The sequence below is a fragment of the Geotrypetes seraphini genome, chromosome 8 (assembly GCF_902459505.1).
Source record: "Geotrypetes seraphini chromosome 8, aGeoSer1.1, whole genome shotgun sequence".
Taxonomy (NCBI): domain Eukaryota; kingdom Metazoa; phylum Chordata; class Amphibia; order Gymnophiona; family Dermophiidae; genus Geotrypetes; species Geotrypetes seraphini.
This window is the reverse complement of record NC_047091.1, coordinates 120,408,568-120,552,746: the sequence shown is the minus strand read 5'-3', so window position 1 is coordinate 120,552,746 and position 144,179 is coordinate 120,408,568. Positions and strand designations below refer to the sequence as shown.

Genomic DNA, 144,179 nt, shown 5'->3' with positions numbered 1-144,179 from the left:
GAAAGAAAGAGGAGGGCCAGGGGGAGAGAGAAAGAAAGGCAGAAAGAAAGAGGGGGACCAAGGGGAGAGAAAGAAAGGCAGAAAGAAAGAGGGGGGCCAGGAGGAGAGAGAAAGAAAGGCAGAAATAAAGAGGGGAGCCAGGGGGAGAGAGAAAGAAGAAGGATCAGAAGAAGGACCAGAGACTCATGAAATCACCAGACAAAAAAGTAGGAAAAATGATTTTATTTTCAACTTAGTGATCAAAATGTGTCCGTTTTGAAAATTTATAACTGCTGTCTATATTTTGCACTATGGCCCCCTTTTACTAAACCGCAATAGAGTTTTTTAGCGCAGGGAGCCTATGAGCGTCGAGAGCAGCGTGGGGCATTCAGCGCAGCTCCCTACGCTAAAAACCGCTATCGCAGTTTAGTAAAAAGGGAGGGGGAATATTTGTCTATTTTTGTACAGTTGTTACTGAGGTGACATTGCATAAAGTCATCTGCCTTGACCTCTTTGAAAACCCGCGGAATATAAATGATAATTAACATTTTCTCTGCGTACAGCGTGCTTTGTGTTTTTAAAATTTTATTGTTGGTAGATCATTTTGACTTGGCCACAAAGGTAAGGGGGAGGGAGGGAGGGGAACTGCTGAAAGACATCTAATAATCCTTGCAGGCTTGACTGCAGGGAATTATTTTTGTAAAATCATGTTTTGTTATGTGTGACTGGCATTATCTAGACTTTAATTTCTATGAATGAATAGAATGAAAATGATATAAAATTACTTGCTTGTTTTTATGTGCGTGCGCTGAAGGAAAGTGGAGAGAGAGTGGGCTGAGGATGCTGAAGGGAAATGGGGAAGAGAGTGGGGAGAAGACGCTGATTTATAAATTGACAATTGTACAGAATATTGTTTCTTTTTATACTTTAATATAAACAATTCAAGGCTTGTGTGGATGGAATCAGGTGGTTTGCGGGGATGGGGACCGAGCTTACGGGGATTAGTCCAATAAAATTGTATTTTTTTATATCTCATTATTTGTTTTATTTTTATTTGTTAATTTATAAAGTGGTGATTGTTATGTATCAGTTTTTTCAAATTTACATCTACTGTCTTTATATTTTGCACTGTATTAGAGGACATGTGTTACTGTTTTTTGTGGTGTTGCATTGTATCCAGGGTCTGGTTTCTTGGCGGATCAGTTTAACTTTTGTCTACATATTTCTATTTTTAGTTTGTGATTATTCCATTTTGGGCGAGGGTGTATCTCTGTTCTGTGTGTATGAAAAAGACATAGTTTTCAGTTGGCATTGACTACAGGACCAATTGACTGTGCGGGATCTGGCTTGTTTAGTTTTACAATGTATGTGTTGGTGTTCTAGTGCTCACTGCAGTGTTTAAGATGCAGCCTTTTCCTAGGTACACTCTTGTGGTGCGATATGTAGATTGGTACTAAAAATCATATTTTTCATATAGATGGGGGGGGTGTCAAAAAATGATGGGCCCTGGGTGCCACATACCCTAAGTACGCCACTGCCTGCAACTACTCCATATGTACTTCTAATGTCATGACAATTTAGACATAATTTATGTTTTGTTATGTTTGGAATAATGGTTACATATATGAGGTTCAATAAAAGAAAATTTTCACTGCCTGTTTCTATTCTGACCATTTATTCCATTTCATGGTTATTGCAAAAAAAAAAAAAAAAAAAAAAAATTTTTACATGGGGGGGGGGGGGTGTCAAAAAATGATGGGCCCCGGGTGCCACATACCCTAGGTACGCCACTGCCCAGAATGCCTAAATTACATCAGTGCTTAAAGGTAACAAAGGACCTTGGTACAGCTAAGAGGTGCAAAGAGGTGTTAATGTCTGTGCTTAAGATATACAGTAAGCCCAGGTGCATGTTCTAGCACAGATAGTTAGGGTTATTCAGAAACCTCTGTCAAATTGATAATGGAAATTACATTTGACTCCATTCTGTGAGGGACAGTTTCTCCCTCTTTTCTTCTCCAGTCTCTCACACCCCACTCACCTTATTCACCATTGTTTCAAACAGTTTACAAAGATAGGGGTATTTAACTTCAATAGATTCTATTTCTTTCTGTACAACTGTAATGCTTAATGTATCTTTATAAATCTTGCTTTTCTGTACTATTAAGCATATTTCTGCACAATATATATTCTTTATGCAATCACTCTTAGCTGTCTTTATCAGTAATTTTACTGCCTACTGAATCTGCAATGAGGGTATTGAACCCGGGGCCTGGTGGATTGTAAGGCCGCCGCATTATATCATTGGGGCTTATTTGCTTCAACATTACCTCCCTCCAAAACCTTACAACAAAAAACAACAATTAGCTCCACATTGGGGAAGGGGGCAGGAGACCCACGCAGTGTCATGTACACCCCTATGGTAAAGAAGTAGGAGGGTGCTTCCAACTGCAGGGACAAAGCTTTTCACTGTTCTTGCGGGCAGTGAAAAGTTTTGTTCCCGTTTCTGCGGCGAGTCAGGCTTTGGCATCTCTGGCAAATCATGACCTCCTGCAGTGTTTGTTCACAGTGTCATTCTCTAGAGATAAGTGCAGCATTCTTTGGTAGGGGAGAAACAAAAAAAAATATGACATTTCAAAGTAATCAATGTTAGCTGTTTCACTAAACCAAGCACACAATCAGCTTGAGAGTGTGTATGTTTAACTGTTAACATCCTTCAAAAGTGATGTCATATAGGATTATGGCATTGTGGAACAGTTCCCAACATTTCGCTCATACTGCAGAAATGACTTGTAATAATGTGCATTCACAGTATGTCCCTTATAAACTGGAAGACACACAAGACAACCCAGGAGATTACTTGGAAGGATGTTAACCAATGTTTACTTTGTTGTTTATCTTGTACACTATATGCCAGGGGTGCCCAATACGTCAATCGCGATCGATCAGTAGCTCAGGAAGGCAACGTGAGTCGATCGCGGAGCCCATCCCGGGCTCCGTGATAGACTCGTGTTGCCGTCCTGATCTACGGGCCGATCAGCCTTCCTCTCCAGTGTTCTCCCTAGGGCCTTTTAGCTGGGCGGTCCGCCCAGCTGTCATCTGCCGCTGCTGAACATTAAAAAAACCCCAAAAAAACCGGCTTGGAGATTTCAGCCCGTAGCGAACTTATGCTCCGGGCTCTAATGTGTGCGTGCCGGCTTCTCTTCTCTTCCCTCCGAAACCGGAAGTTATGTCCGGGGGGGGGAGGGGGCACATGTTGAGAGCCCTGAAGCAAGCGTTCGCTACGGGCTAATGCGGGAGACAGGTTAGTGAAGCATTTGTTCTTCTTCCTGCCGGGTCCTGCCTACTTTCTGTTTCTGCGAAGGCAGGACCCGGCAGCATTTCCCCCAAAAGGTTGATCACGATCTTGGGCTGATCAGCCTTCCTCTTCCCGACGGCAGAATTGACGGGGAGAGGAATGCTGGTTGGCCAAAGCAGGGAGAGCTTGGGGCCTGTTAGTGGTGGCGTTTGGGTCCTGATCCCCGATGGCAAGTGGCAGTGGCTTGGGGGAGGGCAGGGAGAAAGAAAGAAAAAGGGCAGGCAGGGAGACAGAAGGAAAGAAGAGAAACAGAAAAAAAAGAAAGGGAGGCAGAGAGAAAGAAAGGGCAGGGAAGAGGAAGGAAAAGTTGGGGGAGGGAACGAGGTCTGGAGGAGAGGAAGCATACAGGCTAAAAGAAGGGAAGAAAGATTGTATGCACAGTCAGAAGAAGAAAGTGCATCCAGAGACTCATGAAATCACCAAACAAGGTAGGAAAAATGATTTTATTTTAAATTTAGTGATCAAAATGTGTCTGAATTTATATCTGCTGTCCATATTTTACACTAAGGTCCCCTTTTACTAAACCGCAATAGAGGTTTTTAGCGCAGGGAGCCTATGAGCGTCGAGAGCAGCGCTGGGCATTCAGCGCAGCTCCCTGCGCTAAAAACTGCTATCGTAGTTTAGTAAAAAGGGAGAGGGGTATATTTGTCTATTTTTGTATGGTTGTTACTGAGGTGATAGTGCATAGAGTCATCTGCTTTGACCTCTCTGAAAAACCCTGGAATAGAAATGATAATTAACATTTTCTATGCGTACAGTGTGCTTTGTGTTTTTTTTTTTTATTTTATTGTTGGTAGATCATTTTGACTTGGTCATTTAAAAAGTAGCTCGCAAGCCCAAAAAGTGTGGGCACCCCTGCTATCTTATATATATATATATATATAAAATCGGAGGTATGTATGTGTGTGTGTATGTGCCGCGATCACGCAAAAACGGCTTGACCGATTTGAACGAAACTTGGTATGCTGATCCCTCACTACCTGGGATGATATGTTCTGGGGGTCTCACGGCCCACCTGCACACGTGGGCGGAGCTACAAACAGAAAATCAGATTTCACCCATTCATGTTAATGGAAAAAATGTAAAAAGCTGCCATTCTCACAGTAATTCAAAAACGGCTTGACCGATTTGAATGAAACTTGGTATGCAGATCCCTCACTACCTGGGGTGATATGTTCTGGGGTCTCGCGGCCCACCTGCACACGTGGGCGGAGCTATAAACAGAAATTCACATTTCACCCATTCATGTCAATGGAAAAAATGTAAAAAGCTGCCATTCTCACAGTAATTCAAAAACGGCTTGACCGATTTGAACGAAACTTGGTATGCAGATCCCTCACTACCTGGGGTGATATGTTCTGGGGGTCTCGCGGCCCACCTGCACACATGGGCGGAGCTACAAACATAAAATCGGATTTCACCCATTCATGTCAATGGAAAAAATGTAAAAAGCTGCCATTCTCACAGTAATTCAAAAACGGCTTGACCGATTTGAATGACACTTGGTATGCAGATCCCTCACTACCTGGGGGTGATATGTTCTGGGGGTCTCGCGTCCCATCTGCACACGTGGGCGGAGCTACAAACAGAAATTCACATTTCACCCATTCATGTCAATGGAAAAAATGTAAAAAGCTGCCATTCTCATAGTAATTCAAAAACGGCTTGACCGATTTGAACGAAACTTGGTATGCAGATCTCTCACTACCTGGGGTGATATGTTCTGGGGGTCTCGCGGCCCACCTGCACACGTGGGCGGAGCTACAAACAGAAAATCTTATTTCACCCATTCATGTCAATGGAAAAAATGTAAAAACCTGCCATTCTCACTGTAATTCAAAACCGGCTTGACCGATTTGAACAAAACTTGGTATGCAGATCCCTCACTACCTGGGGTGATATGTTATGGGGGTCTCGCGGCCCACCTGCACATGTGGGCGGAGCTACAAACAGAAAATCAGATTTCACCCATTCATGTCAATGGAAAAAATGTAAAACGTTGCCATTATCACAGTAATTCCAACTATAAAACACTTTCTATGACACTATAACCACTAGGGACATCGTTTCTATTCTACCACGGACACCATACATATAGAGTTTGTATGTTCTAACTGTGTTTGTAACTGTTTCCTTCATGCACCCCAGTTCATAATGTTATTACATTACATGAGTACTCACATATCCTGAACTAGGAACACAGGTTCCATTCTGAACCGGGAACAAACTGCATGGAGTTTCTTTTCAACCTGAGTTTCCACATATTGAGTTGTTTAAATCAATACTGAAACTTTTGGATGCCACTTATTCCAACAGATCTTCCTTTTCAGTTTAAGAGATTGCAAATTCCTGTGAGACTTGCATTCTCTATCACAATCAACAAATCACAGGGACAGACTATTACATACTGTGAAGTGGATTTAAGATCCCCCTGTTTTTCTCATGGACAACTCTATGTTGCTTGATCAAGGGTGGGTTCACCCAAGAATTTATATGTTCTTGCTCCTGGAGGTGAAACTAAAATTGTTGTTTATAATCAAGTTTTGTGTTAGTTGTATTGTATTCATTTTGTCAAATATTTCACATTATAATTTGATTATTGTACTTTTTATAAAGCTGTAAAAAAATAATTTCATTCACCACTATAAAGTATCTTTATTTCAATCCATTTAATGTGTTATTGCTATAATTAAATACCCGTGCAACGCCGGGGCATCAGCTAGTATGCCATAAAAAGCAATGATTTCAAATGTCATGTCCCTACCAGACTGTTGGACTCATATTTTGGCAACATTAAGAAGTACATGTCGCACACTTTCAAATTTATTTATTAGATTTCCTGTATTGGCACATTTTTGAGAGAAAAATAATAGTTGCCATGACTTACGGTACAAATCAGCCCATATATATACATTTTTTTTTGCATGGTAAGTTGTAAGGGGATAGCTTCATTGTGAGGGAATATGGAGTTTGTGATACAGAACTGGAACTTCAAGGTTCATATTGAGATTCTGACCAATCCTATAGCCTAGAATTCAAACACTATACCCACATCAATAACATCATTCAACAAATTCTTCTATTATGTTGAAATGCATTTTATTAGAACAAAATGCAAACAACAATGACAATACAACTTTTTCTTAATATATAAGCATAAGAAACAACTCCAGTCCAATCTCCCCTCCCACCCCCATTCCCCTTCCCAACTTAACTCAAGGTAGGCACAAAATACAATTAAACAGAAAATAGGTCACGCATTCAATAGACGGCTTCTCGCAAGTGGGGTGAGATCCCCCCCAAATTGCTCCCATATCAGTCGAAAATGTTGTCCTGCTGCGGAATCAAGGTCCACAAATTGCCTATGTTCCAAAGAGGCCTGCATGATCATTGTTGATCTCCACTGGCTATAGGTCGGGCGTTCACTAGAAAGCCAGCTGGACAGGATTGCCTTTTTGCCCAGCAGCATAACTCGTGCAACAAATGCTGACATGCCTCTTGGTTTAGGGGGGGCTATCATATAAAAACCAAACAATGCTCTTGGAGCCAGAGTCCACCGCCTGCCCCATAATGTAGATGTAAATTGTCCCAAGCGCGCCCAAAAAGACAGTATAATCGGATACTTCCAAAACATGTCCCAAGGTGGCCTGGTCCTGACAGTAGCGTACTAAGGGGGGCGGTCCGCCCCGGGTGACAAGCCCTGAGGGGGTGCTCCCGGCCTTGGCATTCAGTCCCCCCCACCCCCCCGAAGGACCGCTCGCCCACCTGGCCTTCCTGCACCACCAAGAAGCAGCCGGCAGCGGGATCGCGATGTCAGCGATCCCTGAGCTGCTTTGGCGCTGCTTCCTGCGCCGCGGTCCCGCCCCTCCTCTGACGTCAGAGGAGGGGCAGATCCGCGGCGGAGGAAGCAGCTCCGAAGCAGCGCAGGGATCGCTGACATCGCAATCCCGCTGCGGGGTGCTTTATAGGTGGTGCAGGAAGGCCAGGGTGGCTAGCGGTCCTTTGGGGTGGGGCGGGCAGGCAGGCAGGCCTTCAAGGGGGAGGACAGGCAGGCCTTCAAAGGGGGGACAGGCCTTCAAGGGGGGGACAGGAAGGCAGGTTTTCAAGGGAGGGACAGGTTTTCAAGGGAGGGACAGGCCTTCAAGGGGGGGATAGGCCTTAAAGGGGATCAGGCAGGCAGGCCTTCAAGGGGGGAGCAGGCAGGCAGGCAGGCCTTCAAGAGGGGATGCAGGCCTTCAAGAGGGGATGCAGGCCTTCAAGAGGGGATGCAGGCTTTCGGGGGAGGGCAGGCCTGGGAGGGGGTGCAGGCCTTCAGGGGTGGGATGCAGACCTTTAAGGGGGGACAGGCCTTCAGGGAGGGGGGCCCTGGTGTAAAAATATACGGAGGGAATGGGGGGTTCAAAGAGACTCACATATGCCGGACTTTGGGTGGGAAGAAATAATGGGTCTGAAAATAGAGAAAAGGGAGAGAGATGATGGACCATGGTTTTTAGAGAGGGAAGGAACAGAAAGGGAGAGAAGTTGGACACAAGGGATGGTGTGGAGGAGGGGATAGAGATACTGGATAGGAGGGTAGTTGGGAAAAGAAAGGGAGAGATGGTAGACCCTGGGGTAGTGGGGAAGGAGGGAGAGGTGCTGGATGAAAGGGTAGTTAAGAAAAGATGGATCTGTGGAAGGAGACGAAAAAAGGATAGATGACAGACCTCCTGGGGAGGGAAGGGAAACGGGGAGGACAGAGATGGCAGATGGATGGTTGGTATGCAGAAAGAAGGAAGAAGGAGATCCTGGCAAGCAAGTTATCAGAAGACAACCAGAGCCTTGGACCAACAAGATCTGAAAAATAACCAGACAACAAAAGGTAGAAAAACTAATTTTATTTTCTGTTTTGTGATTACAATATGTCAGATTTGAAATGTGTATCCTGCCAGAGCTGGTGTTAGACTGCAAACGTGAGCTAGGATTTAAAAGAGAGGAAAAGTCCTTTTTGTTTCTTTATTTTATTTACACCACAGCGCCAGTGTGGTTAGGAGAAGCCAAAGGGGTGTGAAAAAGCTATAAAATAAACCCACCAGGATGTTTGAAAAAACAAACAAACACCCAATTGGGCAGGAAAGTTGAATCGATAAACCAATTCAATAGGCTGAATCGAATCAAAATTTTTTTTTTCCTTGAATCGGGCAGCACTAGTTTGAGCTACTGTCTTAGACTTTAGGACCTGGGATTGGAGAGAGATGGCATCCTCAGTACTTTATAATGCAAGTGAAACGAGGATTTGGTCAGACTTTTGAAGGGTCTGCAGAAGAAAAATATTGTATAGGCCGGGGACATGAGACAGCAGGAAACAGGAACTTTTCTTCCTTCTATTTTTGTGAATGGCAAGGCTGAGGATGTCAGAGAGTTCAGTTAAAATATATGCTTTATAAGAAAATATAATAATGTGTTTTATAAAGTTTATAAGCATTGCTGGCCTACCCGGTGAGGTATTCCTAATGGTGGTGATGGTGGTGGCAGCGTGTCAATGTGTTGAGAGGAAGAGGTGGTCTGGGAAATTCTGCTGAGCAAACTCCGGGCCCATTTCCACCCCCCAGTTAGTCCACTCCATTCAACTGGTTCACACACTGAGTGGGTCTTTGGGTGTTGTGCTTGGGTAGTTGTTTTGGGATCTCTTCCAGTGGTTTGTCAGTATCTCCTTGTGGTCCAAGGCAGGAAACTTTGTTAACCTTAGCATTGACCTTCAGAATATGTTTGTAACAGCGCTGCTTGTGTGGCATTAGGCTATGTAGTGATCGAAAGAAAAAACCAGACCTTTGCACATTTTTGCACTATATAGTGGGTGTATGAGGAGATTCACATTTCCTGCACAGCTAAGTCCTTGTGAAGTTACCTTGTTCTTTCTGTATTTGACATATAGCAAGGTCTCTGTTTGGAAGGAAAGATCTAAGCTTAAAAATGAAGTGGCCAGAAATTATGGTAAAAGCAGATAGCATTGCTGATTTTAAGAAAGGTTTGGACAAATTCATGGAGGAAAAGTCCATAGTCTGTTATTAAGACATGGGGGAAGTGTCTGCTTGCCCTGGATTGGTGGCATGGAATGTTGCTACTCTTTGGGTTTTGACCAGGTACTAGTGACCTGGATTGGTTACCATGAGAATGGGCTACTGGGCATGATGGACCATTGGTCTGACCCAGTTAGGCTATTCTTATGTTATGTTCTCATCTGTAGGGGCTTTGTTTTTACTTTTTATTTTTAATGTATTTTTTTTTCTGGGAACTTATCAGTGTTTTTTTTATAATGGAAGAGAATTAATGTGTGTGGAATGGGAAGGGGGGGTAACTAATTTCTTCAACTAAATAATTAAATCCACTTCAACCAGACATAGGAGAACTCGCACACCATTTACACACCCTCCAACCAAAATCGTCAAAAGAAAAAAAACCTGTTTGACAACCTCCTAACGCTCGACCCCCAACTCTACAACCTATTGACCTCGACCACAAACTACAAAACCTTCAAAAAAGAAATAAAAACCCTTCTATTCAAAAAACACATAAAACCAAACTAACACAATCAGAACTGTCCCAAGCATCACCTGCAACTACTCCATATGTACTTCTGATGTCATGACAATTCAGACATAATTTATGTTATGTTTGGATTAATGGTTACATATATGAGGTTCAATAAAAGAAAATTTTCAGTGCCTGTTTCTATTATGACCATTTATTTTTCATGGTTATTACAAAAAATATTTTTTTACATGGGGGGGGGGAGGTGTCAAAAAATGATGGGCCCCGGGTGCCACATACCCTAGGTACGCCACTGGGTCCTGACCACACTTGGGATAACCGTGGGCTTACGTAATTCCCATGTGGAAAGCCCTCATGGGTGAAATATAAAGTCTCAAAAGAAACTTCAATTGCAAGTCCCAATGTAGGACATTGCCAGTTAGTTTTCGTGTGTTTTAAGTGTTGTAGATGTTGCGCAGCCAGAGTGCAATGTAAATCCTCCTCCCAGCTCGCAGCCAGGATCTCAAAGTTAGTACCAGGTTGGCTTTCCACAATGCCTATATGATGAAATCGTAAAGGAATGTGTTGCTGAGCTGAGAGACTGAACATTTCCAACAAGGTCTCCCTACATTCTTCAGTAAAATGTCCTCCCGACAATGCCTGTATATAGTGTTGTAATTGGTAATAGGAGAAAATATCCTGGTTAGGCAACTGATATTTACATCGTAAGGTTTCAAAGGGGATCAACAGACCTTCCTTCGTAAACAATTGGAACAAATATAGTCCCCCCGCTGCCCACCTCTGAAATGGCTGGCTCTGAATTCCTGGTAAAAAAGTTGCATTGCCCTGAATAGGGAGATAAGGTGATACAGAAGAGGACAAGGATAAAACCCTACAGACCCAGCACCATGTCCGTCGCGCCTGAGCAAAGACCGGATAGGCCCCCACCACAGCGCGAAAGGCAGGGCTGGTTATATGTAGCATAAAACTAAAATGATAAGGGGCCAATAAAGAAAGTTCAAGGGCTGGATCAGAAAAATAACAAGTGCCCCTGAACCAGTCATTGATGTGTCGCATCTGGCAAGCTAACGCATACCAACAATATTTTTGTAATCCCCTGGCCAGTTTATGATAATGAGAGTAAGATAGCAAGTGCGGTAGCACCTGGAATCTATACAGCCATTTTGGAAATAAGACCATATTATATAAAGCCACCCGCCCTGCCACTGATAAGGGGAAAGTGGACCAAAGAGCCAAAGACTGAAGAATATCAGCTAATAAGGAGTCCGCATTACTGGCATAAAGCGTAGTAAGATCCCGAGGAATCCATACCCCCAAATATTTAATGGAAGTCTGAGCCCAGGAAAAAGGGAAGTCATCCACCCACTGTTCTGCAATCGTATCTGGGACGGCTAATGCCATAGATTTAGTATAATTCAGCGTAAACCCCAAATAGAACTGTAACTCCTCAAGGAATTGTAGGAGATGTGGTATTGAGTGATGAGGATTAGATAGGGTGAAAAGTAAGTTATCGGCAAAAGCCAAGTCCTTAACCGGCTTTGTAGGAAATTGGATCCCAGCCACGTCCACATCCCGCGCTACAGTACGAAGAAAGGGTTCCAAATAAAGGAGGAACAAAAGGGGGGAAAAGGACAACCCTGTCTAGTGCCGCGTTTAATGGGAAAAGGGTCAGGACATTGATTAAGAGGCGCACCGTAGGATCAGAATATAATGTCTTTAAGGCCCGTAGATACCAACCATCAAAACCCATATAATTTAACACAGTAAATAAATACTGCCAATCCACCTGATCAAACACATGAGCGGCATCTAAGCTAACCAACACTATAGGAATATCTCTGTGTTGAGCGTGAGCAATAGCTAACAGTACCTTGCGTACATTATGAACCGACTGTCTACCCCGTACAAATCCCACCTGTTCAGGGCCAATAAAACCCGGAAGGAGATGAGACAACCGGTCCACCAAGAGCTTCGCTAAGATTTTAATATCTACATTCAAAAGAGATATTGGCTGCTAAGACTCAGAAAGTGTCACCCCCTTCCTAGGTTTCAATAATAGGGTAATAAAAGCCTCATTGGCGCCCACAGGAAACGTACCCCGTTCTATAATCTGAGAATAATAATCCTGCAGCGGTGTACATATAAAAGGGGACAATAATTTATAAAATTCTGCGGTAAATCCATCAGGACCCGGGGCAGAGTAATTACGCTGAGACTGTATCACCCGCTGAAGTTCTCTAACTGTAAGAGGAGCATTAAGGGAGAGCTTAGTGGTATCTGATAGTTTAGGCATGCCAGAGTCCTCTAAGTAATCTTCCAGAGGGGCCAGACCCCAACTCCGGGGAGTCGTAGAACGCTCGAAAGTGTTCACAGAAAAGCTGTGCAATTTTGTCCATTTTGTGGACAGGGTTTCAAGGAAGGTTTGGATAGGTTCCTGGAGGATAAGGGGATTGAGGGGTACAGATAGAACTAGAGGTAGGTTATAGAAGTGGTCAGAAACCACTTCACAGGTCACATACCTGATGGGCCGCCACGGGAGCGGACCGCTGGGCGAGGTGGACCTCTGGTCTGACCCAGTGGAGGCAACTTCTTATGTTCTTGTGATATACCACCCCCAGCCCATCAGAAATACCAGTAAGAAATTTATGGCCCCATGTACATTTAGTCAGCTGGGCTAAAAGTTTTCCCGAACGATTGGCAAATCGATAATACTTAAATTTTTGGTAAAAGAGCATCTTGGTGATGCGCTCGTGGATCATGGAATTAAGGGCTGTTTCGGCCGAAAGCAAGGATTCCTGGAGCAGGGGTCCCCAAAGTCCCTCCTTGAGGGCCAAATCCAGTTGGATTTTCAGGATTTCCCCAATGAATATGCATGAGATCTATGTGCAAGCACTGCTTTCAATGCATATTCATTGGGGAAATCCTCAAAATCTGACTGGATTTGGCCCTCAAGGAGGGACTTTGGGGACCCCTGCCTTGGAGGATGGAGAGGAATGATAAACACAGATTTGCTTAGCCGCCACCACCTCATGTTCCAACTTAAGAATACCTCTAGAAAGGGGGGCGCTGTTGAGCCCACGTGTGATGGCAGCCTGAATGTGAAGCTCCTGCACCCATCTGCAGAATCGCAAATTACAGCACAGCTTTAGCGTGTAAAATCGCGAAATTAACATCAAGCAGGCAAGATTAAGCTTTTCCCGATTGAAATCGCTAACTTTCTGGGCGTGAATGGCGGATAAAAAAGTAAATAAACGCCACAAACCTGATCCCCCGTCCCCATCAAAAACTCCGTTGCCGGGTCCCGGTCCCGAAACCGGAAGTAACGCTGAGATACTCGCTGAACTTCGCGAGTTGAAAAATCTTGTGACTGATACCAAATCTGCTACTGAGGAAATAAATGAGAAGCTTTCAACATTAACTTCTGACTTTTCACAGCTGCAAACCCGAGTTCTCTCTTTGGAATCCAAGATGGATGCCACCACTCTGCACATGGCTGAGCTGAGAGCTCAGACCAGAAAAATTGCTCTTTTAGAGACAGAGATGGAAGACAGCAATAATAGATCTCGGCGCTGTAACATCCGTCTCCTTGGGCTCAAGGAAGGGGCTCACGACCGCGACTTAATCAAATACCTGGAGGAATGGATCCCTAAAATATTAGACCTCACCTTTACACGTGAGTTTGAAATTGAAAGGGCTCACAGAGTGCCATCTTCAAAGAACCCGAATGATCGATACCCCCGACCGGTGGTCCTCAAACTCCTTCGTTACCAGCATGTCCTGGATGTCATGCAGCGTGCTAAGATTAGAGCCCCTGTGAAACATGAGGGAGACACCATACTTTTTCTGCCTGACCTGAGTAAAACTACTGCAGCACGAAGAAAAAAATTGCTCTCCTATCGGCCCCAGCTGAAGCAGCTAAATGCTAAATTTGGAATGCTTTACCCGGCTAGGATGAGAGTCACTCTCCATAACCAAACAAAAGATTATACAAATCCTGAGGATCTGGCTGCATTCATTGAACTGCAGTCTCCCACTCCTATTCATCAGGTTTGAATGATATAGCTGCTCAGCTGCTTCATCAAATATGTCTGTGTTATTATCCAGCTGTCTGTATTAATATATTAGAGCTCAGTTGCATATACGAGTGTTTTATTAGTTATAAAACTGTTATATCCAGCTCTGATATTCATGTTTTCACTGTATGATTTATACTGTATCTTAATAAGGGTGCTTTGCCTTTCTGGCTGCTGTTTTCACTCTCACAGTGCACATGGGAATTATATTGTGTGACTTTAGGTCATGTTTTAGTTATTTTGGTCCTTTACAGTTGCTGGTTATAAGGCATGCTAACAAATATTTTCCTTTATGGGTACACAGCAGTTCATTCATAATGAATCACCTAGTTGTCTTTCATGTCTCTTAAATGTATTTCCTTAAATGCCAAAGGGCTGAACAACTTAATTAAACTGAAAAAATTTTTAATATACCTAGATCAACAAAAACCGGACATCATTATGCTACAAGAGACTCATCTAGACAGAGTGGCGTCTGACAAAGTACACTTAGAGTTGTCTATGCCTGCTTTCTCTTCGCCTGCCATAGAGAAAAAGGGGGGAGTTATGATTTTGATTCGTAAAATCCCGGATCTTAATGTCATATCTTCCTCACATGATTTGCAAGGTAGATGGGTCAAGGTTAACATTGCATATGGTGGGCAGAGGTTCACTCTATTCAACTTGTATGGCCCAAATTTAGACAATCCTGATTTCTTCCACGGAATTGCCTCATCAGTATTGCTTGACCCAGACTCACATTTGGTATTGGGAGGTGACTTTAACATGGTCTTGAATCCGGATATTGATAGAAATTCCCAATACAAATATAAAAAATCTAAATCGTGGTTTGCTCTTCATCATATGATCTCAGACCTCCACCTAGTTGATGTATGGAGATCCATCCATGGCTCTGCTAGGGATTACACATTTTACTCCAATCCTCACATGTCTTATTCACGGATTGATTTCTTTTTAATCAATAAGTCATTATGCGACTCAATCACCTCTGCAGAAATTTTACCCATATCAGTTTCGGATCACGGAGCTATCTCAATCCAAATTCAATGTAACACTGATAAACCACTCCACCGCCAATGGCGCTTTAATTCCTCTTTGCTACAAGATACTCAATTCAAAATAAATATACGTAAGGCTATTGAGGAATACTTTACCTTCAATCTTCCGGAACATACTTCCTGGATTACCTGCTGGGATGCCTTTAAAGCGTATATCAGGGGAGTTATTATCTCACTTACAGCTAAAGCTAAGAAGGCCCAATTGGAAGTTTATCTGAAGTTGGAAAATGACATCAAGGAATTGGAATCAAAACATCAAAGCAATCCTACTGACGTCTCAACTCTCAATGGATTGGCGAAGGCTCGTTTTCTTTACAACTCCACGCTCGGTAAAACTGCTGCAAACTCGGTGTTTCATCAGTCTGCTTCTTATTTTGCTGACAACAACAAGTGCGGTCACTTGCTGGCCTCCTATCTTAAAAAAAGAACGGAAAAAAAGAACATTGCTGCTATTGAACTAGATAATAGAGATATTTTATGTTTAAATCTGTTTATTAATTTTTGAACATAGCAAGGAAACACACATATTAGAAACAGTACACAGGAACAATCATCTCTCATACCCACCCCCCCTACCCCCCTCCCACCCACCCATGGGAACAGTCAATGCCTCAGCTAGCGTTCAAAGAATTAATTAAGTAACCTGCTACGTACAGCGGGTTGTAACGTAGAACAAAATGGCAACCAGCAAGTAAGGTAAGAGGAACCTGCTTTGGTGTCCATATTAGTGATAGCCAAGCGTTCAAATCCTGCCAACTGAATCAATTGAGTCCTCCAATGGGATACAGTCGGAGTGTTAGAGGACAACCAGCATTGTAGAATTGTCTTGATGCCCAGAACTACAGCTTTCCGAGCAAACGCTGCCATACCCGGACGGACCGGGTGCAAGGACAGCTTCAGTGTGAAGAGGAAAGTGTCAGTAGGAGTCCAAGTACAATTCCAAAAAGATGCAAGATGGTGACATACACGTGTCCAAAAAGCCCGTATACCCGGGCAAAGCCAGAACATATGACCCAGAGATGCTCTAGGCGTTCCACACTTAGGACATTGATCGGTGGTGCAAAGACGAGCATGATAGGCTCTAATTGGAGCAAAATATGTCCGGATCAGGAATTTGTAGTAACGTTCTCTTTCAGCTACAGACACCAAGTATTTCGGTCCCAAGGCAACACTCCGCTTCAGCATAGCAGCCGAAATAGAAATATGTAAGTCCTGAGTCCATTTAACAGCTAGTGCAGCATAGTCCAATTCACCAGCCAGGTCTTGCAGGGTACGATGATAAAATTTTAGGGGGATAGGCAATTGTGCAGTAAGACACAGAGCTTCTGAAAGTTGCTCTTGCACAGTCTCAGTCAGCGCAGATCCAGGAAGGGAATGGACATAGTGGTGTAGTTGAATGTAAGGGAACCAGTCACCAGCACCAAAGGCAGAAGATTCACATAACTGCTGAAAGGGCCGGATAGAACCATCAGTGTGCAATACATGGTATAAATAATAAAGACCCTTTCCAACCCATCGAGGATGTGACTCCAGTCCCATACCAGGAAGAAAATCCCCATTACCAGCAATCGGGAGACAAGGAGTCACATCGGGCCTGAGAGCTAATTGAGTACAGAGATATTTCCATGCCTTTCGAATGGGGAAAAGCAAAAAATCCCCATAGTGAAGTTCTCTAGGAGGCAGACAGCGTACATGAATCAGATAGCTAAAATGATATGGAGCAAAAGCTAAACATTCTGGCTGGGTAGCAGAAAAGTAATTAGTCTCACAAAACCAATCATGCACATGACGAAGTTGACAGGCTACATTGAGGCGACCAATGTGCAATAACCCTAAGCCTCCCTGTGTAAGAGGAAGAGATAATGCATGAAAAGAAATGCGGGATCGTTTACCACCCCATAGAAATAAAAGCAAGGAACGTCGGTGTGCCCGAAAATGGGTGAGTTGAAGAAAAAGAGGCAACGTTTGAAGAAGATAGAGCCATCGAGGAATGATCATCATGTTATATAGGGCTATCCTACCCATCAATGTCAATGGATAATGACGCCAAGCCTTCAAATATTGATCAGTCCTCGACAGCATTGGGAGAATATTAATAGTGTATAGTGTGGACAGATCCCTAGGTATCAGGACACCTAGATATCAAATAGAAGAGGAGGCCCATACCAAAGGAAAAACTCCCGGCCATGAGTCTCGGACGGTAAGTTGCAGGGGGAGTACCAAGGATTTTTGAGTATTTAGGGTGAGGCCAGAAAAAAGATGGAACTCATCCAAAATCTCTAACGCACGTGGTAACGACCTATAAGGTTGAGCTAAAGTAAGCAACAAATCGTCAGCAAAAGCTAACACACGGAGTTGAGATGAACCTTCCGGTAACCCTACTAGTACATCATCTTGTTGAATAGTGCGAAGCAAGGGTTCTAAATAGAGGAGAAAAAGTAAGGGAGATAATGGGCAGCCCTGACGCGTCCCTCGTCCTACCGAGAAGGGACGAGTGAGGCAGCCATTTACTAGTATGGAGGCGGTCGGGGCACAATACAACGCTTGCAAAGAAGACCAAAACCAGCCCCCTATCCCCACATAATCCAGGACTCGAAAAAGGTAATGCCAATTAACCTGGTCAAACGCTTTGGCGGCATCCAAACTCGCCAAAATGCCCAACGTTGATGTAGCTTGAGCTTTGGACGCCGCCAACAATACCCTCCGAACATTCACTACCGAATGCCTTCCCTGAACAAACCCGACCTGCGCCGTAGCAATAACTGTAGGTAACAATGGAGTTAGACGGTTGGCCAGCAAACGGGCTAATATTTTTAAGTCCACATTGATAAGAGAAATGGGACGATAAGACTCTACCTCATCTCTAGGTTTACCCGGTTTGGGGATCAGAGTGATAGTGGCTTGGTTGGCATGGATGGGAAAAGAACCCTTCTCCAATGCCACCGTATAGTAGCCCAGAAGAGGTTCACCTACCTGGAAAGATAACATTTTATAGAACTCAGTGGTAAACCCATCAGGGCCCGGAGCCGTGCAAGATCGCAAGTTTTTTATCGCCTTCAGGATCTCCGTGCCCTGAATAGGTCGATTTAAAGCTGACTTCTGCAAGGCAGTGAATTTAGGCATACCAGCATCCTCTAAGTAATCGATAATGTCAGGACCAGTATAGGGGCCAGGAGAAGCATAGAAGTTAGAAAAATGGTGGAAAAACGCTTCGGCAATATCCGCCGGCTTAGTATGATAGGAAGCGTTAGGCGCCCGTATGCGAGAGATATAACGATCATCCTGCCAATTTTTGGTCAAGTGAGCTAACAATTTGCCCGTTCTATTCCCAAAACGATAGAGCCTATATTTTCTATAAAAAAGGGAGCGTTTAATCCGATCGTGAAGCAATGCATTAAGTGCCACCTGAGTAGAATGCAGCTCTTCCCGAAGGGCCCGAGTGGGGTGTTGTAAAAACTTATGTTTTATACGGGAATACTGTTTCTCCAAACGTAGAATACCCTGCGATATCCGTTTACGGCGGGCTGATATGTAAGATATAATTGCCCCTCGAAGAACCGCTTTTGCCGTGTCCCAAAAAAGAGCAGGGGTAGATTGGTGTTGACCATTAGTGAGAAGAAAATCTTCCCAACAAGTCTGCAGGTACTTCAAAAAGTCAGGGTCAGTGTGTAAGTAGGATGGAAACCGCCATCGGGAAGACCCCATAGGAGGAGAACCCCAGATCACATCAATCCACAGAGGACAGTGATCCGAAATTTCCAAAGGCCCTATAGTAGCCTCTGTAATACTGGCAAATAATGATTCAGAAATCAAGAGGTAATCTATCCGAGAAAAAGACCCGTGTGCCCGAGACTGATGTGTGTAATCTCTCTCAAAAGGGTGCAGGAGTCGCCAGGGGTCAATCAGGCCCAGAGATCTGCACAACAAAGGAATGCCCTTAGTCAATGTACTTGATGGGGAAGCCGCTGGAACAGAACGATCAAGCGAAGCGTCCATTACTTGATTCAAGTCTCCCGCCACTATCAAGGGATAAGAAGTATCCAATAGACCTAAAGCAGTTAAAGAATCAAAGTAAGTCTGAGAATAGGAATTAGGCCCATATGTTATCAAGAGTCTAAAGTCTGAACCTTGTAGTGAAACGTGCAGGAGTAAGTTACGACCCTGCGGATCCTGGTGACATATAGTAACAGCACACTTCAACCCCTTACGGACCAACAAACAGACCCCAGCCCGCTTCCCCCCAGAGGACGCATAAAACACGGAGCCCACCCAACCCCTCTGCAGCTTCTTGTGTTCCTCATCGGTCAATTTAGTTTCTTGAAGGCAGGCCAAATCAGCTCTATGGTGTTTTAACTGTCTCAATAACTTGGAACGCTTCACCGGCGATGTAATACCAGAAACATTCCAAGAAAGAATACGAAGTGTGCTGTCACCCAGGATGTTCAAACAAACAGTGCACACAACACAGTATTAGTAAAGTCCACACCCGGGTGCCCAGCCCCACCCAAGTGCATGTCATATAATACCCAACTTGTACAGCAGGTAAGAAAAACCAAAAATACAGTGAAAACCACATTAATCCCAGTAACCAAAATAATGAAGCAAAAGACTGTTCCCTACCCACCCCCCCAACCCCCATCCCAGTTCCCAGAAAACTCAAAAGGCATATCCCCGAAGGAATATGAAGGAGGTCCGTGAAGACACCTCACGGGACCCCAATCCTCCGAACAATATAATCATGAAATATATTGAACTCGAACTCCAACAGCAATATAGATTAGCAATACAGGAGAAATAGAAACAGCAATCTAACTGAGCACCGGACCCTAGCCAAGGGTAGCACTGTCAAGGAGGGTCCTTAGCAGAACCAAGTTGTACGTTGATGAAATCTTGTGCCTCTGTGGCCACCGAAAAAGAGTGCCATGTGCCATTATGTTGAATCTTCAGTAAGGCTGGGTATACAAATAAGAACCGATGATGAAGTTCCATCAGCCTAGAACAAAGTGGATAGAAAGCTTTGCGTCGAGTAGTGAGTGCCATAGAATAATCTTGACTGAGGCGGATTACAGAGTCCCTCAATTTCAGGGGCTCTTTCAAAAGCCTGTAGTGACGAAGAATGTCCTGCTTGTGTCTGTAATTTAAGAATTTGGCAATCACCACACGGGGTCTAGTGTCGCGGCCAGACCTCACGCCCAGGCGATGAGCCCTTTCCAAACAGAGCGAGCCTGAGGTCAAAATATCAGGAAATTCCAGTTCGAGCCAGTCCTCCAGTTCCTTAAGCAAACGAGCATCTGGAATAGTCTCAGGGACGCCCAGGAAACGCAAATTGCTGCGGCGAGACCGGTTTTCAAGATCATCAATCTTGTCCGCCTGCTGTTGTACTGTTTCTTGCAAGGCCGCAATATCCATTTCATGCGAGTTGACAGTATCTTCAGCATTGGAGACCCGTTGTTCTAATTCAGTAGTTCTAGTTGCAGTCTCAGTCAATAAATTTTCAAGTTTGGAAATATGAGAGGTGAGAGTGTCAATATGTGATCCCAGCACCATATTTTAACCACTAACAAAGATATTTCTCAAGCTTTCAAATCTTTTTATGAAACGTTATACACTTCCGAGTTGGCTAATAATGAACCTGATTCACAATTTCTGGATGACCTCTCTCATCCTATATTGACCCAAGATGATAATATTAAACTGGATGAACCCTTGAGTCTAACAGAGCTTTCACAGGTGATAAACTCCATGGCATCTAATAAGGCTCCAGGACCAGATGGGCTTACTGTGGAGTTTTATAAAGAATTCCAGGATGTTCTTAACCCTTATTACCTACGATTTCTTCTTTCCGTCGTTGAATCTGGGCGAATACATGGATCATTCACTGAGGCCCATATCATAGTCCTCCCAAAACCAGACAAAAATCCGCGTTCTATCTCAAATTACAGGCCTCTATCCCTCATAAACGTAGACGCGAAGATTTATGCCAAACTGCTCTCAAACAGGCTGCAAAGTGTTATAGTCAAATTAATCAGTACGGATCAAAGTGGCTTCATCACTGGGAGGTTCGCCACGGATAACTCCAGAACTTTCACACATCATTGCACAATCTCAAGATCGCCGCCAAGATCTTATTGCGGTGGGGCTAGACGCGGAGAAGGCCTTTGACCGAGTTGAATGGGGATTCCTATTTAAAGTTCTGGTTTGGTATGGATTCTCTGCAGATTTCATTAAGAAGATTAAGATACTATACTCATCCCCTTCAACGAGAACATATATAAATGGTACGTTGTCTTCTACATTCCATCCGTCACGTGGCACTCGTCAAGGGTGTCCATTATCCCCATTGCTGTTTGATCTGGTATTGGAACCCCTACTAATATCGATCCGTGATAATAAATCCATTGTAGGGTTCCAGCTAAGAGAAACTCAGACTAAAATCTCGGCTTATGCTGACGACATACTCCTCTACATCTCTCCTACTTCGTTCCCACATCTACTAACCTCGATTCGGCACTACTCAGACATATCTGGATACAAATTGAATATGAATAAGACACTGGTTATGCCTCTCAACTGCCCAGAAGTTAAGCCCGAGGTGGAAAAGCTTGGAGTACAATGGTCCGCTACGAAAATGAAATACTTAGGAGTCTTTTTTGGTCCCTCCCTAGAAGAAACCACACAACTCAATATTGATTACTTGTTACTGATTGCTCGAAACACGACCTCTGCTTGGTCTCCACTACACCTATCCTGGTGGGGCAGACTGGAAGCGGTGCGCATGATGATTGTTCCAAAAATTAATTACGTACTGAACATGCTGCCTTTCTTCTTGCCACGCTCCTTCTACAATTCCTTGGACTCTATCCTCACACAATTCATTTGGAATAAAAAGCAGCCTCGCATTGCTCTTAAAAAATTAAAAATGACGAAGGAAGAGGGAGGGGTGAACTTCCCTGACTTTTATAAATACCATAGTGCCTTTCTTATCCGACAATGGGTCCATGGTCACATTGACACCAGTCTTATAGATAAACCAGGATGGATCGATATGGAACATTCTTTATATGGAGTGGTCCGAATGAAACTTCTGCCTGGCCATACTCTGCGTCGTATGGATAAAGATGATTACATTCTTCGGTCATATAAATCTGCACTTCAGATCCTTGAATCCACCATGACCCACAAATGGGAACAATCTGTTCTCTTGCCGATTTGGAATAACCAGAGATTTTTAATCCAATCTGAATCTTTCCTCTGGCCCCTGTGGCGTCAGAAGGGCATTGAGACAGTTGGGGACTTGATAAATACCGAGGGCTGGATGTCTTTTCAAGAACTGTCGGATACTTGGGGCCTTCCTAAAACTCAGCTCTTCACTTGGATTCAGCTTAATCATTGTTTACGCGCCGCTATCCCGGATCTGCAGTCTTTGAATGAGATACCGAGCCTAAGTTCTTATTTGGAATCATCTACAGCACTCACCGGCAAAGCCTCGTTCTGGTATAAGTTGATCCAATTGACTACTGTTAAAGAACCTCTGTCCTCCGAAATAAAATGGCAGCATGTGTTGAATCTTCCTTCTGACGCCATCGATTGGTGCTCCGCATGGTTAACTATACATAAATCCATCAGATCTGCTTCAGTGCTACAGTCCATTTTCTTCCTGATACATCGTGCTGTCTGGACTCCATCCTTATCTCATAAAATAGATCCCTCCTCATCATCTAATTGTTGGTCTTGTGACAGTAGGGATGGTTCTTTAGAACATTTGCTGTTCGACTGCACACACCTGACTATCTACTGGGAAAAGGTATGGGATACTATATGTTCTATTTTAGATATCTCTGAACCATTAACCATCAGAATCCTGATTTTAATGTCTCATGGTCTGTCCTTACATATAGATAAATACAAAGGGCACCTTCTGACTATTATGCTGTCTCTTGCGATTCAAAATGTTTTGTTTTGTTGGAAAAATTTAGATAAGGTTGATTACCATGCTTGGTGGAATACTATATGTCTTCATGGTAAATATGAACGGGTGTTAGCAGAAAAAAGGAATGCTCTTGGCAAATATAAGTCTGTATGGTCTCCCTTACTACATTACTGTTCGACTGTTTAAATTTGAACTATCTTTCGTATTATTAAAATATATGCTTCTTGCAAAATGACGAACTACTTAAACATACAATATTGTGATAACATGTATACTATTTGTACAAGATTTGCATAGCTTTATACCAGATGTATGACTGCAATGTTGTGTTTTTATTTATGTGCTTGGACCATGTACTTTGCAATTATTTTTATGTTCTGTTATGTATTGTGATTTTTGGAAACTTAATAAAAAACATTGAACTAAAAAAAAGAATACCTCTAGAAAGATGTCGCTTCCTAGCAATAACATAAGCAATGTAATCTCCCCAAAGCACCACTTTTGGGGTATTCCAGAAGAGATTGGGATCAGGTAAATGTTGCCCATTAAAGTTCAAATAATCTTCCCATTTTTTTGTTAAATATGCGCAAAAATGATCGCCCAAGGTCAAATAGCTGGGAAAACACCAGCAGCTGGGCCCATGGACTCCAAAACACACATCCACCTCTACCCAAACCATGGAATGATCCGATATCGCCTAAGGCCCGATTGTCACCCCCTCGATGTGAGGAAAAAATGCATGGGAAGTGATTATATAATCAATTCGGGAAAATGTGTCATGTGCTCGAGATTGAACAAAGATATGGTAAACCACGAGTTCCAGATCCCACCTGTGCGATACCCGGGTGTGAGCGATCCCGCTGTGGATCCAAACCTTATTAAAATCTCCTGCTAAATACAATGGCTTATTAGTGCGTTCCAACACCAGGTGGACTATTTGTTCAAAAAAGGAATGATCATATATATTTGGCGCATATACATTTAGTAAATGGAAAGAATAAGAACCTACTGTAATATGTAATAACAGGTAACGTCCCTAGGTATCTTGATCTATGATGTGGGTTTTATGAGGGAGCGACTTCCTAATTAAAACCGGCAGGAGTATGTGTGCAGCCAAAAGAAGCGTTGCTAGAGATATTTTCCCTGATGCAGCAGAGTGTATTCCGCGAAACGCAGGCTGCGTCAGATGTTTAAAAGTTGAAGTCCCTCAGAGCTGAATCTGCTCCGGGTGGTGATGGATTCACAGTGGAATTTTTCAAATCATTTCAAACTACACTTCTACCCCATCTTCTAAATTTATATCAGTCACAACTAACTAAAGGTTGTATTTCAGGTACTATGGCTGAATCTTTAACCATAGTTTTGCCAAAGCCAAATAAAGATCCCATGTTGGATTCGAACTACAGGCCTATTTCTTTAATCAATGCGGATGGAAAACTTTTGGCTTTTATTGGCTCTAAGATTAGACAAGGCTCTCCCTTATGTGATTGGAATGTATCAGACTGGTTTCGTTGCTCACAGACATTCATCTAATAACACTAGATTGGCATTTCATATGCTAAATTTATAGGAATATTGTTGGCTACTAGTCCGTTTCTTTGGAACCATTCAAAGATATTTTTCTAGGCCTGCCTTGATCCTCTGTTTAGTTTTCACATTTTGTTTCTTTAGTGGGATGATCAGTTGGATGTCGTATGTTATAGACTGTCTTAGTTTACTAGAGGAGATCAGATGTCCCTTCCCTCACTCCTACTGTCTCCTGGTTGCCTATACTGGGAAATGCAATCTATGAAAGGAAAATCAGTGCTTCATCTGCTGAGACAATTAAAAGGCAAAGGTTGTTTTTTTTTATCAGTGCAAGACTTTATTCTGTATTTTTTGCAAATAAATTTATATACATTCTATATGTTGTCCAAGTAAGATCATTGAGAGGAGTAGTTTTCCTCATCCTGGGCAGGTTTCATGTTCCCCATCCTGTCACCACACAAGTCCCATTCTGTAGCAGGAAACGTTGGTCACACTACTGATAGAATGGATCTAGAAACATTCCCAGGTGAAAGCTTCTCTTCCAATTACCATAAGCCAAGAAGGCCCCAAAGTGCAAAACAGCCTGGTTTCCCAGTATAGGAGAAATGGATTGAGGTGCAGTTCAGAAACCCACTAGGTACTTCCCTAAAGAAGAGACAATGAAATGGACAGTCAGGGCTGAGAAATACTTGCATAAGCCCTGGGGTGGCCCAACCATTAGGCATGACTAGGTAGGTGCCTAGGGTCAGCATCAAGAAACTGCAGTAAATGCAACACAATAGATCATGATAACTGGACAAATTCAATCAGCAACGTGTACCTATTTCTTCAGGAAGAGGGCACAATTTTCAAATAGTCCATTTACCTAGGTACACATTTATGTGCATGTAGTTTGAAGGAGAACGGCAGCAAAAATAGGGGCCTGAAAGTTATTGGGGGGGTGCCTAGGCCTGAAGGTTCAACTATGGTGCCTAATATCTTTGCACCATGCTATGGCACAACCATACCCTTCTGCAGGGTAGGAGTAAGGTGCATTGCTGCAGTATCAAGTGCACCTTACTTCTGCAGTATCAGAGATGTGAGGATATCAGTACTAAACAGCAGGGAGATCTGCAGGACAGGCGTGATATGTACCAACAATTGCATGTAAAGAGTCTCAATGATGGAATAGCAGTGGGTGCTGCAGAGCTGGAGTAAGATTCATTGCCAGAGCTCTGTACACCTGTGTATATGTTTGGGAGGGGTCTCTTAGAACTGGTGCAGCAGAAGGGAACTGCAGGGCAGATCTGGTGTCTTGGAGTTATCATCAGACCAATATCGGAGAGCTTCCTACCCAAAATTAGTTTCTCAGTTACCTGTGGCAAATCTTTTCTTCACTAGAGACATCCTGTACCCACTACCCACCAGCTCCATGCCAATGCCCGAGAGTGTGCTGCCCTCGCTTATGAACTGCGCAGCCACTGGGGATGTTGTGGTAGGGCCACACAGAGGTTCCCAGCTAGCAATAAGAGTGCCAGAACCTGAAGGAGAAGCACATAGGCCGAGAATTAGCAGTCCTTAGCAGGCAACAGTTACCTGCCAAGTACACAAGTGCCACAGTCACCCAGATAAAGGAAAACCCCACTGAACCAGGAGCAGCATAATTTTTACATCACCTTCTTCCCCAGTCATTTACCACCACACTCAAGTTTATACTACTGCTAGGCTTGTGCTGCCCCCGCCCCCCCCCCCCATACTATTGGTCTGATGGCATAAATAGGGACATTGTCCCCTTATTACCTGCCATGATCCGAGAGGCATGTACTGTGGCTGGTACTCAGGCCTTACCCTCGGTCTTGGCAGATTGCAGATATCCTGGGGACAAGATTTTTGGGGTTGGTAAAAAAAAAAAAGGAAGAGTAATTGACATCTGTTAAGTTACCTCCTGGTGCCTTCTCATCACAGGCATCTGGTAGCTGCCACAATAACCTCTTCTCCTCAGAGTTCCTGAAAAACAGTAAAGAGACTTTCTTTGAACGAGTGGAAAAACTAATCTCTGGGAAAAGAAGAGAAACAGCAGAAAAAAATCAGAAACAACTAGCTTAGCACTAGAACCCGGGAACTGTTCTTTTTACCATTCTTGGCACCTGTACAGGGCAATTTTCTAAGCTAAATAAAAATTCAGTACAGGGGCCACAAGGAACACACTTATGGCAGCATTTTCAAATCCTATGCACACACTTCCTGCTAGTTCTCCTACCCACAACAAATAGGGTACTCTGCGCATGCTCAGATATGATACGATGTCACATGCATGTGAGCATGCATGTGACATCAGCACATTGAATCCAGCCATGCACAGAGGCCCTCCAGATGCTGCCCCGAGTTCAGCGATTTTTAAAACCCAGACAAACTGTCGGGTTTTGAAAACCCATCTGGACAGTTCTCTAAAAAGAGGCCATGTCCAGGTTAATCTGGACATCTGGTAACCCTAGTAATATGTAAGCAGATTTAACACACACATACACAAAAATCCAATTCAAATGCCTGGGTTCCTTTGCAAAGTTCCCATGGTCTACATATTAGAGGTCTGCATGGGAGCGGGGATTGCGGGGATTCTCCTCCCCCCCTCCAAGGTCAACGGGAACCCCTCTCAGGCCTACAGGACTCCCATGGGGATCCCTCCCAGGCCCATAGACCAGGCGTTCCTATCCCAAGGCCTACTTAATTTCCAGTCCGGGTCCGGTATCACGCTGAACTCCCGACAAATCAGCAGCAAAAGTCTCTGTCACGTAGGCAGTGAGCTCAGCACATAGGCACACAGGCCCTGATTCTGTAACTGGCGTCCATAGTACAGACGCCGGTTAGAGGATCGGGTTAAATTAGACGCGGCCGCTATACTTATGGCAGCAAGGGATCTCCTTGCTGCAATAAGTATAGCGGCCGCGGCTGCCTGTCCTATCGCCGGCAGGAGGATGCCCAATCCTCCTGCCGGAACCCCCCTGGAACCTCCTTCCCCCCCAAACTGGTAATCGCTGGCAGGAGGATGCCCAATCCTCCTGCCGGAAAGTCCGACAACCCGACGACCCCCCCCAAAAAAAAACTAACCTCCCTCCCCCAACTAACCTTTAAATGTTGGTCGGCTAGACGGGTCTTGCTGCCGTCCAGCCGACAGGCCCACCTCGTGGAAATGAGACGGTCCCGCCCCTTCCCCGCTAAATCTAAGGCCTGATTGACCCAGGCTCTAGAAGCCTGGACCAATCAGGCCTTAGGCATAGTGGGCCGCCCATCCCCACTAATCCTAAGGCCTGATTGGCCCAGGCTAGGCAGCTACGTTTCCTTCCAGAAAATAGGATTAATAGAGAAGACCAACCTTTTGGAACCAGCCTTACATCAAAAGGAATTATTAGATACACTGCAAACTCTGTTCAATACATCTCAGATTTTACTGTGTGTTTGTGCTTTTATTGCTTGGAAATTTTGCTCCAAATTTTACATTTAGCCAGCTGTGAGGATAAGCATAAACAACACAGAGGAATTACCAACACAACCTGAATGTAGCCCTGTGGCTTTAGGGAATGGGAAGCTCCTGGAATTCATTTCTTTGAAGACACAGAAGCCCCCACCTGTCGGGCTATAGTCCTTGAAATCTCAATCTTCAAGAGAGACGTCTAAAAGTCTGCAAACACTATCCCACATGAACGACTACTTCAAAAAATTTCCAGCCATGGAATTGAGGGTGAAATACTCATGTGGATTAAAAACTGGTTGGCGGATAGGAAACAGATAGTGGGGTTAAATGGACAATACTTGGACTGGAAAAGCGTCACAAGTGGAGTGCCGCAGGGTTCGGTGGTGGGACCTGTTCTCTTCAACATATTTATAAACGACCTGGAAGGTAAAATTATGGTCATACCTGTTAATTTTCTTTCCTTTAGAAGCAGCAGATGAATCCAGAGACTAGTGGGTATAGCTCACATCGACCAGCAGGTGGAGATAGAGAACTGATTAACAGTTGGCCTTAAAGCCTGGTGTTCTTTCTGTTGATTCAGTTATGCACTTTGCCCAAGCATCCCGAAAGGAGAATGAGCAGCCACAAACTCCATTCCAGTAAAAAACGTGTCTTGCTCTTCTGAATACCATTAATATTTTCACTCTTTTTTATTTTATTTTATTTATTTATTTATTTATTTTTTTTATTTTTTTTTTCAGTCATGAAATAATACACTTACCAACCATAGCCCCGGCTACCCTTATGACCTAAACCCCCTACACACCGCCCGTGCACTTGGGGAGGGGCTCTGGATTCATCTGCTGCTTCTAAAGGAAAGAAAATTAACAGGTATGACCATAATTTTACCTTCCATAGCAAAGCAGCAGATGAATCCAGAGACTAGTGGGATGTAGCAAAGCAAACTCAAACTGGGTGGGACGCCAATGCTGCCTCTGCCAGCACTGCCGCGCCAAAACTCGCCTCTGAACGGGCCGCTACATCTAACTGATAATGCTTTGAAAAAGTATTCCCTGACGACCAAGTGGCCGCCCGGCAAATCTCCTCTAATGACATCCCCCCGGACTCCGCCCAAGATGTAGCCAAAGCCCGAGTGGAATGAGCATGAAGGTGCTCCGGTACCTTCTTCCCTGACAACACATACGCCGAAGCAATAGTGTCCTTGACCCAACGCGCAATGGACGCTTTAGACGCCGCCATCCCTTTGTTTTTTCCCGCGAACGCGACAAAGAGATGGTCCGACCGTCGAAAATCATTCGTCACCTCCAAATAATGGAGAAGCATACGGCGGACATCCAGTAGCCGTACCGACAAAAAACGCTTCCCCCAATCCTCCTTCCTGAAGGATGGCAGGAACAAACTCTGGTTCACATGAAAGGACGAAATAACCTTAGGCAGGAAGGACGGCACCGTACGCACCGTCACCCCAGTCTCCGAGAAACGCAAAAAGGGTTCCCTGCAAGAAAGCGCTTGCAGCTCCGATACTCGCCTTGCTGAAGCCATCGCTACCAAAAAAACTGTTTTTAGTGTGACATCTTTCAAAGTGGCCGCTGACAGGGGCTCAAAAGGTGCCCCCTGCAATTTCCCAAGGACGAGCTTAAGGTTCCAAGTTGGACAAATTCGCTTAACCGGCGGCCGGATATGTTGAACCCCCTTGAGGAAACGCACCACGTCCGGCTGCGATGCGAGAGCCGAGCGAGCCACCCGGCCCCTGTAACAGGCAATGGCCGATACTTGAACCTTTAAAGAGTTATATGCTAACCCTTTCTCTACGCCCTCCTGCAGGAACGCAAGAATAGCCGGCAGAGAAGCATGGAAAGGCTCAATTCCGTGTATTCCGCACCATGCCTCAAAAATTCTCCAGACCCTCGCATAGGAGGCTGACGTTGAAATCCTCTTAGCCTTAAGCAGGGTGGAAATCACCCGTTCTGAATAGCCCTTCTTTTTCAGCCTTGACCTTTCAATAGCCAGGCCGTAAGACCAAAGCGGCCCGGATCTTCCATTAATATTGGACCCTGCGTTAGCAAGTCCGGAGTTACCTGGAACGCTACCTGCTCGCCTACCGACAGCAGCATCAGATCTGCGTACCACGGCCGTGGCCAATCCGGAGCCACCAGGATTACTCTGCCTCGAAAGCGAGAGATGCGTTGCAACACCCGCCCTATCATGGGCCAAGGCGGGAATACATAAAGAAGGGAATTCGGAGGCCACGGGAGAGCTAATGCGTCCACCCCCTCCGATCCCTGTTCCTTGCGTCTGCTGAAGAACCGAGGCACCTTCGCATTGCGGGAAGAGGCCATGAGATCCATTTCTGGCAACCCCCAACGATGGACTAGCAGGCCGAACGCTCGAGCCGACAACTCCCATTCTCCCGGATCGAGAAGAGTTCTGCTGATGAAGTCCGCCTGCACGTTTTTGTGCCCTGCAATGTGTGCCGCCGACAGAAGCGGAACATGCACCTCTGCCCATCGAAACAAATGTCTTGCCTCTTCGGCTAACTGCGGGCTCCGGGTACCCCCCTGCCGATTGACATACGCGACCGCCGTGACACTGTCCGAAAAGATCCTGGTCGGTCTGTCGTGAACTAGGGCCTGAAATGCCCGCAGCGCTAACCGGATCGCTCTTAACTCCAGCAAGTTTATGGGCCATTGAGCCTCCTGGGAAGACCAAATTCCCTGCACCGACGTCTGCATGCACTGGGCTCCCCAGCCCTGCAGGCTGGCATCCGTCGTAACTACCACCCAATCCGGTGTGGCTAACGGCATGCCCCTCCAAAGATGCAAGTCCTGGAGCCACCAGCGCATGCTGTGAGCCGCACGAGGACTCCACTGGAGACGCACATTGTAGTTCAGAGACGCTGGCGACCAGCGAGAGAGCAGAGACTGCTGCAAGGGTCTCATGTGGCTCCGGGCCCAGGGAACCACCTCCAGAGTCGCCACCATGGAGCCCAGCACCTGCACATAATCCCAAACTCGAGGTCTGGGCGACCCGAGAAGGAGGCGAATTTGCGCCTGCAATTTCTCCCCCCGGTCTCGGGGTAGAAACACCTTCCCCTGAGCCGTATCGAACCGTACCCCCAGATGCACCAAAGACTGCGACGGGGACAAAACACTCTTGGGAAAGTTGACAATCCACCCCAACGACTGAAGGAGAGAGATCACTCTCTGCGTCACCGACAAACTCTCCTGCCGGGATGAGGCGCGGATCAACCAATCGTCCAAGTAAGGGTGTACCCGAATCCCTTCCTTGCGTAGAAAAGCGGCTACCACCACCATGACTTTGGAAAACGTGCGGGGAGCCGTCGCCAGGCCAAAGGGCATTGCCCGAAACTGAAAATGTTGGCCCAGAATCGCAAACCGCAGATACCGCTGATGCGGAGGCCATATCGGAATATGGAGGTACGCCTCCTTGAGATCGAGAGACGTGAGGAACTCTCCTGGTCTTACCGCCGCAATAACTGAGCGCACCGTTTCCATTCGGAAATGACGCACACTGAGGAATCTGTTGACCCCTTTGAGATCCAGCACTGGTCTGAAGGACCCCCCCTTCTTTGGTACAATGAAGTATAGGGAATAGATACCGCGGCCTACCTCTTCCGGGGGCACCGGTACCACCGCCCCCAGATCGAGCAGCCCCTGAAGTGTCCTGCGGACCTCGGATCCCTTGGCCGCGCCACGGCACGGGGACACCAAGAAAGAATCTACGACGGGAGCGGCGAATTCTAATTTGTACCCTTCGTGAACAATGTCCAACACCCATTGGTCGGACGTGACAGCGGCCCACTCCGCCTGGAAAGCCGAAAGCCGACCCCCTAAGGGCAGGGCGGAGGGAGCCAAGCCCCCGTCATTGTGGAGGGCGACTGGCTGGGGTACGGGCTGACTGCCCTGAAGAGGGTCTCGCCGCACGAAAGGAACTTCTCTGCTGAAACCGAGGTCTCGAAGCAGAGAACGGGCCAGATGCAGCCCTAGAAAAAGGTTTACCAGCCCTGGCCCGCCTAACATCCCGGAAACGCGGTCTAGATGATGCGGCCCTTACCGGGGGCCTAGCCCTGTCCTCCGGTAAACGCTGCGTTTTGGTATCCCCAAAATCCTTTACCAGTTTATCCAACTCCGCTCCAAACAATAAACCCCCTCTAAACGGGAGTCTCACCAGCCTGAGCTTGGACGCTGCATCGGCCGCCCAATGACGGAGCCACAAGGACCTGCTGGGAAACCACAGTCAGAGCCATCTGTTTCGCAGACGCCCGAACAATATCATACAAGGAGTCCGCCAAATAAGCCAAGCCGGACTCCAAATCAGCCAGTTCCGAAGGGACAGTACCTCCAGACTCCAGCAAGTTATCGGTCATCCCTTGTGACCACTGCAGACAAGCCCGCGCCGCGTAAGAACTGCAGATTGCGGCCTGTAAGGTAACTGCAGCCACTTCAAAGGACATCTTTAGGGATGCTTCAATCTTTCTATCCTGTGCATCCTTAAGTGTCACGCCCCCTTCTACCGGCAAGGTAGTTCTCTTAGTCACCGCTGCCACCAGAGCGTCCACCTTAGGCAATCTAAACCTGTCCAGTTCTGTCGGTTCGACTGGATACAAGAGCCTCATGGCCCTTGCCACCCGCAAACTGGCCTCCGGCGCCTCCCATTGCGCCGAGATCAGCTCCTGCATGGCCTCATGGACCGGAAAGGCCTTAGACGGCCTACGGGTACCTGCCATCAGGGGGTTACCGGACCCCGTGGCATCTTTCTGAGCAATGTTCAAACTCTGCAAAGCTTTTGAAATAAAAGAAGAAAGCTCCTCTCTATGGAACAACCGGACAGCCGTAGGGTCATCCCCCTCCCTACTCGGGATACTCTCCGTGTCCCAATCCAATAGCTCCCCTTCCTCCAATGACTCAGGCAGGGAGAAAGGAGATCTGGGCAACATATCCACTGCCTCCGCAGACACTAGCCTGCGCTTCTTGGCCCCCTGCGACTGCCCCGGGGATCCTGCTGCCCCTGCCATGGGTCTAGCCTCTGTCCCCACCCCCCCCATAGAGGTAGAGGGTACCGCAAGGGACCGCCCGGCCCCCAGCCCCGGCTGGGTAGGCTGCGAGCGCTGTAATTGAAATGCCTGATGGAGCAACAGCACAAATTCGGGCGAAAATGCACCCCAGCTAAGAGGCACTCCCCCGCCCTGCTCCGAGCCGAGGGGAGGGGCCGCGCCGGCCTCCAGCGCTCTCGCCTGGTCCCCCGCCGCCTCACTCTTGTCCTCCGTGGCCGAGTCCTGCAGCAACCCTGCATCGGCTCCGAGCGGCGGGGACATTGCGCAAGCCTCCCGCACCCGGGACATGGCTGCCTCGCAAGCCGCCAAAAACGGGTCGTCTGCCTGTGCTTCCAAGCACCCGGCAGAGCAAAGACCCGACCGTGTTTGGCGCTCCCCACAGCGCGAACACAGCTGACTAACTTCTGCAGCCATCCCCCCTCGGCCTGACAAAACAGCTCCGACGCGGTTTTTGTTTTTTTTTTTTCACACACGCGGCGAACGCCGCCGAATGACGACTCCGCCCCCCAAGACGCCCGGCACCCGGGAAAACGCGACCACCCTCGAGGAAGGAAAAGAAAACACTCACCCGGTCAGCCGCTTACCCCCGAAGCCAGGCAATCATTGGTAAATGCACTGCATGCCGAGTGAAGCACAGCACGGCTCAGTACAAGCAGGAAGGCCTCCCTTTTTTTTTTTTTTTTTTTAAACTGGAATGAAGAAGCCAGCCACTCCTGCACCTGGAAAGGAACCCCTCTATCCAACGGAGGGGAGGGTGGAGTAGGGACCTGGGAGGGCCCAGGTGTACCTCCCAAAGCCGGCACCAAACAGCCAGGCACCCCCACCTACTGAAGAGAACAAGTCTCAACAGAGGAATCCTACCGGAACACCACTTCAATCTATCCTGCAGCAGGCAGAGACCAGGAGCTAGAAGTATAGCTCCAACCCTGCTGGGAGATAGAGCAAAACTGAATCAACAGAAAGAACACCAGGCTTTAAGGCCAACTGTTAATCAGTTCTCTATCTCCACCTGCTGGTCGATGTGAGCTATACCCACTAGTCTCTGGATTCATCTGCTGCTTTGCTATGGAAATTGGTACGACAAGCGAGGTGATTAAATTTGCAGACGATACAAAGTTATTCAGAGTAGTGAAGACACAGATTGATTGCGAAGACCTGCAACGCGACAAACACGCTTAAGAAATGGGCTGCGACATGGCAAATGAGGTTTAACGTGGATAAGTGTAAGGTGAACATTACTTTGATTTCCCCACCTTCAGATTGCTGGTCCAATCCCTAATCCTAAACTCCCTGGACTACTGCAACATCATATATCTGGGCTCCTACAAGAAAACCATTAAATGACTAAGACTCATCCAGAACACCGCAGTCCGCCTCATCCACGGGCTCAAAAAGTCAGACCATATCAGCCCTTTCTATAAAAAACTTCATTGGCTACCGTTCAAAGCAAGGATCATCTTCAAATTTGCCTGCCTCTGCTTCAAAACCCTAACTGGCTCAGCCCCGATATATCTATCACGCCACTTCGCCTTCCCAGGCTCTAACCGTACACGCAATGCCCACCTGTTTGCCTACCCCTCCCCAAAAGGATGCATCTACAAAAGATTCTTCGACAAAACCCTCTCTTTCCAAGCTGGCAAATGGAATGACTGCTTGTCCACCCTCATCTCCCTTGCCCCAACCTATCAATCCTTCAGGAAATCTCTCAAATCTTACCTCTTTGATAAATTCCTCTAACCCCCGCCCTCCCTACCAAACTAATAATCCCAACCTCGCCTCCCTCCCTATCCTTCCTCCCCTCTTCCCCGGTTGGCAACCCCCCTTGCAACAACTATTGATTGTCACCGGTTTATACCATACACTTGTTAACTAATTCTCTGCACTTTCATTGCATAAATTGCCCTGAACTGTATGCTGTAACTTCGCTGTAAATGTACAATCTCTTAACCTGTAAACCGCTCTGAACTGTTTTGTGGTATTGCGGTATACAAAAATAAAGTTATTATTATTATTATTACACGAATACAGGATGTCTGGTGCAGTATACGGAGAGACCCCCAGGAAAAAGACTTGGGAGTACTGGTAGACAAGTTAATGAAGCCTTCTGCGAATGTGCGGTGGTGGCAAAAAGGGCTAACAGAATGCTAGGAATGATTAAGAAGGGGATTACAAACAGATCGGAGAAGGTTATCATGCCGCTGTACCGGGCCATAGTACACCCCCACCTGGAATACTGTGTCCAGCACTGGTCGCCATACATGAAGAAAGACATAGTACTACTCGAAAGGGTCCAGAGAAGAGTGATTAAAATGGATAAGGGGTTGGAGGAGTTGCCGTACAGTGAGAAATTAGAGAAACTGGGCCTCTTCTCCCATGAAAAGAGGAGACTGAGAGGGAACACGATTGAAACATTCAAAATAATGAAGGGTATAGTCTTAGTAGATAAAGACAGGTTGTTCACCCTCTCCAAGGTAGAGAGAATGAGAGGGCACTCTCTAAAGTTAAAAGGGGATAGATTCCGTACAAACGTAAGGAAGTTCTTCTTTACCGAGAGAGTGGTACAAATCTGGAACGCTCTTCCGGAGGCTGTTATAAGGGAAAACACCCTCCAGAGATTCAAGACAAAGTTAGACAAGTTCCTGCTGAACCAGAACGTAAGCAGGTAAGGCTAGACTCAGTTAGATTAGAGCACTGGTCTTTGACCTAAGGGCTGCTATGGGAGCGGACTGCTGGGCACGATGGACCATTGGTCTGACCCAGCAGCAGCTATTCTTATGTTATGTTCTTATTAGTTTAGAAAAATAAGCATATAAGAAATCAGTGGGTCAAAACAAGCACATGCATGCTTTATTTTATGCAACATAAATGTTTATCTTAATCACAGTAGAAGCCACTGCCTGCCCCTGGGATCAGTAGCATGGGATGTTGCTACTATCTGGGTTTCTGCCGGGCTAAATGGACCATTGGTCTGACCCAGTATTTTTCCTGAAGCTGACATAGCCCAGTGTGATTGAAACTGGTTATTCTTCCCTATCACACTATAGAGATTCATATTACAGGTACAAAGTTGCTTCTGAATTCTCTGCTACACCTTACAAGGCTGAAATAATATCATTGAATCCTGTACAAATTTTTATTTGTAGACTGTTTTAACATTATTTCTCTAATTTTGTGGGACCAAAAATCATATACCTGAAATTGCCACCATCTCCTTTCAAAATCTTTCAGTTTTGGTTTATTTTACTGAAAAGTATTACTTTATTTTAAATCTGTATGTGAAAAAATATTTCTTCCCAAGATAAGTGTTTTTCAGCTGTTCCCTGTTCATTGTTAAAATATACTCAGTTCAGCAACTCTTCCCAGAATATACCATGCATCCTTCAAATATGGCACCAGGACTCCATAAAAAAAGCACAAGCTCCGCCGAAGTAAGTCTATTATTAGTAGGAGTAGTATTGTTTATTGCCTGTTTTTATCTTAAACCCCCATCCCCAGATCTGTGTACTATAAATACACAGCAGCTTTTCAGACCCTCTTGTTTGCCTAAGGCTTGATAGTTCCTTGGGGAGAGCAGTGCAATGGGGGGGATGGGAGGAAACGGAGGGGATTCCTCGCAGGGACGGGTGGAGACGGAGGGGATTTTGGTAGGGACGGGTGGGATTTTTGCCCCACGCAACTCTCTACTACAGATGAATTAATGAAATCTGCCCCTTGTAATTTAAACTACTACTATGATAATTATCCATTTTTTGTCATGTACAAATAGAAGTTGTCTGTAGGGGATGTGGGACCATGTGCAGTGATGCACTGTGGGACTTCATTTGCGCAAGTGGAGCTGCAATGCGGGGGTCACATGCAAAAAAAAAAAAAAATCACCCAATGGTAGAGCTGATGCTGTGTACAAATGGAGGGGTCAAGATAGTTTTCTGAATCAGAAAGGGCGAGAGGTAATGGGATATATTTTTAACAAACTGAAATTCAATAATCATTTAGTATATGAATTTTGATTGTTGTGTTCAGGACATAAGCATCACAAGTCCCAAACAACTGATGGGAATCCAGAGATGCTAGTCCCCTCACCCTTCATTATTTCAAGCTCACCAGCTAGCCATGGGCTGCAACTCCATGCTGGCGACAGGCTCCTCCACAGGCAGCAGGAACTGAAGGTTGGTAAGTGGGGTGGGTGTTGTCCATGGCCCCTGCATTATATCTGTATTTCACAGTCACCTCTGTAGAGACAATTGTCCTCTTCCATGTGACCGCCAACTTCAGAGGGGCTGCCAGGTGGCCCGGCTTAGAGACCTGAGGGGAACAAGGAACAGAGTCGTGTGAAAAGGAGTAACAGTGGGGAAAACTTCATATGCAGCCACTAGTCTTATTGTTTTTCTGAAAGGCTTTTTACAGCCCCTATCAAAGGATTCCATTGAATAGGTCTGCCTGCACTGTGTTAAAAATATAGTTGAAAAAAAAAATTTGTTCAATAATTCCAGGGGTGGACAACTTTGTTCCCTGAAGGCCGCAATCCAGTTATGTTTTCAGGTTTCCCCAATGAATATGCACGAGATCTATAAATCATTCCATTTTATATTGAAAGTATTCTTCACTAAGTTTTACAGACAAATACTTGTGCTAACTTCCAACAAGTTCTCAGACCGTGTTCATAGAGCCATCAGAAGCGGCACCCCAGATACACAAGATATCAATTTGTGGGGCTTTTTGCCGCTGGTGCTTCCTCATAGGCTCATACACCACTGTGTTACTTTTATGATTTATAACCACTAAGTAACTGTATTATTTTTATAATTTATAAACATCCAGCTGTTGAACTTACATAAATAATTTGATAGTTTAATAGAAACTTATCTTTTAAAGTCCTGGTTCAAAGTTAGCTGATGCTACAACCAAATGGGGAAAGCTTACTTAGCTCTGTGATGGAGGTCATGGAGTTTTACCAGAGCTGACACAGTAGTAGAAAAGCACTTTAATGCACAGTTTACACATTTGCACGATAATACTGCGGTGAATAGAGCACCCAACTTGCTGATATACAGATAAGTGACTATTTTTTTTAGAATAAAGTGAACATAATTAAAGTTAAAGGTTGGGTCAGGGACAGTAAAAATGCTATGATGGTCCCGATTCTACCCACAGTTTGGTGTCATCACTAAACATAGGGTTAGGTGGTCTGAGCACTTTTATTAATTTGTAAATATATATCCTTACAACAGCTGTGATTGTTTAAGAAATCAAAGTTAGCTGATACCATAACTTGGTGAACTTTGATATAACTGCAAATCCTAAAAAACTTCTCAGCTGGTTTAATTGAGATCTATAAATAGCATTGACAGAGAAGGGTAAGGGTACTACAGTATCTATACCTGGACGGTATAAGACAAACCAGATCCAAACCAGGCACCACACCAGCAATAAGGAACTGGCAAAGTCCTAGAGGTCACAAGAACAAACAGGACTTGCCAGCTCTTGCCAGGCAGATGTGTGTGTGGGAGGGGGCACACAAAAACAGCATGACTGGGGGGATGTGGAATCCTCTTACCTGGTACTTGAGCAGCGTTACATTATAGTAGGGGGCACTGGGGTTCTCTTCAGCCTGTCTCTGCAGGTGGCTGCTTAATGCCTGCATGTTCAGCCAGAAATCTCTGGTGCTGGGATCACTCTGGGATAGGTCACTGTAGAGAGAGAGCGGGCAAAGTATAGAAGATAGGAGAGCAAGATGGAGAAAGGAGAAGAGAAAAAAAAAGGTTTAGTGGTTAGAGCAGTATATTGCAAATTGTGTGCCATGGCACACTTTGCCGCAAGACGCTGAAGAGGCACTGGTTGACTGCTTACAGGACGTGCCTCTTGCGGTGAGAGGCATGTCCTGTAGGCAGTCAGCTGGTGCCTATCTGCACCTCTCCTGCTCCAGCACCTCCAACTGGCATAGTAGTTGCGGGCTCAGGACCTCATCTGGAGGGCCTCCGTGCATGCGCGGACGTTGGCATGACAACATCACACATGCGCGTGACATCATCATGTCGATGGCTGTGCATTTCCAGATGCCCTCCAGCTGCAGCCTGGATTTAGTGTGCCATGGCTTTAAAAAGTTTGCATGACACTGGGTTAGAGCAATGGGCTGAGAACCAGGGAAGCCAGGGTTCAAAACTCTTACTTCTGCCACCAACACTCTGCATGACCTTGAAAGCTCTGACTTTCAAGTTATGACTCTATGGTCTCAGCTGCAGAGATTCCCATCCCCACAAGGTGTGTCAGAATAACGTGCCTACATACTTCAGGGGTGGGTTGCGATCCCAAATGCAGTGATGCTTAGAACTTGTTATGGTATTAGCGGTATACAAACATAAAGTTATTATTATACTACTTGGGCATGGTTAGGAAGTCCTGCACTATACAGTACAGTGCTACAAAAATATGTCACTTATTACAAAAAAGAGATACCAACTGCAAGGGATCAGCACATTGGTCATAGGGCAGAGAAAAATGGAAATTCAGTTCTGGATTGGGAATGATCATGATTTCTGGGCTGAGCCTGAGGTGCCACAGACTATGAAATAATGACAGATTAGGTTCTTACCTCGATAATCTGGGCTCTGTTAAAATACACAGGAGTCTGTCCTTTAGCTGTTGATTCCCACATCCCACGAAACTGCAGAAGGATATCACTACGATTTTGAACTCATCCCTTTCTGCAGTGGAAAATAGCTCCTTCTTCAATTGGTACCAAAGCAATCAATCTTCACTGAAATATTAAGGAGAAGGGGAGGTATGGAGGACTTACCCACCCCAAAAAACATATTCTGATCTGCTCTGAAACTTAGAAAAAGAACAATAACCAATAAACATTTAACAAGTAAACAGTGAGCAATAAATCACTCACATGAGTAACTAAGAGCCAATCCGCTAAGTGCACCAAGCATGAGCTAGATAATCCTCCAAAAGGGAAAGAGAAGAGGAAACCCTTGTTCCTGTAACAATGTCTCTGCTTAATCTTAGATACAATAGTAGAGGTCCCGAGATGGACACTGGCAATGTCCGAGGCAGAAATCAGGTGAATCAAAAAATCGACACAGAGAGGGCAATACATACTCCTGTGTATCTTAACAGAACCAAGATTATCAAGGTATGGACCTAATTTGTTGTTCTGTTACATATACACAGGAATCTGTACTTCAGCTGACGTACCAAAGCAGTGTCATATGTCTAGGGAGAGACAAATGAGCCTGCCCACAGAACTGAGGACCCAAAAGCGTCATCATCTCAGGCCACGACATCCACTCTGTAGAACTTTGTAAAGGTGTGAAGAGTAGCCCAAGTAGTTGCTCTATAGATTTCATCAGGCAAAACAACCTTGGACACCACCCAGGGAGGGTCGCTACACTTCTTGTGGAATGCGCTGCAAGAGAAATAGCAGGCTGTCTCCTGCAAGAAATGTAGGAAGATCCTGTGCCCCTTCTAGATAATGTCCAGAACCCAGCGGTTGGACGAAATCCATTCCTACTCTTCCCAAAATGCTGACAGCTACCCTCCGATATAAGAAGGAGAAGCCGTCATCTTGGTGTTATTGTTGCTTCTTGGAAGCCGAGCAATTGTGGGAGCCCATGGGTTGCTGGCGCCTGTAATTGCCAAATCTCTGTCTGGACTCCTGAAAGGGCCCCTGAGAAGAGTAACTAGCGAAACACTGGTGAGATCTCCTAGAGGCACAAAAATTGCCTCTGCCGCCCCTAGAAGGTTGTCGGCTTCTACCATCTGGGAGGGATTTGGGGTGGTAATCCAACACACTGGCCATGAAGTCGTCTAGCTCTTTGCCAAACTGCATCTTCCCCTTGAAAGGTAATCTGCTAAGAGGCAGCTCATTGTCTGATCCAGAGCATTAGGTGGGCAGAAATGGAGTAGGCCAAAACCTTACTCAGGACTCTGATGATATAATAAAGCACATCAGCCACATAATCCACTCCCTCCTTAAACATGAGGGGACAGGAGTTCCCACCCAAGCTCCGAGGAACTAGTCCGCAATCTGGTATGGCAGGCCCATGCCACAAAGGAGGCAGCTGCTGCAGCTTTGATACCCAAAGCCAGTGCTTTAAACTGTCTTTTAAGAATAATAATAATAACTTTATTCTTATATACCGCCAACAATCTTGCGACTTCTAGGCGGTTTACAGCAAAGAATATTGCCATGTACATCTGATAGTAACAGCATTAATGATAATAACAATGATAATAACAATAGCATTAATGATAATATTGTAGGGTCGTGAAGTACCTTGCGGTTTGCACAAGGTTGGAAGTTAGTGATTGGGGTTATCAGTTTACAAGAACAGATTTGGGGAGTGATTACGAGGGGGGTTATTGTCCTTGTTCGTTGCCTAGGTATTTTGTGAACAGGTATGTTTTCAGGTGTTTCCTGAATTCTCCATAGTTGTTTGTGTGTGTAATTAGTTTAGCTAAGTCTTTGCCCCATAAGGCTGCTTGATAGGATAGAAGTTGTTGATGGTATCTCTTATATTTGCATCCTCTGGCTGGTGGGGAGACGAATTTCAGGTGTAATCTTCTCTCATGTCTGTTGGTTGGGTATGAGAAGAGGTCTGTTATGTATTTAGGGGCTAGATCTGATAGTACTTTGAAGCATAGACATCCCAGCTTGAACTTCGTGCGTGCCTCCATTGGTAGCCAGTGCAGGAGTCGGTAGGAAGGGGTTATATGATCGGACTTCTTCAGCCCGAAAATCAGCCTGACTGCTGCATTTTGTATCAGTTGTAGTCTCTGCATTTGCTTCTGGGAAATTGCCAGGTGGGTGATGTTACAATAATCAAGGTGGCTTAATATTAGGGATTGTACCAGTATTCTGAATGCTGAAGCGTTGAAGTATGCTCTTATGGATCTAAGTTTCCAGAGAGTGAAGAACCCTTTTTTGACTAGGGAGTCCACATGGTCTTTCATAGTTAGACCTTGGTCTAGTATTACCCCCAGTACCTTCATTGTTGGCTGGATGGGGTAGTTAAGATTGTTTATGCGTAATGATTTTGTCATGATATTTGAGAGTGGCGAGACTATAAAGAATTTAGTTTTATCTGAATTGAGTTTCAGTTTAAATTCTGAGGTCCATTGTTCCATCAGGTTTAGTGCTTGTGTTGCTGTGGGGGTGATATCAGAGGGAGAAGTATTGAATGGGATAATGATTGTGAAGTCATCCGCGTAGCTGAATACTTTTATGCCCTGTTGGGCCAGCTGCATGCCTAGTGAAGATATATAGACGTTGAAGAGTAGTGGGGATAGAGGGGACCCCTGTGGAACGCCTGATGGGTTTCTCCATGTTTTAGAGAGGCTGCTGTTGAAGCGTACTTGATAGGTGCGGGATGTGAGGAATCCTCGGAACCAGTCTAGTACTTCACCTCCGATGCCGATTGCGTCTAGACATTGTAGCAATTTTTTGTGATCCACCAGGTCGAAGGCCGAGCTCATGTCAAATTGCATGATTAAGGCATTATGTCCCTTGCTGAGTAGGTTGCGTGAGTATTCTAGGGTAGCTGCGATCACCGTCTCTGTGCTAAACAGAGGTCTGAAGCCTGACTGGGTTTCAAGTAGTAGCGAGAACTGATCAAGGTAGTCCATCAATTGGGTGTGTACTAAACCTTCCATTATTTTTACGAAGAATGGAATGGATGCTACCGGTCTATAGTTAGTTACTAATGATAGGGATTGTTTATGATTTTTTGGAATTGGGGTGATTATAATGTGACCGTTTTTCGTTAGGAATTTTCCGTTTTTGAAGTTATTGGTCATATTATTCCACAGTGTTAGTTTGAAGCCTAATGGCGCTGCTTTCATAATATTGGGGGGACAGGGATCAAGGATGCAGTTTGATTTAGTATATTTGTTGTAAAGTTTTATGAAGTTGCTCCATTCTAGATCCTGAAAGGAGTTCCAGAACATATCCGCTGGTATTTCATTTGCATGTATGTTGGTTATTTGATTTCCATATTTGTTGTTTGTTGGGCAGTTGTTTCTTAGAATCACATTCACCTTACGGTCCTGTGTGTCCTTCAGCATTAATCTACCTTCACTAGAAAGGAAGGTGCACTTGGTCTACTGCCGAGTCCACCTTCAGCAGTACAAACAGCTGATGGAAATCCAGAGCCATAGGATAGAGCCTAGACATAGCTTTGGCCACATTAAGGGAGCCTTCAAGCACCTCCCATTGGTCAGTGACTAAGAAGGTAAGATCTGGATGGAAAAAAAGTTTATCTGTGCATTAGTACCATATATGATGGAGCACTGCGAGATGAAGGGCTACTGGGCATCAAGCTTAAATTTAGATAGGGTATCAGAAATGACATGGGAAATTGAGGCCGATCTGAAAAGGCGACACACGGAAGGATCATCACTGTGATCCACCACCGTTCCTGCCCCCTGACTACGGAACACAAAGGGATCCCACAACATCAACCATCACAGAGGAGCCCTGCGATAATAAAGGCATGAAAAGGGATCTCCAATCATCCCAGTCCTGCTCTGAAAGGTCACTGACACTAAGAGCTGGCGTGATATGAGGCAAGGATGCCTGCCTGGGAGGTTGTCCCTTAGGTGGTGCAGGCATGCCTGACGGCAGTACTTCCCAGTCCTGTTAAGTAGGCTTTCCATAAGAGGCTAACAAAATGAGAGAAGCCTTACATCAGGGGGACCTGAGACTCCTTCCACAACCCCAGAACGTGGAAGAGGAGATTCATCCACCACCACGCACTTGTGTTTCACCACATCACTGCTCGGTTCATCTGAGCAGAATCTCTTCCCCTTAGACCAAATTTTCCAGGATTTCGGGGGTTCTAAGGCCTTGGAGGTCAGACTGGGGGCCAAACCCGAAGCTGCTGCCCCTTCCTCTCGCGGCACATGGAACATGACTGCTCCTCAACTAGCAACTGCGCAAAAAAACCCCCACAGGATCTGTGACTAGAAAGGCCTGAGGCATCCAAGAGAGGCAGGCTCTAGCAAAAATAAGTGGTTCTGAGGCAGAAAAAAATTAAGTTTAAAATAAGATTATAAAAACTCCAAGATGGCTGTTGTCAAGAAAAACACACCAAAAACGGGTCGTTGGAGCTAGATCAAAACATAGAAAATAACAATTTTAGAGTTTTAGAAGAGGGGAAACCGAATTCTAACCCCAGAAACCTCTAAAATTGAAATTTTTAGACCCCCCCCCCTCACGCCCAGTGTTCTCCATAGGGAATAACAGGAGTACTCTGGTACCTGTTTGCCTGAATCACCCTGTTTGCAGTGAAAGGATTTCTGCATCAAAAATTGTCAAACCTTGTGTCAAAGGAATTCTTCTGGCTGTCGGTTAGACGGATCACAACCATGGACTCCCACCCCCAAAATTACTCACACAAAGACCGGAGGTGGGGGGAAGAAACTGTGCAACTGGCTCCCTGATACCAAGGGGCCATACAGCCTGCGCTCAAGCCTCTGATTACAGACCCCGAGCTCTTGAAGGAATACAAAACAGGCTGGTTCCATGAGTACTCGATAAGATTGGCCTGGAGCAGCAGTCCATGCAAGTGGGACTGTGTCCTTTCCCCAGTGGAGTAAGCCCAAGAAGGGCCCCTCCGAGTACCGAAGCCATGAAGAATTAAAAAAATCCAATGGAAAACTATTCAAAAACAACAAAAAGCAGCAGAGCAGATCAGAACACACCCTCTGAGATTGCTTGCAGAAGAAAAACTGAGGAGGGAGCTGTTTTCCACTGCAGAAAGGGAGGAGTTCAAGATCTTAAAGTAATACCCTTCTGCAGTTTCGCAGGAAGTGGGAATCAACAGCTAAAGTATGGACTCCTGTGTATAGTAACAAAAATACTGTTAGGTATTTTCTCTGAATAGCAATTCTCTGTAATCATGTAATTAGGTGAAACTGAGCTCTTACCTGTATAGAATGGCAGGATTTGGAATGAAATGATTAACCTGGGCAGTGTTCAGGAGCCGAAAACTGAGCACAGGAGGAGGGGAAATGGAGCTGAAGATCCGGACAATACCAGCCGGGAAGGACATAGCCATCTCACCATTTATCCTAGTAAGGCAGCTACAGAATGAAAATGACTGAATAAATATTCATTCTGAAGCACTGATAGCACATGCAGGTGTAGGCAATGCAGGTGTAGACTCTGAGTTCTGGAATTATTATCAGCTCCCACTTGCCTGCAGAATAGCAGTCTCTGTTAAGGTCAGTGGGGCCCAAACATTCCCAGGCGCATGACCCCACTATAGCCCAAGTCCAAAGAGTCATATGTTCAGCATTCTGTCCCTACTGTAACAACAGTTTTTACTTTATCTTTGGTTGGAAAGATGTCTCCTTTACCTTATTTTAGACTGTCCCTATTGTAACACCACCACCATTATAATTACTTATTGCCTTTAACACAGAATAACTACCACAGAACAAAGGATATTAAACAGATTTATCCTGCCCAGTACCTTTCAAAGTCTCCTCTGAAAAAGGCATCAATGTACTCTGTAAAGGCAGCTGCCACAGGTAACGTGTCCTGGGTACCAAGAACAACAGGGCTTGGTCCTCTTGAGAGGCCTACAGGCAAGAAGAGAGGTCAATCAACTTGCCTTTCTGGTCTTATTCCTAGGCATCCTATGTTTCTCATTTCTTAAGATCCTAAAGATCTCTCATCTTTTGACATCCATTTGGAACCAAAATTAACTGCCTCTGTGCAGAACCATAGCAGCTCCTAACACTGGTGCACAAGCAGAAGCATGATACCTACCAAGAACAGCTGCAGTCCCAGGCTGTGGAGATGCCAGGAAGCCCCTCTCTGTTAGGGAGGATGGAGGCAGCAGAAGGGGGCTGGGGCCGAGCAGATAGGATGGACTCAGGGAGCGATACTGAACAGAAAAACATACAGACAAGCAAAAACCACAAAGTGAGAATACAGAAAAGACACAAAGGGGGGTCACTGTATAACGGTCACCTAAAAGTTAGCTCCCAGCATTTTAGCACCTAAGCTCAAGTTCTATATCAGCAATTACAATATGTGCTTAATTACCATGATAGAATAATAAGTATTATGTTGTCATTTTAGCACCTAGCTTTAGTTTCAAGCACTTACACTATATCAAAGGCTGGTGTAAATGTTTGTGCATAACTGACAGTATCGTATAACCTTACCTGGAAACACCTGACTTGGCCCTTCTACACCCCCCCCCCCCCAGCAGTTCTACTGAAAGAATTACAACTAAGGGCATTTATATGCAACTGCAAATAAATGCAAATTAACTCGTTATACCTTATTACTACTAGATGGTGCCAATTAAGAAGTTATGTGCAAACAGCATTATTTTATAACCTGCAGGCACACGAGATTATAGAATTAAGAGGAATAACCTCAAATGACTGAAACAGCCATACATTGTTCATACTTCTAGGGCTCCACCCCTGCTTTGTGTTGGGGAATTGTTTTTATTATTCATTAGTTAACATAAGAACATAAGCAATGCTTCCACTGGGTCAGACCTGAGGTCCATCTTGCCCAGCAGTCTGCTCACGCGGCGGCCCAATAGGTCCAGGACCTGTGCATTAATCTTCTATCTATATCCCTCTATCCCCTTTTCCAACAGGAAATTGTTCAATCCTTTCTTGATTGTACTGAGAAATTTAAAGTGTGTTATGTTAATTTTGGATTGTTAGAGCTTGTTTGTGCAATTTTATTATGAATGTTATTCTTTGTAACCTGCATAGATTTTGGATATGCCGGATATAAATGTTTTAAATAAAATAAATACAAAGAAAGAATATTTGTTTTGTGGGCAAAAGGTTCAAATATTCTCTGATGTGGCTTGTGCCACTCATTTAAGAAGAAAATTGCTTGGGGGGGAGCTTTTTATTTCTTTTCAGGTTCCCATGCAAGTGTCTAGTATCTTTACAGGGAAGATAGTCTCTTGCCCTCCCCCTCCCACACACACAGTTAGAAAAACACAGTTACTTACCGTAACAGGTGTTATCCAGGGACAGTAGGCAGATATTCTCTACATGTGGGGTGACGTCACTGACGTAGTCCCCTAGCGGACGTTTTCGCAAGCAGACTTGCTCGAAGACCTTCAGGCTTGCGATTGGCCCACGCATGCGCGCGTACCCTTTCCACCCTGCCTAGGGAATGCGTCTCCTCAGCATGTCTTCAGTTCAGATAGCAAGCAAAGAAGCTAACCACGGGGAGGTGGGTGGGTTGCGAGAATATCTGCCTGCTATCCCTGGATAACACCTGTTACGGTAAGTAACTGTGCTTTATCCCAGGACAAGCAGGCAGCATATTCTCTACATGTGGGTGACCTCCAAGCTAACCAGAAAGGGATAGAGGGAGAGTTGGCAATTTAGGAGAATAGATGTTGTAAAACTGACCGGCCAAAGTGGCCATCACGCCTGGAGAAAGCATCCAGACAGTAGTGAAAGGTGAACGTATGAACCGAGGACCAAATGGCAGCCTTACAGATTTCCTCAATGGGAGTGGAGCGGAGGAAAGCAACAGACGCTGCCATCGCCCTGACCTAGTGGCCTGTGACTCGACCCGGCAGGGAGAGACCAGCCTGAGCATAACAGAAAGAAATACAAGCGGCCAACCAGTTAGAAATGGTCCGCTTAGAGAAAGAGTGACCCAAGTGATTAGGGTCGAAAGGAACAGCTGGAGAGCAGAATGATGAGGAGCGGTGCGCTTCAAGTAGAAGGCCAGCACACACTTACAATCAAGAGAATGTAGAGCCACTTCCCCAGGGTGAGAATGGGGCTTCAGAAAAAACACAGGAAGAACAATAGATTGGTTGATATGAAAATCTGAAACAATCTTAGGCAAGAACTTAGGATGGGTACGGAGAACAACCTTGTCGTGATGGAAGACAGTGAAAGGTGGGTCTGCTACCAAGGCTTGAAGCCCACTGATCCGACGGGCAGAAGTGAGAGCAATAAGAAACACAGTAAGTAAGATACTTTAAGTGAGCCCGTGCTAGCGGCTCGAACGGGGATTTCATCAATTGAGCAAGGACCACGTTAGGGTCCTAAACCACAGGAGGAGGTTTGAGGGGTGGATGAACGTGGAAAAGTCCTTTCATGAAGCGGGAAACCACAGGATGAACAGAGATAGGCTTCCTGTCAATCGGCTGATGAAAAGCAGCAATGGCACTAAGGTAGACTCGAACCGAAGAGGACTTGAGTCCAGCGCCAGACAAGTGCAACAGATAATCCAGGAGAGCTGAAAAGAAGGCGGACAGTGGCTCCAGCTGCTTTGTAGCACACCAGGAAGAAAAGCGGGTCCACTTCTGATGGTAACATTGGCAAGTGGACTCCTTCCGAGTTGCCTCCAGGACATCCAGCACAGGCTGGGAGAAGTGGAACGAGGGCATTAAGTCTCGAGGAACCAAGCTGTTAAGTGCAGAGACTGGAGGTTGGGATGAAGCAGAGAACCCTGACTCTGTGTAAGCAGAGAAGGAAAAATAGGCAGAGGAAGAGGCTCCCTGGAACTGAGTTGCAACAAAAGGGAGAACCAAGGTTGTCGGGGCCACCGAGGAGCTATCAGAATCATGGTGGCACGCGAAGACTTGAGCTTGACGAGAGTCTTCAGAATCAGAGGAAATGGAGGGAACGCATACAGGAACTCGTTCGTCCAATCCAGAAGGAAGGCATCCGCCTCGATCCTAAGAGGAGTGTAAACCCTGGAGCAGAAGCGAGGCAACTTGTGATTGAGGGGGGGACGCGAACAGATCGATGTTCGGAGTCCTCCAACGAGCAAACACCTGATGCAGGGTCACGGGATGGAGGGACCACTCGTGAGGCTGCAGAAGACGACTCAACTTGTTTGCCAGACAGTTCCGCTGGCCCTGAATGTAGACAGCTCAAATGAATATGTTGCGGCGGATGGCCCAATCCCAAAGCCATATCGCCTCCTGGCACAGGGACCTGGACCCCATGCCCCCCTGTTTGTTGATATAATATATGGAGACCTGGTTGTCCGTGCGAACTAGCACCACCCGGTCGTGAAGTAGGTGACAAAAGGCTTTCAGAGCGAGGAAAATCGCTCGACGCTCCAGAAGATTAATGTGACAAAGGCAGTTGGCACGGGACCAAAGGCCCTGGGTGCGCAGACCGTCCAGATGAGCCCAACCATAGGTCGACGAGTCCATCGTAAGGACCTTTTGCGGAGGAGGAGCATGAAACAGAAAACCTCTGGAAAGATTTGAAGAGAACATCAACCAACGGAGAGACCTCTTCAACAAAGGAGTCACTACTATGCGTCGGGAGAGAGCATCCCGATCCTGGTTCCATTAGGACGCCAAAGTCCATTGAGGAACACGGAGGTGAAGTCTGGCAAAAGGAGTCACGTGAACCGTGGAGGCCATGTGACCTAGAAGGACCATCATGAGCCGAGCCGGCACCAAGTGCAGATGGGTCACCGTTCAGCACAAATGGATTAGGGCCTCCTGACGAGGGCGAGGCAAGAAGGAGCGGAGACGAACCGTGTCCAGGACTGCTACAATGAACTCGAGAGACTGGGTTGGGCAAAGGTGAGACTTGGGAAAGTTCACCTCGAAGCCGAGACTTTGAAGGAGCAAGATGGTCTGACTTGTTGCTCGCAGGACTTCGTTGCGAGAAGACACTTTGATTAACCAGTCGTCGAGGTAGGGAAACACCTGCAGGCCGCGGAGGCACAGGGCCGCAACCGCCACAACCAGACATTTCGTGAAAATCCTCGGAGAGGCCGCCAGGCCGAGGGGAAGAACACAATACTGGAGATGGAGATTCCCACCCTGAATCTCAAATACCAGCGAGAGACAGAGTGTATTGGAATGTGCATGTACGCCTCCTTGAGGTTCAGTGAGCACAGCCAGTCCCCCTCATCCAAGAGGGGATACAACATGGGAAGGGTGAGCATCCTGAATCATTCCCAGACCAGAAACTTGTTCAGAGCACGGAGGTCCAGGATCGGACACAGATCCCCCGTCTTCTTGGGTACCAGAAAGTACCGGGAATAAAATACAGAGTTCCATTACTCCGGGGAAACCTCCTCGACCGCCCGAAGGCGAAGAAAAGCCTGAGCTTCCTATAGGAGGAGGGGAAGCTGAGACTGAATGGAAGAAACTCTCTTGGAGGCAAGTCCGGGGGTACATGACTGAAGTGGAGGGAGTACCCAACTGTCGGTGATAAGATTCTCCCACAGGGTATAGAAATGATGGAGATGACCCCCGATGGGGAGAGTGGAAGGCTCCAGGAGGAAGGGAGCCCAAAGGCTCAAGCTGGAATTGTCAAAAGGACGGCCCGGTCTTCGCCGGGGCCGGCGCCTGAGTCTTAGGTTGACGCTGCTGCTGCTGCAGGGGCCGTTTCGAAGGAGGCCTAGAGTGGATTTTTTGGATACCTCCGGAGAGGGTTTTTATATTGAGGAGCCGGAGGGGCCTTAGGTTTAAGTTTCACCAGAGACGTAAAGGACTGCTCGTGGTCCGAGAGGCACTTCGTGGCCGCCTCGATGGAATCATCGAAGAGCTCATGACCCACACACGGGAGATTGGCAAGGTGATCCTGTAGATTCGGATCCATATCCACAATCCAGAGCCAAGCGAGGCGACGCATGGCGATCACAAAGGCTGTAACTCTCGAGGACAATTCAAAGGCGTCGTAAGAGGCCTGAAACATATACGGAGTTGGGAGAGGGTCTCCTTGAGGAGACGAAACTCCTGACGCCAAGGCTCTGGCACGACCTCCCGGAATAAGCGGAGGGCACTTATACAGAACCAGAGGTAGGATGTGAAGATGAAATTGTAGTTAAGGACACGGTTCGCCATCATCAAATTCTGATAAAGGCGGCGACCAAATTTGTCCATCGTACAGCCCTCCCTACCCGGAGGGACGGCAGCATAAACCTTCAAGGGGTTAGACATCTTCAAGGAAGACTCAACCACCAAGGATTGGTGGGAAAGCTGAGCACTTTCAAACCCTTTAACCAGGATAGTCCAATAATGAGACTTCAACTTGGAGGGAATAGCCGTGACAGCAAATGGTGTCTCCAGGTTCCGGAGAAACGTCTGCCGGAGAACCTGATGCAACGGAAGGCGAAGCGCCTCGCTAGGCGTATTGTCAACTCCCGTTTCCGCCAGGTATTCCTGGGTAAAGCGGGAGTCAGCCTGAAGATCCAAGTTCAAAGCACTGCCCGTGTCAGAGATGAAACGAGAAAAGGAAGAGGTCCGAGAGGAAGATTCATCCTCCAGGGGAGACTCCAACCGAGACCGGGGTGGAGCTGAGAAAGAGGGAGAAAATTCCCTGGAATAGTAAGCCAGAGCCTCAGAGTCCCGTGAACGGGAGACCGAAGAGGTTCGACTAAGACGTGTAGGGGGCGTCGAGGAACGGCCCCGCGCCAAATGGACTGGGGAAGACCCCGGGGTCCAAGGAAATCGCTGAGGAAGCCTCGGAGAAGACAGGGTATAGGAAAAATCCCCAACTGGCTTTGAAGCAGTCCCTTTAGAAGCCAGCAAGCACCTCGATGGGGAACACTAGAGTCCAATTCGAGGACAAGCGTGTGTCTGGATAGTTTCGAGGTCTGATACCTGCCACGACAGGGCGGGGAAAACCGGGGCCGTTTAGAAGAGGCGAGCCTCGCTGCAGTAGCGGGGGAAAAAGTGGCCCCCAGGTTGGACCCCCAAAAAGTCATCGGAGACTCAGGAGAGGGAGACTCGCTCGAGGGAATCCGACGAGTCTTACGGTTGAGGCCTCGAGAGACGAGGGGACGTCAGGCTGGTCAGACCGCAACTGGGTCGAGACCGAGGTCAAAGGTGTCGAAGTCGGGACCAGTTGGCTAATCACCGAGGAAAACTGTGTGGTAATAATAGCCTTAAGCATGTCCTTGAACATAGGCACCGAGACCAAAGGTAGGTGGGTCAGAGGTGCAGCAGTGCGCTCCTTCGGGGGCGACCTCAAGGAAGAGTATTCCCTACGTGTGGAGGCACGCTTAGATTGATGTCTCCAAGATTCTGACGAGGCGGCGCTAACATAAGACTCCGAGGTAGGCTTCTTCGCTGGCATACCTGAGGAGGGAAGAGGAGACTTACCCGAAGCCGGAGTAGCAGGAGGGGCCAAGTCCGGAGCCTTCGAGGCCGAGGCGCCCAACGAGGGCGTCGAGGCCAAGCTCGAGGCCAGTCCAGCAGGATCCATGAGGCCAAAGAGTTGGAGAATCTTGGCCACCTATCTACGAAGAGCCCGCGGTTGTAAAGTTGCACAACAGGGACACGACTCAGCGCGGTGCTCTGCACCCAGGCACTCCACACACCAATGATGAGGATCAGTGATGGAGATAACCCGGTTGCACTTAGTGCAGTTTTTAAATCCGGAACGAGGCCGGGACATAAGAAAAAAGAGAGCCGCAGCCCCGCAAGGCCAGGCGGCCAAAGGAAGACCGGGAACCCGGTCAAAAATATACGAACTGAAAAAAATGAAAATAAAGAAAATGAAAGCCGCGACTCAAAAGAAACTAATCAAATAAGCCGCGGTGCAAGAGGGACAATGAGATCGCGCGAAGCCAAGGGAGCAGTGCTTCTGGCTCCGCGGAAAACAGAGAACTGAGGAAACGCTGAGGAGACGCATGCCCTAGGCAGGGCGGGAGGGGCATGCGCGGGCCAATCGCAAGCCTGAAGGTCTTCGAGCAAGTCTGCTTGCTAAAACATCCGCTAGGGGGCTCTGTCAGTGATGTCACCCCACATGTAGAGAATATGCTGCCTGCTTGTCCTGGGATAAAGTCTGCTTTGGAGAACTGTTCAAAAATGTTTTCTGTTGGGAATTTAGCACAAGGTTTCTTTCAATAAATTCTTCAAGTTCTACATGATGAAATAATCACTAACCCCTTTTAGCGATTATTTCACCATGTAGAATTTGAGATGTTAATCTGCTTTTCTTTACTTGATTTTTACATTTCCTCTCTCTTTCTCCCCATGATTTGCTGTTTTGTGATACTTCAAAATGTGTCATTTTTCTTTACCTTTGTGTTCAGAATGTGTAAATCTCAAAAATTAAAAAGCAAACAGCCACACAACCTGGACACATTTCTAGCTCCCCCCCATGTTATATCTCTATTGCAATTCTGGTGGCAGCACTGGTTCAACTCTGGTACATCAAAAGAGTGCCTATGTCCGGACTAGTGTGTCAGAGGCCGAATCACCACATTTAGCCACAACCATGTTTGGCCGCGGCTAACTGTCTACATGGCCAAACACTGGTGGCCAAATGTGGTGATTTGGTCAGGGATATGTAACAAATCAAACAATCCTATTCCTGACAAGGCTCCTGTTTTGCGGTGTCTCCATCTTCCTTCCTCCCTCCCTAGTTTGTACTCCCTTCCATGTCTCAACATGCTCCTCTCTTCTATGTCCCGAGTTTGTGCCCCCCCCACTCCTGCAGGTGTTTTTCTGTTCTGGTCGTTTCCCTGTTTCTCTTCAACAAAGCTGTAGTCAGGGAGTCCTGCACGCTGCACATGGTTGAGCCAGAAGCCTTCCCTCTGACCTCGGGGGAAGTTCCTCTGCGAGTAGTGGGCAGGTCCTCCATGATGCACACAACTGAGCCAGAAGCCTTCCCCCGGATATCAGAGGGACTTCCCCCATGGTTAGAGGGAAGGCTTCTGGCTCAGTCATGTGCAACTCACAGGACCTGCTGACCACGGCTTTGTTGAAGAGAAACAAGTGCAACTCGAGTAAGGAGGAAGACGAGGGAGACGACCAGAACAGAGGTACACCCGTGGGAGGAGGGCACAAACTCAGGACACAGAACGGGGGGAGGAAGAGGGGCCCGTTGGGACATGGGAGGGAGGAGGGACACAGAAGGAAGGGGGGAGAGGGGAACACTAAGTTTGGCTGCCAACATTAAGTTGCAGTCAACCATTACAAGAACAAAAAAATCCTGTGGTCAACCCTTACATGGCCAAACATTACCGGCCAAAGTTGTATCTTCCTCAGAGGCACATGTATCCAGAATCCATCAGATTCCATTCCTCAGAATATCACTTGTGACACTGGCTCAATATGGCCACTCCCAGGAGAGAAGCTTCCGGACATTGCATGGAATCAATGTCCTTCAGAACACCAGATGCAAGATAGAAAGCTCATGCAGTGTGGTGCACAGTATGACATGCCAATAAAACATTTTAGGGGGACAAATTTTTCCCCGTCCCTGCAGGAACTCAATTTCCCCGTCCCGTCGAGTTTTGTCGCTGTCCCTGCTTCATTCCTTTAAGCTCTGCCTTAACCGCACAAGCCTCAAACACTTATGATTTTAAAGTATTTGAGGCTTGTGCAGATGAGGACGGAACTTCAGGGATAGGGCAGGGACAGGATGGGAAAATGAATTCCCGCAAGGACGGGGAAAAATTTGTCCCCATGACATTCTCTAAATTGATACACAGGCCAGCAGGGGGAGCATGTAATTGTACCTCATAAAGAGGATCCAAGATTAATTGGGGTAGAGAGTAGTGTAACAGGACTCAAATGACAGACAGGATGGTCCCTAGGGTCAGATTTAAGATATCTAGTGGAACAGGAATACAGAGCTTAGACTTATGGCTATTCAGGCTGCACTGCAGTAAGATCATTATGCCTCATATCCTTCTCAATTTTATCCAAACGACACTCAATTTTTTAATATAAATGTTCTTGTGAGGATCACCAATCAAACTCTCACCAAGATATATATCAAGCTCAATATATACCTCAACATTCAGTGGTCATATATGTCGGTGTAAAGCTTGCTAAGGGATGATAAGCCTTGAAAAAACCTGTGGGTGAAACATGTTGGCTCCTATTTCCCTCAAAAGAAGACCACAATTAAAAGCTAAGGGTTATTAAATAAAAATTTAAAAATAAAGTTTGTGAGTAAAAATTGATAACGGCTCCAGTGAGGAGCTAGTACATAAAGCCTAGGGCTGTGAAAGCTTTTGAGCCCAGGTGGTACTTCTGAGGAGCTAGGGATTATACACTAGAGGTGAGGAGTTTGAGGTATATATTGAGTCATATCCTTCTCAGTCACAGGCAACCTCTGACTACCCACAAAGAATTGTTTCAGCTTCACTCACCGCCTCACTATTTTTCATCAGCTGGTTAGTATAGGGCAGTTTTAACCAGGAACGCAGACATGGTACTATCTCCATCACATCAGGGTTGGTAGTGGAAATCACTGGACAGGAGCAAAGGTTGGGGAGGAGTCAAAATACAAAATTAAAGCAGGAGAAAAAACCCCCCAATTCAATTGTTGAATTCAGATTCTGGACTAAGGACAGATACTAGCTTTGGTGGTCACATATCTCTTATGCATATTCATTGTAGCTATTTGCACAAAGAAAGGTCAAATGTGGTTCTTTTACATATTTTATTACCCTGACAGGTGAGAGGATAGCACAGCCAAGCCTGTATCCCTAGAAGATCCTGGTACTCTTTCCATCGAGGTGCCCAGCTATTGTTCTGGGGCTATGGAATGAGCACCCAAAGCCCATCATATTTTCTTAGATCATGCATTCTTCCTGCCCTCCCCCCTCTAACTTCAGACCACATTATACCACCTAAGATCTAGATGCAACTGCATCCTGGTTCTGGGATATAAACTGGATGGCAGATGCTCTGCTGAATGTTTCACACACCTCCATCTTCTGAAGTATCAGGAATCATCAAGCTGCCTATAGGTGCCAGGCAGACAGTGGTCTGAGGAGGGTCTGCTGACTGAGTCCACGAAGAAGGCGTGAAGGTTTCCACACAAAGAGGAGTGGTTGAAGGTGAACAGGAGGATGGCGGATTTGATGATAGATAGGTGTCTTGCTCACAGATCTCCAGAACTTGATCTGCTGGAGGGCTCTGAGGTCGTGCTGTCCAGGGGCTGGAGCCTTCTGAGGAGGATGTAGAAATCCCAACAGTCTCTGGAGAGCTGAATGCTGGGAAAAAAGTATTTCTTGAACATATCCCACGAGGCCCTGTGGTGTCCCGAAATTTGTCACTCAGTACCCCACCAATCAAAGACCAAGCATCAGCATCCTCAAGGTTGGCTTCTGAAACAGTGGAGCTCAATCCTTCCCCATAAGTGCTGCTGGGTGAGGCGGGGGGAGAGCCAGACTTGGCTGTGTGTCTACAAAGAGCCCGCATGGCATGATGAGGGATCTCAGAGAAGTTTGGAGGCCTCTTCCCTAATCTGCTTGTAATAGGGCTCTGTGGGGTCCATGGTCTGGAGTCAGAAGAAGGTCCCAAAGTCAAATGTGAAGGGGAATCCAAGCCAGAATCCTCCACGTTCTCAGGAGAGGAAGAGGAAAAAGGGGATGGACTAGAAGTCAAACCATACACACCACGGGCTACAGAGAGGAGAAAAAGCATTACCAAGATTGTACTGCTCTCCCTAATCCCTTCTTCAACCTATAGGCTCTAACATCTTGAAAAAGTAACTCCCTGTGACTCAGTCACTTGACTGTCGGGTAGAACTTGCAGGCACTTTTAGAAAGTATTTTCCTGTATAGATGACACTGTGGACTAGCCAAAAGTTGCAGCTTCATAATGGACACTTGGTAGAAGAAAAGCCTCCCCAACTAGCTCCCTCAAACCCAATTACTTGGCTCCTTTCACTCCCCCCCCCCCCAGCCATTCTAAGCCTTTAACCTTTCTATCCCTCTCAGTACAATTCTTCCTTCATACAAGGAAAGGGCTCCCTAGAAAGGAGACAAACATGTGGGAGCCTTATTTTCTTCTATGGCCCCCTTTCCTTTTAACAGTGTACTTTTCCTCAGTATATCACCTGTTAAATCATCCGTCTGAAACACCGACTCTAGAGGAGGCCCAAACAGTGCCTGGGAGGGCAGTCCCACCATCGTGGACTGGGTTGAAGAGCTGCAGACAGAATTGAGGGTAAAAGATAAGCTTGTTCCAGGTTGTGTATTTGTGTGTATATATATATCTAATATAATAAAATGCTAGGCCACGCATGCGCACTAAAAAAACGTGTTCCCTGATCCGTCGCAAAAACATGAGTGCGCATGCGCGCGTTTTACGCCATCACCTACTCTCCACCTCGCGCCACCGATCACTGTCATCACCTGCTCTCCACCTCGCGCCACCGATCACTGTTCCTCCTGCACCATGCCACGCCAGGCATGTCCGCTGCCGGCCTCGAGCTCCTGGGGGCCGGCGGCGCGAGCTGCCCGGAGGTGCTGTGCTGAGGTCCCGCCTCCCGCTTCCGCCCTACACAGCGCCGCCAGACCCGGCCCTACACTGAGATCCACGATCAGGGTTGCCATGGAAACCCCACCGCAGCCTCGCGGCTAGGTAGGGGGACAACAATCGCGCTTATGTTCAAGCCACCGCCACGACCGCAGCAGGATCGAGAGAGGAGCTGCGGCGGGGGCTTGAGCATAAGCGCCATTGTTGTCCCCCTACCTAGCCGCGAGGCTGTGGCGGCCTTCCTCACCCGGCTCACATTGAATCCAAGTAAACAACCGGGGCTGCCTAAAGAAACAAAGTTTCATGGTGCTTGGCCCGCCACCTGCCGTTGCCGAAATTTGCCCCACCGTTCCTTCCCTTCCTCCATCAGGTACAGTTCACCTCCGCCTATGTTAAAAGGAGCTGCTTTGAAATTGGAGCCCTGCCGCCACTGTAACACGTTCCCTCTGCCGCGGTCCCGTATGTCAGAGAAGGGGCAGGACCAAGGCAGAGGGGAAAGTGCTACGCCAGTGGCAGGCCTCCGATTTTGACACGGCTCCTTTTAATATTGGTGGATTCACTGCACCTGATGGAGGGAGGGAAGGAAAGGTGGTTGTGCGCTGTTGAGCCCCTCTTTGCCCTCAGACCCTCTCCTAACTGCTCTCTCCTGTCTCAGACCACTGGGGGGAGGTGCCTGTCTTCAGCTGCAGGGATGGAGGGAGGGAAGAAGAAAGAAGGGGCCCTGGCAAGCGAGTTATCAAAAGCCAACCATAGCCTGGGACCCCTATATGGTATGAATAATGACCAGACAACTAAAGGTAAGAAAAATAATTTTATTTTCTGTTTTGTGATTACAATATGTCAGATTTGAAATGTGTCTTGAGGGAGGCTGCCGACACGGCTTTGGACAAAGGGGCACCATTTTCGTGGGAGCCGGCTTCGGAGAGGCATGGGACGCAGGGACGGATGCTGGAGGGGCTGCCGCTGCGAAGGGCTTTGGTGGGGGAGCCAGCCAGACCGCGAGTGTGGGGACGTTGTAAGCGCAGATTGGTCAAGGAGCCGCCGCTGCCAAGGCTTTGAAATTGCTCTCCCACCGTCACTCCCTCCCGCCCCAGCTCTGCCTCTGCCCCTGCCCAGGTTCAAAAGCAGGAGACATCTAGCACCCGTTAATCTAACGGGCTTAAACACTAGTATATATATCTAATATAATAAAACCCTAAGCCGTGCATGCGCACTCTTACCTGAGTGCTCCCGTTTTCCGTGCGCTGTAGGTCCCCGCAGGTAGGAGTGCGCATGCGCGGCTTAGGGTTTTGTCGGTTTCAGGCGGTGCGGAGGCTGTTGGCCATGGCGGCTCTTGGCGCCTGCAGGCCGCCGCGGCTGTTGGCGGAGGGCAGACGCGAAGTAAGGGATGCTGCTGGACAGGGGAAGAGACAGAGGGGAGAAAAAGGAAGGGAGGCCTACTGCTGGATAGGGGGAGCAGTAAAGAGGTACTAGGGGGGAAGAAAAAGGAAGGGAGGCCTACTGCTGGACTGGGGACCAGGAAAGAGGTTCTAGAGGGGAAGAAAAAGGAAGGGAGGCCTACTGCTGGACGGGGGACCAGGAAAGAGGTTCTAGAGGGGAAGAAAAAGGAAGGGAGGCCTACTGCTGGACAGGGGGACAGGAAAGAGGTGCTGCTGGACAGGGGGGAGATTAAAAACAGGGAGAAGGGCTGCTGCTGGATAAGGGGAGCAGTGAAGGGGTGGTGGTGGACACAGAGAAGGTAAAAGGAAGGGAGAATGGGTGGACAGACGAGGAAAAAGAAAGAGAGAAAGACAGAAATACAGAAAGCGGCTAAGGAGAGAGAGAGAGAGAGAAAGAAATAAAGACAGACACACACACATATTCTAGCACCCGTTAATGTAACGGGCTACAAGACTAGTATATCTATATATATATATAAAATCGGAGGTATGTATGTATGTATGTGTGTGTGTATGTGCCGCGATCACGCAAAAACAGCTTGACTGATTTGAACGAAGCTTGGTATGCAGATCCCTCACTACCTGGGGTGATATGTTCTGGGGGTCTCGCGGCCCACCTGCACACGTGGGCGGAGCTACAAACAGAAAATCAGATTTCACCCATTCATGTCAATGGAAAAATTGTAAAAAGCTGCCAACGCAAAAACGGCTTGCCCGATTTGAACGAAACTTGGTATGCAGATCCCTCACTACCTGGGGTGATATGTTCTGGGGGTCTCGCGGCCCACCTGCGCACATGGGCGGAGCTACAAACAGAAAATCAGAATTCACCCATTCATGTCAATGGAAAATAAGTAAAAAGCTGCCATTCTCCCAGTATTTCAAATACGGCTTGACCGATTTGAATGAACCTTGGTATGCAGATCCCTCACTACCTGGGGTGATATATTCTGGGGGTCTCGCAGCCCACCTGCACACGTGGGCGGAGCTACAAACAGAAAATCAGATTTCACCCATTCATGTCAATGGAAAAAAAGTAAAACGCTGCCATTCTCACAGTAATTCCAACTACCTGGGGTGATATGTTCTGGGGGTCTCTCGGCCCACCTGCACACGTGGGCGGAGCTACAAACAGAACATTAGATTTCATCCATTCATGTCAATGGAAAAAAAGTAAAAAGCTGTCATTCTCACAGTACTTCAAAAACGGCTTGACCGATTTGAACGAAACTTGGTATGCAGATCCCTCACTACCTGGGGTGATATGTTCTGGGGGTCTCGTGGCCCACCTGCACACGTGGGCGGAGCTACAAACAGAACATCAGTTTTCACCCATTCATGTCAATGGAAAAAATGTAAAAAGCTGCCATTCTCACAGTAATTCAAAAATGGCTTGACCGATGTGAACGAACCTTGGTATGCAGATCCCTCACTACCTGGGGTGATATGTTCTGGGGGTCTCGCGGCCCACCTGCACACGTGGGCGGAGCTACAAACAGAAAATCAGATTTCACCCATTCATGTCAATGGAAAAAATGTAAAAAGCTGCCATTCTCACAGTAATTCCAACTACCTGGGGTGATATGTTCTGGGGGTCTCTCGGCCCACCTGCACACGTGGGCGGAGATACAAACAGAACATCAGATTTCACCCATTCATGTCAATGGAAAAAAAGTAAAAAGCTGCCATTCTCACAGTACTTCAAAAACGGCTTGACCGATTTGAACGAAACTTGGTATGCAGATCCCTCACTACCTGGGGTGATATGTTCTTGGGGTCTCGCAGCCCACCTGCACACGTGGGCGGAGCTACAAACAGAAAATCAGATTTCACCCATTCACGTCAATGGAAAAAATGTAAACAGCTGCCATTCTCACAGTAAATCAAAAACGGCTTGACCAATTTGAACGAATCTTGGTATGCAGATCCCTCACTACCTGGGGTGATATGTTCTGGGGGTCTCTTCACCCAAGAATTTATATGTTCTTGCTCCTAGAGGTGAAACTAAAAATGTTGTTTATAATCAAGTTTTGTGTTTGTTGTATTGTATTCATTTTGTCAAATATTTCACATTATAATTTGAATATTGTACTTTTTATAAAGCTGTAAAAAAATAATTTCATTCACCACTATAAAGTATCTTTATTTGAATCCATTTACAGTGTTATTGCTATAATTAAATACCCGTGCAACGCCGGGTCATCAGCTAGTACACATATACATATACATATATATATACACATATACACACACATATATATATATATATATATATATATATATATATATATATATATACACACACACTAGTCTTTAAGCCCTTTACATTAACGGGTGCTAGAATAGATGTGTCTGTCTGTGTTTCTTTATCTCTCTCTTCTTGGCCGCTGTCTGTGTCCTTCTGTCTTCCCCCCCCCCAGCAAAGCTGTCTGCCTCCAGAATACACCTTCCCCCAAAGCAGCCCCCTTTCCCTCTCCCTAACTGTCCCTCCATGGCCCCTTCTGTCTTCCCCCCAGAGCAAAGCTGTTTGCCCAAGCACACCCCTCCCCCAAAGCAGCCCCCTTTCCCTCTCCCTCCATGGCCCCTTCTGTCTTCCCCCCAGAGAAAAGCTGTCTGTCCCAAGCACATTTCCCCCCCAAAGCAGCCCCCTTTCCCTCTCCCTATCTCTCCATGGCCCCTTCTGTCTTCCCCCCACAGCAAGCTGTGTGTCCCCAGCACACCTCCCCCCCCCAAAAAAAAAAGCAGCCCCCTTTTCCCTCTCCCTGTCTCTCCATGGCCCCTTCTGTCTTCCCCCTCCCCCCTCCCGAGCACAGCTGTCTGTCCCAAGCACACCCCTCCCCCCAAAGCAGCCCCCTTTCCCTTTCCCCCTGCCCCCCCTGTATTGGCATCATTCTTACCCTCCCTCCATCCCGGCGTCTTCTGGCCTGCTCCTCTTCAAAGCAGCCTGCGATCGTGGCCGGCTTTAGCGAACCTCGCAGGCCGCTCTCCAACTCGGTAGCATGTTCCGTCTGACGCGATCCCGTGCGTCAGAGGGAACTGCTACTGAGTTTGGAGAGCGGCCTGCGCGGTTCGCTAAAGCCGGCCACGATCGCAGGCTGCTTTGGAAGAGGAGGAGCGGCGGCGACGGCGGCGGTTGGTGAGTTGAAGCTCAATTGTGTTTGCGGACGCGGGCAGGAAGAGAGCTTGCCTGCGCTTCGGGCTGCTGATTGAGGGTGGGAGGAGGGGGAGTGGCCAGAGTGATCCCTGCAGCCAGGTTCTAAAATGGAACACGGCCAGGGATCACACACCACAGCGGCAGGGATCACGCTTTTTTAAAAGCGCATGCGCCGCTTAACCTTTTATTATATAGGATATATACACACACACACATGTATACACAGTATATATACAAGCACATTACCTGTGTGTGTCAGTAGCTGGAGGGGGTACTGATCTCTTCCCAGATTCTGTGCCTGGAAGGGAATTAGAATACAGGATTAATTTGTCTAAACTAATTTGAACTAGCATCCATCTTTGACCTGCATTGTACTAAGATAACCCCTCCCCTCTCCCCGGCTTGTGCCTCTCACTGGGAATATGAGAGGAAACTACAGACCAGTGGTGGGCTAGAACAGCCTTCATGGCAGACAACCAATACACTTCTCCCTCCGTATTCGCGGTGGATGTGGGCGGAACATAGCAGCGAATATAGAAATAATGCAAATAATTTTTTATATGTTATTCACAGTTTTTTGTAAAAGCCAGCGTTTTTACTATTGAAACTGCAAATAACTTTTCAACTGTTATTCGCAGTTTTTGGATACTGGGAAGCAGCGATTTTGAGGGTGAAAGATTTAAAGCAGCGATTTTGTAGGAGAAAGCATGGAAGCAGTGATTTTCAGAGTGAATGTTGGTAAGCGCTAAACCTTTTTATCGGTACAGTAAAAAAAAAAAGAACTTTACTCATAATGTAATTTGGGGGGGGCGGAGTCAGCAAGCGAAAAATCGCAAATAAACGAAACCGCAAGTGCAGAAACCGCAAATACGGAGGGAGAAGTGTACATTAGTCTGCTATTTCTAGCATAAACTAGGAGCTCGCCTTCAAGTACCACAAGATGCATGCATCAAAAGCCACCTTCATCAAATTTTTTTATAACTACAGTATTTGAAAGAAACAGAACAGCCAGTCTTAGAATAGACAGTCATACCCAGAATTCAGACAAAGCCACCTTCATTTTACAAACGATGGACAGATACACATCAACTCACCTGCTGGTGCATCTGAATCTACATCCCCCGTTATAGATGGCAGAGGTGGAGGCTCTCCTAATGGTGCCACAGAAAACAAAAACAGAGATTCTTCAGAAATATGTAATACAATCAGGAAGTACACAAACTGTTCAATTACTAGATCTGCCCTGGATACTACACACAAAAAATTAATACATGAAAAGGGCAGACTGCCCAACCAACAGCAAGATCAGTCTTCAAAAGTTCAGAGAACTTTTCAGCTTCATTACAGAGGATCCTGCAGCAGGATTTAACTAGTGCTGGCCTTAGGAAGAAGGGGAAACAAGCCTCGAAGGGGAATATTGCGTTACAATCACATCAAGAAACAACCATTATAAAGGGCCAGTATTCAACACCATCCAATAGCAGTTAGATGACTACATCAGTATCTTAAACTGAATGCACTGCTACTCAAAATCAGGGTAGGCCTAGCAATGAGACATAGCTAGTTAAGTAAAGCTCCCAGATGTAAGTGCTGCAACAGCAGGCTGAATTTCAGTTTTGGCACCAAAACCAGTCTGAAAAACACATTTGGATGAAAATGCCAGTGCATTTTTGACTGAAACCAAATGTTTTGTTCTTTGTCTTGAGGCTGTCTTTGTTCAACACACCCCCACCCCCACTCCCGAACTGAAGAACTCCCACTTTTTCCTCCTGAACATAAGCCCTCCTCCCATGCTGCTGCCCCCCCCCACCCAATACCTTACTACTTTGGTGGTCTAGTGGCTAGCTGAGGCAGAAGCAATCCCCAGTTGCTTCTGCACATTGCCTCTCTGCAGTCAAAATAACTGCCATGAATTCCAGTGGCAGTCTCACAAGATTGCTGCTAAGGTCACAGCAGCCATTTCGAGGCGAGCTGTAAGAATGCGATAGCTCCTGTCCTGACTAGAGGTATGCACGGGAACAGGAATCGTGGGAATCCCGCGAGTCCTGCAGGGACCCCTCTCCCTCTGACCCACGAGACTCCCACCGGAAGCAGGGTTCGACTTACTGAGGCCTACCTAAATTCCGACGCAGCTGAGAGACCAGTCCAGCTCTATGGTGGAAATAGCTATGCTGAGCAGTGAGCTCAGCATGCACATAGCTGAAAGCCTTGCTGATTGGTCCGATGGTGCAGTGCGGCAGGAACAGTAAGCAAGGCTCTCAGCTGTTTAGGTGCTGAGCTCACTGCTCAAAATGTACACAGCTGAGAGCCTTGCTTGCTGATTGGTTGACAAGGCTAGAGCGGGCAGACACAGGATGTATTTAGTGATCCACCCAGCACCCCAAAGTCCCTGATACTGGCGAGACTCGAACTCGAAGAGAGCGACCTGTAGAGGCAGGAAACAAGGAATCGAGCTATTTTTTTCAGACATGAGCTGAGGACGGGGCAGCAGTGAGTTCAGCAGGCAGAAAGAGGTGCTTCAGATAAGTAGGAGGATTCGGCAACCGGCAGTCAGGTAATTAACTTAAACATAAAAGAAACTGTGGAATTGATGATCCTGAGGAAATCTTTTACTGTGTTTTATATTTTCATATTGTGTTTTATTTTTGAATTCATCTGCACCTTTTTCAAATAAAGATTTCATCAGGATCATCAATTCCACAGTTTCTTTTGTGTTTGCGCTGCTGTTTTCCTAGTGGAATCTCTTGGTGGAACCCATTTTTTGTTTTCTGTTCAGGTAATTAACTTATAAACGCACTCTTTTACTAAGACGTGCTAGCCGTTTTAGTGTGCGTTAAATGCTGACGTGTCCATTATATTCTATGGATGCGTTAGCATTTAGCACACACTAAATCGGCTAGCACGCCTTAGTAAAAGAGGGGGGAAATATAAGTTAATTACCTGAACAGAAAACAAAAAAAGGGTTCAACCAAAGAGATTCCACAAGGAAAACAGCAGCGCAAACACAAAAGAAACTGTCAGAAGTAATTGTTGCTTTTTATGGGGACAGTCAGGGATGGAGGGGATTTCTCGTGGGGAAGGGCGGGGATGGAGGAGATCCTGGCGGGGATGGGTGGGGACGGAAAGGATAAGGGTGGGGATGGAAAGGATTTCTGTCTCCGTGCAACTCTCTAGTCCTGACTAGCCACTAGACCACCAGAGTAGTAGGGCAGGCTGGGAAGGGGGCAGAAGCAGCCTATGGATGGGGCTGGGAGGAGGGAAAGAGAATGGGAGGAAGTGGGAGCTGTTCCCAGTCAGGGGCTGGGCCATTTTGGCTGAAACTGAGCAACAGATTTCAGTCATAAATAGAAAAAAAATATTTTGGTCATCCCTTAATTTAAAAAGGTTTTTTTAGTGGCAAAGTTTACCAGATATGTTAGTTTGCTTTCAGCTGAACATAGTAACATAGTAAATGATGGCAGATAAAGACTATAGTACACAAATATCTAGAGAACCCACGAAAAGCAAACAAAGCAAGTGGAAATCAAAGCAAGGCACATGCAGAGGTGACAAGATGAAATAAAATGTTCTTTATTTTGTATTTTCATACAATGGGCTCAACACAAGCTGTGTTTCAGCAAATTGCCTTCATCAGGATTCCAAATCTAAATTTTTTTTTAAAAACACCACATTGAAATGAATAAGATGTAATTACAATAATACAAAAAGAATGAAATAAGAATAAAAACATCTTACCAAACTGTTTATTATATCAGATCTTACAAACAAAGAGCTCATCAAAGCAAAGTACACTTCTCCCTCCGAATCCGCGGTTTCAGTATCCGCGGATTCGGTTATTCACGATTTTTAAAAAATTTCTTTTTTTTGGGGGGAGGGGGAATAAAATAAAATAACGCTGCATCCCAGACCTCCCCAGATTTTACCTGGTGGTCTAGCAGGCTTTCGGGGCAGGAGTGATCTTCCTAAGCTCCTACCCCGTGCAGATTACTCATACAAAATGGTTGCCATGAGTTCCCGTAGTCTCTTGAGACTACGATGGGAAATCCCCGCAGCCATTTTGTATGAGTGATCTGTACAGGGCAGGAGCGTAGGAAGATCGCTCCTGCCACAAAAGCCCACTAGATCACCAGGTAAGGTCCGAGATGCAGGGGAAGGCGGGGTGGGTCAGAGCCAGCCTAAATGGTATTCACAAATTTTCAATATTCGCGGGCCGGCTCTGCCTCTAACCCCTGCGAATATTGAGGGAGAAGTGTATGAGCAGCAACGTTAATTAAATTACTAACACAATAGTTCCCTTAAAGATAGGCTTCTTGATTTAAAACAGTAACTCAAATATAACCAGAAAAGAGAAAACGAGGAGTAAACGTGTCAGGGGCAATAAAACTGACATATATTCACCTGCACAGCTCAAATGGCCCCTTTGGCTACTTTTGATGCTTATGCTATCGTTTCATTTTGCTGTTTGCTGTTTTAAGGAGAAATTAGGTTCTTTCCTGCTAATTTTCTTTCTGTTAGCTCCTCTAGACTGGTACAGTTCTTTACTGATGGGTTATACACTTCCCCCTCCGTATTTGCGAATTCCATATCTACGGATTCGATTACCGTAATTTTCACGCAAATAACACGCAACCCGTATAAAACGTGCACACGTGTATAGCGTGCGCAGAAATCCACGATGATAAGCACAAAAACTTTGGTATAACGCGCTCACGATTATACCGCGCATGCTGCCCGACTCTCCGTTCACCACCCCCCTGACTTCCGTGCACTGCCCCACCTCTCCGTGCGCTGTCCCGACTCTCCGTTCACCCCCCCCTGACTTCCGTGCACTGCCCATGACTTCCGTGCGCTGTCCCGACTCTCCGTTCACCCCCCCCCTGACTTCCGTGCACTGCCCTGACTTTCCGTGCGCTGTCCCGACTCTCCGTTCACCCCCCCTGACTTCCGTGCACTGTCCCCCCTTGAAGGTCTGTCCCCATCCTGAAAGCCCTGATGCCCCCCCCCCGACGTCCGATACATCCCTCCCCCCGAAGGACCGCCGACTCCCCAACAATATCGGGCCAGGAGGGAGCCCAAATCCTCCTGGCCACGGCGACCCCCCTAACCCCACCCCGCACTACATTACGGGCAGGAGGGATCCCAGGCCCTCTCTGCCCTCGACGCAAACCCCCCTCCCCCCAACGACCGGCCCCCCCCAAGAACCTCCGACCGCCCCCCAGCCGCCCCGCGATCCCCCTGACGACCCCCACGACCCCCCCGCCCCCCTTCCCCGTACCTTTGGTAGTTGGGCCAGAAGGGAGCCCAAACCCTCCTGGCCACGGCGACCCCCTAACCCCACCCCGCACTACATTACGGGCAGGAGGGATCCCAGGCCCTCCTGCCCTCGACGCAAACCCCCCTCCCCCCAACGACCGCCCCCCCCCCCAAGATACCTCCGACCGCCCCCCAGCCGACCCGCGATCCCCCTGACGACCCCCACGACCCCCCCACCCCCCCTTCCCCATACCTTTGGTAGTTGGGCCAGAAGGGAGCCCAAACCCTCCTAGCCACGGCGACCCCCTAACCCCACCCCGCACTACATTACGGGCAGGAGGGATCCCAGGCCCTCCTGCCCTCGACGCAAACCCCCCTCCCCCCCCAACGACCGCCGCCCCCCCAAGAACCTCCGACCGCCCCCCCAGCCGACCCGCGACCCCCTGGCGACCCCCCCACCCCCCTTCCCCGTACCTTTGGTAGTTGGCCGGACAGACGGGAGCCAAACCCGCCTGTCCGGCAGGCAGCCAACGAAGGAATGAGGCCGGATTGGCCCATCCATCCTAAGGCTCCGCCTACTGGTGGGGCCTAAGGCGCGGGGGCCAATCAGAATAGGCCCTGGAGCCTTAGGTCCCACCTGGGGGCGCGGCCTGAGGCACATGGTCGGGTTGGGCCCATGTGCCTCAGGGCCGCGCCCCCAGGTGGGACCTAAGGCTCCAGGGCCTATTCTGATTGGCCCACGCGCCTTAGGTCCCACCAGTAGGCGGAGCTTTAGGATGGATGGGCCAATCTGGCCTCATTCCTTCGTTGGCTGCCTGCCGGACAGGCGGTTTGGCTCCCGTCTGTCCGGCCAACTACCAAAGGTACGGGGAAGGGGGGTGGGGGGGGTCGTGGGGTCGCCAGGGGGAATCGCGGGTCGGCTGGGGGGCGTCGGAGGTTCTTGGGGGGGGCGGTCGTTGGGGGGGGAGGGGGGTTTGCGTCGAGGGCAGGAGGGCCTGGGATCCCTCCTGCCCGTAATGTAGTGCGGGGTGGGGTTAGGGGGTCGCCGTGGCCAGGAGGGTTTGGGCTCCCTTCTGGCCCAACTACCAAAGGTACGGGGAAGGGGGGTGGGGGGGTCGTGGGGGTCGCCAGGGGGGTCGCGGGTCGGCTGGGGGGGGCGGTCGGAGGTTCTTGGGGGGGGGGGCGATCGTTGGAGGGAGGGGGGTTTGCGTCGAGGGCAGGAGGGCCTGGGATCCCTCCTGCCCGTAATGTAGTGCGGGGTGGGGTTAGGGGGTCGCCGTGGCCAGGAGGGTTTGGGCTCCCTTCTGGCCCGATATTGTCGGGAAGTCGGCGGTCCTTCGGGGTGGGGGTGCGAGTGTCCCTGCCGGGGGGGGGGATGTATCGACGTCGGGGAGTCGGCCGGGCAAGAGGGCTTGGGCTCCCTCTTGCTCCGATCGTGGATGCGGGTGCGGGTGGGAGCGCGTGCGAGCAGTGGTTCGGGATGGGGGGGCGGGCGGTCCTGCTGGGGGGGTGAATCGGGCGTCGGGGGGGGGTGGGAACTATGTTTTAAAACTTTTGTATACCGCGCTCACGCATATAACGCGCGAGGGGTATGCGCGGTAGGTAAAAACGCGTATAACGCGCGCGTTATATGCGTGAAAATACGGTATTTCGCAGTTTTAAACAAAAAAAAAAATGCATTTTAATTTTTCAAGCTATTTTAAGCCCTGTAAGCTCCCCCTTAAGCCTTACCGGGTGGTCTAGTGGGTTTTAGGAGCAGGAACAATCTTCCCACGCTCCTGCCCTGTGCATATCGCTCACAGGAAATGGCTCGAGAGACTACGGGAGCTCAAGGCAGCCATTTCCTGTGAGCGATCTGCATGGGGAAGAAGCGTGGGAAGGTCGCTCCTTCCTGAAAACCCGCTAGACCACCAGGAAAGGCTTATGGGGGGCTTTCAGGGCTTAAAATAGCCGGGAGAAGCAGGGGTTAGGGGCAGATCTGGCCCGAATATTATTCACAGGTTTTTTAATATTCATGGGCCGGTTCTGTCCCTAACCACCACAAATACGGAGGGGGAAGTGTATCTCACTATGACCAGCAAGTGGAGACAGACCAAAACTTTTGGCTGTAGTATATTAGCTGAGGCTCCTCCTCCTAAACTAGTCTGTCAAATAGCCAAGCCGAACTAAGAAAAAAACTAACATGTAACAGTAATAACACTCCGAACAGAAGAGTAAAACAACAAACATATAGCAACAGTGGCGTACCTAGCATATGTGACACCCGGGGCCCATCATTTTTTGGCACCCCCCCCCCCATCTGTACGAAAAACATGATTTTTAGTAACAAGCCACACGTCACACATGAGTACCTAGGAAAAGGCAGCATCTTACATATGCAGTGAGCAGTACAACATTAATACACCCATTGTAAAACTAAACAAGCCAGACTAGTGCAGATCAATCCTACACCGTCAATCCTAACAGAAAACCATATCTTTCAAACACACAGAACACAGAAAATACCTTCGACTAGTATGGAATATGTCATCACAAACTAACCCCTCCCTCTTTTACAAAACTGTAGTGTGGATTTTAGCCACGGTGGTAACAGCTCTAATGCTCATAGAATTCTGAGCATCAGAGCTGCTACCACCACGGCTGGCGCTAAAAAACCCTCCACAGTTTTGTAAAAGGGGGGATAAAATAGAAATACAGTGGTACCTTGGATTACGAGCATAATCCGTTCCAGGAGCATGCTCATAATCCAAAATGCTCGTTTATCAAAGCGAGTTTCCCCATAGGAAATAATGGAAACTTGCTTTGATGCGTTCCCCCCCCCCCGAGATCCGGCATTGCTACCCTCGAAGGCTCCCCCTGCGATCCGGTACCCCCCCAACGCGATTGGGCATCCCCCCGCCACGATCTGGCACCCCCTGCCGTGATTTTGGGCACCTCTGCCACAATCCGGCACCCCCCTGCCACGATCCAGCACCCCCCCGACACGATTAGGCATCCCCCCCACCGCTTCTTACCCTCATCGGGCACCCCGAAGATCGGCCTCCTCGTCTGCTGGGCCTTGAGCATGCACAGATGCTCAAGGCCCAGCAGACGAGGAGGCCGATCTTCGGGGTGCCCAGATGAGTGTAAGTGGCGGCGGGGGGAGCCCAATCGTGCGGGGTACCGGATCGTGGCAGGGGGTGCCCAATCGCGTTGGGGGGGGGTGCCAGTTCGTGGCGGGGGGATGCCGGATCACTTCGGGAGTGCCGGATCACGTCAGGGGGGTGTCAGATCATGGGGGGAGGGGTGCCGGATCGCGGGAGGGAGGGTGCCGGAATCGCGGGGGGGGGGGAGAGGGTGCCGGATTGCGGAATGGGGGCGCTCGTAAATCGAGCCATGCTCGGTTTCCGAGGCACCGATTTTGCCAATGTTTTTGCTCATCTTGCAAAACACTCGCAAACCGGTGCACTCTAAAACCGAGGTACCACTGTACAGTCAAACCTCGGTTTACGAGTGCACCGGTTTGTGAGTGTTTTGCAAGACGAGCAAAACATTGGCAAAATCGATGCCTCGGAAACCGAGCATGGCTCGATTTACGAGCGCCCCCCTCCGCAATCTGGCACCCTCTCCCCCCCTGCGATCCGGCACCCTTCCCCCGCGATCCGGCACCCCCTTGACGTGATCCCTCTTCCCTGTGCTGGGCTGGACTGGGCTTAGAGCATTTGCGCATGCTCAAAGTCTTCTGGTCTCACTCTCTCCAAGATTCTCAGATTCAGAATCTCGGAGAGAGCGAGACCAGAAGGCTTTGAGCATGCACAAATGCTCAAAGCCCAGTCCAGCCCAGCACAGGGAAGAGGGAGGATCTCCGTCGCACCACCCAGCCCAGCCCAGCCCAGGCCAGAAGAGGGAGGATCTTAGGGCACCAGCACCTCCTGTGCATTGGTGCCGGGCCCAATTGGGGTAAGCAATGTCGCGGGGGAGGGAGGGCGACGCGAGCGGGGGGGAGGATGCCGGATCGCAGGGGGGATGCCGGATCGCAGGGGGGGTATGAAGCAGTGTCGGTGGCCTCAAGGGGGAGGGGATGGAGCAGTGCCGGTAGCCTCAGGGAGGGGGGGATGAGGAGGAGGTGGAACGAATCAAAGCGAGTTTCCCTTACTTCCTATGGGGAAACTCTCTTTGATATATGAGCAATTTGGTTTACGAGCATACTTCTGGAATGCATTATGCTCGTAAACCAAGGTTCCACTGTACATAGACAAAGGTTAAATTGAACCAGCAAGAAGCTGGACTCTGCAAACAATGCAACACCACAGAAACAGTGACACATGTCTCCTAAAGCAATAAATAAATAGAAAATTTTTTTCTACCTTTTTCTTCTCTGGTTTCTACTTTACTCATCTTCTTGTTACTCTCTTCCTTCCATCCACTGTCTGCCATCTCTCTGCCCCTATATGGCATCTTCTCTCCTTCTATGCCCCTTCCAGAAACTGTACGCCTCCCCCTTCCATCTCTCCTTTCACCCCCATTGGTCTGGCATCTCTCTCCTCTCCTTCCCTCTCCCACACCTCTCTTCTGCAATCCTTTTCTTTCCTCATTTTCCTTTTCAATTTATTTTCTGCATCCATCTAGATTACGTTCTTACTACCCTCTCATCAATTTCCTTTTTTACTGTCTACCTACAGCTCGCCACCTCTTTCCCTCACCCCCCTCAAGTATTTCCCTAACTCAATCCTTTTCCCCCATCATGTGCCCTCCTTTTATTTATCCCCTCCTTCCATCATGTGCCCTCTTTCTCTACCATTTCCATCTAGTACCTTCTCCTCTCTGTCCACTTCCATCATCTGTTCCCCTCTTTCTCTCCTCCCATTTTCTTCCTGCATTTGTTCCCTTATCTCTCCCATCTGCACTTCCATCCAGCATAAGCTCCCCCTCTACCCGCCACACTACCATCCAATGTCTACCCTTTCTCTCTCCATCCACCCCTTTTCAATCAGCATCTGCCCCCTTTCTTTCCCTCCAATCCAATTCCATCCAGTATCCTTCCCCCTTATGTCTCTCTCCCCTTTCCCTGTACATCAATTCCATCAGCACCACCCTGCCATTCCACCCTGCCCCCTTTCTCTCCCTGCACCACTCTTTCATTTCAGCAGTCCTGCTCCTTTCTCGCGATGACTGCAGCTGCCAGTCCATCCCACTCTAACGTACTAGCTCTGGAGCAGAGTCGGCAGCCGCGTGCTGGAAGGTCCCGTGATGATTCCAGGCTTTACTCCGGAAGAAGTAAATTACGTCGAAGGGGATTGACCCGGCAGACGCAGGGAGTTGTGGCAAGGACCCGCGATAACTGCGTATGCCGGGTCCACCCCCTTTGACATAACTTACTTCTTCCGGAGCAAAGCCGGCAGATGAGTCATCGGGGGACCTTCCTGCACCAGCTGCCGACTCTGCTCTAGAGCAGTGCTTTTCAACCTTTTTACACCTGTGGACCGGCAGAAATAAAATAATTATTTTGTGGACCGGCAAACTACGAAGACTGAAATTTAAAAAAACACATTTCCGCCCCGTCTCCGCAAGCTCAGTCCCCGCAAACCATCTGATCCCATCCGCATAAGTCTCAGTTATGATTTTATATTGAACATATTTTATTAAAGTATAAAAAGAAACAATATTCTGTACAATTGTGATTTTATAAATATATACAGAGCAAGGACCAACAAAACCTTTGTCTCCCCTCCCCTTCACCTATATCCCCTCTACTATCAAGAAAACTGAACAAGCCAAATTATTATAGAATGCTACACAGAAATATCATGCTAACAGAATACTGCAGTCACACATGACAGGAATAGTGTTAGGGGAATGCCCCCTGGTCTGAGACAGCCCTATGCCAGCTGGAAGCTAATGAAGCACTGCCTGGGCTTTGCAGTCCCCAGTTATGTCTCTAGCAGGATACATATTTCAAATCTGATATATTCTAATGACAAAATAGAAATAAAATGATTTTTTTTTCTACCTTTTGTTGTCTCTGGTTCTGCTTTTATCTTCTTTTCACTCTTTTCCTTCCAGCGTCTGCCCTGTCTCTTCAATCCAGCATCTGCCCATTCCATCCACTGTCTGCCCCTTGCAGAAACTGTCTGTCTCCCCCGCCATCTCTCCTCTAGACCTCCCCTTCCTTTGGTCTGGCATCTATCATCTTCCCTCTGTTTCATCATGGTCTGGCATCTTTCTCTTTTCATCTCTCTTTACCTCCCCCCCCCCGTGGTTTTTAGCATCTCTCTCTTCTCATTTCCTCCGCTCAGATCTGATATCTCTCTCCTTCCCCGTTCTCTGGCATCTCTCTCTCCTCTCTCTCTTCCCTTTCTTTCTCTGGTCTTCCTTATTTTCTGCATCCGTCTAAATTAAATTTGCTCTTACTATGCAGTCCTCAAATTCCCTCTTTTTACTATGTCTACCCACAGCATGCCACCCGTTTCCTTCACCCCTCCACTATCTCACTAACTCTATCTTCTTCCCCCATTCAGCATATGTATTTTTTCTTTATCCCTCCTTCCATCCAGTATGTGTTCTCTTTCTCCACTTCCATTCAGCATTTGATCTCCCTTCTCCCAACTTCCATCATCTGCCCTCTTCTCTCTCCCCACTTCCATCATCTGCCCTCTTCTCTCTCCTCCTCTCCACTTCCATCATCTGCCCCTTCTCTCTCCCCACTTCCATCATCTGTCCCCTTCTCTCAATCTCTTCATCCACCACAGGTCCATCTTTCTCCCTTACTCACCTTTCCGATTTTGGCAACAAGATCGGCAAGGTCCCTCCCCTCCATGACGGCACTCAGCGGCATCGGCGTTCCCCCCCCCCCTCCGCAACAGCACTCAAGTTCGGCCTCCTTCTCCCGGCATCAACAGAACTTCAGATCGGCAATAGGTGCTCAGTCAAAACCTTCCCCTGATTGAACTGCCTGGGCGGAAACAGGAAGCTGAGTCACGGAAAGCTTCTGACTGAGCACCTGTTGTCGATCTGAAGTTCTGTTGATGCCAGGAGAAGGAAGCCGAACTTGAGTGCTGTCGCGCGGGGGAGGGGGGCCAGATGCCGCTGAGTGCCGTCACGGAGGGGGGGGCGCTGATGCCGCTGAGTGCCGTCGACGGGGGGAGGGCACCGATGCCGCTGATTGCCGTTGCAGTTGCAGCCCAGGAATTTTCTGGACCTGGCCGGCTGTGCACCCCCTCTAAGGCTGCACCCGGGGTGGACCGCCCCCCTGCCCCCCCTTAGTATACCACTGTATAGCAACATTGTTAGAAAATGCATAGAACCAAAACCCTGCAGTGAAAATGTCCCCACAGCTCACCAGCTATGCAAACTGAGCCATAGCTGCTATTCTTATATCTCCCTGGCCCTAGAAAAATACTATAACCTGCAGAAAAGTAAAATCTTCACGTAAACAAAACCTGCAATCACCACAGAAAGACAGCTAGGGTGGGGAACTGTACTGATCTAGAGGAGCTAATAGAAAGAAAATTAGCAAGTAAGAACCTAATTTCTTCTTCTGTAGCATCCTCTAGACCGGTACAGTTCTTTATTGATAGGATTTACAAAAGCAGTATCTATCATGGGTGGGACCCCCGAAGGGCCGACACCAGAACACGCTCACCAAACACCAAGTCCCGACACGCCTGAACGATCACACGGTAGTGTTTGACAAAGGAATGCAGAGAAGACCAAACTGCAGCCTTACAAATATCCACTGGAGGCACAAGAGAAGACTATGCCCATAAAGCTGCCTGACCTCGAGTGGAATGAGCCTTGAGAAATTCAGGAACAGGCTTTTTTCTGAAGAAGAAATGCAAAAGCAATAGTCCCCTTAATCTACAGCGCAATGGTAGCCTTCGAAGCGTCATCCCCCTTACGAGGACCTGCTAAGAGGGCAAAGAGATGATCCAACTTCCTGAAATCCTAGGTCCACTGAACATAAGAGCAAATGATCTGACAGATATCCAACTTGTGCAACTGTTTCTGCTCCGGAGATCCCTCCCGAGAACCCAACACCGGGAGGACCACTGACTGATTGACATGAAAAGGCGAGACCACTTTTGACAGGAAAGAAGGAACAGGCTGCAACACAACCCGCTTCCCAGAGAACTCCAGGAAGAGAAACCTACAAGAGAAAGCGTTCAGCTCAGAAATGCATCTAGCAGATATAATAGCCACCACAAAGACCGCTTTAATAGTAAAATCCTTCAAAGAGAAGGCACTCAAAGGCTTAACAGGAGGGCGCACCATTACGGACAAGACCAGAGTAAGATCTGAAGATGGAACAGATGATTGAATGGGAGGCTTTAGTAATTCGGCCGCCCGCAAAAAGCGAATGACATCAAGAATGGCAGTCAGCCACTGACCTCGTAACAACCCAAGAAAGGCAGACAAGGCCGCAAGCTGAACTCTGAGAGAAGACCAAGCCAGGCTCTTATCCAGACCATCCTGCAAGACCTCTAAGATGTTAGGCAAGGAAGCGCGAAAAGAGACCACTCCCCTCGCAGCACACCACTCCTCAAATATACGCCAAAACCGCACAGAAGCCCAAGGAGTGGAAAGCCTCCAGGACCCCCAGAAGGTTGAGATCACTTTATCTGAATACCCCTTCTTACCTAGGCGTTCCCTTTCAAGAGCCAAGCCGTAAGACAAAGGGGACCCAGACTGAACATTGGAATGGGGCCCTGAGTCAGAAGGTTGGTCGAGAGAGGCAGTGGCAGAGGATCTGCCACCAGATGACTAATCAGAACCATGTACCACAGACACCTGGGCTAGTTCGGGGCCACCAGGATCATGAGGCCAGAATGCTGAACAATGGAAAGAATCTGCACACCAACAGCCATGGAGGAAACGCGTACAGAAGACCCTCCATTGGCTATGGCTGAACCAGAGCATCCAGCCCCTCGGTCTGACCGTCTCTGTGACAACTGTTTTGGCATTGACACTCGTGGTCATCAGATCCATAAAGGGCTGACCCCAAGTCTGCACTAGTAACTGGAAGACTGCGGGACCAAGACACCACTCTCCGGGATCTAGCCCGTGACGACTGAAGAAGTCCGCCTGAACATTCACCACTCCAGCAATGTGGGAAGCCGAGATGTCCCAAAGATGAGACCTGCCCATGAGCAGAGCTACCTCCTGCACCACCAGAGAACTCTTGGTGCCCCCCTGACGATGGACATGGGCCACCACTATGGCATTGTCCGAGAGAACCCGGACCGACTTGCCTGTCAATAAGGAATGAAAGCTAATAAAGCCAGATGGATGGCTCTGGTCACCGGAACATTGATCGACCAAATTGTCTCCTCTGTGGAACAACTGCCCTACGCAAATCGACCCATATACCAAGCTCCCCAACCAAAGGCACTGGTGTCCGTGAGAAGCACCGTCCAGTGGGACTGATCCAGACTCACCCCTTGTACTAGATGGGAGGACTGAAGCCACCATCGAAAAATGCAGCGAACCAAACCCCAAAGAGGGACAGGGAAATCCAGACTCCCTCTGGGGTGACCACCTCCGAAGAAGCGCATACTAAAGAGCGGATGCAAGTGAGCCCAAGCCCACCCCACCACGTCTAGGAAAGCCACCATTGGACCCCAAGACTTGGAGGAAATCCTGTGCCCGAGGACACCGGGGCACCATAAGCAGGCGAATCTGAGATTGCAATTTGCTTACCCGGGCCTCTGGGAGGAAGACCTTCCCCAAGGAGGTGTTTAACAGAACCCCAAGATACTCCAGGTCAACCAACTCTCGGATAGGTTGGTAACGCATCCCAACGCCTGCAGGAACTCCACCACCCGAGCTGTGACCCAGGAGCTCTCCTAGAAAGACTTTGCTTGAATCAACCACTCAGGGATGAACCAAAAAGCCCTCCTTACACAAAACCATCGCCCCGACCACCAGAACCTTGGTGAACGTCCTTGGGGCCTTGGCCACCCCAAAAGGAAGCGCACAAAACTGATAGTGTTGACCCAAGATTGCAAAATGAAGGAAGCGCTGATGAGAGGCCTGGATTGGAACATGCAAGTAGGCCTCCGTCAGATCCTCCGGTTGAACTGCCAGAATAACAGACTGCAGTACCTCCATGCGAAAAGATGGAACTCTGAGAGCCTGTGGACCCCTTTCAAATTTAAGATGGGCCGAAAGGTCCCCTCTTTCTTGGGCACCCAAAGTAGATCAAGTACCTGCTGGTGCAACTCTCCTGCGCGGGTACTGGAACAACAGCTCTAAGATCTAGCAAAACTTTGAAGGGTCTAGTGAAAAGCCTGCTTCTTCCATGCCACCTGAAAAGGAGAAGCTACAAAATGATCAGGCAAGGAGCGGGCAAACTCCAGAGCTTAACTGTCTCGAATCACCTCCAGGATACACTGATTGGATGTGATCGCTGCCCATTTTGGACAGAACTCACGCAGGCGGGCGCCCCTCAGAATCAGAGGGGGCACCGGCAAGGAGTTATTGGGCAAGATGGGCAGCGGGGGAACCGGTAGAGGAAGTTCCAACACCCCGGTGGGCCTCCCAAACATACAGCATGTGCTGAAAGGGCCCACAGATAACCTGGAGGCCGGAAAAAAAGTAGCCCTTTGATCAGGGCATAGCCTAGAAAGCACGCAATCATCCTCTAGCAGAGCCACCCCGTGGCCTAGCTCTGTCCTCAGGCAAACGAGACACTTTAGACTCAGGCAAGGTCTGAAACAACCTCTCCAGATGCTCTCCACACAAGAAAAAAACCCCGAAGGGGAATTTCAACAGCTTAACCTTGGATGCCGCAACCGCCGACCATGCCCGAAGCCACAAGGTACAGCGCGCAGCCACCCCGAGAGCCACTGTCTTGGCCGCAGCTTGTAACAGGTCATACATGGCATCCGCGAGACAAGAAGCACCCATCACAAGATCCGGCTACTTCCTGCTCCACTAAATTCCAGTGAACAGACTCACGGGCAAGGACAAGCTCGGCCCACTGAAAACAAGCTGGAGCCACCAGACCGCCACCCATTGCCGCCTGGATCACCAGGGCAATCACATCCAACTCTGTGGAAGGAGGGACCCCAACTTATGCTCCTCAGGGTCCCTCAAAGCAGAGCTGCCCTCAACAGGCACAATATGCTGCTCCGCGATGGCCGAAACCACCACGTCCCGATCCCCCTCCAGGATGGGATCCAGGCAGGCCATAGAATGCGCAAAGCAAAAAAAGGGGGGACCTCTGGCACCTGCCACTGTGCAAGCACAAAACTCCCGAACATCCTGATGCACAGGAAAAGAGCGGGAAGTTAAGTGGATCCCCCAACACAAGGGGTCCACTACACACGGAGGCTCCTACTCAGCTGCCTCAAAAGAAACCCCGGGGACACCAGAAGCAACAGCACATGGAGCTCGACCGCCGAAAACACGCACCCACACAGACGCGTCCATGCCAGCAGAAGGAGCACAAAACCACCATTAGCAGAAAACCATTTCCCCTAGAGCAGGGGTGTCAAAGTCCCTCCTCGAGGACCACAATCCAGTCAGATTTTCATGATTTCCCCAATGAATATGTATGAGATCTATTAGCATACAAAGAAAGCAGTGCATGCAAATAGATCTCATGCATATTCAGGGGGGAAATCCTGAAACTCGACTGGATTGCAGCCCTCGAGGAGGGACTTTGACACCCCTGCCCTAGAGGATCCTGGAGAGCTTCCCAAAGGGTCCAGGTCCTAAGACACAGAAGTCTGCTCCTTCCAAACAAGCAGCGTCCCAAAAGAGCCTCGGACGTTGGGACGTGAGAGGAGTAGAGGGGAACCAAACTGGCACTGAATGGGGCTGACCCATAGAGGACATTGAGGGTAAACTCCCCCCCCCCCCCGAAACCCCGCATCAAGAACACCAAAAATGACAAAAGAGAGGAAAAATCTCCTAGCGGCCCCATGGGACTCCCTGCCACAGCAGGGGACCCAGCAACAAACTGCCACTTGTCACCAAAACAGGGGCGAGGTCACCTTAGGCTACACAAAAATTCATGTGTTTTCTACAAAAAATGGAGTTGAATTGCCGAAAAGAAAAAAAGGAGCTTTGGCGACCTGCAGCAGCTAAGAGGCCTAAACCGCCCCAGCCGCTAAAGCAGGCAAACCGGCATAAGCTGCTAAGGGAGTCCCCAGCCGCTTAGGCAGTAGGGAATCCTTTTTGCCTAACCGTCGGCGGCTGGAGATCCTCCCATATGAGCGACGGGGGAAGCCCGGGCTTCCCCACAGACAGCTGCCGGCTCACGAGGCACTCGCGAAGGGGATCCCTGGCCACTGGCACCCGATGCCAATGAGGATTTCCCTCCAGTGGCCTGACATGAACAGGCCAGCCGCGAGTGCCTCGTGGCTGGATTACAATGAGCACTTTTCCCCTGGAAAAGTGCTCATTGCTCCAGACGCGATCTAGCTAGAAGAAAAGTGCTGGTTAGCAGAAAAAATACATTAAAATACAGTAAATTTAAAGGGTAAGAGCCCTTTAGACTGCACAGCCTCAGGATTTTATTTATTTATTTTTTCAGACTCCACTGGCTCTCTAAGCCAGAGGCCTGACCGGTATCGGTAGCCAGGCTGCCAGCTGAGGCACCTCTGCAAAAACTTGGGGAGGTGGAGGAAGAGGGAGGAAGCTAATACAAAGGGCTCCTTTTACGAAGCTGCGTTAGCGGTTTAACACACGTAATAGTGCATGCTAAATTGCCAGCCGTGCTAGACGCTAACACCAGCATTGATCTGGCGTTAGTTCTAGCTGCGTAGCATGGGTTTAGCGCATGATAAAAAGCTGCGTGCGCTAAAACCACTAACGTGGCTTTGTAAAAGGAGCCCAAAGTGCCATGAATAATACAGACATTAATAACAAAATAAGCACTTAAATTCCATTAATAACAATGCAGAAGATAAATATCCCTTCCCTCCCATCCAATAATTTAATCAAGAAATGAACCAGAAAGCTATAACCCCCCCACCCACCCCGTCCTGGATATGTATAAAAATAAACCAAAAATTTAAACAAAGACAACTATGTTGAAGTAACAAAGGATTTCAATGGGCCCCAAACCAATTTAAATAATTTGCTATGCCCTAACATATCAGCAGTCATCTTTTCGTATTTGTAACCTAAACATAAACTGGCCCACCAAAACGGAAAGTTGAGGTGGTCACAATTTTTTCAATTGCAGGTTATCATTTGCATAGCGATCTCTGTCATAATTAGGAAAGGCCTGCCCTTGTAGCGATCCATAGGAGGCTTGATATGCAGCAATGTTCCACATATAATTGCCTCATATGTCAAAGGGATTGTTGATTCCAGTATGAGGTTAATCTGTCCCCATATTGACTTCCAGAAGTTGAGTATCAAAGGACAATAGAACAACAGATGATCCAAAGTCTCCATGTCTAGATGACAGTGCCAGCATCTATTAGATTTAGAACTGTCTAACTCGGGGGTGCCCAAAAGGTTGATCACGATCAACCAGTCGATCGCAAAGGCAACGCAAGTCAATCGCGACTCGCGTTGTCTTTGCGTTCTCCCTGTTCTCCGCCGACACAAAAGGCCAGCAGCGACTTCAGAAGTGCCGGGCAAGCCAGCCTACCCCCCCCCCCCCCCACCGCGATGTCAATTCGGTGAGGAAGTTCCGAGCCAGCCAATCACTGCCTGGCTGGCCTGGAACTTCCTCTCCAATGTCAAAATTGACGTCGGGGGGAAGGCTGCTGGCCTGTTGGACATTGGGAAACAGGGAGAACTCTGTAGCAGTGGTTTGGGGAGACAGAAAGATAAACAGGGAGACAAAAAGAAAGACAGCAGAGAGAAAGAAAGTAAGAAAGGGGGGCAGGGAGACAAAAAGAAAGGGGAGGGAATGGAGTGTGTTGGGTGGCAGGGGGCAGGCAGGGAGAGAGGAAGAAAAAGTTGGACTCCTGGAAGGACAGAGATGTTGGTTGGGGAATGGAATGAGGTCTGGAGGAGACGAAGCATGCAGGAGGCAGAAAGGAGGGAAGAAATATTGCATACAAAGTCAGAAGAAGAAAGTGCAACCAGAGACTCATGAAATCACCAGACAACAAAGGTAGGAAAAATGATTTTATTTTAAATTTAGTGATCAAAATGTGTCCATTTTGATAATTTATATCTGCTGTCTATATTTTGCACTATGGCCCCCTTTTACTAAACCGCAGTCGTGGATTTTAGTACAGGGAGCCTAAGAGCAGCGCGGGGCATTCAGCGTAGCTCCCTGCACTAAAAACTGTTATTGCGGTTTAGTAAAATGGGAGAGGGTATATTTGTTTATTTTTGTATAGTTGTTACTGAGATGACATTGCATATTTTAACGTCATCGGCCTTGACCTCTTTGGAAAAAAACCCCTGAATATAAATGATAATTAATATTTTCTCTGCGTACAGTGTGCTTTGTGTTTTTTAAAATTTTATTGTTGGTAGATCATTTTGACTTGGTCATTTTAAAAGTAGCTCGCAAGCCAGTGGCCTCATCAAAGTGTACACAGACAGACTTAAGGAAAGCAAAAAGGTTCAGGAATAATCTAAGGAAATACTGTATTTCTTTATCAAAAAGGTATATGAAATAGCCTCCTGATGGAAACTAGGACCATCTGAACTCAGGAAAGTGTAGGACAGGCGAAGGAATAGTAGAGAAATTAATAGGCAGACTTGATAGGCATATGTTCTTTATCTGCTATTATTTTCATTTCTAAAATCTCAAATCATTGCAGACTCCCCACACTGTCCCCATTATTTCTGTTACAAGTACTGCTTACAGCAGAATCAAAGTGACATCATAAAAGTATGCTTCATATGAAGGTGACTTACTTGAGGAATGCCTCTTGATGGATGCCTGTAGAAAGGAAGTACAGAGATGTATTATTAGCCAAGCTACATTTGAAGTAAAAAAAAAAAAACCAACCCAAAAACCTTTCCAGCATGCCACCTCTGCATGGCTCCTTACTGTGCTGCTCGGGGGCAGGATCAAGTTGCCAACAGTGATTCTCAGCTGCTCCACAGCTGCCTCTGGATTACAGTTTTCATGGTGGGGTTGTACTGGTTTTATCTGAATCCGGAACCTGCGTGGCTCTTCATCATCAAAGTCCGAGTCACTAGAGGAGCAGAGGTGGTTCTCAGGCTCCTGTGTTCAGCCATTAAGGTTTTTACTGTCAAGACATATTCTAAGTGAATCATATATGTATTGAGAGTCTTTTTACTGTGGCACACAACAAAAGCCCATAGATTGCACAGCGAGTAAGAGGAATCCAAGAAGACAAAAAGCTGTGGAACACAATGTTCTTGATGCAATGTTTATTGAAAATCATAAAAGGCAAGTTCATCCACAGTAGATAGCCTCTGCATTGCAGCTGTTAAAACTTCACTTTGGTTCTTTTTGGAGTAGGGTCCATTTTCATTTTTTAACAACCACTTTCACTTTATACCCTTCGAGTAGACACCCACCTGGACCCCTGAGGAATGCTTGTAAAGCCGAAATACCAGGTTGGGTCCACTGCTAACTATTGGGTCAGCTGCTATCTACTGTGGATGAACTTGCCTTTTATGATTTTCAATAAACATTGCATCAAGAGCACTGTGTTCCACAGCCTCTTGTCTTTTTGGAGTCTTTTCACTGTACTAGTTTCACACATTTGTGACCTAATTTCAAGATCTGTGTTCCTTTCATTAGAAGCTTTTCCTAAACAGATCCAGTGAAGGAAGCAAAACTCTAAAATGCACCTAACAGTTTGTTCAATGAGAAGGTCTCAGCCACAGCAGAAGCATATGCCTTTTATTTATTTATATATGCAGTGTCAGATTAGAGAGAATCAGTAAGAAAACAAAAATCAGAGAACACTAGTGGAGGGGGAACAATTAGGATGGGGTGTTGGTATGTCATCATTTCTTCACCAGCTAACAAAGAGAAACTACACCAAAAGCAAACCATGCAAGGGTAGGAAGGAAAAACCAGATCTAAGGAATTCCTAAAAAGTTCAGCCATAAGCGAATGCTGTTGTGTACAAATGCAGAGATATACCATACACTTTCATTAAAAAAAACCCTAACTGGCTATTTGACACTACCTCTTCACTGGTATAAATTTTAGTAAAGTTAAAAATAAAGCATGTCAGATTGAAGAACTCCACTTTGTCCAGCAGGCTTTGACCTTGCACCAAGCTGAGTTTCAGGGAAAAATCCTGAACAAGGCCTGGTATCTGTACATCTTCAGCACATACTACCTCACAAACCTGGAGCATTATTTGTCCAGACTTCAGGGTAGCATTCATGTCCAGAGACTCTACAGGACTGTCTTGCATCCTACTCCAAAGGATGTGATTCACCAAGTCCACATAGACTCCCAGTCTGACAAGACAATCAGATCCTAAACATAAGGATGTGTTTAAGCCCTGGGGCATAGAAAAGTGGTGGGTAAAAGTCTCTGAACCCAGCATCAATTCAACAAACCCCTATGAGAGACTTGACACCATGGCTTGGCAAAAAGTGGAATGACGCATGGCAGACAGAATATGCATAATTGCAGAAGTTGCATGTAGAGTGGTTCACTGATCATGAAGATGTCACTGTGTAATAACAAGTGGGCTTGTACTGGTGTGATCCCTGAAAATGGACTGACTGTCAGAGCTTCATCCTCCTGGTGAACGTCAGCTAACACATAAGGATGGGAGGAAAGAGAACTGGAAAGTTTAGAAGAGGGTATTTGGGCAGTGTCCTCCGAATGGGCCATTGCAGCAGGTGAGTCTTTCAGATCAATCTCCAAATGATCAGCCTCAAGAACAATGTCAGATATCAGATCTTTCTGGACTCTGATTACTTCACTATGTTCATGACCCTCCCCCCCCCCCACCCAGAAGTTGCATCAGAGACGACCTTTCCGGCAGCCACATGCAACTTCAACGCTCCGGCTGCTCGTAGGAAGGCAATTTAGAAATCATCGACAATGAAGGTAAGGAGCAGGGAGGTTTGTCAGCACAGTTGTGTGCTGCAAACAGGAAACACTCCTTCTGCATTTTACATCGAGAACGCGAGTAGGACTTACTGTTTAGTTTTTTTAGTCGGACTGGGGCCTGTTGTCTGGGGGGGGGGGCGCGGTGTGCATGGCGGAAGCGGCTAAGAGGTGTTCTAGTTGCAGGGGGGGGAGGGTGAAAGTGCAAGGGAATATTTTATGTGGCAATATTGCATAGCAGTGACGTCTATGCAGGAGGAATTTTGTGTAGCCATGGGGGAGAATCATGTAGCAAAGACAGAAAATGATTAAATGAAAATTGGTGAACACTTTCTTTTTTTCTTTATTCCTTTCTCATTGTCTTTTGTTGCCAACAGCACAGGGTGATTTTTGATGAGGAGGAAGGAGTGCAGACCTACAACCCTGGACTCTCTCTTGCTCAAGTTGGGTCCTCTGGGGAACTAGGTATGGATTTTGATGAGATACCAGGGTCAGAGGCAAATTTACCTCTCTGGCAGCAGGAGCCATGGCTGCGGGCGGGGGGACAGGGGGGGGGGAGAAAGCGTCATAAAGGTAAGGGGCAGGGAGGGAGAAAGGTGGTGTGGAGAGGAACAGATGCTGAAGGGAAATGGGGCAGACAGATTGGGGAGAAGACGCTGAAGGGAAATGGGGAACAGAGAGTGGAGAGAAGATGCTGGCAGGGAAGAAGACAGAGATGCCAGCTATGGGAAAAGCGGAGGGAAGATGGGTGCCAGACCAATTTGGGGGAAGGGAGAGGCACAGTAACAGAGCAAATGGAAGATGCAGAGAGAAGACAGACAGTGGATGGAAGGAATTGAATGAGAAGATGAGGAAAACAGAAACCAGACAACAAAGGTAGAAAAAAATTTCTATTTATTTATTTTCTTTTTTTTGCTTTAGGATAAAGTAGTAAATTAGTTGTGTTGATAAAAATTTATAAACTAAGCCCTGCCAGCTGAACATCTTTTTCTCTAGCTCAGCAGCCAGAACTTTGATTTATATTGCAGTACTGAGGCTTGTATAGATGCTGTGGGGATGGGACGGGGAAGGGGACGGCGGGGAAGGGGCAGTGATGAGGATGGTGGTCCGGGGAAGGGGCAGTGACGGGGACTGATTTTTCCCCCGTGTCATTCTCTAGTTCCTTGTCCTCCTCTGAAGAGGACCGAGGGGCAACCTGTACAAAGTTGACAGTATTAGGCCTGGGAGCAGGTTTGGATCCAGATGATTTATTCTTTGGCTTCTGGTATTTCCCTCCCCTTTCTGAGAAGAGGCAGTTTGCTGGTGAGTTCAAGAAGTAGCAGTTTGAGTTGTTTTAAGCTGAGCCAGTTTGGCTTCCAGGATCTGGATCTTCTCCGCAGCCAACTTGCGTTTGTTGAACCGCTTCTTTTTAGACCGATGCTGGTCATCCCCTTGCAGTCTGGAAAGAATGGGGTTTACTAGAAGGACCCTGTGAAGGAAAAAGAGAACTTATTCTCCAGAGACAATGAAGACTGAACAGCACTGGCACTTTGTTTGAGATCCTTAGGCTTCTCTTCTGATGCAACTTGGGAGCAGGACCAGCTGAGACTTTAGAACAAACATCATATATATCCTCTGCTTGCCTAAGAAGAAAAAGAATTCTGATGCTTCCCAGCTGAAGGAATTTTGAGCTGGTCAGGTAAACCATTCAGAAAAAGGATTTCTGTAATCCCCAAATTCTAGATTGGCAGCTACAGGTGGAGCACCTGGAAAGAAAACTTGTTTCAGATGAAAAGCAAATTCCTTCAGGCTCTCATGGGGGTCACATCACATGTTGTAAGCACGCCTAGCTTTAGTAGCATCCGGGAAATAAGCCATAGCGTTTCTTCAGTTGTTACTGCTGACTTGGATATCATAGAGCATTGCTCCTCACTGTTCTTAGACATCTTCATGGAAAGTCCATTTAAATAAAGCACGTTTATCAGAATCACAATGTACCTGGAAACTTTGAAACAATTCATTTACTGAATCCAGATGTGCCTGAATTGGTTTCCCCTTTCCCATTTGAAAAGGCATCAGTAATTGTCTAAAGCAGTGTCCAACAAACTTTTCAGCGCCACAGCACACTAAACCCGGTGCCTCAGATGGAAGCATCCGGAAGTGCGCAAGCATGATGTCATCACATCAGTGTCTACGCATGTGTGGACGCCCTCCAGTCGAGATCCTGAACCTGTCACTTCGCCAGTGGGAGATTCTCGAGGAGAGACATCGGTGCCGGCTACCTAAAGGACATGTCTCTCACTGCGAAAGGCACATCCTGTAAGCAGTCAGCTGGCGTCTCTCTTCCTTGCCAGCGTCTCGCAGCACACCTGGAATCTGCCATGGCACACAGTTTGCCATGGCTTTCATAATACGTGTGACTTCTGGTGATAAGAGGACCTCCCTCTTGTGGTACTGCTTTTCAAGATCATCATCAGACTCTCAAAGGGTGTGGTTTGATGTTAGGTTGACATGACACATCAGTACTTGAGGGGAGATTAGACCTCATTAGGCTGGGTTTGGTGTCAAATGTCAACCAGTCAGCATGGTGAAGGGTAAAGTCCTTGTTCCACCTTCCATCCCCCCCTACAGAGCTAAAGGCAACATGCTGGTTAGGTGAGCTGTGGGAGAACAGAGACACTCCCAGCAGGTACAGATGAAACATGGAGAAGCAGAAGAGGAGGGAGGGAGAGCAGAAAAATCCTCTGAATCCAATCATAAATCCTCTAACTCTTAACAGCAGCAAGGTCACAGCATAAGACAGTAACAGAACTCTAAGCTTGAAGAGATGACAATGCATTTTGTTCAGCGGATATACGTAGTATTATATCTTCCTTGTAAAGCAAGAAAGACTGCATTTTTTGAACCAAGAATCAACTTCTTGCTCACTTTCGAAAACCCGAGCATATAGCATCACATTCACTAGAAACAGTACTCAGATCTTACATAAGAAGTGCCTCTGCTGGGTCAGACCAGAGGTCCATCCTGCCAGGCAGCCCGCTCACGCAGCGGCCCAAGACCTGCATAGTAACCCTCTGTCTATACCCTCCTATCCCCTTTTCCTTCAGAAAATTGTCCTATCCCTTCTTGAACTCCAATATAGAGGTCTGCATGGGAATGGGGATCGCGGGAATCCCCCCAACCCACGGGACTCCCACGGGGACCCCCCTCTGGCCCACAGGACTCCCACGGGGACCCCCCTCTAGCTCACGGGACTCCCACAGGGATGGAAGGCTTTGGAAGCAGGGTTCATCCATATAATAAAATGTACACGTCAGCCTTAGTAAAAGAGGGGGTTTAAGTTAATACCTAAACAGAAAACAAAAAAAGGGTTCCACCAAAGAGATTCCACAAGGAAAACAGCAGTGCAAACACAAAAGAAACTGTGGAATTGATGATCCTATCAGAAATAATTGCTGCTTTTTTGGGGACGGGTGGGGATGGAGGTAATTCCTTGCGGGGACGGGTGGGGACGGAGAGGAACCTGGCAGGGACGGGCGGGGATGGGTAGGATTTCTGTCCCCGCGCAACTCTCTACTCCAATATTGTACCTTGTCCTATCATGCCCTCTGGAAGCGCATTCCAGGTGTTGAGTGAAGAATTACTTCCTAGCGTTGGTTCTAAATCTGTCCCCTTTTAATTTTGCCGAATGCCCTCTCGTTCTTTCAGATTTCGAAAGTTTGAAGAATCTGTCCCTCTCCACTTTCTCTATGCCCTTCATGATCTTGTAAGTCTCTATCATGTCCCCTCTAAGTCAACACTTCTCTAGGGAAAAGAGCCCCAGTTTCTCTAATCTTTCAGCATATGAAAGGTTTTCCATACCTTTTATCAATTGTGTCGCTCTTTTCTGAACCCTCTCGAGTATCGCCATATCCTTCTTTAGGTACAGCGAGGAAGGAACGCTCTGAGTTGGGTAGTATCTAGAACAGCTCCGATGAAGGGAAGAGTCTGGGAAGGTTGTAGATGGGATTTTGGGAAGTTTATCTCTAACCCCAGATGTTGCAGTAACCAAATCGTCTTCTGGATCGCGAGGATGACTCCCTGAGATGTGGAATCCTTGATGAGCCAGTCGTCCAGGTAGGGGAATACCTGGAGGCCGTGGTTCCTGAGCGCTGCGGCCACCACTACCAGGCACTTGGTGAAGACTCTGGGTGACGAGGCCAGGCCGAAAGGAAGCACTCAGTATTGAAGATGAAGATGTCCTACTCTGAATCTGAGGTATTGGCGAGGCCGGATGAATGGGAATGTGAGTGTAGGCCTCCTTGAGGTCCAGAGAGCATAACCAGTCGTTCTGCTCGAGGAGGAGATACAGGGATGTCAGGGTCAACATGCGAAACTTCTCTTTGACCAGAAACTTGTTGAGCACCCTGAGATCCAAAATGGGTTGCAGATCGCCCGTCTTCTTCGGAACAAGGAAGTGCCGGGAGTAAAAACCCAAGTTCTGTTGAGACACAGGAACCGGCTCGACAGCTCCGAGCTGTAATAAAGCCTGTTCTTCCTGAAGAAGAAGGGCGGTCTGGGTCAAGTTGGAAGGATACTCTCTTGGAGGATGTTCCGGAGGGACTTGATCGAACTGGAGAGAGTATCCTTCTCTGACGATGGAAAGGATCCAGAGGTCGGTGGTAATGGTCGTCCATCGATGGTAAAAGTGATGGAGATGACCTCCAATTGGTGAAGCAACTGAAAATGGCAGGACGACTGAAGTTACGTCCTCTATAAAGACAGTCAAAAGGGCTGAGGAGCCTTAGGGACAGTAGATGTCTTGAGGCTTCTGTTGCTGCTTTTGGGAATGCTGTCGCTTCACAGGCTGTCGGATGGGGGGAGCCTGCTTAGGTGGGTAACACCGCTGGTATATCAACGGTGGGCCTGATGGACGAGGAGCAGACTTAGGCTTTGGACGCAGGAAGGATTGGAAGGATTTCTCGTGGTCCGAGAGCTTCTTGGTCGCCGCCTCGATGGATTCATCAAAGAGGCCGGTACCAGCGCATGGAACATTGGCAAGCCTGTCCTGGAGATTAGGGTCCATATCGATGGTCCTGAGCTACACCAGCTGGCGCATGGCCACCGCACATGCTGTAGCCCGGGCCGAGAGCTCAAAGGCATCGTAGGATGACTGCATTAGCTGTAATCGGAGCTGCGACAGTGAGGCCAGAACCTCCTGGTACTCGGATTGTGCCCTGGGGTCCACATAGGGCAAGAACTTCTGGAGTACCGATAGGAAGAACTCAAAATATGTGACGAAATGGAAGTTGTAGTTCAAAACCCTGGATGTCATCATGGAGTTCTGATAAATCCTTCTGCCAAATCGGTCCATGGTCTTGCCCTCTCTACCAGGTGGAACGGCAGCGTAGACCTGGGAGGGGTGAGACCGCTTCAGTGAGGACTCCACCAAAAGGGATTGATGGGAGAGTTGGGAACCGTGGTGCACCGTGCGGTACCTGGTATCCAATTTGTCCGGTACCGCGGGGATGGAATAAGGTGTTTCAAGGCATCGCACAAAGGTCTGATCCAGCAGCTTATGTAAAGGAAGCTTGAGGGATTCAGCAGGTGGTTGAGGGAGGTGCATAGTCTCCAGATATTCTTTGGAAAATTTGGATCCTGTGTCCAGGTGGATGTCCAAGTCGTCTGCCATCTGTCGAAGGAACGAGGAGAACGACAGCTGGTCAGCCGAAGCAGGGCTTCGAGAAGGGCTCGAGGACGTCGAGGCCTCTGGATCCAAGGAGGACGGGGATCGTGGTGGTGATAAAGACCCCAGCATGTCCTTGAGCTCCGGCATCGGAGGTGACGTAGCCGGTGGAGAATACTCAAGAAAAGGCTGCTTCCGATGAGGCGAGGCATGCCTGGACAAGTACCTCGATGAATGCCTCGACCGATGTGAACTGTGTTTGGATATCAGCCTCGAGGGACGAGGCAATTGGATCTTCGCTGAGGCCCCCAAGTAGTGGATGGGGCTGGAAGTGGTTGATCGAAGCACAGGTGGATGGCTGGAATCACTCCAGGGTACTTGTAGAGACTCGAACCCCTGCATCGGGTGGATCGGCTCCAATGGAGGCACTCGCAAAGACTCTGCTCCTTGCATCGAGTGGATGGATTCCAATGGAGGCACTCGCAAAGACTCTACTCCTTGCATCGAGTGAATCGGTTCCAATGGAGGCATGGGCAAAGACTCTGCTCCTTGCGATGCATGCACTGATGCCAGACCAGACACTCGCAGAGACTCTGCTCCCTGTAGAGAGTATGTGTATCGCTGAGGCACTGGAGGTGGCTCGACCTCGCGGGAGGCCTCCCCTTGCCCAGGCTGGATTTGAGAGAGAAGCTTGGGCCATATGGTGGTGAAGAGCTCAATGAATTGCTTCTCTAACAAGGTCTGGAACAAGGCCGGCAAGGACGGATCCGCATCAGCAATGGGACCGCCTGCACGGGCCTCGCATTCTTTGGGGGGTAGTGTGTGAGTGCTTGGGCCTAGAAGCCTTGGGCATTTTTAGCACTACCGGTGGAATAGGCTGCTGTGCTACCTGATCTGAAGAGACTGAGGAAGGTATCGCAGCAGGCGCTGGAGTCGGGGCCGGCATGAACAATGCAGGCTTGATGAGACTCGGCACCGCAGAGGTGGAAGGCTGGGGAGCAGCGGATGAAGTCAAAGGTGAGGGGCCTTTCGATGAAGACTGCTCCATCGAGGACTTCATGCTGAACAGCGACTCCCACAAGACGCAACGGCGCTTGAAAGCACGTGCAGTGAGTGTGGAGCAAGGCTGGCACGATTTCGGAAGGTGTTCAGGCCCGAGACACCGAACACAGCGTCGATGAGGGTCTGTTAGTGAAATCGCGCGCTGGCACTTGGCACACTTTTTAAAACCGGTGATAGGCTGGGACATAGGCCGGAAAAGCTCCGCCGCAAGATCGAAGCCGCGGGGCTGCGGCCACGTGGCCTGCCCGGTCGGACGGATGGAAGAAATTTTTTTTTTAAACAAGAAAGAACGACGAAAACCAGCGATTAAGAGAAAAATAACCCAAAACCGCAGACTTTAGAAGGCACAAGTGAAAAATCTTCACGCAGAGAGTCGAAGACGGACTTCTCAGCTTCACGGAAAAGTAAGAACTGAGGAGATGTGCCCTGGTCTGGGCGGGAAGGCTCTCGCGCATGCGCGGTGCAGGCGACTCGAAACTTCGAGTTTCCTCAATAAAAATGCTTGTGAGGCGTCCGCATCGGGGCTCCGTTGGATCACGTCACCCATTAGTGAGAATGCCTGCCTGCTTGTCCTGGGATAATCCTTTTTCCCCTCACCATTGGCAGCTGATGAAATCCCTCTGTGGGTGGCTGGGGAAGACCGGGCCTCCCCGCAGTCAGCTGCCAGCTCACGAGGCACTTTTGGCAGGAAGCCCTGGCCGCCAGCACCTGCTGCCAATGAGGCTCCTCTACCACTCCGGCCTACACAGCATCTACACAGGCCAGACGCGAGTGCCTCACGTCTGGAGCAAACTGAGCACTTCTTCCCCTGAGAAGTGCTCATTGGTCCATATGTGACCTAGCTAAAAGAAAAGTGCCGGTTAGTTAAATATACAGTAATTTACATTAAATTTAAAGGGAAAGGAACCCTTCAGATCAGCACTGCCTCAGGATTTTTTTTTTCTTCACAAAACAGACTCCACTTGGCTCTCCAAACAGTATGCCTTACCAACCAGGGGGTAAGGCTTACTGTTGAGGCACCTCTAAAAAAATGTGGGGGAGGTGGAGGAAAGGGGGAAGGGTTTGACATCCCCGAGGTTGGACGAACCCCCAAACAGGGTCCACACAAGCTTAATCCGGCACCAAAAAGGGGACAAAGAGCCCTAAACAAATTCCAACAGCCCTACTAAGGGAGATGGGTACAGCTCACCAACACCTGCTGGAGACTGAGAGAAGACTGAGGTAATTAGGGGGGGGGGAGACACCAGATATGTTCTATTCCAAAGTTTTGGCTCAGTCTCCACCTGCTGGTCATGATGAGATATAACCTGCCTGTAAGATAACCTATGCCAGTCTGGAGAGTTGCTAAAGAAAGAGGCAGATTGTAGCCTCTGGTCACTCATAAGGGAACATTCAGCAGATACTGGCTGGTCCATCTGTAGCTTCAATTCCTGCAGAGAATCAGAGATTAAATCTACAAGATGTGCAGGTTTGAAGAACCTGCGCACAGAGGGGTCCTTCCCCAAATCACGAGCTACACACCAGTCTGGATCCTGGAGATCCGCCAGATTTGCTATGTTAATGGCTGCTGCAGAGCTGCCCTGTGAAAGCAGAGGAATGGAAAGAGTGTATGGCACAACTACGGGCACAGTCATGTTACTCCCTGGTACAATCGCAGGAAGACAAGAAGAAAGACCCTGGTCGCTTGGAGCAGGGGTCCCTATGACCAGCACAAAAGCCGGTGGACGGGACTTTTTAACTAAGTATGCCTGAAAAAGCATTTGCACAAATTCCAAGAGAAAACCATCTTCTGCAGCGGGAGCCAACTTCTGCACCTCAGATTTAGAATGTTTGAAAGATTTATGAGGTTTTTCGCTGGAGCTGTGCTTACAGTTCATAGAAACGCTGCCAGTGAACTCCCTGGACCCCCCTGGTGCCAATTTTGTGGAAGTCGGGGCATAAGGTGTATGAAGATCCTCCCCAGAGGCACATTCTAGCAAATCTCACCCCCCTCACAGTCCGCAGCACACATGGAACACGGCTGCGCAATAAGCGGCCATCCACCACAAATGAGGCATGAATCCATCCCATCCAGCCCTGGGGAAGTCATCTATGTGGTTTTCTTTCAAAAATGAAGCTGGCAAGTATGAAAAATATCTTTAAAATCAAATCTGGAAAAATCCACAATGGCCACCGAGGCCCTGTTTTAACTAAAAATAGCAGAGGTAAACCACAGAGAACCCTCAAAAACGGAGATTTTAGGATTTTAGGGGTGGGGGATAGGACATGCAGGGAAACCACCTGAAATCCCCTTTTTAAAGACCTCCTAAAATCTCTGTTTCAAGCTGTTAACTTGCTCTCCCATAACCATGTGCTCACAGAAAAAACAAACAATTTCCTCACTGTGCTGAATGAGAGAAACGGCATGCAGCTGAACACAGCTTGCAAGGAGATCCTTTGCCTCAGTGAACAGGAAATCTGGATTTCAAGTCTTCTGACTGCCCCACCGGCCTGATCACCACGGCTGGACACCTCTGCAAAACCTTGGACATGCCATGCAAATGCCTGGCGGAGGGACACAGTCTGGCTCAAAAAATAAAAGAACTAGAGGGCATTCGGAAAAGGGGACAGATATAAAATGAATGCTAGGAAGTTCTTCTACCCAGTGGTGTACCAAGGGGGGGGGCGTGGGGGGCGGTCCGCCCCGGGTGCCAAGCCCTGAGGGGGTGCTCCCGGTCCGGTCCAGTTCTCCCCCCCCCCCCCGCGCCGGATGTCGCGTCTGGAAACAGCCTGCAGCAAGATAGCGATGCCAGCGATCTTTGCCTGCTTCGGCTGTTTCCTCCGCCACGGTCCCGCCCCTCCTCTGACATCAGAGGAGGGGCGGGACCGTGGCAGAGGAAACAGCCGAAGCAAGCAAAGATCGCTGGCATCGCGCGATCTTGCTGTTTCCCCAGAGAAATGAAGCGGGGAGGCAGGGGGAATGAGCAGTGCTTCATGGTGGTGGTAGTGGGGCCCAGCGGTCCTTCGAGGTAGGGGAGGCAGCAGGCATTCAGGGTGGGGCGGGCAGGCAGACCTTGTGGAGGGGGGGGAGACAGGCCGTGGGGGGGGTGCAGGCCTTCGGGAGAGGGACAGGCCTTCAAGGGAGGGCACAGGCCTTCAAGAGGGGGGACAGGCCTTCGAGGGGGGTGTAGGTCTTCGGGGGATGCAGGCCTTCGAGGGGGGTGTAGGTCTTCGGGGGATGCAGGCCTTCAAGGGGGGTGCAGGCCTTTGGGGGGGTGCAGGCCTTCGGGGGGGCAGGCAGGCCTTCAAGGGGGGGCAGGCCTTCAGGGGGGCAGGCCTTCCAGGGGAACAGGCAGGCAAGCCTTCAAGGGGGGGACAGGCCTTCGAAGGGGATGCAGGCCTTCAGGGGGGGTGCAGCCTTCAAAGGGGGGACAGGCCTTCGGGGGGTGCAGGCCTTCAGGAGGGGGTGTAGGCCTTCAGGGGGGGCAGGACTTCAAGGGGAGCAGGCAGGCCTTCAAGGGAGGGACAGGCCTTCAGGGGTGGGACGCAGACCTTTAAGGGGGGGGACAGGCCTTCAGGGGAGGGGGGCCCTGGTGTAGAAGTACACGGAGGGAAGGGGGAGGGGTTCTAAGAGACGTGCATATGCCAGACTTTGGGTGGGAAGAAATAATGGGTCTAAAAATAGAGGAGAGAGAGAGAGGTGATGGATGGGTTTTAGGAAGGGAAGGAACAGAAAGGGAGAGAAGTTGGACACAAGGGATGGTGTGGAGGGGGGATAGAGATACTGATTAGGAGGGTAGTTGGGAAAAGAAAGGGAGAGATGGTGGACCCTGGGGTGGTGGGGAAGGAGGGATAGCTGCTGGATGAAAGGGTAGTTAAGAAAAGGTGGATCTGTGGAGGGAGACAAAAAAAGGAAAGATGCCAGACATCCGGGGGAGGGAAGGGAAACGGAAGGGGAGGACAGAGATGGCAGATGGATGGTTAGCACGGAGAAAGGAGACCCTGGCAAGCAAGTTATCAGAAGAAAACCAGAGTCTTGGACCAACAAGATTTGAAAAATAACCAGACAACAAAAAGGTAGAAAAACTAATTTTATTTTCAGTTTTGTGATTACAATATGTCAGATTTGAAATGTGTATCCTGCCAGAGCTGGTGTTAGACCGCAAACGTGAGCTAGGATTTAACAGATAGAGGAAAAGTCCTTTTTGCTTCTTTATTTTATGTACACCACAGCGCCAGTGTGGTTAGGAGAAGCCAAAGGGGGGTGAAAAAGCTATAAAATAAACCCACCAGGATATTTGAAAAAAAACACCCAATTGGGCAGGAAAATCGAATTGATAAACCAATTCAATAGGCTGAATCGAATCGAAATTTTTTTTCCTGAATCTGGCAGCACTAGTTTGCGCTACTGTCTTAGACTTTAGGACCTGGGATTGGGGAGAGATGGCATCCTCAGTACTTTATAATGCAAGTGAAATGAGGATTTGGTCAGATTTTTGAAGGGTCTGCACTCTGCAGAATAAAAATATTGTATAGGCCGGGGACATGAGACAGCAGGAAACAGGAACTTTTCTTCCTTCTATTTTTGTGAATGGCAAGGCTGAGGATGTCAGAGAGTTCAATTAAAATATGTGCTTTATAAGAAAATATAATAATGTGTTTTATAAAGTTTTTAAGCATTGCTGGCCTACCGGTGAGATATTCCTAGTGGTGGTGGTGGCAGCGTGTCAATGTGTTGATAGGAAGAGGTGATCTGGGAAATTCTGCTGAGCAAACTCCGGGCCCATTTCCACCCCCCAGTTAGTCCACTCCACTCAACTGGTTCACACACTGAGTGGGTCTTTGGGTGTTGTTCCTGGGTAGTTGTTTTGGGATCTCTTCCAGTGGTTTGTCAGTATCTCCTTCTGGTCCAAGGAAGGAAACTTTGTTAACCTTAGCACTGACCTACAGAATATGTTTGTAACAGCGCTGCTTGTGTGGCATTAGTCTATGTAGTGATCGAAAGAAAAAACCAGACCTTTGCACATTTTTGCACTATATGGTGGGTGTATGAGGAGATTCACATTTCCTGCACAGCTAAGTTCGTGTGAAGTTACTTTGTGCTGTATTTGACATCTAGCAAAGTCTCTGTTTGGAAGGAAAGATCTCAGCTTAAAAATGAAGTGGCCAGAAGTTATGGTAAAAGTAGATAGCGTAGCTGGTTTTAAGAAAGGTTTGAACAAATTCCTGGAGGAAAAGTCCATAGTCTGTTATTAAGACATGGGGGAAACATCTGCTTGCCCTGGATCGGTAGCATGGAATGTTGCTACTCTTTGGATTTTGACCAGGTACTAGTGACCTGGATTGGCTTCCATGAGAATGGGTTACTGGGCATGATGGACCATTGGTCTGACCCAGTTAGGCTATTCTTATGTTATGTTCTCATCTGTAGGGGGCCTTTGTTTTCACTTCTTATTTTAATGTATTTTTTTTCTGAGAACTTATCAGGGTTTTTTATAATGGGAACAAAAATGGAAGAGAATTAATGTGTGTGGAATGGGGGGGTAACTAATTTCTTCAGCTAAATAATTCAATCCATCTCAACCAAACATAGGAGAACTCACGCACCATTCACACACCCTCCAACCAAAAACGTCAAAAGAAAAAAACAGTTCGACAACCTCCTAGCCATTCGAGCTGCAACATTCGACCCCCAACTCTACAACCTATTGACCTCGACCACAAACTACAAAACCTTCAAAAAAGAAATAAAAACCCTTCTATTCAAAAACACATAAAACCGAACTAACACAATCAGAACTGTCCCAAGCATCACCTGCAACTACTCCATATGTACTTCTGATGTCATGACAATTCAGACATAATTTATGTTATGTTATGGTATGTTTGTAATAATGGTTACATATATGAGGTTCAATAAAAGAAAATTTTCACTGCCTGTTTCTATTATGACCATTTATTCAGTTTCATGGTTATTACAAAAAAATATTTTTTTACATGGGAGGGGTGTCAAAAAATTATGGGCCCCGGGCGCCACATACCCTAGGTACGCCACTGCTTCTACCCAATGTGTGGTGGACACCTGGAATGTGCTTCCAGAGGATATAATAGGGCAGAGTACGGTACTGGGGTTTAAGAAAGGATTGGACAATTTCCTGCTGGAAAAGGGGATAGAGGGGTATAGATAGAGGATTACTGCACAGGTCCTGAACCTGTTGGGCCGCCGCTTGAGCAGACTGCTGGGTACGATGGACCTCAGATCTGACCCAGCGGAGGCATGCTTATGTTCTTATGATCCCGGTTCCGCCTCTACGGAACCATCTCAGCATTAGCTACCACCCACTAGCGGACGTACCTGGGGTGAGCTAGCTCCCAAGGGAAAGGACCCAGAGCCTCAGTCTGATTGATTGATTATGCCATAATTATGCTGGTATTAATAACTCTGTATTGTAACACCGCTACAGAAGCCCCTGTAACTCTGCATAGAGCCCATGTATTGTAATACCTCGCAGAAGCTCTTTGTCATTATTAGTGGTATAGAAGCTAACGATAAACGATAAGTGAGATTCACAAAGCAAACCGATCGGTTTGTGACCCCTTTACGACCAAATTTCCCTCCGGCCTGATTCACCTACTTCTCCTGCAATCCGCTTTGAATCCGTGCATGTAAACGAGGAGAAACGCATGCAAAGTAGGCAGGGACACAATTCACAACACAATCAAGCCGATCCGACTGGGCTGGCCAATCAACTGAAGAAGCGACTGGAAGCCCTGCTCTCTGCCCTGTTCTGCAATCTCTCCTGCCTGCTCACCCCGAATGCCGCCCTTCTCTGCCCTGCTTCTTCTCTCCTGCTGCTTGCCCCGCATACCACCCTGCTCTTCTCCAATCTTCGCCCCAATGCCGCCCTGCCTCGATCTTCCATGAATCTCTCCTGCCGCATCGCCGTTCTCCTGCCCTTCCCCTCCCTGCGAGCCTGTGGTTTTAACCCACGAGTTTAAAGCGGGTTAAAACCACAGGCTCGCAGGGCTAAAAACTACAAAGTTTACAAAAAAAGGTTTGCGTCTCAGACGGACATGCGCAGACCATCTACAGATGGTCTGCACATGCGCACAGATCACACAACAGCGAACTGTACCTGTAGATGGGGGCGTTCCTCCAATCGCCCCCATTTACATATTAAGTTGTGCAGAATTCGTTGGACCTGCCCCGATCGGGCAGGTTAGTGAATCTGGCCCAATGTGCAGGCTGTCCAGGGGGCTTACTACTGAGCAGGGAATCACCAGAAAGCACAGTTACTTACCGTAACATGTGTTATCCAGGGACAGCAGGCAGATATTCTCTACATGTGGGTGACATCACCGACGGGGCCCCCTAGCGGACGTTTTCGCAAGCAAACTTGCTTGAACACCTTCAAGCTTGCGATTGGCCCGCTCATCTGCGCAGGTCCCTCCCGCCTGACCTAGGGCATGCGTCTCCTCAGCGTGGCCTCAGTTCAGATAGCTAGCAAAAAAGCCAACCACGGGGAAGTGGGTGGGTTCCGAGAATATCTGCCTGCTGTCCCTGGATAACACCTGTTACGGTAAGTAACTGTGCTTTATCCCAGGACAAGCAGGCAGCATATTCTCTACATGTGGGAGACCTCCAAGCTAACCAGAATGGGATGGAGGGAGTGTTGGCAATTTAGGAGAACAGATTTTGCAAAACGACTGGCCAAAATGGCCATCACACCTGGAGAAAGCATCCAGACAGTAGTGCGAGGTAAACGTATGAACCGAGGACCAAGTGGCAGCCTTACAGATTTCCTCAATCGTAGTCGAGCGGAGGAAAGCAACAGACGCCGCCACCATCGCTCTGACCTTGTGGCCTGTGACTCAACCTGGCAGGGAGAGACCAGCCTGAGTGTAACAGAAAGAGATACAAGCAGCCAACCAGTTAGAAATGGTCCACTTAGAAACAGAGCGACCCAAGCGATTAGGATCAAAGGAGAGGAACAGCTGGAGAGCAGAACGGTGAGGAGCGGTGCGCTTCAAGTAGAAGGCCAGCGCACGCTTACAATCAAGAGAATGCAGAGCCGCTTCTCCAGGGTGAGAATGGGGCTTCAGGAAAAACACAGGAAGATTGTTCACTTGCCACTGCTTCTGTTGTTGTGGCCGCTTCGAAGGAGGCCGAGAGAACGCAGGAGTAGATTTCTGCGGATACCTCCGGAGGGGAATTTTGTATTGCCGAGACGGAGGGGTCTTCAGCTTAAGTCTCACCAGAAGGACCAGTCGTGTTCCGAGAGGCGCTTAGTGGCTGCCTCTATGGAATCATCAAATAGCTCATTACCCACGCAAGGGAGATTGGCAAGACAATCCTGGAGATTCGGATCCATGTCCACAATCCTGAGCCAAGCAAACGCCGTGACCCTCGAGGACAACTCGAAGGCGTCATAGACCGCCTGAAACATATAGAGGCGAAGCTGGGAGAGAGTCTCCTTCAGGAGACAAAACTCCTGATGACGAGAATCCGGCACGTCCGCCCGGAACGAGTGGAGGGCTTCCACACAGAACCGGAGATAAGACATGAAGATAAAGTTATGGTTGAGGACACAGTTCGCCATCATTGAATTTTGATAAAGACAGCGACCAAACTTGTCCATCGTATGGCCCTCCCAACCCGGAGGGACAGCTGCGTATACCTTCGAGGGGTTGAATTTCTTCAAGGAAGATTCAACCACCAAGGATTGGTGAGAAAGCTGAGAACTTTCGAACCCCTTGACCGAGATCGTCCAGTAACGGGACTCCAATTTGGAGGGAATAACCGGGACCGCATAAAGGGTCTCCAGGTTCCAGAGAAATGTTTGCCGGAGAACCTGGTGCAACGGCAAGCGCAGCGCCTCACGGGGCGGGTGAGCATCACCCATTTCCACCAAGAATTCCTGGGTATAACGGGACTCAGACTGGAGGTCCAGGTTCAAGGCCCTGCCCATGTCCGAAATGAAATGAGTGACGGAGGAGTTTCGAGAAGAAGACTCATCTTCCTGAAGAGACCCCAAACGAGATCTGAGGAAAGCAGAGAAAGAGGGAGAAATTTCCCTCAAATAGTATGCCAGAGCCTCGGAGTCCCGCGAATGGGATTTCGAGGAGGCTCGACTAAATCATCTCAGGGGCGTCGAGGAATGACCACGCATAGGGTGGGTCAGGGAGGACCTCAGAGTCCGAGGGACCATCTTGTGGAGCCTCAGAGAAGATGGGGCGAAGGAAAACTCCTCCACCGGTTTGGAAGAATGCACAGTAGAGTCCAACTCGAGGACAAGGGTGTGCCTGGAAAGTTCCGTGGTTGGAGACCTGCCCCGAAGGAGCGGAGAAGACCGCAGCTTTTTAGAAGGGGCAAACCTCAGCAAGTAGCAGGCAAAAAGCAGGCCCCTGTCATGGGATCCCGGAAAGTCACAGACCCCGATTCTGGAGACGAAGAATCGCTCGAGGGAACCCTGCGAGTCTTGCAGGCACTGCCCTGAGATACAAGAGAAGGATGCTCAGACTGGTCAGACCAGGGCTGGGTCGAGACCGAGGTCAGAGACGTCGAGGTTGGGACCAGTTGGATCACCACCGAGGAAAGCTGTGATGTAAGGATAGCCTTAAGCATGTCCTCAAACATAGGCACCGAGACCAAAGGATGTTGGGTCACAGGTGTAGCAGTGCGCTCTTTCGGGGGCGACCTCAAGGAAGAGTATTCCCTACGTGAGGAGGCATGCTTAGAATGAGGTCTCGAAGAGGCCGACAAGGTGGCACTCACGTGAGACTCAGAGGTAGGCTTCTTTGCCGGCACACCTGAGAAGGAAAAAGGAGACTTACCCGAAGCCGGAATAGCAGGAGGAGCCAAGGCCGGAGCCTTGGAGGACAAGGAGGACTTTGAGGCACAGAACTTCGAGGCCGAGGAATCCAACACTGGTGCCGAGGCCGAGCTCAAGGCCTGTCCCTCCGGATCCATCGGGCCAAAAAGTTGAAGAATCTTGGCCACCCTCCAACGAAGAGCCTGCGGTTGCAGAGTCGCACAACGCCGACACGACTCAGCGCAGTGCTCCACACCCAGGCACTCCACACACCAACGATGAGGGTCGGTGATGGAGATAACCCGGTTGCACTTAGTGCAGTTCTGGTACCAGGTGCAAGGCCGGGATATAAGAAAAAAGACGGCCACAGCTCCGCTAGGCTAGGCGGCCAAAGCAAGACTGGAGACCAGGTGAAAAAGACACAAAGGAAAAGAAGAGTTAACAAAGACGCGAGCACAGCAACTCAAACGAAAATAAAAAAGCCGCGGTGCAAGAGGGACAACAAGGGAGCAGTGCTTCTGGCTCTGTGGAAAACACAGAACTGAGGCCATACTGAGGAGACGCATGCCCTAGGTCGGGCGGGAGGGGTTCATGCGCGGGCCAATCGTAAGCTTGAAGGTCTTCAAGCAAGTTTGCTTGCAAAAACGTCCGCTAGGGGGCTCCGTCGGTGACGTCACCCACATGTAGAGAATATGCTGCCTGCTTGCCCTGGAATAAGTAGACATTCTCCAACAGTCTGCAATCTCCTACAGTCAAGGATGTCCCCGCAGGGAACTTCCACAGCACAAGGGCGAAAACCCCGAACAAAAAATACTGAAAAATCACAAAATAAAACACAAGCAGAAAAGATGAGCTCCTACAGCCTAGCTTGTAGGAAGAAAAGACTGGTGAGCATGCTCAGGGAGGAGGGTATGTAAGGGAGGGGGGGGGGGGAAAAGCCTCTTAAGTTTTGAGGCTTCCAACAGACCCTGGCAGGTGGAGGGAAATAACCCACTGGTCCCGGAATAAAATGGGATTGATACAAGAACTAATGATTATACAAAATATATGACTAGATATACACTTCTTCCTCCGAATTCACGGTTTCAGTATCTGCGGATTTGGTTATTTGTAATTTTTTTTTTTTTTTTAAATAAAGCTACATTCTGGACCTCCCCCTGGCATCCCGGACCTTACCTGGTGGTCTAGCGGGCTTTCAGGGCAGGAGCGATCTTCCTACACTCCTGTCCCATGCAGATCACTCATAGGAAATAGCTGCCATGAGCTCCCGTCGTAGTCTCGAGAGACTACGGGAACTCACGGCAGCCATTTCCTAGAACTGATCTGCATGGGGCAGGAGCATATTGATGAAGCTCTTTTGAACCCGGGTGTGGCAGCCTATTAAAAATGGGCAGCTATGTGGTGGAATGGGCAAGCATGAAAAATAAAATAGCCATTATATTTTCCATCCATTGCTCTGGATTTACTAGTCAGGGTTTGTTTATAAGATAAGGACCTATCCAAAAGTAAAGGAGGAGGGTTTAAATGGCTAGATAAAATTACAATTGGAGAAGCCAGAACACAAACCAGATAAGACAAACAGGGGATAATATATTGACCTAAATATGTGTTTTGTGCTGAGGTCACTGGGAACAGGAGTAGGCCTTCTCTTATGTCACCAGAATTAATATATAAGCTCTGTTGAAGACCAGAGAAGATACACACAGGCTGTAGCTTAGTTTTATGAAGTCCCATTGTTTCAATGTGTGTCCAGTCTGATCTCCAGAGACCTGCAGAACAGATAAGGTTTGGCTTTTGACCTGGTTGCTACAGAGATGGACTTTTCTTCTTACTACAGAGATTACATTCCAGGGGAGGGGATTCCCTCTCCTTTTTTGCAAGGTAAAGTTAGAGATGCTAATTGGATATACAAAATGCATATATGATGAATTAAATTTTAGTAAACTAATAACATAGGGATTTTCATATTTAAGGGTTCAGATTGAAATATAATTACCTCTAAAAATTGTACTGGAGGAGTCATAGGAAAATGTAGGGTTGTGGGAGTGGATTGGCCACTCCCCTTTTCTTTCACTGAGACACGGGATTTTCAGTGCATGCTCTTAAATGACTCAGTAACATGGGAGCAGTAGTTTGACTCTTAAAGAGAAATGATTTAAAGCTGTGTGAATGGATAATTTTTCCTCTGTAAGTATATTGTAATTTTTTTCCTCTGTACCTTTTCTTTATTAGATAAGCTAGTATTAAAATGTAACTTTTATGAATTCTTGTGTGAGGAGGATAGACACTCCCCCAATATGCATACAAGCGCCTTATATGGTATTAAGTATTCATGACCAATTATATGCAGGCAGTAAAATGTTGTCATGTATTAGGTATACTTAAGTGAACCTAGCAGAACAGAATTTTGAGGGCGTTATGTCAGGGAAGTTGCATTTACACTCTCTGACTTCATTGTACAAATTAATGCCTTGAAATAGGACTGTCTGTTGAATTTTAATAAAACAAGATTTTATCTGAAATATTTGTACAAGTATCATCATGTCAGTGCACCTATGGGCAGGGTAGAACCAAAACTCTGCTCAATATGAAGATTGCTCCTGCCCCGAAAGCCCGCTAGCTAGATCAGTGGTTCCCAACCTGTCCTTGGGGACCACCAGGCCAGTCGGGTTTTCAGGATAGCCCTAATGAATATGCATGGAGCAAATTTGCATGCCTGGCACCTCCATTATATACAGATCGCTCTCATGCATATTCATTAGGGCTATCCTGAAAACCCGACTGGCCTGGTGGTCATCCAGGACAGGGTTGGGAACCACTGCGCTAGGCCACCAGGTAAGGTCCAGGATGCCGGAGGGGGGGAGGGAGGCAGGGGTGGGTCATTGCCGGCCAAAAAGTTATTCGCTAATTTTCAACATTCGCAGGTCGGCTCTACCCCTAACCCCCGCGAATACCGAGGGAGAAATGTATATATATGAATATATCACTGATAACACTGAAAATATATCTAAAGCTAATTCTACAAAATCTACCTTACTATACTGAAAAAATCTCCTGAGAAGATAGTACAAAGCAGCACTATACATTAGGCTAATTACCAATTGACCCAGAAATAACCAATTCTTAGCAAGCAAAGGTCCTGACTAACCAGTCCCTGGAACTGTATAAGTTATCATTCCTCTCACCCTTCTTCAACTGAGTCAGCTTCTGGTGGATGATGAAACGATTCCTGTTCAGGGTATAAGCTTATAGCAAGCCCACTTGGTTCTGATTAGAGAATGACACGGGGAAAAAATCTGTCCCCATCACTGCCCCGTCCCCAGTCCACCGTCCTCTTCACCGCCCCGTCACCGCCAATGCCATCCCATTCACCGCCCCATCACCGCCACTGCCATCCCATTCATCGCCCCGTCACCATCCCCGCAGCATTCATAAAAGCCTCAAACAGGTATGATTTTATATACTTATCTTTATTAACGTATAAAGGAAACATTCTTTACAACTTAACTATACAAAAACAAAACACAACCTGTACTTTTAATTGTCCTTATTTTTTAACCCGTGGATGAACAATAAATCATCCACAATCTCTGGATTCAGTCCAGTTCTCCTTTCTTCCACAGTCCATCCCGCAATAGAGAATACCCTCTCTGAAGATGTGCTGGTAGCTGGAATGCACAGTATCCCTTGTGCAACTTTTGCTAATTTTGGCCAGCTTTCTTGTTTATTTCTCCAAAATCTTAAAACATCAGCATCAACATAGACAAATGCAAGGTGATGCATCTAGGAAAGAAAAACAAAGAACATGAGTATAAGATGTTGGGGGTGACATTAGCCAAATGCAAACAAGAAAGGGATTTGGGGGTACTGATTGACAGAACCCTAAAGCCTTCGGCTCAATGCGCAGCGGCGGCGAAGAAAGGAAAAAGGATGTTGGGCATGATTAAGAAGGGGATCACGAGTAGATCGGAAGAGGTCATAATGCCACTTTACAGAGCAATGGTCAGACCGCATTTGGAATACTGTGTCCAACACTGGTCTCCATACCTTAAGAAGGATATAACTCTGCTGGAGAGGGTGCAGAGGTGAGCCACAAAACTAGTCAAAGGTATGGAGAATTTGAGCTACAAAGAACGTCTCAGAAAACTGGGACTGTTCACCCTCGAGAAGAGAAGACTGTGAGGGGATTTGATAGAGACTTTTAAAATATTAAAAGGATTTGATAAAATAGACCAGGAAGCAGCATTGCTAACATTTTCAGAAGCGACACGGACACAGGGGTCACAGCCTGAAACTGAGTGGCAGCAGGTTCTGGACAAACGTCAGGAAGTTCTATTTCTCACAGCGAGTGGTTGGCGCTTGGAATGCTCTCCTGGAGGAGGTTGTGGAGGAGACTACTGTTCTGGGTTTCAAGCGCAAGTTGGATGCACACCTTCTTGTAAATCATATTGAGGGATTCGGGAAATTCGGGTCTCCAAAGAGGAGAACCTAAATGGGCCACCGCGTGCGCGGATCACCGGACAAGATGGACCTCGGTCTGATCCGGTGAAGGCGTTTCTTATGTTCTTAACATCAGTAGAACAAAGATAGCTATCCACCTCATTAACAGCAGCCTTCTGAGGTGATAATGTTTCAAAAAAAGTCACTCAGGAAACCAACAGTTGCATCTATTTTCCTTCTTTTGGAGGGACCTGGCCCTGGGAGTTCTTCCACAGTGGTGATCTCTGAAATTGTGGAATGTTGGTCCAGATTTGAAGTTGAGAGGGTTTCCATTTCAACCTCTTTGTACAACCTCTTTAAAGATATGATTGCCTATGTTTTTGCATCTTCTGGGAAGATAACTGGATTATTTTTTCAGACATGAGTGTAACAGAGAAGCAATGCTGTGTAATGGATAAACCGGGAAATAAGTGTTGATTAACTGTTCAAAATGTTTCTTTATGGAAGCAATAATTGATGAAGCTGTTGCAGTAACAGTCAGATGTTTGAACAACTGAGCACGTGTTGGAAGGACATCGCAGAGGGTAGGTGTTTTATCAGCAGACAAGTTGCCGCATCAAAGTTGTGCAAGACACAAATTGTGTCATTTAATAGTACTTCATTCAAATCCAAAAGCAGCCTCTGCAGTTTTTTATCCCTATACTCATTGGTCAGTTCTTTAAGATGTGGTAGGTTTTGAGATACCGATTCCAGCATTTTATAGATGCTATTCCATCTTGTTGGAACAGCCTGTTTAAGGCTAGTCTCTAGCTTGTGATGCATTTTTGAATGCTTGACATGTGCAACGGTGTCTTTTGCAAGATTAATCAGCACACTTACATTGGCATTCGGAGAATCAAAGTTGTCATTGTGCTTCAATCCATGAACCAACACAAAACTCAAACTGTGGCCTGCACATGATAGCCACTGTTGATCTTTGAAGGCAGCCTTAACATTAGCTCCATTGTCAGTGATATAGACATTGTTCTGACGATAAGCCCCAAACTCTTCCAAGATTTCCTTGACAGTTGATCGAATGTTAGCTGCAGTGTGCTTATCAAGCAGAGTTCTGGTGGCAAGAATTCTTGTGTGGAGATGAAAATTGTCATCTACATAATGTGCAGTCACGGTTATGTATGGCATACCAGTTCCATCTTCAGTCCACAGATCATTTATAATGGCAAATTTATTTTGCCGACCCAACACCTCAGACAATGCAGCCTTTTTTTTTCTCAGCAATTGCTGAAATATGTCTGGACACTGTTCTGGCAGAGGGGAGTACCAGATCAGAAGAAACTTGGCCATATTTCGCACCAATGGAAATCAACAAGTCAGCAAGGCGAACGAATCGTATTCCCTCGACCAGAGAAAAAGGTCTGATGTCCATGGTGCACATCGAAGCAACTGCATCAGTAACTTCTGCTTTCACTGCTGTAGGCAAGGTTCTGTATTCTTCCTTCGGATTCTCTTTATGCTTCTCGTCACAGCAGTATACTTTTGCCCACTACAGATTGCTGCATGTGATTTCAGGCCACTGATACCATCAAGCGACCTCCACCTCAACGCTGACTTGCAAGTCTTGCACATGGCAAAACTGCTGCATTGACCATCCACGTAGATGACCAGAAAGAACTTCCACACCGGACTAGCTCCATTATTTTCAATCAGAGACAATCGATTGCTTTTTGTAATGATGAGATTCTGCACAGTACTTTTATCCATGATAGCCTAGAAAAAAAAAAAACCCACACACTGTGTGAATGACCAAATAAACAAAAAAAAAAACCAATACCAAAAAACAGCAGTAAATTACAAACTGCTACAATAGATTGAATTCATTGTAGCAGTTTGCCTCAGTCATTGTCTTAAATATAAATACTCACCTTTGCTGAATGACAATATTTCTTTCAATGATAATGTTTGCCAAATGACAGTATCTTTCAATGATAAGCTTTAGTCGAATAGCCCAAATTTTCTTTCACCAAGTAAAAATTTCCTAGGACCGACACGAAAAAATAGAAGTATGGTTATGAGACAGTATAATACACTAAAAGACTTAAAAAAGGACATCTAAATTTCTTTTATCATTTAGAAAGCATATAGTAGATAAACCTGGCGGCACCAAAAAAAAAGAAATATATATATATATAAACACAAACAAACAAACCATATGATAATCAATATGTACTACTACCAATCGTGGAGAAAAGACCAACCATGAGACCTCATCATTGCTCTAAAAAATTGTACTTATGGATTTTGAAAGTCATCAAGTAAATAAACCACTCAAACATGCTGTTTGAAAAAGGAGCACTGAAAATGGAAGATGGAAAATAGAGAATGACATGGGGACAAATTTTTCCCCATCCCTGCAAGTTCGTTTCCGTTCTCATCTGCACAAGCCTGCACAAGGGAGTAAAACGCAGTCCTGCTAACATGATATCTGTTTTTTAAGTAATACAACAAATAAAGGAACCAAAAATACGCTTCAGATACCTTATTAACCTTGAGTGGTGCTCAGAAACCAAGATGGCATATAAAGAACTCAAAACTGGGGAAAACCCCTAAAGAGATTCTTATGATATCTATCATTGCACCAGTGTATGGTATAAAGGTACTGTAAACTCTTTGAAAATTATGTTCATAGCTGGTAATGTATCCAAAACTTGAATTGTCCAATATGGCTTTAAAGAGAGATAGCTAAACAGCTTAATAAGTAAACTTAGCTTGAATTCAAGCTAAGTTTACTTATTAAGCTGTTTAGCTATCTCTCTTTAAAGCCATATTGGACAATTCAAGTTTTGGATACATTACCAGCTATGAACATAATTTTCAAAGAGTTTACAGTACCTTTATACCATACACTGGTGCAATGATAGATATCATAAGAATCTCTTTAGGGGTTTTCCCCAGTTTTGAGTTCTTTATATGCCATCTTGGTTTCTGAGCACCACTCAAGGTTAATAAGGTATCTGAAGCGTATTTTTGGTTCCTTTATTTGTTGTATTACATTATTTGGACCTTCAGGAACATTTTTTTGACCTTATTCCCCAGCAGTTTATTTTGAATTTCAAGAACTTACTTTCTGGGGCAGTTACTTATGGCGACTACCGGTTGGGATACTGTACTTACATACACTGATCAACAAGCAGATGACATTTTGTCATCATTTAAGCTGTTTACGCAGGATGAGGTGTCCACCACCACTGTAGATTGGGACCAATTGGCATTTTTGCAGAAACGGACAATCAGAGCTGAATTACATGCTGCTACGTTGGCTGAATACTGTAGAGCCAAACGCATTCCCAGAGGGCTCCGGATGCGTACTGAGCCTAGGTTATTTCTTGACAATGTTCATTTTTTAGAGAAGTGGAATGCCATCTTAAATAAATGTTCACATGATTTAATGTTGTTGATTATCGATACTACCAAACAAGAGCTAGACACCTACCATACTGACTTTCAAGACAAAGTTGCTGTAGTACAAAACACATTACAATTAGATGAATTCACCACTAAGATGGATAATTTCAAGAAAGAAATGGAGGTCTTCAGAGCAGATATTAAAAAAACTAAAATAGGTAAATTCAGACGGGACGAGGGTGATTACATCCGGGGATATGTTTATCCCTGGATGGATCGCAATAAACGTTCCCGACAGTTAAAAAAACCTACGTACACACATACATCGAGTGGGTCAGGAGGGGATGATTCTAGCACTGATTCTAGCACTTCTACAACATCAGGTTCGATACAAACCCGTTCTGCTTCTGTAAATTTTCAAGGGACGGCCTCCCACAAACAAGGAGGCCCCCGGACTGCCAAGGGGAGACGTCCACCGAAGCCCTGACAGTGATTAACAATAACGTATTTAACCTATCCAGTAGGGGGCTATCCACCATGGAATTGACTGTTTTATCCAAGGGGCTGTCTTTCGTCCCTTTCACGAATTACAACCCCTTGGACACTAGGATAAGTCTGTATAAACTCATTAGGAAATGCAATTTAAAATTATTCTTTCAAGACAAACCCAGTGACCCAGAGCTTACTGGCCTACATAGGCCGTCAACCTGGAATCCTCCAGGGAATTTGGATCCGCATTTAACGGTGTTTTACAATCTGGTTGAAAAGGACATTGTCACCTTAGAGGCACAGCAGTCTTACATCAGACGGAATATGTCCCTTGAGATGACCCGGGCGTTACGAAGCATGGCTCAAGACCCTGACATTGTCATACGGTCAGCTGACAAGGGTGGTGGCATAGTTGTTTTAGACACTTCTTCTTACATAATGGAAGCTCGCAGACAATTGAGTGATCCTCATTACTACCAGCCCTTGCCAGGGGACCCTACAGTGGACATTGCAGATTTTATTCAGCATGTCCTCGTTCAGGCCTTGGAAAAAGGTATCATTACTGAGAAGGAGTACCGCTATCTTCATCAAAATTTCCCGGTCATCCCTGTGATATACTTCGTCCCAAAAATACACAAACATGCCACCAATCCTCCTGGGCGTCCCATAGTTTCGGGCATCGGCTCCATTTTGGAGCCTCTGTCCACCTTTGTGGACCAATATCTTAAACCTTTAGTTACCACCGCGAAGTCATACGTTAAGGACACTACTAATATGCTTGCATGGCTCCAGGAGGCTCAATCTATACCTCAAGGAGCCTTATTGGTTACTTTAGACATTCAAGCCCTATACACCAATATTCCCCAATCCAGCGCGATTGAGACTGTGAGGAAATACCTTGAATCTTTACAGTTGTCTGCAGCTAGAACAGACTTTTTAGTCACCCTAGCCAGTATAGCTTTGCAGCATAACTACTTCATGTTTGATTCTGAATTTTTTTTGCAAATAAAAGGAACAGCAATGGGGGCAACCATGGCCCCTTCTGTAGCATGTCTTTACGTCACTGACTTCGAGGAAACACATGTTTATTCTTCCACATATGTTTCTGACATTTACACATGGAAGCGTTACATCGATGATGTATTTTTGATATGGACCAATACACTTGAAGCCTTTTATCAGTTCCTTCAGTGGCTTAATACACGCAATCCACACTTACAATTCACTTCTTGTACTTCTTACACCCAGATTGCTTTTTTAGATATCACTATCACTCTTAATCAAGGGATTTTTCACACTTCCATACACCGCAAGAACACAGATAGGAACGCTTTGTTACACTATGACAGTTATCATCCACGTCACTTGAGAGATAATTTACCAGTGGGTCAGTTTTTGAGACTCAGGCGGTTGTGCAGTACCACGGAAGAATACAAACATCGTTCAGAAGACATGTGGCAGCGGTTCAAAGATCGAGGGTATCCCCACGGTACCATCAGAAAAGCCTACAAACGGGCTTTATATGCTCATCGCTCTTACCTGTTAAATCAGTCTCCTGACCACTCTGAATCCCGAATGGTATGTACATTGCCTTACTCTTATCAAGCATTTAATATTAAAAAAATCATCAGTACCCATTGGCACATTTTGCAGACACATACATGCCTTGAACAGCCTCCTCTATTTGCATATTCCAGAGGCAGAAATCTGAGGGATCATATATCCACCTCTTACTTTTCCAGTAAATCAGACAACACTGAGGCACCTCTTACGGGTCATTTCAAATGTGGACAGTGCACGGTGTGTGCGCATGTTTTTGAAACCACCAGCATTCAACATCCCCGGCTAAGGAAGCAACATATTTTACAGCAACGTACAGATTGCAACACTCAGGGTGTTGTATATTTGATTTTTTGTCCATGCAACATGTTATACGTGGGACACACCACCAGATGCATCAAGACCCGCATTATTGAACACCTCAGTAAAATCAGAAGAGGAGACATTAATGCCCCGTTGGTTCAGCATTGGCAATCTTCTTTTCATCAATTACAGGACTTAAAATTCGTTGTTTTGAAGGTGGCACACAGTAATAGAGGGGGCAATGTACAGGCTTGGCTTTGGAAGCAAGAACAGAGCTTCATTTTTCACTGGCAGACAGTGGCTCCTTCTGGCCTTAACAAGGAAGTAGAGTGGTGGGCGTTCCTCCACTAAATGGTGATTGACATTTCTCCCTGCATAAAAATCGAGAGCTCAGCTGAGCGCTCACGTTACAGGAAATTGAAAATCCATTGTTTCAGCACAGGTATTCCACCGGTAGCGTCGTTGACTTTGTTACTTACCTAATTTTACAAGTTGCCTTTTAGTAGTTAACTTAGTCATGCATCTTGTTCTTTTGTTTCATTTTTTCAGGACTGTTTCAAGTCGTGTTCATCTTTAGCTTGGCGGGTTCTCTGATGAAGCCATAGGGGCGAAACGCGTCAGAACCCAGCTGTACCATCGCGGGTTGAACATTCAAGCTAAGTTTACTTATTAAGCTGTTTAGCTATCTCTCTTTAAAGCCATATTGGACAATTCAAGTTTTGGATACATTACCAGCTATGAACATAATTTTCAAAGAGTTTACAGTACCTTTATACCATACACTGGTGCAATGATAGATATCATAAGAATCTCTTTAGGGGTTTTCCCCAGTTTTGAGTTCTTTATATGCCATCTTGGTTTCTGAGCACCACTCAAGGTTAATAAGGTATCTGAAGCGTATTTTTGGTTCCTTTATTTGTTGTATTACATTATTTGGACCTTCAGGAACATTTTTTTGACCTTATTCCCCAGCAGTTTATTTTGAATCTGTTTTTTAAGGACATGCATTTGTGCAATTCTGCCACAGCAAATGGACTTTGTTTGGTGCATTTGCCAAGGGAGAATCGCTACTGTGGCTTTGTAAAAGTGGCCCTTACGAGTGAAGTCCATAATCACCTAGACCAGTGTTTCTCAACCGAGTGTCCCAGGCCAATCTCCACCCCTGACCCCCCCATCCCCATCATAATAGTACTAATTGTAATGAAATTTCTTCTATTCATTTTTCATGTACACTACCCATAATATATTAATTCATTATGGTAACCACAAAATTAAAAGAAACACAAAGCACACTGTATGCAGAGAAAATATTAATCATTAATATTTGTTTTATTTTTCAAAGAGGTCAAGGCAGATGACTTTAAAATATGCAATGTCACCTCAGAAACAACTATAGAAAAATAGACAAATATAGTGCAAAATATAGACAACTGATATAAATTCTCAAAACTGGCACATTTTGATCACTAAATTGAAAATAAAGTCATTTTTCATACAAATTTTCCCAAGATCCAGTGTCATTTCCCTTTTCCCCTTTGTACCATGTAGGTAGTGGTACCACAGCCACTACTGTAACCAACTACCACCACCTTTGTTCCAAAGATCCTTCCTGGTCTCCCTCCTCTATTATCATCTTGTCAGTCAGGGTCTCTCCCCCTCTGTCTGCTCCTCCCATAGTCCTGAAACCCCCCCCCCCCAATTATAACCAGCATTTGTTCTTTTTTCCAGGTCTTTTTCTGCCTCTCTCTCCTTCCTTCCTCCCTCCTTGGTCCAGAATCTTTCCACCTCTCTGCATTCTCTCTCTAGACAGTAGACGCCCCCAAGTTTAACATCTGCCATCCACTCTTCTGTCTCCCCTTTGTTCCAGGGGTCTGTCTGACACTCTATCACTATGTCTTCCCCCACCCCAGGGCCTGGCAATGCAAATTTATTCTCTTCCTGCCATTCTCCCCAGTCTCCCCGTCTGCGACAGAGGAAAAGGCCAAGAGCAAGCCTGAATTGGAGTCTGATTTTTTTATTTTTTTGAATGATTCAATTCAGCAAGACAGAAAAGATACCAGCACAGCAAATACACAAGAATCAATTAGAGCCTCTTCTATTAAACTTCACTAGCAGTTTCTAGCGTGGGGAGTCGTGCTGAATGGCCCACGCTGCCCTGATGCTCACAGAGTTCCTATGAGCGTCGGGAGCAGTGCAGGCCATTCAGCGCGGCTCTCTGCACTAGAAATGGCTAGTGTCGTTTAACAGAAGAGGGGGTTAGTCCACTTATGATAGAGAGAGCAAATACCAGCACAGTTTCTCAGCCATACAACAAGCTTTATCATTGGCACAGCTCTAGCTGTAACCAGTCCATTAGTCTTCCTTAGCCATATCTGATCCTCATAATTATTATAAAGAAATCTCTCAATTGTAAGCTGTACTGTATAGAAATATAGAAAAAGACGGCAGAAAGGGGCTTTAGCCCACCAAGTCTGCCCATTCCAAATACCCGCCCCCCTGATTTCACTCCCTTAGGGATCCCATGTGAATATCCCATTTTCTCTTAAAATCTGACACGCTGTTGGCCTCAATCACCTGCAGTGGGAGTTTGTTCCAATGATCCACTATTCTTTCAGTGAAGAAGTATTTTCTGTAGTCGCTATGGAACTTCCCTCCCCTGATTTTCAGTGGATGCCCCCTGGTGGTCGAGGGTACCTTGAGGTAGAAGATATCTTCTTCCGACTCGATACGGCCCGCGATGTACTTAAACGTTTCAATCATGTCTCCCCTCTCTCGTCATTCCTCAAGTGAGTGCAGCCGCAGTTTATTCAGTCTTTCTTCATACATGAGATCTGTGCATGTGCAATGCGGTGACATGCACATGCGTGAATGCATGCGACATTACCGCGTTGCATCTGATATGCGCAGGTGCCCTCCCGACCCGGCTCCGAGCTGGTTAAAATCGAACAAATTGTCACTCAATGTCACGAAAACCAAAATAATGGTCTTTCCTTTCAAGAAAGATAGTTCTCTTCCCTCTCCTATTAAAATCAAATCTATTCCAATACATACAGTACGTAGTATCAAGCTTCTAGATATCACTTTGGATGAATCTCTCACTTTCCATGATCATATAAGTACAGTGGTACCGTACATAGAGAATGGAGGGAAGGAGAGGAAAGAAAAAAAAAGATACAAGCCACAAGATCAAAAAGGGGAGTTGGATTTGGGTTGGGAGGGGTGTTCTTTCCTTGCTTCTGAGTTTGGTTGAGCTGATCCGAGGAAATCAGCTAATCTTGGATTCCCTAGCGATCAGCTCAACCGGACACTGGAGCAAAGAAAGAACCCCTCCCCCCCCCCCGGGGGAACCCTAGGCAGGCAAGCAGAAAGTGTGGGGATGCGGCCCACCTTACCCAAGTTTCCAGGGAGCAGGGAAGGATGCAACAATTTCTCCCATACCACAAAACCCGGCAGAGGCAAAACAAATCGATTTGCGTTTTCAAAAATATTACAACTTGGCAAAAATTGTGAGTTGTTGAAAAGGTTATTTTAAGATCATTTAAAGTACAGTTCTTCAGCTTTCCTATCTCCAAAACCATAGTTACCAAAACAAACTTAGATCAGCATGTATTCAAGATTTCTCATCCGAAACTAAAAATGAAATCAAGAAAGCAGTTTCGGCCACTTAAAATGCAGGGAAAACTGGGAACTCAGCACGACACAACACCCGGCAGCACCTCTTATTATCCCGGAAGGAGCAGAGCACACAGGATTAGAGATCCACCACGTGTTCGAAAGCAGTGTCTGTCCTCTATGAGCTGCTGCAAGACTGCTGAACTTGCTGCAGAGGAGGAATCCAGCATGATATACAGATAATGTGTTCAGTAACCATGGGAATGGATACACTAGTAGATTAAAAAAAAAAAAAAAAAGAACCAGCTCTGTGCTGCAAGAGCAGCTCAACCAGACTCCGACCGGAGCAAAGAATGAACCCCCCCACCCCCAGGCAGGCAAGCAGAAGGAAAGTGTGGGGATGCAGCCCACCTTACCTCTTAGAACTAGTTCTAGCGCCAACAAAGTTTCAGCTCTGAGTCCGCAGTGACTCCAGTCCAGGCAGCGACCTGTCCTCCTGCTCGCAGCTCCAAAATGTTCCCAATCGCTACTGCTGCGCCACTACAACCCATTAAATGGGGTTTTCAAATCATGTATGGCAGTAGCGATTGGTCCCCTCACTGCTTGAGCAGGAAGAAGTGACCAATCAGCAGCCAGTACATTAAAGGGGCGGAGTCAATGCGGCAACGGCACAAATCGGCGATGGAGAGTTGGAGACAGCATGGCTGCTGGAGGAACTTGAAGATTAGTCACGGTAAATTGCAGTCACGAAGAAGGGGGGGTATGTTTACCTGCGGGGGACAAATCTTTTCACCATTCTTGCGGGCGATGAAAAGTTTTGTTCTCGTATCTGCGGCGATTTGGCTATAGAGTCTCCATGGCCCGCGGGCAAACTGCAGCCCACCGCGGCTTCCCGCGGGGATCACTCACCGTGTCCTTCTCTAGTTCTGATGTCAGTAAAGTATAAATCTTTGTGCTATTACAGCAGTAGGTCTTAGTCTAATAATAGCCAGTGAACACTGAGCTGCAGAATTCTTTCTAGTGAAGGGCTTAGCACATACCGACAAAGTCTCTAAGCTTCTCAAAGATGTGCAAGCCAGCCAAAAAAAATCTTTCTTCTTTTATTATACCATACAGTTTCTTATATCCCACAAAATTTCCGCAAGGATTCATTGCGATTTACAATAAGATTTCAAGATCAATCATTAAGAGTTGAGAAGGAGTCTTCACCCAAAACCAAACCCAAACTGAATTTAACCTGATACCGAATTGCTCCAGACATGGCCAGGTGACTGCATGGGCCAATCAGAACTCATCCAGCAGCACACAAAGTGGGTGAATAAGCTTATAGATGACTCTCATTATCAGGGTGCAGAATGTCCAGCCAAGATAATAAGAAAACAAGACAGATGTAATTGCAATGCCTGTAAAACCCTTACGTTACATGACACCAAATGAGTGCATACATTTGAAACTAATACACCCATATTCTCCTCTCCTTTTCTGTGATATAAAATATGTATTTATGAGAGAGATTTGAATGCAGTGGAGGTGATGCATACAAATGTCTCACAAATATTTATTGTGGATAGCAGCAATAGAGCAGACCAGCATAGAATGTTTATCATCAGAATTTATTCACTAAAAGCAATGTTAAAAGCAAAAAAAACCCCAAACCTCTAAAAAAATCTAACGGCCATGTTTCGCCCCTGATGCACTCTTAAGGGATGCATCAGGGGCAAATTTAATATGCCAACTCAGTAAAATGTCTTTGAACCCCCTTGTATTTCTATGCTAGGTCACTTACACATCCCTTACAGAACAGCGCTTTGGTGCCCTGCTGGCACTTTTCATGGATAAGTATACATTTGTGTGTATTAAGTGTACATTCACATGCAGGTACACAGTTACAGGATTGCCCTTAAATTGGGAACACACCCATGTGGCTGCTTGAAACTAACTGAAACCATACAATTTTATTCTGACACTTTTGAAAATGTACTTTCTGATGTGCAGGTTGCTTGTCCCTGTGGATAATTTTAGATATCTGGGAGTTTATAGATTCATGGCTTCATTTTGATGTTCATATCTCTAGTGCAATTAAGAAAGGGTTTTGTGCACTAAGGAAAATATGTTCAGCAAAACATTTTGAGAATGCCAAATTTGTATACTTTACTTCATCCATTTATGATTTTTTGTTTTGATTATGAAATTATTGTATATTTGGGGCTACCAGCTTCAATGCTTAAGTACTTACAAACATTACAAAATTTGTCTGTAAGGCTCCTAGATGATGCCAATAAATACAACCATGTTACCTTCCCCTTACCCTTTATATCAAGTTTCAATGGCTACCTTATTAGGTTTCGTGTTGCTTTTAAATTAATGGTGCCAATGCATTGGGCTTATTATGGTTTGACCCCCATATCTAAAATGACTTGATTGTTTCACGTGTCCCTGGGAGAATATTGTGATAGATGTCACAATGTAGATTGGTGGCACCCAAGCTTGTGGAAGCTCACTGGGCATCTACACGGCAAGTGTCTTTTTTTGGGCTGTCCCCACAAGATGGAATCAATCGCCAGTTGACATTAGGGCTACTTAATCTTTGCATAAATTTAAAAAGCAACTGAAGACTTATTTCTTTCCATAAGCACTTGGGGTTGCAGACTGTTCATGAGAGCCATGAAAGTGGTGTGTGAAGTGACGATGAGAATGGTTGATTTTATTTTAAGTTTGCGTTATATATTTGTCTGTGTATTATGGTCTGATTGGGATGTGAATGGTTATCTTTTCTATATCTAATGGAGCTCTTTTACTTATTTTAGTATGATTGTAAACTGCCAAGACCACTTATGGTTTGGCGGTATATAAAGTTCTTAAATGATATTCTCTTCGGAAACATGCCTACAGGTTTCACATGGCTTATGCACCAATTGGCACTCTCAGAAGTAACATAAAGATCTATTTTTCTAAAGCCCAAAGTTATAGATGGAGTGGATTACAAACATTTTAAAGAAATAAACATTCAGGTGGACTTTTATCATGCTGGATCTAGAACAGTGAAGTCTGGCGGAAAAAGTATCCAGCAGTCTCCATCATGGATTTAATGGCAACAACTCACAATGTAAATGTTTCCAAATCTTTGAGTCAATGAAAGAGTATCTGCAGATATAAATACTCTAGATCAGCCTTGGTCAACTTCAGGCTTGTTATGAATCTTTTCTGCCATGGTCAATCCTAGACCGAGTCATTCAGAGGATCAAGAGTCATCAAGGGCTAGTAGTGTTAATAGCCCCAGCCTGGCCAAGGAGATAATAGTACAGAGATTTGTTGAGGTTTCATGTTACAGATCCAATAGTACTGTTGGACAAGGAAGGAATCTTGGTACAGTAACATGGTTGAACAAGAGGGGTTATTCTACTAGAGTTAAACACCCTACTGCATTCTAAAGAGGTGCCTATGTGCTTGGCTTATGTGAGAGAGTTTGGAGAATTGTTAACCTCAGGTCTACAAAAGTATTGGTTCCATTACAATTGTTCTTATGAGCCAGAACAAGCAAAGGATATCAGTCTGATTCACATCCAGCCTCAGGGTAAAACCTTCTTCATCCACCTCACGGCAGCTCTGGAAGAGAAGCAATGCCACTTACTTGGGCAAAATGCCAAGGGCACTCTCACCCAGCTCCAGCAGTGAGAGCCAGTTCAAGACTTCCAAGCCAGAAAACAATCTACTTACCAGAGAGTCAGCATCTGGGCAGTCCCTGCAGAGAACAGAGGAGTTAGATACTTCAAGTGAACTGTCATATGCTGCTCAGAGGCAGCAGGCATGTGGGGTCATTCTACAGTCGGAGTTCTCAATCCAGTCCCCAGGATACCTAACCAGTCAGGTTTTCAGGAATCCCACAGTGAATATACATGAGATAAATTTGCATTCACTACCTCCATTGTATGCAAATCTCTCTCATGTATATTTTTTCTGGATATTCTGAAAACCTGATTAGGCTCAGTGTGTCCAAAGGCCTGGGTTGAGAACCCAAGGCACCTGTTTCCTTCTTTAAGAAAAGCTGCATATCTAACACTGAATAAAAAAAGCATTACAGATTTCTGTATATATTTTTTTTTTCAACCCTAATTCCTAATATACATAAGAAATCCACATTCTTATTAAAATTTCCAGTGACTGATGTACACAGTGCATGCAAGAACAAGGAAATCTATGAATGTTCATACAGTTTCAGGGGGAAAACATTAGCATTGCATCCTTCAGAATCGGGGTGGGGGGAAAAGCAATAAAGGGAACTGCCAGAGGGAGTGGCCAGGTCTATCAAGGTAAGATTCAGAGATTACTGCCATATCACTGCAGGGCAGCCAATATCTAATCACGATTTTACAAATCCCCAAAGGTCCCTAAAACTGGAAGAAACAGAAAGTGCAACCTGGCAGGTGTGTTAAACATTCATAGCATCACATTCACCCAATTAAACAAGTGCTGCAGCTGCTGGAATATTATATTCCAGCATTAACAAAGGCTCTGAAACACAAATAGCAGCTGGGGTTGATTGGCATGTTATGCAAGATACCTAGGACAGATACCTGGGCAGCCACTGCATTAGTATTACTTGCTATTTAGATTATTACTGGGCTTACTGATTACATATAACATAGTAACATAGTAGATGATGGCAGATAAAGCCCCGAATGGTCCATATAGAAAAGATGGGAATCTTGTATGCTCTTTTACTCAAAATAATGAAATACTAAGGAAGGAAAAAAGAGCACTTTAGATAAGGAGGGAAATCTTGCAAGTGTCCATACTCTGTGGCCTGCAGATATCCTGAAACATGGACAAGATAGGCTATTGCTATGTTACTCTGGCTCCATACTCACAGGGCTTCACTGGTTTTGTCTTTTCTGCTCAGACCAGGGATGCGGAAAGGTTTTGAACGGGTCCGTTTCACTCCTGGGGGAAAAAGCACAGTGCAGAAGCAGAAATGAAAACCAATGCCATAAGCTGCATTTCGAGAGACAGAACCCTTAAGAGCTCTATCACAATTAGCAGGAATGGCCTCCTCCTGAGTCCCCAATGATATGCTGAATTCTTGGGACATGATACCCAAACCTTAGTCCCAGGAAAAGGATTCTCCCTCCTAAGCACCCTGGAAAAAGTCAGAACAGAACTAGGACAGTAGCAGCACATAATGGCATGCTCTTATGGAGCTGTTCCCTCTGTGTGGGACTGCCCTCCTCAATTCTCAGTACTGCTAGGATGAAACTTTAGATTTTTGTACCTTCTCCTGCTGCAGGAACCGGGAGGCTATCAGGGTCCAGCACTCCTGAGGTGGACAGGAGGGAAGAGAACACTTATTATATCACATCTCAGACTTTGTAAAATATGACTAACAGTGTTTCAACTTCAAGCCAAGTACGCCCTCTAAAGCTGAACAAATTTCTACAGAGTACCCCAAAGTTCCAATAAGCTCTGGCAGATGTATATTAAAAAATACCTGACATTCTAATTATGAAATATATCATACAATCACTTTTTCTAATCATGTTGGTCCTACTATCTGTTATCTGTTTTCCTGTCTTCTCTCAAATCTTGCCAGTGTCTCCTGTCCATTTGACATTTATTCTCTCTCTATGCCAATCATCCATCTCTAACCTCTTTTCCCTGTCATGCAGCCTTATCCTCTCTCTCCTCCTCCCAATCCAGTATCAGCCCATTTCTATCTGTCTCTCTCCCCTCATTCAGTATCATCCCCTCCCCTTCCTCCAGCATTCCTAAGTCAGCAATAAAATCAATATGAAGACATGTGGAACTAAGGAAGTACTACAGGATATGTTGTTAGAACTGGGTTTATAGAAAGTGATAAGAAGAAGAGACAAGACCAATAGGAAATTTTGAAGTTTATCAAGTTGTATATGAATTTTATGCATGTTTTAATGTAAGTGGATAATAAACAGAATAAATAAACAAAAATAAATTTCCATCTGCATACTACTAATAGCTGCTAGGCACATACCTCTGATGCAGAAGTTACATGAAGGGGGGGGGAGAGGATGTAATCAGCAAAACTAGCAGCAGCACATGCAGGGAAGAGGGAGAGAATTTTTGTGCTAGTTGTACAGCTGCCACTGACCCAAAAAGGAAATGGGAGACAGGGAAAGGTCAAAGTTTGGGCTGGGGAGGCTTATCTCCCCTGAGCCTCTTATAAGAGCTGCTTCGTTCACCCTCTCCAAGGTAGGGAGAACGAGAGGGCATTCTCTAAAATTGAAAGGGGATAGATTCTGTACAAACATAAGGAAGTTCTTCTTCTCCCAGAGAGTGGTAGAAAACTGGAATGCTCTTCGAGTCTGTCATAGAGGAGAACACCCTCCAGGGATTCAAGACAAAGTTAGACAAGTTCCTGCTGAACCAGAACGTACGCAGGTAGGGCTAGTCTCAGTCAGGGCACTGGTCTTTAACCAGAGGGCCGCCGCGTGAGCGGACTGCTGGGCACAATGGACAACTGGTCTGACCTAGCAGCAGCAATTCTTAGGTTCTTATGTCCTATAATAACTAAACAGCAGGAGAAGAACTGGGAGTGACCAGCAGCTACAGAAAAGTGGCATTAACATTGGCTGGTTTTCTCTTGCTAGGTGCCAGGGAACCTAAGGACTAACACATTAATAGGTCTCAGGCATTAGAAGTCAGAAAATTAATTACTGCATAATCAAAGTGCAACCATGGAAAGTAAGGGATATACTAACAAGAGGAAATGGTATTATACCAAAAGCAGTGATATTTCTGGATTTTTGGATTAGGATACCGATCTACCCATGAGGCTCTAACCAGAAATATGTTGCCTCTTCCTGTACCATGCTCTGAAAAAGCAGTTACTTACCGTAACAGGTGTTATCCAGGGACAGCAGGCAGATATTCTCTACATATGGGTGACATCATCTATGGAGCCCCCTAGTGGACATTCTCGCAAGCAGACCTGCTTGAAGATCTTCAAGCTTGCGAGTGTACCACGCATGCGCGAGTGCCCCTCCCGCCAGACTCGGGGCATGCGTCTCCTCAGCGTGTCCTCAGTTCAGATAGCTAGCAAAGAAGCCAACCTGGGGAGGTGGGTAGATTGCGAGAATATCTGCCTGCTGTCCCTGGATAAGACCTGTTATCGTAAGTAACTGTGCTTTATCCCAGGACAAGCAGGCAGCATATTCTCTACATGTGGGTGACCTCCAAGCTAACCAAAAGGGATGGAGGGAGAGTTGGCAATTTAGATGTTGAAAAACTGGCTGGCTAAAATGGCCGTCACATCTGGAGAAAGCATCCAGACAGTAGTGAGAGGTGAAAGTATGAACCGAGAACCACCTGGCAGCCTTGCAGATTTCCTCAATTGGGGTCGATCGGAGGAAAGCAACAGATGCTGCCATCACTCGGACCTTATGCCCCATGACTCGACCCGGCAGGGAGAAACCAGCCTGAGCGTAACAGAAAGAGATACAAGCGGCCAACCAGTTAGAGATTGTCCACTTAAAAACAGGACGTCCCAACCTATTGGGATTGAAAGAGACGAAGAGCTGGGGAGCAGTCTGATGAGATGTAGTACGCTGCAAGTAAAAGGCCAGCGCACGCTTACAGTCAAGTGTATGCAGAGCCGCCTCACCAGGGTGAGAATGGGTCTTTGGGAAAAACACAGGAAGAACCACGGACTGATTGATGTGAAAGTCCGAAATAACCTTAGGCAAGAATTTAGGATGGGTACGAAGAACCACCTTATCATGATGAAAAACAGTGAAAGGGGGATCCTCAGCCAAGGCCTGCAGCTCACTGATCCTACAAGCAGAAGTGAGCACAATAAGAAATACCACCTTCCAAGTGAGATACTTCAAGTGAGCCCTAGCCAGCGGTTCAAAGGATGGTTTCATCAAGCAAGCAAGGACCACATTGAGATCCCAAACCACGGGAGGAGGTTTAAGGGGAGGATGAACCTGGAAAAGACCCTTCATGAACCGGGAGACCACAGGATGAATAGATAGCAGTTTCCCTTCAACCGGCCGATGAAAAGCAGCAATGGCGCTGAGGTGGACTCGAATTGACGAGGATTTGAGATCGGCGCCAGACAAGTGCAACAGATAATCTAGCACCGAAGATAAGGAGGCAGACAGCGGCTCCTGTCTCCGCGTAGCACATCAAGAAGAAAAGCGGGTCCACTTCTGATGATAACATTGACGAATGGACTCCTTCCGAGACGCCTACAGAACATCCAGGACTGACTGATAAAACTGAAACGAGGCCATCAAGTCTTGAGGAACCAGGCCGTCAAGTGTAGAGACTGCAGGTTGGGATGGAGCAGCGATCCCCGACTCTGCGTAAGCAGAGAGGGAAAAACAGGCAGAAGAAGAGGTTCCCTGGCACTGAGTTGCAGCAGGAAGGAGAACCACGGCTGTCTGGGCCACTGAGGAGCAATCAGAATCATGGTGGCATGAGTGGACTTGAGCTTGACGAGAGTCTTCAGAATCAGAGGGAAAGGAGGAAACACATACAGAAACAGGTTCGTCCAATCCAGAAGGAAAGCATCCGCCTCGAACCTGAGAGGGGTGTAAACCCTGGAGCAGAAACAAGGCAACTTATAATTGAGGGGGGATGCAAACAGATCGACATCTGGAGACCCCCACCGGGCAAACACCTGATGCAGAGTCGAGGAGTGAAGGGACCATTCGTGAGGCCGCAGAAGGCGGCGCAACTTGTCGGCCAGGCAGTTCTGCTGACCCTGGATGTAGACCGCACGGAGAAAGATGTTGCGGTGGATTGCCCAATCCCAGAGCCGCATTGCCTCCTGGCACAGGGAGAGAGAACCCGTGCCCCCTTGTTTGTTGATATAATACATGGCGACCTGGTTGTCCGTGCGAATTAGCACCACACGGTCGCGAATCAGAAGACAAAAGGCTTTCAGAGCGTTGAACACTGCTCTGAGCTCCAGCACATTGATGTGACAAAGATGGTACGCACTGGACCGAAGTCCCTGGGTACGAAGACCGTCCAGATGAGCCCCCCAAGCATAAGCCGACGAGTCCGTCATGAGAACCTTCTCCGGGGGAGGAGCGGGAAAGAGAAAACCTCTGCAAAGATTGGTAGAGAGCATCCACCAACGGAGAGACTGCTTCAACAAAGGAGTCACGACAATGAGTCGAGACACCGGATCCCGATCTTGGTTCCACTGAGACGCCAGATTCCACTGGGGAATGAGGAGGTGATATCTGGCAAAAGGAGTCACGTGAACCGTGGAGGCCATGTGACCGAGCAGAACCATCATCAGACGGGCCGGGACCAAGGACAGGAGAGACACCCTGTGACAAAGCCGAATCAGGGCCTTCTGATGAGGTCGAGGCAAAAAGGAGTGAAGACGACAGGTGTCCAGAACTGCCCCGATAAACTCGAGGGATTGAGACGGACACAGCTGAGACTTGGGAAAATTCACCTCGAAAGCCAAGGCTTTGGAGGAGCGAAATGGTCTGATTCGTCGCCCTCAGGACCTCCTGGCGGGATGAAGCCTTGATGAGCCAATCGTCTAGGTAGGGAAACACCTGAAGCCCCTGCAGGCGAAGGGCCGCGGCCACCACTACCAGGCACTTCGTGAACACCCTTGGGGAGGCAGCCAGACCGAAGGGAAGAACACGGAATCTCAGATATCGGCAAGAAGCCAGATGAATCGGCACGTGCGTGTAGGCCTCCTTGAGATCCAAAGAGCACAGCCAGTCCCCTTTGTCCATCAGGGGATACAACGCAGGAAGAGTGAGCATTCTGAAATTCTCCTTGACCAGAAACTTGTTCAGAGCCCTGAGGTCCAGGATTGGACGCAGGTCTCCCATCTTCTTGGGAACCAGAAAGAACCAGGAATAAAACCCCGTATTGAGCTGATTCAGGGGAACCTCCTAAACCACCCTGAGGCAAAGGAGGGCCTGCGCTTCCCACAGAAGAAGGATAAGGTGTGACCCAGAAGAAGGAAACTCTCTTGGCGGATGGTCCGGGGGCAAGAGGCTGAAATGAAGGGAGTACCCCTCCCAGACGATGGAAAGTACCCACAGGTCTGTGGTAAGATTCTCCCTCTAAGGATAGAAATGCTGGAGACGTCCCCAGATGGGTAGGGGGGAGGGCTCCAGGAGGAAGGGAGCCCGCAGGCTCAGACTGGAATTGTCAAAAAGAAGGCCCAGGCTTCGTCGGAGCGGGCGTTTGGGTCTTAGGAAGACACTGCTGCTGTTGCTGTGGCCGACGCGGAGATGGGCGAGAGAACGCAGGAGTAGATTTCTGCAGATACCTCCTAAGAGGAATCTTGTACTGATGAGCCGGAGGAGTTTTCGGCTTGAGCCTCACCAAGGAGGCGAAAGAACGCTCAAGCTCCGAAAGGCGTTTAGTGGCAGCCTCGATGGAGTCATCAAACAGTTCGTTCCCCACACAAGGGAGGTTAGCCAAACGATCCTGGAGGTTGGGATCCATGTCCACAATCTGGAGCCGAGCCAAGCCAAGCGGTGCATGGCGACCGCAAAGGCCGTGACCCTCGAGAACAACTCAAAGGCATTGTAAGTCGCCTGAAACATATAGAGACGGGGCTGAGAAAGGGTCTCCTGGAGAATACGAAACTCCTGCTCCAAGTAGCAGACACATCAGACTGGAATGAGAGGAGAGTGTCCACACAGTACCTGAGATAGAACGTGAAGATAAAGTTATAGTTCAGAACTCGGTTCGCCATCATCGAGATCTGATAGAGGCGGCGTCCAAACTTGTCCATCGTATGCCTTTCCTTGCCCGGAGGACAGCAGCGTAAACCTTGGAGGGGTTAGATTACTTTAAGGAAGACTCGACCACCAGTGACTGATGGGAAAGCTGCGCATTCTCGAAACCCTTGACAGGGACCGTCCGGTAACAGGACTCCATCTTGGAGGGAATGGCAGTGACGGCATAAGGAGTCTCCAGATTCCGGAGGAAAGTTTGCCAGAGCACCTGATGTAAAGGCAAGCACAAAGCCTCCCGGGGCGGATGAGGGAGCCCCCATCTCCCCAAATACTCCTGAGTATATCGGGACTCGGACTGGAGATCAAGCTTAAGAGCTTGGCCCTTGTCCAAAACAAATCAGGTAAAGGAGGTTCGAGAAGACAACTCATCCTCCGGAGGTGAAGTAGACCACAATCTCGGAGCAGCGAAGAAAGAGGGGGAGACTTCCCTCAAATAATAAGCGGGGCCTCCGAGTCCCGAGCCCGGGACACTGAGGAGGCTCTGCTAAGCTCCCACGGGGGCGTAGAAGAATGGCCCCGCTGCAGACAAATCAGGGAGGACCCCGGCGTCTGAGGCACCACCAGCCGAAGCTTCGGAGAAGTCGGCGTGAAAGGTGAATCCCCGACAGGCGCCCAAACAAAAAACCCTCGCCCCGAAGAGATCATCAGGGAAGAAGTCAGACAAGGGTCCATGCCCAATGATGAAACCACAAGGGGCCCCGAGGTAAGGGCGGCCGGGGACCCGCCCCGATGAGGCGGGGAAGTCCGCTGCCGCTTAGAAGGTATAGGCTTCGAAGACATGGAAGCCATAGTCCGGAGTCCCGCCCGGGACACCCTGAAAGTCTCATGCCTCAAATCAGGAGAAGAATTGCTCGAGGACAATCGGCGAGACTTGTGGGCCGGACCCCGAGCAACCGCGGGAGAACGCCCAGGCTGGTCAGATGAAGGCCGAGTCAAGGCCGAGGCCAGTTGACCCAGAACAGAGGAAATCTGCGTGGTAAGGGTAGCTTAAGCATGTCCTCAAACATAGGTAACAATACCAGAGGAGTCTGGAGACGGAGTGCAGCAGTGTGTGCCTTTGGGGCGACCTCGAAGAAGAGTATTCCCTACGTGAGGAGGCACGCTTAGAATGATGTCTCGAAGAGGCCGAGGACGCGGTGCTCGCAAGAGACTCCGGGGTCGGCTTCTTCGCCAGCACACCTGAGGAAGGAAGAGGAGACTTACCCAAGGCCAGGACGACAGACGGAGCCAAGGTCAAAGCCTTCGAGGCCGAGGGTGACTTCATCAAGGTCGAGGCCTTCGAAGCCGAGGCCCCGACAACCGGGGCCGAGGTAGAGGCCATTCTCTCGGATTCCATGGGGCCAAAAAGTTGAAGAATCTTGGCCAATGAAGAGCCCGCGGTTGGAGGGTAGCACAACGTGGGCAAGACTCAGCTCGATGATTAGCACCCAGGCACTCCATGCACCAACGATGGGGGTTGGTGATGGAGATCACCCAGTTGCACTTGGTGCAGTTCTTAAACCCGGTCGGAGGCCGGGACATAGGAAAAAATATAGCCGCAGCCCCGCAAGGCCAGACGGCCTGACAAAAACCGACCACTCAGTCGAAAAATAGGAACTTAACAAAACCGAGACGCGCAGCACAGAGACTCACCCGAAAACAAGAAAAGCAAGCCGCGGTGCAAAGAGGCATTACGAATTTGCGCAAAGCAAGGGAGCAGGGCTTCTGGCTCCACGGAAAACTTAGAACTGAGGACATGATAAGGAGACGCATGCCCTGAGTCGGGCGGGAGGGGCACTTGCGCATGCGTGGTACACTCGCAAGCTTGAAGATAAGAACATAAGAACATAAGAACATAAGAAGTTGCCTCCACTGAGGCAGACCAGAGGTCCATCTCGCCCAGCGGTCCGCTCCCGCGGCGGCCCATCAGGCCCATTGCCTGAGCAATGGTCCCAGACTATCCCTATAACCTACCGCTACTCTATCTGTACCCCTCAATTCCTTTATCCTCTAGGAACCTATCCAAACCTTCTTTGAAGCCTTGTAACGTGCTCCGGCCTATCACAGCCTCCGGAAGCGCGTTCCATGTGTCCACCACCCTCTGGGTGAAAAAGAACTTTCTGGCATTTGTTTTAAACCTGTCTCCTTTTAATTTTTCCGAGTGCCCCCTTGTACTTGTGGTTCCCCGTAATCTGAAAAATCTGTCCCTGTCTACCTTTTCTATACCCTTCAGGATCTTGAAGGTTTCTATCATGTCTCCTCTAAGTCTCCGCTTTTCCAGGGAGAACAGCCCCAGCTTTTTCAGTCTGTCAGTATATGAGAGGTTTTCCATACCTCTTATCAGTTTAGTTGCTCTTCTCTGGACTCCCTCAAGTACCGCCATGTCCTTTTTGAGGTACGGCGACCAATATTGGACACAGTACTCCAGATGCGGTCGCACCATTGAACGATACAGTGGCAGGATGACCTCCTTCGTCCTGGTCGTGATACCCTTCTTAATGATACCCAACATTTTGTTTGCTTTTCTTGAGGCTGTGGCGCACTGTGCCGACGCCTTTAAAGACGTGTCCACCATCACTCCCAGGTCTCTTTCAAGGTTACTTACCCCTAGCAATGACCCTCCCATTTTGTAGCTGAACATCGGGTTCTTTTTCCCTACATGCATGACCTTGCATTTCCCTACATTAAAGTTCATTTGCCATTTTTTGGCCCATTCTTCTAGCGTCGTTAGGTCCCTTTGCAGATCTTCGCAGTCTTCCATGGTTTCAACCCTGCGGTAGAGTTTGGTGTCATCCGCAAATTTAATAACTTCGCAATTTGTTCCCGCCTCCAGGTCATTAATAAATATATTGAACAGGAGCGGTCCCAGCACCAACCCCTGCGGAACTCCGCTCGTGACCCCATGCCAGTCTGAGTAATGGCCCTTCACTCCAACCCTCTGTTTCCTGTCTGCCAGCCAGTTTTTGATCCATCGGTGGACCTCCCCTTGCACCCCGTGTCTCCACAGCTTTTTAAGCAGTCTTTCGTGCGGTACCTTGTCAAAGGCTTTTTGAAAGTCAAGATCTTCAAGCAAGTCTGCTTGCGTGAACATCCGCTAGGGGGCTCCGTAGATGACGTCACCCACATGTAGAGAATATGCTGCCTGCTTGTCCTGGGATAATCTGATCTTCTGTTGATGCCAATCAAGTGGTCAAAGAATACAGCAAGTCAAATCCTAACCTATACACTCACACCTCAAAAGTATTCAGCCCCTAACTTACTATACTCTCCCCACTACAAGAAAAATTCCAGCTGTTTCTCAGCTTGTTTCCAACTCTTTCCCCTCTCAATCTCTACCCCACCCTCTAGGATTTCCCAGACCACCTTCTCTCCATCACCTGGTTTGTCTCTGCCAGTCCCCTTACTCTCAATGAACCTTCGGATCAGATCTGCAGTGCTGCAGTTTTCCACATTTTGCTTGAATTCTTCCTGTACCTGTAAGGGTAATAAAAGAAGAATGAAAGAAGGCATTACAGAGGGGAGGGAGGGACACAGCAGAATCCCAGTGCTATAGTAGAAACCCTCTTTAATATGCTTTGCCCTTTTGAACAACTGTGACCACCACACACTGGCATGCAAGACCCTTTTATAAATATAAAAATTGCATTTCTGTGTCCTAGGTCAAGCATCATGCTCATTGTTCAGTATGACAGATACTACAGACAATCCAAACATCCTTTAACCGCTTATATTCAACAGATGTGATTCTGTGTTCTGCCTCAGCACTTTTGAATTCTTTGCCATTGGCCCTGTAGACTGAATCTAATTACTGTATCTGAGATTCAGCTAATGGCTGAAAGAAGGACTTTTTGTTGACACGTTTGGAGAGAATGCATAAAAGGGTGAGAGATATTTTGGGTAATAATCAGTCTGCACTGGCAAAGCAGCTGGAAAAGAATGCTTCTCTTGACACTCAAGCTTAACAGATGCAGAAAGGAAAAACACTCTTGAAGGGTGGGTTCTGGACAGGTTTGAAGGGATGCAAGGGAAAAAAAATAGCAGGTAAGATCTAAATTTCTCCTTCCTAATCCCTCCAGACCAGATGAGATGTTTGGGCCATATCAAAGCAGAGCATTCTCTAATCGGTATGACAACATCTATATTATACCATTTAGATCACCACACTTCTGTCATATTGATTTCACTTGATCTTTCGTCTGCATTTGACACTATCGACCATACCCTTTTAATAAATAGGCTTCAATCTATTGGTGTGACTGATCAAGTTCTGCTCTGGTTTAAGTCTTACTTTGAAAACCGTTCCTCCAATGTGTTTAATAATATGACCTCAAACAGTTTTTCATTACCCTATGGTATCCCTCAAGGATCAATACTTTCTCCTATTTTATTTAACATTTTCCTTGCTCCTCTTATGACTTTATGTCAATCCATTGGATTTTCGGTATTTGCCTACGCAGATGATATACAATTATTACATCCAATTGATCCCAATAATCCACAAGAAATAGTAGCAATAAATGACAAGCTGGATCAAATTCATCATTGGCTAGATGCTAATAAACTAGCCTTAAATATTCATAAAACTAACGTTATGCTCTTTCCATGGAAGGACTGTAGTACACTTCTTTTTCCCATGTCTATTAAAGGCATTCCACTGCAGATGAATCAAAATATTAGAATTCTTGGAATCATATTTGACAATAAATTATCTTACCACGATCATATAAGCCAAGTGGTTAAATCTACTTTTTATAGACTTCGCCAAATTCGATCCGTGGCCAAATTTTTATGCGCAAAATCCTTTAATATTCTAATGCATTCTCTAGTAATCTCCAAAATCGATTATTGCAACGCCTTATTTAAAGGCTTGTCACAAAAGGAAATTAGACATCTTCAAATTATTCAGAACGCTTCTATTAAAATTATTCACAAAGCTAAAAAATTTGATCATGTCTCACTATTACTTAAGGAATCACACTGGCTCAAGTTTCAAGTTTTATTAGGATTTTATATACCGCCTATCAAGGTTATCTAAGCGGTTTTACAATCAGGTACTCAAGCATTTTCCCTATCTGTCCCGGTGGGCTCACAATCTATCTAACGTACCTGGGGCTATGGAGGACTGAGTGACTTGCCCCATTGCACATCGCATTTTATATAAACTATGCTTACTTACTTTTAAATCTTTAGTATTTAAAACTCCTGCTTTTATCTTTAGAGTTTTAATTCCTTATTCTACTTCTAGATCACTGAGATCACAAGATCAACATTTATTGGCCATTCCCTCATTAAAAGTTATTAATATGAGGCGTCATACTATTTTTTCAATAACCGCTCCTCAGTCCTGGAATGATCTTCCACTGTATATAAGAGAGGAAAAAAATTTAGATAAATTCAAAACCAAACTTAAAAGTTTCTCTTCAAAGATGCTTTTAGTGAATAAATAATTCTATTAACTCTTTTTTTCTAATATTTCTTTTTTAATCATTTTTGTCTCCCCTCCCAATGTTTTTACCTTAATATATTGAATTTAATAATGATTGTAACCACTAAATAATTTTCCTTTTGTCTCAATATTGTATGTATAAATTATTTAACTCAAATGATTTAATTTTCTGTTTAAGAATGTTTCTTTTTTCTTTTAATTTAATATGATATATTGTATGTTTGTGTAATATGTTACCCATATTTTAGATATTATTAACAATTTGTACATCGCCTAGAACTTTGAATAGGCGATTAATCAAACTATATAATAAACTTGGAAACTTGGATCTAGGGAGGGAAGCAGCAAGCTCTAAAACCAGAACTTTGGCCCCAAGGGCTGCATCCTCTCAAGCACAATCATCAAGCCTATGATGGTCAAAAGAATACAGCAAAGTCCAGGAAGCTGCCTTGCAAATTTCTTGAGGCATAATGAAGACATGCTCTGCTCAGACTGAGTAGAATGCTTTTCAAGCCTTCTGAAACCGGATTTCCACTAAAGAATGTTAAGCAGAAGCAATAGCCTCTTTAATCCACCTGGTTTACTATCACCATCACCAACTCTCCTCTACAGGTTCCCGCAAAAAATAAAAAAACCCAATTTGTTTTCTTGAACTCCTCTGTTCTCTTAAGTATGCAAGATATGTCCTTGACATCATGTAACACTGGTAAGGAAATGTACTGATTGAATGTGATTTCTTCTTTTCACATATATCAGGGAGAAACAAAGGAACTAGACTGATTTGTAGTATTTTTAGGGATAAAATTAAGGGTCACAACGATGGTAGAAATCTTCCTAGCTGTACAGATGGCAACCAGAAATATATTTAGTATTAACATCTTTTCAGGAGGCATACTTAAAAGCCACTGTATACCACCAAAAAACAGCTAAACTTAAATCCCATAGGGGAATAATCAACCATAAGAAAGGATTCAAAATACAGTTTGACTCCCTTAGGAAATGCAAAACATCCTGATCCCTAATATTCAAGAGTGGAAATGTGAACCTGTAACAATTCTCCACTCTCTCATATATGCAGCTTTTTAGAATGCAGGAGGTTATCTAACTCTAGTAGAATAACCCTTTTGTTCAACCACATCTTTTCAAGGGCCAAGGTGTAAAACAGCATGGAGATGTGTCTTAGACCCTGTGCCAAGATTCCTTCCTTGTTGTGAATTCTGATACTTTCTATTTCACAGTGAGTGGTGTTGGAGTCGGCAAAACCTTTTGGTTGTTTTGCTCTGTTTAATTCCATCTTCAGTATACTTTTTTCAAAACAGACTTAAGAAACCTGACCATATTGGTTTACTGAAAAAATCTCCTGCAGAATAGTGCTGCCTGATTCACCGAGTCACGTCAGTAAATTTATTGGAGAAAATCGGATTCACTATTCAGTGACTCCCACCCTGGTGAGACCTGACATACCTCCGAGGCCTCCTATAACAGCAGCAGCGGTAGCGCTCTTAATGGACTGCTTTGTAGCCTTCCCTCTGCTGCATCACTGATGACATCATCAGTGATGTGGCAGAGGGAAGCCCTAGCAGGACAGGCTGTAAAGCCCGTTCAGAGAGCTGCCACTGCTGCTGCTTTAGGAGGCCTCGGAGGTATGTCAGGTCTCACAGTTGGAACGTCAGTGAGGTGCTTCTGCACAGGGGGATGGGAAGGAGGGATGGAAAACTACTGCACAAGGCAATGGGGGAGAGGAAAGCTGCTGCTTAGGGGGATGAGAGGAAAGATGCTGCACATGGGGGGAAAGGAGAGAGGTAGAATTGTTGGGATGGAGGAGAGGAAGGGAGAGATGAAATAAAGAGGTAAAAGGGGTGAGAGAGAAATCCTTCATATGGTGGAGGGGAGGGAAACATGCATGGAGAAGAGAGAGATGATCACTGGAAAATTAGTGGTGATATAAAAAGTCATTAATCTATATCTAATCAATATCTATTTTAATTTTATTTTACATGTGTTTTAAGCAGCAGTGTATAAACGCCTAAATTTAAATTAAGAGTAATGAATGGCTTATCAGTTAGAAAGTGGAGGGAAATCAATAATGATAATCACAGATCCTCAGCTACAAAATGCAAAATATTAATTCTCACTTCCACCTACTGGCAGAAGAGTTTAAACCCAAATCATCTGGTCTGGAGGGCTGATAAGAAAGAGGCACATTAAACACAAGGTGAAATCACTGGCACGCTACTGGCTGATTCCATATTATAGTTTTCACTCGAGTGTGTAGTCAAGATCAGAGCAGAGAAGCTTACATCCTGAAGACAAATGCGTGGTTGCACGGATGGTGTTGTCGAGAGCGTTTTGGCTTCTTAGAACATAGGATGATTTTCCAAGGGCTGCTGAGCAAGGATGGTGTGCATTTATTAAAGAAGGGAAGACATGTCTTCAACAGCAAACTAGCTAACCTACTGAAAAAGGCTTTAAACTAGAATGATTGGGATAGCAGGGTGATCAAAGCCCCCAGGTGAGTATAAGCTAGAGAATGACACGGTGGCGGTTTATCCGCGGCCACCACATTTAGCCGCAGGTAACCCGCCAAAACGGGGAACGAAAACTAGCAGTCACTGCGGGGACGGGGACAAGGCCATTCACCGCCCCGTGGAGCGGTGAATGGTCTTGTCCCCACAGTGAGGCATGAAGGATCGCGCGGTCCCCGCAGCCCACACCCGCCTGCCCAATCGATCCTAGTGATTAGCCAGCTCTCTCCCTTCTCCTCACCTTAGTTTGTAGGTTTTCTTTTTCGGCGACCCGCACGCTATCAAAGAGCCGCGCACCCGCTGCTGCTCAGTTTCGATCTTCTGTTCCAACGCAACCAGAAACAGAAAGTTGCAGCAGAACAGAAGATTGAACACTGAGCAGCCGCGCGTGCGTGGCTCTTTGGGAAAGCGTGCAGGTCGCCGAAAAAGAAAGCCTGCAAACTAAGGTGAGGAGAAGGAAGAGAGCTGGCTAAACACTAGGATCGATTGGGCAGGCGGGTGGGGGCTGCGGGGACCGTGCGATCGCCCGTGTTCCCGGCTCAAACTGGAAGGAGGGAGTGAAAGGGAAAAGGATTCTGGGCCAAGGGGATGAAGACGGAAAGAAAAACCCACAGCAGGAAAGAAAGGGAAGGACAGGCAAGTGAGCCAGATGCTAGAAGCAGGGGGGGGAAGAAAGAGGGAAAAAAGCTAGATGGGGTTGAAAAGAAGAGACACACTGGTATGGAAGAGGAAGATAGGGGAAATCTGGACACAGGAAGGTAACAGAAAGAGGGGAAATTATGTGCATGGGGGCGGTATATGGACACAGGGGGGGGGGCAATGGCAGATACATAGGGGAGATATTAGAAATGGGGAAAATAGGAGCACAGAAGCGAGATGGTTTATGGGGATGGGACAGGGACCGAGCTCACAGGCTCCAGTGGCTTGCACAAATTACATTGTAACGTGCCATGAAAATAAGAGGGAGGAAGGTAGATAGATAGGCCACGCGAGAGGAGCTGAAGGGTGGTAGAAAGGAACAGATGGTAAAGGAGGGAGGGAAGGGTGGTGGTGGAAAGGAATAGGACAGACATTGAAGGAGGGTGGAGAGGAACAGACCTTGAAGGGAAATGTGGAAGACAGAATGGGAAGAAGACAGATGCCAGACTATGGGGGAGCGGAGGGAAGAAGATGGGTGCTAGACCAATTGGGGGGGGGGTGAAGGGAGAGGCACAGTAACATCAAATGGAAGACGCAGAGAGAAGACACACAGTGGATGGAAGGAATTGAATGAAAAGATGTGGAAAGCAGAAACCAGACAACAAAGGTAGAAAAAAAATTCTATTTATTTATTTTTTGCTTTAGGATAAAGTAGTATATTAGTTGTGTTGATAAAAATTTATAAACAAAGCCCTGCCAGCTGAATATCTCTTTCTCTAGTTCAGCAGCAGGAACTTTGATTTATAAGAAAGGAATAAGCTAAATATTACAGTACTAAGGCTTATATGGATGCAGCGGGGACGGTGACGGGGCGGTGAATGGGATGGCAGTGGCGGTGACGGGGCGGTGAATGGGATGGCAGTGGCGGGGCAGTGAAGGGAACGGCGGTGACGGGGCGGTGCAGAGGATGGTGGGCCGGGGACGGGGCGGTGACAGATTTTTTCCCCGTGTCATTCTCTAGTATAAGCCCTCTGGTAAGTAAATCACTACATACCTTTACACAAATGAGAAAAAGGGACAGTATCTGAAAAGCAGTATATACTGTGACAAACCCAGCACCAGCTCTAGTTTTGCCCCTGGTAAGATCCGGTGCAGAAGAGCTGACCAGGTTGATTCTGGCGGTCAACTTGAGGCTGACCCTCTTGTCCCTACATTCAGAGTAATAGTGGTATGGGACAGTTTCTGTTTCTATTCTGACCATTTATTCCATTTCATGGTTATTGCAAAAAAAAAAAAAAAAAAAAAAAATTTTTTACATGGGGGGGGGGGGGGTGTCAAAAAATGATGGGCCCCGGGTGCCACATACCCTAGGTACGCCACTGGCCTACCCCCACCCGCGTAGATGAAAGATGAGTACTTTTTGATACTTTTTGATATTTCAAATATTTATACTTATATATATAAAAAACCAAAAAAATGTTATAGAGGCCTATGACGACCATGGGTGCCAATTGATCTGTATGTTCTTTGAAGATGATAGACATACAGTAGGATGCTTCTGAGGTCTGCTAGCCTGAATATTTAACAAATGCTTTAAGACTTTCTTTAGTTATTGTTCTAGTGCTTTATATTTAAAGAGGTCTAAAATATTCGAGCCTGATACAGTGGACTTGTATTGACAAAAGAAACATGGCTCAATATAAGGGCAGTTTTGAAGGTTATACGGAAGAACAGTTCCAGCAGATTCTTCTCAGACCATGTCTGCTGGATGAAGGAGGTGACACATTGATGACTAGCTCCTGGGATGATTTAGAGAATGCTTGGAAGAGGTTGACTCGTGCTGAATTGCATGAAAGTACTCTTGTACAGTATTTACGTAAGAGCATGATTCCCCGAGGCCTTCGAATTCTTAAAGAACCGAAGACGTTTACCATGGACAAGTTGTTCATGGATAAATGGACTGCTATTCTAAATAAATGTAGTCGAGACTTGATGATACTACTGGTTGAAACTACTTCCAATGTAGAAAATGAGCTGCGGGAGCAGATTAAGAATATTGAAAACACGATTCAATCGGAACAACAATCTGAAAATGAAGATCTTGTATTGAAAAGAAAGAACTTAGATGATATGATTTCTGCATTTAAAGATTCCCTACGCATAAATAAAATAAAAAAATTCAAGCGAGATGAACGTGATTACCAGTATGACAGGGTATATACCTGGATGAAGAAACCACTGGGGAATAAAACAAAGGGAAACCCGAAAGGGATATATAATGTTAACAACAATAAAAAAGTGGCGTTTGATGGATCCTCTGGTACTTCAGAAGGAAGTAGTGGCGAAACAACTGACAGCTTACTATTACCTAATAAATTATTTATTTAAACATACTATTTAAACAAAAAGCACTTATAAATGAATGAAATAGCCAATGATGATTGCACCACGTAATTTCTTCCCGCAGTAACAAGATATTACAGCGGTGGAGTGGTGGGGCTGAGGCTTTTTCATTTATCCACTCATGAGTCTGCAAGGTTAAGATTCTTATCCAGTATACACTTTTTATAATAGTTCTGGACTTATACTGGAATAAGGACTACTGAAACTAGTGCCATAGTTCTAGTGAACTCAAAATAGTATCAGGCAGGTGTGCATCTGTGCATGCAATGCAAACTGCCATGTGTGTGTGTGTGTGACATCATGAGGTTGCATTTGTGCATGCTCAGATGTCCTCCTGCTTGATGACAGTAGGCAGTGGTGGTGTAGGGTCATGAAATGGTTAACTGTTGTTTGAAATACTGCTCTGGCCTACATAGCTGGAAACTGTACAATCTGCTGACATCATCTGCTTGAAATGTATGTCCCTGCCTTACCACATTGTAAGCTAAATAGATAAGAGTTTGAGCCATGATGTACCCTGCCCTCCTAAACATGTAACAGAACTGCAAGGCTTAGATAAGCAGGTAAATGAACTAGCTTCCTATAGGACTATAAGTTGTACCCCTGAACCTATCGCAAGTGCTGGCTTAGGACCAATAATAATTGTAGAAAAGTTATAAAAGTAACAAATGAGAAGTTGTAGATTTTGAATATATTAGTTGGTGAAAAGGGCATAAAAGTTCTTGCATTTCCTGTTTCTGGTACTCTTATAAGCAGGCTGCTCACTGCACAAGAGTCTGGCATGCTGTAAATAAAACTCTTGTACTTTCTTCACGCCTCTGACTTTGTGTGTCCAAGTGACCTTTCAGTGGATGGTTTGGGAGGAGGGTACTAGGGTATAATGGGGCAAGCCTGGGTGGATGTTGGGGGGGGGGGGGGGGTCTGGTATGGCACAAAGTAAAATCTGTGAACCCTAGAGAGGAGAAATCCTTCCCATCTCCTGGGCCATGCAACTTTACTAATGTGTAGCTCCCTTCTCCCACCTCCCTTCCCCCCCTCCAATACTTTTGAAATCCCTGGTGCTCCAGCAGCAGGCAGTTCTCTCATTAGCTAGCAGCCCTTTACGAGCAGGGCTCAGATGACCAGGGACATAACTGGTATGTAGAGGGGGTGGGAGGGATATAAAAAGGTGTTGAAAGTCGGCTGGACAAGGGTATGGGAGAGAGCTGTCCAGTCCTGTGTCAGCAGTACTTACTGTATCTGCCAGGGCATGAATGAGAGGGATGGGTATAGAGATTGTCGGGGGGGGGGGGAGGGGGGAGGATAAAATGATTTGCATACAATCACAATGAGTGTCCATGGGATTTGAACCCACACACTGGGTACAGAGGTGGAAGTGATGACTCAAGCCCACTGCTCTTTTCATGCACAACCATATGCTTGCTGTAGGTATAGATCAGAGCATAGAGTAAGCAGATAGGGAACACTAGACTAGCTTGTTTTAAGGTGTAAAGCCCCCCCACACACACACACACATTACGTAGAAAATGTAACATGTTCCTGAAAAAGCATGATTCCTCTGTAATGTGCCGTTCCCCCCCTCCACACACACACAACTGCAGCGCCCACACAACAAACTTCGTTACGGGGGTTCCCCCCACACCCCTCCTCGAAGCACTTTAAAATGAACTCTCATCCCGGTACCCCGATGTCCTTGCGTGCAATTGTCTGCCCGCGCAAGACAGACTATCAACCTGTTTTAACAAAGGTTTGGACAAATTCCTGGAGGAAAAGTCCATAGATAGTCTGAAATTAAGACGGGGGGGGGGGAAGGCTCAGCTAGCTCTGGATGGGTAGCATGTCATGTTGCTACTCATTGGGTTTTGCTCTGGTACTAGGGAGCTGCCTTGGACACTGTGAGAAGGGCCTAGTATTGGACTGATCCAGTAAGGCTATTCAAATGTTTGTAGCTCACACTGACCAAGCATAATGCTGCTCCTAGGTTCTCTATCATTCCTGCCTATCTTTACAACGGTTGCAAGAATGTTTTTGTGCATTGTCTCATTTTGCACAGTAAGGGCCACAGATTGTAACATCCACATCAACCCTTGTTACCAGGGTAAAAAGATGTCCGGACATATGAACCCAGCCATGCTCTTTATTGAGAGCACTGTCCAGACAAATACCTACACATATTTATAAAAGCAATATATGAAAGAAGGCTTTTCATCTAATGTCCACCCCCCCCACCTACATTGTCAGCTAAAATCCATCTACATGTGAGCTCCTGCCACTCCAATTAAGCTACGCATGATGGGGGTCAGGCCAGCCATCACACTTCCATTCTACAGTGACAGGCAGCCGTTTAGGTACATCAAACCCGTCTAATGGAGGGTTTCTGACTCATCTTGTTCAGGGTGGCACACAGGCCACGTGAAAATTGATTTTGAGTCAACGTGGCATGCGGGTATAGTGGGGGGAGAAGGCCTCAATTCTGGTGGTGTGCCCTCAACTTTCACACATACACACACCACCCCTACTCGAGTAGGGATGCTATAGGTTTCTACATAGAGGAGGATGCATTGACATAGCTGGGTTTTCACCTCACTTCCATTTAAAGCTATGCAAGTCAAAAGTACACCAGATAGAAGTGACAGGTCTTAGCAGCGCGTTGACTATACGTAGCTAATGAAAATTCTGAATGGAACACCACTCCGAAGTTACGAGCATTGGAGACTGCAACTTTGAGACTATCTTGCACTTACCTGCTCATAGGCTCGTCTCACCTACTGCCTACAGCCATTTTAGCCACTTTTATTTTGTTCTGTAACTCTGCTTAAGTTTTATCCATTTTTAGTCTGTCCTCCTTACACCATGCGTTTCCCTAGTCCGGAGACGGGCTGGGCCAGGAATACAGGAAAGTGTGGATAAGCAGGATGGATGTTTGCGGCTGCAGACGGGACCTGCCATGATGCCGCCATACAGGGAGCAGGGGGGCCCTGCCTGAAGCCGCAAACATCCATCCTGCTCTTCCACACTGGTGGACCCATTCCCGGAGGTCCCCGCCAGGGAGGGCGAGGAGATGATGATTCTACTGATGTGGCCAATAGGCTGCCCAGCTAGTGCTAGGTAAGACAAACACCCTGGTCCGGCTCGCTACACCCTAGGTTTGTATATATATATATATATATATACAACTGCAGCGCCCACACAACAAACTTCGTTACGGGGGTTCCCCCCACACCCCTCCTCGAAGCACTTTAAAATGAACTCTCATCCCGGTGCCCTGATGTCCTTGCGTGCAATTATCTGCCCGCGCAAGACCGCAAGACAGACTATCAACCTGTTTTAACAAAGGTTTGGACAAATTCCTGGAGGAAAAGTCCATAGATAGTCTGAAATTAAGACATGGGGGGGAAGGCTTAGCTAGCTCTGGATGGGTAGCATGTCATGTAGCATGTCATATATATATATATATATATATATATATATATATATATATATATATATATATATATACACACACACACACTTCCCCCTCTCCATTCGCGGTTTCCCTACTCGCGATTTCACATAATCACAATTATTTTTTTTGGGGGGGGAGGAAAAAAAACCCCATATTTTTGTCTTCCCTCCGGCATCCCGGCCTTACCTGGTGGTCTAGCTGGTTTTCGGGGCAGGAGCGATCTTCCTACACTCCTGCCCCGTGCAGATAGCCATTAGGAAATGGCTGTGAGGAGTTCCCGTAGTCTGCTCTTGCTGTTCCCAGCCCTGCCCTTTATGCTTAGGATAGCCATGACCTGACGCGGGGTACAGGATCTAGCTGTCTTAGCTGCAGAGCCTGCCTCTCTCTATACTGGCTTCTCAAGGCCTTTAAGTCACAGGCTCCTTTTTAACATCTGGAAATATCATTGGCTTAGAAATAAAGCAGTGGTATGGTATGCTCCCCGGTATGTGGCTGAGCCACCGGTCCATGTCCTGTTCAGCCTCCCTGTCTGGGGATTAGGCAGCAAACTCCTGATTATTGCTATTGTTTTGCTCAGCTCTTCTGTTTAGGGAACAGGAGTCATTGATGCTACAATTTCTTGGAGGGTGGGAACTAAGCCTGTGCTGGTGCAGGGTTTCGTTCAGTAGCAGGGTGGGACTCGTGTGTGTAGTTTTACCTAGTAGAAACCTAGCTGCAGTGTTTTGTGCACTTTGGATTAGTGCAATCAGGAAGGTTGGATTGCAGTAGTCAAAGATAGTGACTACTGGGGATTATGATTACATTGGACATTGCTCGGTGGGAGAGGTAGGGTTTGATGTCTTGTAACCAAGCTGAGTTTGCCCTAAGCCTTTTTGAAGATCCATTGGATCAGGGTTGTCATGTGTAGGCTGGCCTCCAGCCATATACTGTAGCGTGGCCGGTCCTCAAAGCTCGCAGTAACCGGCTCACGCTAGCAATATTCTCCTCCAGCGTGCTTCCTCAAGAAGGAGGAAGTCCCTGTTGTGCAGAACTTAACCTATGAGTTTAATCAGAATGGCCTCACACAGGTAAGTTAAGGAATGAAAATCAAATTTATTGTTCGATTCACAATTCTCAGGAAAATGCATCAAAAGAAAATATACTCCAAAAAGATCTTTGGCAAAAAAAATAGTACAAACAAAATATCCTAGTAGCCAGCCTGGTCTGGATATCGGTGCCAAAGTTCTTTATCAATGTCCCAGGTGTAGCAGAGTCTCATAATAGTCCTTGACTCTCTCAGAGTCTTATTCAATAAATTGGCATTGTATAAATCCTGTCTTCAGCTCACAGGATATTCCCAGTTCCTAAAAGGAACTTGCTACAGTGCCTCCTAGAGCAGCACTCTTGATAAGCAAAAAAAAAAACAAAAACTTCTCATGCAGACACAGCTTAGGCTAACATACATTCCCTTAGTTAGCATACTTCAGATAAATCCTTATGTTCAACAGAAATGGAATCATTCAACAAAACTTAGGGAAAAAAAAACAATTCCACATTAATTAATTTCCATTTCTTCCAAGATTCCCACCTCTGGTAAAGAGTTGCAATCCATAGGTTCTCCTTCAGGATTAAGCAGGATTGTATCATCTGATTCTGTGTCCAGCATTTCAATGTCCCTGCTCTCAGGGGGACCTGGAGGCTCCTTCCACCTGAGAGCTTCTCCTCTGTCTCCCTTCCTCTTGGTCAGCCAGCCCTCTAAATGCTGCCAAGCTGTTGTACCACGCCCAGCCCTACTCCGGGGCTGAACTTCCTTCAGCTGTGTTTTCCTTTTCCCCTGCTTAGCCAGCTTGACACAAAATGGAGGATTTAAAGAGCCCTTACCAGTTTTCATCAGGCTGTGTTCTGCCTCAGGTTTAAACACAGCCTGTGCTTCCTGATCTTGTTCCTGCCTATCAGGGATAACATGGTCAGCCCGGACTAGTTTCAGGGAGTGATTTTTGTGACTCTTCCCTGGCACAAGGCCGGCATTGGACTCGGGCTTGTGACATACCCTCCCCCTTAAACCATGACCACCCGGGCATGGTCTAACTTCCTCCGGGTTCTCCTGCAAACGGGAAAGCCTAATAGCGATTACGGGCCTTACCGCCTTTCTTGCCTGTCTGAACTGGTGGTGGTTCAGGGTCCCTGAAGTCATCGGGCCATCGCAAGACCGGCCCGCCATACTTGGCTTCTAAGCTCTTGTCCTCCTCCTCTTCCTCAGTTGCCATATCGGTAACTTGTTGGGCTAAGGCAGTCATAACCTCAGCTATACTACCCAATTCTTCGTCCCGTATTTTATTAACTTGACCCTGAATGTCTGCCATACCCTTTTCCAATCCCTTTAAAGAGTTCTGTATCAGGCTAACCTGTTGTTTTTGTTGTTCCACCTGCTCTTTAGGGATGTGATTTTGCTTTGACCACTTTTCAGACTCCTGCTGTTTGTCAGTCAAAGCTTTACATACTATTTCAAGGTCTTTTATATTCTGGACAACCTTTTGTTGTTGGGACAAATTACTAGCAAGCTGTATCTTAACCTGCTGTACCTGGTCATCCATCTGAGTCACTAAACTCTGAAGTTTCTTAGACTCTTGCTGACATTGGTCTAAAATGTCTCCTGTGAGTTTTTTAGACCAACCTTCAGGGGGCCCCTGGGTAGGAGTGTCATGGCCTTCCTCCTGTTTCTTCATCAAAATTGACCACTGGTGCTGAGCTGCTTCCAGCTCTTTTTTCCACTCCTCCCTTTGTTGGGCGCTTATCTGTTGTAGATCCCCTTTCAGCTCCTTAATATCTTCCCTGAGAGCCCCTAGGTTTTCTCCCTGAGTGTCAGCACTCTTCTGGGTTCCTTCCGGGGAAGTGCCCTGAATCTCGGCCCCCTCTGTGTTCCCTGTAGAGCCAAACCCATTTTGACCCCTCTTTGTGTCCCGGAGATGGGTCCAACGTTCCAACTTTGCGTGCCAAATGCGCTCACATATCATTTGGGCAATACGTTGGCCAGGCTTAACGCTATAGTCTGCGTTCCCTTGGTTGACTAATACAACCCCTAGGTTACCCCGAAAATCAGGATCCACTACTCCTGCAGCTACATCAATGGCATGTTCTAGGGCCAAACCTGATCGTGGGGCTATCCTAAGATAGGACCCGGGCGGCATAGACACCTGCAGGTCTGTATGTACCAGGGCTCTACTCTTAGAGGGAATTATCAATTCCTCCGCAGCATACAAATCAAAGCCCGCTGCCCTTGAATAAGCCTGTGTAGGGGCGTGAGCATTATCAGAAAGAGGCACCCACCGAATTACTGGGGTCCATCTTTTCCGATGAGGCCCCCATCCCTGGGACCTGCGCCAGGAGGGACGTCTAAACTGACCACTTTCCTCTGGGATGTGGGCACCTAGCACCTGCTTGGCTACCCCTGTAAGGGAATCATTTTGTTCGTGTTTTCCCACTCCTGCTAAGTCCTTTACTGGGGTCTGGGTAAGCCAATCCCTCCCTAGAATCACCGGATAAGGAGAGGCGTCTAAGACAGCCACGGATAGATGTCTTCTTACCCCCCCATAATCGACTACAACAGGGTGTAATGGGTACTTCCTAATAACCCCATGTATGCAAACTATGGGCACCTTTTTATCAATCTTTTTATCTTGTTCCTTTCTGAGCAGCTGGTGCCAGAAGGATTGAGACACTACCGACTGTTCGGCCCCCGTGTCTACCAGAGCACTTACTTTCTGTCCAGCAATGACCACTTGTACTCTGTATTCTCCCGGGATTATATCACAGCCTCCCCGGCCTATTACAAAATCCCTTCTAACCCTACAGTTCCGCTGTATATGGCCTACTTTACCACAGCGGAAACATTTGGGACCCTCCCTACGTGCGGGACCCCCGGGCTCAGGAGTTTTCATTTCCCTAAAGGGTGGCTTTTGGGGAATGGTGTGTCTATTGGTAGGTATAGACTCTTTCCCTACCTCACCTCGGGAAGAAGGAACTACCCTAACTTCCCCTGCAGAACCCCTAGCATCCAAATAAGCCTCAGACACTTCCAAAACTTGCATAAGGCTCTTACATCCTTGCTTTTGCACCCAGCCTCTGAGCTCCTTGGGCATTGATTCGAGGCATTGCTCTTTAATAACCTCAGCAAAGAGTACCCTAGGGTCAGCTAGGCAAGGTTGTAACCAGCGTTCAGCCATTTTAGTTAGGCGTTGGACAAGGGCCTTAGGTCTTTCGTATTCTCCCATTATGGCCGATCTAAATTTCTGCCTATAATGTTCATGTGTGTAGCCTAAGTAGTCTAAAATGTGTGCTTTAACATTTTGGTAGTTGCTGGCTAAATCAGGGTTCAAGGTTTGGAAGGCAGCCAAAGTCTCGCCCGCCAAACATGGTAGCAATCGTGCTGCCCACTGTTCCTGCGGCCAACCAGCGGCATTGGCCGTCCTTTCAAAGGCTGATAAAAAGTCATCAGGTTCATCAGTGGGTGTAATTTTATGTAAGTGCATCCAAGCCAATGGATTGGCTCCTACCAGCTGTTGGGGTGCTGGATTTAATAGCGGTGCACCCATCATCGGTTGCCTTGGGGCTTGAAGAAACTGTGCAAACAGTCTTGATTGCTCCCCCATTGCAGCCATGAGTTCTTGGTGCTGTGTCTGTGCGCGGTCCTGCGCCTGGTTCCAGCGGTCCTGGCTTGTC

At 46.9% G+C, this 144,179-nt stretch overlaps 1 protein-coding gene across 1 annotated transcript; it reads right to left on the bottom strand.

Moving 5' to 3' along the window:
- Positions 1 to 24,761: 24,761 nt before the first annotated feature.
- On the bottom strand, positions 24,762 to 141,654 carry LOC117365125 (F-BAR domain only protein 1-like). The gene is given in 22 exon segments (XM_033955114.1): positions 24,762 to 25,095; positions 25,806 to 25,970; positions 26,372 to 26,436; positions 37,077 to 37,165; positions 37,167 to 37,277; positions 38,530 to 38,662; positions 44,904 to 45,059; positions 45,452 to 45,560; positions 45,751 to 45,868; positions 55,069 to 55,169; positions 55,630 to 56,328; positions 56,766 to 56,857; positions 62,027 to 62,078; positions 62,875 to 62,931; positions 81,848 to 81,872; positions 81,984 to 82,162; positions 117,833 to 117,890; positions 118,002 to 118,026; positions 119,153 to 119,225; positions 119,554 to 119,598; positions 128,401 to 128,497; positions 141,049 to 141,654. Coding segments are annotated over 22 exon segments (3,078 nt in total). The 3' UTR covers positions 24,762 to 25,072.
- Between the last annotated feature and the right edge of the window lie 2,525 nt (positions 141,655 to 144,179).